The sequence below is a fragment of the Macaca fascicularis genome, chromosome 1 (assembly GCF_037993035.2).
Source record: "Macaca fascicularis isolate 582-1 chromosome 1, T2T-MFA8v1.1".
Lineage (NCBI taxonomy): Eukaryota > Metazoa > Chordata > Mammalia > Primates > Cercopithecidae > Macaca > Macaca fascicularis.
In genome coordinates this window covers 118,588,496-118,693,377 of record NC_088375.1, presented here as the reverse complement: position 1 = coordinate 118,693,377, position 104,882 = coordinate 118,588,496, and the positions used below count along the sequence as shown (strand labels likewise).

Here is a 104,882-nt window from a genome sequence, read left to right as displayed (position 1 = left end):
TCCCAATTCACTGTAAAATGTTTTACACATCACATTTTTTATACTGTAAACTTGGAAAATAAATTGAAATATCAAATCGTATCTTGTTTCTTTTCTTCATGTGATTATTTCAATCTAAAAAGTTGCTTACTTTTTCAGGGACATTTTTCACTCTTGCATAATTTTGAGACCTTCAGAATTTCAAGACAACCTGTCATATTTCTATAAAAACCAAGACAATTATGACGGATTGGGAAAGTAGAATTACCATTGTAACAAAAACTACTGGTTGTCAATCATTTTACAGTGAAGAAAATGTTTTGAATAGATAACTAAAAATGAAATCCTCAGGCTCGAAAACATGGAGATGAAACAGATCTTTTGAGTAAACCAGCAAGTGGAAAGGTGTTCGAGTCAAATAAGGAGAAAAGTAACAGACCTTGGGTTGATGTGGGAGGTGAATATTGGATTAGTTTTCTGATTATTGGCTTGGCAATTCAAGTTAAATTATCAATTGATTTTAGATAGGTCTATTTAAAGGAAATTTGATTATTTGCAAAGAAATATGAAGCTTGTTTTCTGCTAAACTCAACGGTAGAATTTTGACAGCACACAATCAAATTCTTACCTATCGCATGGACAGAAATTAGAGAAATCAATTGACTCAAAGATATTCATTGGATAGATTATTGATAAGCTGTTTTTTTGGGTCATTAAGCAAAATGTGCACAATTTATATCTGCATAAGTAAATGCTGCTAATACACCTTGTGCTATCATTTGGATATTTGTTCCCACTAAATCCCATGTTGAAATTTAATCCCCTGTGTGGCAGTGTTAGGAGGTAGGGTCTAAAGGGAGTGATTTAAGAACTTGGGTCATGGGATAGAGCCTTCATGAACAGATGAATGTCCTCTCTGGAGGAAGTGGGGTGTGAGTGGGTCGCTCTGTTAGTTCCCTGGAGAGCTGGTTGTTAGAAAGAGGTTGGCACCTCCTCTCTCATGCTTCCTCTCTCACCATGTGATCTCTGCACACACTGGTTTTCCTTTACCTTCTGCCATGAATGGAAGCAGCCAGGGCTTTCACGTGATGCCCAGTCTTGCAGCCAGCAGAATTGTGAGCCAAGTAAATATTTTTTCTTCATAAATAACCCACTCTTCGTTATTCCTTTGTATCCATAAAAACAGACTAAGATACCTTGTAAGCTCTGTTACCCAATAGTGCTGGGGAATTATAGGTATTCTGGTTAACCAATTATTCATCCACCAACTCAATAAATGAGTATCTACTTTGTGATGGGCAAAGTGCTAAGTGCTAGGGATTCTAAGATAAATTCCTTGCCTCTAAAGAGCCTGCAATTTAGTGAAAGGACAAACATGCAAATATATGTTATACCTTAAATGATAAGTGACATGATCCAGGGATTCACAAAGCACAGAGGGGAAGGGGCACCTTCAGGTCACCTAGACAATTGGATAAATGGTGCTATCACCCACCCAAACTAGGACTCCATGAAGAGGAGAAGGAGATGCTTAGGGGAGAAGGCAATGAGTTCAGGTTTTATTGTGTTGAGTCTGAAGTGCTTGTACAACATCAAGTCAAGATGTCCAGAGGCAGTTGAATGAATGTGTCTAAAAATAAGGCGAGGAGTCAAGGTTAGAGACTCATATTTGGAGGTAATTAGCACATGGATAGTATTGATGGGCATGATGACATCGTTTTGGAAAAGTGTGTAGAGTTGAGATGCTGTGAAATACCATCATTTAAAGAGCAGGCAGAGGAAGAGGGGCTGGAAAGGAAAATAGAGAAGAAATAAGGAGGTAGGACTGGAGCCAGATGAGAATGAGCAGAGTCAGAAAAATCAAGATAGGATTTTCAACATTGTCTGAATATTTTCAAAATATGAGTTTAATGACAGAATTAGTTAGCTAGTTTTCCACAAAAACTATTGCTCTATTTTCAAAAAATTTGTACAGTGTCTTACACATGTGCTAAAAGATTGAGAAAATAAATTAGAAAATTATACTGCACACTTAACACTAAAACTACCAAGCACAATATAACTTTTAGACAGCTCAGAAGGCACTTTGGAATTTTTTTTCAGTGCCTCAGGGCATCAGTATGAACTCCAATTACTGTTGCCCTGGCCAACTGTGAGAGTACTGATAACTGGAGAGTTAATTGACTGCTGGATAAAGCAATCTTTAATCCAAATGGGAAGGCTCACTAGCAGCTACAGAGAAGGGGTATTCAGATCCCAGCTTAGGCTAGGAAGCTAGCTGACCCAGTCAGAGACATGAACCCATCAGAAAAATGTAAGACCTTTCATCTTTCTAGTTTTCCCCCACCCTCACTCCTGCTAATGAATATGTGAGACTTACCAACCAGAGGGAAGTTTAGAGAGCAAATCCACCTCCCATCCCAGTTTCCTAATACACTAGAAATGATGGTGACAACTGTGCACATTTCAAGTCCTCTCCACAGCCATCCAAAGGCTTGAATATCCATAATGATATGAATGACCATCACGTGAAATAAGCTTAACAGAGCCATGAGAATATGATTTACAAGTTTGCTTCCAAGGCTAGCCTTCCCTAAGAAGGATCGTCTTGGCTGGAGGAGGGATTCCAACTCATGTTCGAGGTATGGAGGGAACTAAATCATTAATCATGTGTCTTCCCTGGGCTCTGATTATAAGGTCACTCTATGCCTGTGAGTTAGAAAGCTGTCAATTCTGTTACTGTCATAATCAAAGACAACATAAACTGGTGTTAAGGGATTGTTCACCCCAGACTGCCATGTTCAGGCACTGCCATGACCTTTGATGGTCCAGCAAAGAACAAGATCTGTTCCATGACAGTCAAGACAGTCAACATGGGGATAATTTTCCTCCTGTCTCTGCTAAGTGGGATTGCTGCATTTGAAAAGGCATTTGCTGAATGATACTGCTCCTGATGCAAAGGGAGTGGGAAAAGAGATAATGGAAAAGGGAAAGGAGCTGGCTGGGCGTGGGGCAGAATTGCTTGCTGCCACCTTGTGCTGTCTGTATGGTAGTGGGTAGCTGTGATTTTGTTTTCATCAGAATTGTTTGGAGTTGGGCTATTCATCATCATCATCATCACTGTCATCATTATCCTCATCAGAATTATTATCATCATCATCGTCATCATCTTCATCATCATCTTCAGTGTTTATCTTTCCAGAAAGCACATCCTCAATCCAGTCCTCCAGCTCCTCAGCAGTTGGAAGATCATCATCATCTGGAATCTCCATCCAGACACTGTCAGCCTGCAGTGAGGGATTAATGAACGAGTGAGTGGATGCATGAAGGCTGAGCCAGACCAGGGGTAGCTGTGCTGAGTAGCTGTGCTGAGTGCCCCCCGACTCTCTCACACTTATTAGGAATGTGCACATTGTTAAATGGAAATGCCAAACAGCAAAACGATATGTGTAATACACTGTTTGTGTTGCATAAAAGGAAATGTGTATTCCATTACCCCGTGGAATATGTATATGACATTTCTGGTAATATACTCATGCAACAACCACCAGTGGTTCCCTCTAGGAATGAGACTAGGGGTTGGGTCAGGGGAGTAGGAAATACTTTTTACTTTGACCTTCTATTCTACTGTTCTGTTTTAAAATGTTTCACTTGAGCATATTTTAAAAGTTAGGTATTATTATTAATTTTAAAGTAACTTACAAAATAAATGAATGTAGAGTTCCCTAGGTAATTGAACACCTACCAACGGGGAGAAAGACAATGCTAACTGGCCCTCATTGGTTTTTTTTTTTGTTTGTTTTTGTTTTTTGAGACGGAGTTTTGCTCTTGTTGCCCAGGGTGGAGTGCAATGGCGTGATCTCAGCGCACTGCTACCTCTTCCTCCTGCATTCAAGCAATTATCTTGCCTCAGCCTCTCAAGTAGTTGGTATTACAGGTGCCCATGACCATGCCTGGCTAATTTTTGTAATAGAGATGGGGTTTCACCATGTTGGCCAGCTGGTCTCAAACTCCTGACCTCAGGTGACCCACCCAGTTCGGCCTCCCAAAGTTCTGGGATTACAGGCATGAGCCACCACGCCTGACTTGGCCCCCATTCTTAAGAGATTCTACCTCAATTAAGTATGGCTCTAATAATCCTCTGTGATCATCCCTTTCTGTCCACTATTTGCCTGGTTGTATCTGTTCCCACTTCAGCTTTATGATGGTGGAGTTGTATCAGATGTCTGGACTGAGATCTAAGATTTCTTCGCATTCTGCCAGTGCACCTCACTAGCCTGTCCCACCCTCACTTCAACAATGCCTGAACTCTGAGGAGAAGCCCCTTACTCGCATATAATTTTCTTCCTTCCCTTCTGCAGGCCTTGTCTCCTGGCTGGGATTCTGGGCCACAATGGCCCCATCACACATTGTACAATGATGGCTCCTGGTGTGGGTTCCCTTTTGTAAAGGACCTTATTGTTTGTTGTTTGGCTTTGGGGGTAAATACAGGAGAGTTTACTTGAGGGGAAAGTTCCAAATCAGTGATTCAGGAAAGGCTGGTCCCATAGGCAAGAAAACGTGTCCATGGAAGGGAGCCATGTAACCACAGATTGGAACTGGCTTGGAGACCAGGCGTGGAACACACTGCCAAGTTTCCTTGAGCAGGACCCCCGCCCTCTTCTGAAGAGACTGGACTCCTGTAGATGCTCTCACAATCTAGGCTGTGTAGCAGAACACAGGGCAGGCCAAGGGTGCCTGAGCAAGCCTTCATAGGGGATACTCACATCTGTGACATTCACCACCCCAATCTGTGGCCTGAATAGGTCAATCTTGAAAGTCTTCTCCCAATAGGCAACGAGCTGCAGCAACAAAAAAATAAGATTAGACAGCAGGCAGAGGGCATTCTCTGTTAAGGACCCACCCACCGTCCCATTGCAGTAACTAGGTCACCATTGGTTAAAGGTCTTCAAAACAGCTGTGGGCACTTAGCAAATTGAAGACTTGGCCCCAGCCTTCGAGCACTTCAAATAAGCATTAAATAAAAGATGACATAGCATAAATTACGGAAACATGTGTCTACAGCTGTAAGAGAGAAAATTATAGAGGTGGTCTAATGTTGCTTTCCAAATTACTTGTGGCTGTTTTATAGTTTGTAGAGCCATTTCCCTCCACCTCTTTTTTAATGTCCCATTTTTAAAAATACCTTATCTTGTGCTACATGAGATAGCTGAGAAAGCCATGATGGGTCATAAGTTGCCGAGTAAGAAGAAGGCTTCTTCATTCAACCAGGCCTGGACTCCATGTGGACAAATCTCTGACTGGGGCAAAAATAGAGGAGCAAGGGACCACAGGATTTTTTTTTTTTTAATGGAGATGCTCAGTGGTAGAAAATCTCCCATGCAAATATATGGCCTAGTGGGGACTAGGGATAATCAGGAATCTGGAAATCAGAATAGTCTGAAGATTTCTTCTTTGCAAAAACCAAGGCAAACACATAGAACTGGCCAGAAGAGAGGCTGGGCGCAGTGGCTCACACCTGTAGTCCCAGCACTTTGGGACTGGAGTCCGGGAGTTTGAAACCAACCTGAGCAACATAGTGAGACCTTGTCTCTACAAGAAATTTTAAAAATTAGCTGGGCATGGTGGCACACACCTCTAGCCCCAACTGCTCAGGAGGTTGAGGCAGGAGGATTGCTTGAGCCTGGGAACTTAAGGCTGCAGGAAGTTGAGATTATGCCACTGCACTCCAGCCTGGGTGACAGAGTGAGATCCTGTCTCAAAAAACAAAACAAAACAAAACAAAACAAAAAAAAGAACGGGCCAGGAAAACTGCAAACCATCTGCAAGCTTGTATAACAAAATAGTCAGATAAACTAGAAACACAACCAGGCAAAAGCTATATCACCAAAGCTGTACTGTATGCAGTCTTATATGGCCATGACTTTGTTATAATTACCCAGTGCTATGACAATGGTCTCAAGTGTCACGGAAGCCTCTGCCTTTGATTCGCCCCCCTCCTCTACATAGGGCTGATTTTCAGGACCCTTGAGATGCCTCTCAATTTTCTCTATTTAATCACAGTATCATCAGTCATGACCTATGCAAATAATGATAATTCCTGGAAGATAAAGTCATCATTCATAACCTAATGATAACTAAACTTGTACTGATTACCGCAATAAGCTTTTACCTAAAGCAGTAGGTAGACCAAGCTTTAGCATCATGTAGACCTAGATTGGAATATCACATCTATCACTCACTAGCTTTAACCTTCCCAGCTATCATTCTCTCCACCTTGTGACAGGGATTATAATAGTACCTACTTCACAGCGTTGTTGAGAGGATTGCTGTGATGAGGCATGTAAAGCATTACTATAGTTCCATGCATACAGTAGAGTATATCAGCTATGCTTATTGTCAGTACCAGTACTTATTATCAGTACCAGAACCAGTACCAGGGTTCAATTCATGTAGTGTACAAATTCTGTTTATTCTTTTTAAAAACATATAAGTATAATCAAAGCTTTCGGGCCACTGATCATGGACACTAGCAAAAGTGTGGACTTTAAGGTTCTTTCACATTCATCGTAGGCTAGACACTATGCTAGGTCCTGGGGAGAACATGATGAACATGACAGGCACAGGCTCTCTTTCTCTCCACAAAGTTCTGAACTCGCTGAAAAATGTTCATCTCTGATTTTAATTACTTGGTAATTCAGGTGGCCTCAGAACGATGGTCCCCACCCAGAAGGTCAAAGTAGTTCTGGGGACAGGGAGTGCAGTGATGAGGGGTAGCTCTGGAGCTGCCGCCAAAGGAGTTTACCCTGCCCACTTGGGTGGGTCCCCAAGGGTCAAGGGTTTTCAACTCCTGGTTTCAACTCCAGGGAGTAAGCCTCATCCTTTCAGGGTCAGCACCAGGCCCCAAGTTCAATACTGCCCCAAGGGCCAAGACCTCCCACATTGGATGGGGGCTGTCACTGGGTTTCTTCAAGTGCCCCCACTTATTTCACCTCCTTGGATGCTAAACGCAATCATGAGGCTGTGACAGCAACTGAGGGTGGGGCGCTGGCCGGAGCCACTCACCAGAGGAAAGTCGTCGGGGTCGATCCACAGGATGCTCAGGTCGGGGTTGTCGGTATTGTCCCGGGCAACCTGTTTCAGGATCTCCAGGAATTCGTAGCCATCTGAAGCAGGATTCAAGAGAGTTGAGTAACCCCTGCACACACACAGCTTCTAACGTGGAGAGCAGAGTGCGGTTTTTCCACGAGGACTTCTTAGGCCATTTGGTGCTTACCCTCAATTATAGGATTATTCTATAGAATGAGTCAGATGAGAGCTCCAGGCACAAAGCAGCTTATACAAAGGAAACAATAAAAAATTTGAACAAAGGATTAAAGGTTCACAGAGAACTGGCTGGTTTTTCACTGGAAGCCAAACTTCATTTGTGAAAACTGCCCAGCCTTGGGTCAGAAAGTCAGTCCCAGAACAGAGAAACTGCTGCCTGTCCTCACTGATCCCATGCCATCTCTTGAAACAGATACTTTGCTGTCCCTTAGAGTCCCAATAACATCTGCTGTATTTTCTACAACCAGGAATTGCTAAAACCTTCAAACCAAACGAGCATCTGATTTACAGTTGGTTTCACAGCTCTGAGATAGTAAACGCGGTTTCCCTCCCTCCCTCCCTCCCTCCGTATTTCCTTGTATACTGGGCCCTCCCTCTGTTCAGTCAGCAGCAGTCATTGCCCTAGGGGCGGGATGATTCATAAGAAAAGCAGAGAGGAGCTTTATAAGTTTCAAGAACACAAACTTCTTAGCTTTAAAAGCCTAAACCTTGAAGGACTGTGAGCATACGACTTTTGCCATAAACAAAAATTATAGGAGAATATTCAGTAAGAGATAGCATACTCTCAACCCTCAGCACCACTCCCCAGCCCCCAGCTAGAAACTGAAAAAATGGTTTAGATTCTGGAAGATCCCTGAGAATACTAAACTGCGCCTGTGTGTGTGTGCGTGCGTGTGTGTGTGTGCGTGTGCACGTGTGCACGTGCGTGTGTGTGTGCATGTGCAGAAACACAAGCCATGTGCGCATGTACAGAATCTCCATTGTTTCCGGGAATCCCAGGGTATAGAAGACCCATGATTTGTTTCAGAATTAAACTTAGGCAAATGAAAAGATCCCAGAATCCCCTAAAGAACCCCCTGGTCTAGGAGCACTAGGGCAGAAGAGCCTGTCGAAAGGCCCCATGGAGTTGTCTTGTCATTCTGAGGAACTTGGACAAATGACGATGACCCCTACCAGATGTGCACCCCACTCAGCTATGCCTGGGAACCAGAGAGACCCTGGATCCCTCGGGATGGTGGAATTGGGGTGGAGAACCTTTAATTATCAGCCCCAGCTTCCACCACTCAGTGGTATACACTCAAAATTGAAATTTAGGTTCAGTTCTAAATAATAAAGTTACAGTTCTTGCATAGCTGAATTCGTGGCTTGAAATTTATACCGTGAATATAAGTAACTCACCAGCTACTTGGGAATTCAATTAACTGTGTTTTCTTTGCAAAGTTTTTTCCTTTTGCCTGGAATCTCGGCAAACTTGAGCTCCTCCCTATGGCCTCTGTTTAGCAAGCCTCTCCTCTCTCCAGGAATGCTAGCTTTTGTTTGGCTCTTTTGGACTCTTGGTAAAAGTTTTTTCTACACTTCCTTATCTCTAATGCATTCCAGGCAAAACGCATACTATTCTTAGCAACTCTACTTTGAGTTTTTGAGTTGGTGTAGTCACTGTTGCTAGCTCACACTGAAGATTCAGGCTGAGCCCCCTTAGGCCTTACTACGTGGGAAGCACAGCGACCTCTAGTGGAGAAGTTCCTTTTTTTGGAGGGGGGGCGGTCTCTGTTGTCCAGGCTGGAGTGTGTGATGGGAACATAGCTCACTGCAGCCTCGACCTCCCAGGCTCAAATGATCCTCCTGTGTCAGCCTCACAAGTAGCTAAAACTACAGATGCATGCCATTATGCCCAGCTAGTTTTTAAAATTTTATTGTTTTATTTTGTAGAGACAGGGATCTCACATTGTTGCCCAGGTTGGTTTTAAACTCCTGGGCTCAAGTGATCCTGCCTCAGCTTTCCAAAGTGCAGGATTACAGACTTGAGTCACTATGTCAGGCCTAGAAGTGGTCTTTATGGCTGGTGTCCACTTCTTGCAGAGATACAGAGTGGACTTGGGTAATCTTTTAATCTGTGCTCATAACCATATTGCAAATGAGATTATGACAGACACCGGAGACTGACAGGGCCCTAAGCATTAGAGTTCATTTATCTGTAATTGCGGGGCTAGGGGCAAGGTGGGGTAGGGGCATTACTCCTGCTGCCTGTAGGTGGAACTGAGAAGGTCCGGCCCCTCCAGTGTATCACTGGCTGCCAAGTGTGGACACTATGGGTTCTCCTTTGGCCATATGTCTGTCACAGGAGAGGGAAATATGGTGCCGCCTTGGTTATCTGTAGAGATAGGAATCATAATACAAAGACCACAAGGAGGAATTCCTCCAAAACAACTTCAGTTACTATTTTTAGCTGCAGAAAATAAAGAAATGATAATCAATGAGGTGACCCTGCTAGTACTTTGGAAGATGAGAGAGAGTCAAGCATAAAAGGGACATGACAAATCTGAAATTCACAAAGAGGATGAAATGCAACAACACAGACTCAAATGAAAGTAGAAAGCAAACTTGTGGTGCAAGAGACTGATTCACATAAAGAAAAGGAGAGTCTAGGTAGGCACGAGTGTTGTGGAGGGACAGGATCTGTGACCCAGAACTACAAGCTGAATACACAACAGAGCGCTGTTGTTTTCTTATGGGAAAAACTCTCTTAACATTGGGATGCATCAAAAGGAATGTGGTATCCAAGAACATACCTACTACATTCCTATTTGACATTCTAGAGCAGGTTAAGAGACGAAAAGAAAAACTGAACTGTGCAAGAAAAATCAAATGGATGGTAGTATTTATGTAAATGAGCAAAGTCAAAAGTGTGGCCTGAAGCCCATTTTCAAGAAAATAAAAAGATTTTTGTAATATTCTTTGTGTCTATGGAGAAGCAAAGAAATCTCAAAAACCATTCCCAGAATAAATTAATAAATAAGGTTGACATTAAAGCTGAAAAAGTTTCCTCTAGATCCAAGGGCAGGTTTCAGATGTTCAGGGTGATGAACTCTGTAATGGACAATGTCTGTGTCCCCGAATACTTTTAATGACAGAACAGAGCCCATTCTTCAGGGAGTCAACCCAGCATAGCCCTTAAACACACAGACTCTGGGGCCAAATGACCTTGGCCAAGGTCCTGGATGTACCCTTAGAGTGTGACTTAGAGCAAGTTATTTAATGTTTGTCTCCTCATCTGTAAAACAGGGATGATGACAATGATAGCATCTACTTCACTGGGTAGTTGTGAGTTAAATGAATCAGTTTTCCTGCAGCACTTGGACAGTGCCTGGCATAGAGTAAGGTTTAGCCATTATTTTACTTAAATTACCTGACATTCTATATTCAAAGGCAAGGAAGCTAGCTGGAACTCCCTAAGCCTGGCCGTTCCTCTGTTCATTTACCACATCGGTATTAAGTTCAGTGATCTGGGCACCGGGAGTGGGGTGGAGGCAGTCTTGGACCCACATGGTAGAGAACATGCCCACAGAAAACTACATCACAAGACAGTACAGCGTGGGGCAGTTCCTTCCGGCTCCTGTTGCTGATTCTGTGACCAAAGGCTTCAGGGATGGCTCTGCCAGCTGGTGTGACCACGAGAACCCTGCCTTGATAACTGGGTCAGGAAAAGGTTTAATTCCTTTGCTTTTAAGGCATTAGCTTGTATGGATATTCCTGATCAAAGGCTTACGAGCCTCCAGGGCTCTCCCCTCTTCAGACCCCAGCCTTGAGTGCAGACCTGTTAAAATGGATTCTCATTAATCTGTGAAAGTGAGTTAAGGCAGCTAACCTGGTCTCACATGTATTCAGTTGCTAAAATTGTAAGTTACAAGTTCAATTTTTTCCAAAGAGAGCCTCTGTTTCTTTGTAAAACGGGCAGGTCCCCTGGAAAAGAGAAACATTCTCTGTGGATCCTCCCTTTTTGACCAGGAAGGCAGGTGTAGGAAGCCGCGTTTCACTTTAGTAATTCAATGTTAAGCAAGAACTAGTCCACTGTTAAAATTACATGGATGAATGACTGAGTTTAAAATGAGTAAATGTTTCCTTTATCAGTGGTAGACATGGCTTGGAGGCCTTTCAAGACTGTGGTCATGCATGTTTCAGAAGGAATATAGCCCATACTTCAAAAAAGTATATAGAGATAAAGGGGGAAATACTATTCAGAGATGTGTAGGCTAATAGTTATCTAGACATAGCAAGTAGAGGACTAGTCTCTGCAGTCATCAGAAAAGCATCAGTTCTCAAAATGAGAAGAGACCCCGGCAACCCAGACATTCCAAACATCCAGGTAGGTGAATAGCCCCCAGTCAAAACATTTGTATCTTTTGAATATTTCCGGGACTGAGACCCTTCGACATTGCTAAAGGCTGACTACAGAGTTGATCACTGTAACAGCCAAGAATCTTATCCTTGCATCCAATTGAAATCTCCTTTTATACACATGACGTTTACTCCCCACTCTTCCTTTATGGACACTAGACATTGTTCTTTTTTGTTGTGTTTTGAGATGGAGTCTCGCTCTGTTCCCCAGGCTGAAATGCAGTGGTGCAATCACGGCTCACTGCAGTCTTGACTTCCCAGGCTCAAGTGATTCTCCCATCTCAGCCTCCTAAGTAGCTGGGACCAGAGGCACACGTCACCACGCAGTTAATTTTTTAATTATTATTTGTAAAGATGAAGTCTCTCTGTGTTGTCCAGGCTGGTCTTGAACTCCTGGGCTCAAGCGATACTCCCACCTCAGCCTCCCAGAGTGCTGGGATTATAGGCGAAAGCCACCACGCCCAACCAGGACACAGGACATTGTTCTCCACATGCAGAAAGTCTATAATCACGCTGCTCCAGCCTTTATTTTCTGAGTGTCTATTGAACACTTACTGAGTACTGAGTACTTTCGCATTTGATTTTTACAACTCGTCTTGATGGAGGTTAGGAAGATTTTATCATCTCCATTTTAAAGGGGATGGAATTAAGACCCAAGGAGAGCAAATGACTTGCCCAGCATCATACGGGAGCAAATGGTAGAGTTGGGAGTTGAACTCAGGTCTTAAGTCTGCACGTCTGGCGCCACTTCCACTGTCTCCTACCCTCTGAGGTCTCCTCACTCCTACCAGTGTTGCTGCCATCTTCCTTCCTCGAGTTTGTGCTTGAGATTTTTAAGCCCAGTGTGAAAGCTTCAACATCAGGGAAGCAGGGGCTGGGACTCTGAGGAAACTGTCCATGGGGTCAGCGCCAGGGCTGGAGGGCTGGCCTCTACCTTCCCATGGAAGAGTCCCATCCCCTCCTTCAAACCACACTGCCAAGCCCTCGCCTCCCAGCAGCTGCAGTATGGTGGGTTGGCTAACTCAGGGATGGCTCTGAGGGGGACTGGCGTCTCAGAGATGGATGTAAATAAAGAGACCTGGAGCTGTGAGAACTGCAACTCCTCTCCTGCCACTCAGGCTTGGAGTCCTGAGAGGCCATGACCCACAGCCAAGGGATGCACGTTGAACCAGGAGGTTTCCCATGGCAAGCGAGTGGCCTCTGGGAATCACATCTTTGTGGGAGGAGAAACTGGTGATTATCCTCTCCTGTTTCCCTGGCAGGGACTGATGGGAATGAGCCTTCACCAAGCCCTAGGGGACCGGTCCCAGGCCAGGTACAGCCAAGTCAGGAGCCAAGGCCACATTCAGCAGAGGCTCGTGTGTCTCAGACCAAGCAGCGTTCTAGGAGCGAACAGGCCCACAGCACGCTGGCTGTGCTCACTCCACAAAGGCACTGAAAGGGACCCTTCCTGACTCAATGCCGTGGGAAGTTCTGGGCCTCAGGGTCTCTGCTCCTGTGAAGAGAGGCCTGAGCTTGGGGGGGCCAAGCTCTTAGAGTGGGGTCCTGCCCTTACTTATGTGGCAGGTGGACAGATAAACGGCCGGGGCTGGAACCACAGAGCTTAGAGGTTGTGTCTAAAGAGGGCACTGGGTCTGGAGTTTAAAGAACTTGCACAGGTCGCTTAACCGCTCCCCTTTCGTCTCCTCCTCTGAAAGTGGAGAGAACAGCAGCCACATGACCTCTCAGGCATGTTGATATAATGAGATGCTCTCAGCATGTGGGTTGGGTAAAGCGTGTAGGGAGACACAGGCAGAAGGGCCTCGTAAAGACTTCCTCTGTCTTCTTCCTTTTTCTCCTCCACCCCCATCACACTCTTAATCATTTTAAGGCTTTTTTTTTTTTTTTTTCACTACTTTGATCCTTCATTGACGGGAAGGGTTTTTGTTTGTTTGTTTTGTTTTGTTTTGTTTTTGAGATGGAGTCTCACTCTGTCACTGAGGCTGGAGTGCAATGGTGTGGTCTTGGCTCACTGCAACCTCTGCCTCCTGGGTTCAAATGATTCTCCTGCATCAGCCTCCCAAGTAGGTGGGACTACAGGTATATGCCACCACGCCCAGCTAAGTTTTGAATTTTTAGTAGAGACGGGGTTTCACTATGTCGGCCAGGCTGGTCTCGAACTCCTGACTTTGTGATTCACCTGCCTGCAATTCCAAAGTGCTGGGATTACAGGTGTAAGGGTTTTGTTTGTTTGTTTGTTTTCATCAGGCAGGTATAATTTGAGTTCCCACAACATCTTAAGCCCAGAGCCAGGGGCTGAGACACAAGGGTGTATAGGACAGGTCCTCTCTCAGAAAGGCCTTGTTGGTCTCTAGGCCAGAGCTCACTCAGTAAGTATGGAATTCTCAAAAAGCGGCCCAGCATCTGAACTGGACCCTTTGGGAAACCTCAGAGGGAGCTCTCCTCTCACAAGATGGAATTGCCAAGAAGTCACCCGTGAGAGTCAAACATCCGCGTAGGACAGGGGACATTGTCTGGGCCCCACGGCTGTGAGACGGCACTTGAGACATGTGAATACACTACCACTCCTTACCACAGCCCTCTTTCTCTGCCTGTCTTCTGGCCCTAAGATCCCGGAATTGGTGAAAAAGTCAAATGACACGGTGTTGTCATGAAGAGAAGCTTAAGCTGGCTGTTACAGAGCCCAGACTTGGGGCTGGACTGCTAGGTTTGAATCCCAGTTCTATCACTGATTAGCCATGTGAGCTGGGGACATTATTTAACTTCTTCGTCCCTGTATTTTCTCATCTGTACACCGGGGAAGATGATAAAAACAGCACCTAACACGTTGGGTTGTTGCGAAGGTTAAATATGTTGATACTTGTTAAGTGCTTGGAATAACATTCAACACATAGCAAGAACCAGGCCAGGCACAGTGGCTCACGCCCATAATCCCAGCACTTTGGGAGGCTACTGAAAATACAAAACTTAGCCAGGTGTGGTGGCCCATGCCTCTAATCCCAGCTACTCGAGAGGCTGAGGCAGGAAAATCACTTGAACCCGGGAGGTGGAGGTTGCAGTGAGCAGAGATGGTGCCACTGCACTCCAGCCTGGGCAATTGAGGGAGACTCTGTCTCAAAAAAAAAAAAAAAAGAAGGAAAAGAAAGAAAGAAAGAAAGAAAGAAAGAAAGAAAGAAAGAAAGAAAGAAAGAAAGAAAGAAAGAAAGAAAGAAAGAAAGAAAGAAAGAAAGAAAGAAAGAAAGAAAGAAAGAAAGAAAGAAAACCAAATGTTACATTTGATAAACCAAATTTAAAATCAAAAGCTCAAAGAGGCAGTTAGTGGTCCTACTTGAGACAATGGTCTCAAAAAGATTTTTACAGGAACCTGAAGCAGTGGAAGCTTAGATGGAACAGAGCTTGGAGACATTCTTTCCAGGGCCTGTCACTAATTCTGTTCCACATGCGCAGACAGCAGCCTGTCCTTGCATTTCCAGCTAACCTTGTTAGCGCTAATATTCCCAGTGCCCTTTGAGGATATCCATCCAGCATGCACTCATGTAGAAATGCCGCTTTGCAAACCTTTCATCACATGTTATAAAGAAGATGTCAGCCTGACACAGACACATCTAGGAGTGGTGAGGAAGAGAGTCGTTCATTTTCAAACCTGTCAGACGAGCGGCTCTGGCGGGCGCTTTGAGCGCAGGAGCTGGAGGAAGACTGGCAGCACCACTGGAGGAAGACTGGCAGTACCACCAGGCAATGGGCAAGAGCGCAGGGCTAGGAAATGCCCTTCCCAGCCAGGCCTGCCTGAGGGCACGGGATGAGTACAGCAGGAGAGATCCAGCGATTAGGCTCTAGGGCCAGGAGAGCAGACCCTGCCTCCTGGCAGGTGGGGGTGAGAGTACAGGGTTGCTGCCTGCCCTCAGCTTTCTACAAGGGGTGAACTCAAGTTCTTGGCCGTGAGGGTCATGTCAGAACTGTCGGGAGAAGAAAGTGGTTGGGGCAGCTGGATCGCTGGGACGTGTGGTTGTTGCTGCTGCATAATCTTAGATCCCAAACCTGGACAGTGGGAGGAAGCCGGACTTTTATTCCCTGACTAGGCTCTCAAGCTTCCAGGTGGTTTTGCGCTCTTCTCACCTCCCCCTGCTCTGCCTGCTCGTGCCCCCTTCCCCAGTACATGAGGCAGCACTGCACATGCTCAGAGCCTGCACTGGCTGGGGCATTGTTTGGAGTTGGTGTGATAGGGTGGACTGTGCACAGGAGGGGCCCTTGGGAAATCTAAGCTTGATTTTCCACTATTCCTATAACCCTGTGATCTCAAACATGCCATTGCATTGCCCTGGGTCTCTGTTTTCTTGTCTTTCAAACGTTGGAGGTGGAGAAGATGGTGAAGGGCAATAGAGAGGCAGGAAGGAGGACCAAATGATCACTTAGCACAGGCCCTGCTACAGACTTACATGCCACTCAGAGTTGCTACCCTGACGACTTCATATAACTCTATGGCAGGGCCTTGTGGTTAAGGGTGTGGGCTGGGAAGCCAGACGTCCTCAGCGTCATTCCAACTTTATGCTTCCCAGTGAGGTAAGCTCTCTCAGCCTCAGCTTCCTCAGTTGTAATAAAAATAATGCCTTCCTCATGGGGTTCTTGTGTACATATAAGTACACAGTAAGTGACAATCACCATCATCTCCCTCATAGTCATGATGTATTTAGAGGTCAAGACAGCCTGCTTGAATTTGAATCTTGGCTTAGGTACAGTGAGTGATTTGGGCAACTTATTTAACCTCTAAAACACACGTTCCTCATCTGACACTAGAATAATCATCATCAGGCACATATTACAGAGTGGCTTTAGGTGCTAAATAAGGTCATCTACATAAAGCTCCTAGCACAGTTCCTCAATCATGTTAGCTCTTTAAGAAGAACTGTATTATTTTCCTGAATGTATGACCTTCTTCCTTGGGTTGGTGGGGTAGGTGTTTGGCTGGGGCGAAAGGCCATGTCTAACTTGTTAGCAAGAGCAAAGGAATGCAGAGGGACTGTTTTGCAGGAATGAAATTCCTAGTCCTGCAGTCAGGCCCATTGCCCCAGGTTACACATCAGTGCTCTGCAGGTAAATCACTGATTAACCACAAATTCAGAGTCAGGGACTTTCACAGACAGTTCTTTCCCTTTCCCAACCCCGAGTGGCAAGGCCCTTGCTCACAGAAGATGCTTCCAGAGCTCCTACCCCTCCCCCTCCCCTCACCTCAGTGCGTGCTTACAGCTTCCCAGTACAAGCCCCAGCTTGGGCTCTTTTGGGGAAAGGCACAGCTTCAGGCCCAGGGATATTTGTGCAGGGAGGAGGTGGAAGTAGTTTCTGGAGCTTGATTCATTACAGCAGCAATCTCGGTCAAACAGGTTCCTGCAACTTCAGGGAGGCCTCTTTGTTCTATTGTTCCAAAGAGCCAGACAGGCTTCCCCACAATCCTGGAAGGGGGCAGGTGAGGTGGGGAAGGAGCCCTCTGGAGTCTGGCCAGCAGGCTGCTGCCTATGGCAACTGCATCTCTGTTCACATAACACCAGGGATCCAATTCTGTTTGATTATAGTTTGTAAACCTTAGGCAATTGGCTTCCTTTGCTATTTGCTCCTCTGGGGCAGAGTGGTGGCCAGAATCTGTGGAAAACCCACTGAAACCACACTGGCTTTTTTTTGAGGGGGTGGAGACAAGGGCTAGATCATGCTGAAAAATGAAAAAAGCCAAGAGAGTGCTCAGATAATTCAGAACATAAATTTGGTTTTGATACAATGGAATATGATTCGGCCCTTAAAAGGAATATGTGCAATATCATTGGGACACCTTGAAAACATCATGCTAAGTCAAAGATGTCACACACAAAAGGCTACATAGTAAATGATTCCGTTTATATGAAATGTCCAGAATAGGCAAATTGTAGAGATCATAACTAATTCCTGCCTGCAGAGGTGGGTGAGAGGGAAATGGGAGTGACTGCTAATGGCTGTTTTTCAGAATATTCTAGAATTAGATACTGATTATGTTTGCACAACTTTGTGAATGTACTAAAAACCACTGAAATCTTCACTTTAAAAAGGTTACTATTACGGTATATGGATTATATCTTGATTTCACAAATTATATGATAAAAAATGTGGGTTTCACTCTATAAGAAGCTATGGAGGCTATTAGTGTATTGCCAAAAAAGGGAAGGAAAAGCTGGTCTGCCAGTGAAGAGTTTGGGGCTCGGTCTTGTTTGGTCATCTAACTCTCTAATCATCTGCCAGACAAATATTTATTGAGCACCTACCATGTGTCAAGACATTGTGCAAGAATCAGCTATATATTGATGAACAAGGCGATCTGTTCACCCTTGATGATCTACCACTAACTGTGTTCTCTTGGGCAGTTTTCTTTTTTTTTAACTTCTCCAAATGGCTGTTTCCTGATCTGTCCAGTGGAACCATCTCTAAATCTCTCCCTATGAGTATATAAGAGACTGAGGTCCCCAGCAAGTACCATGATGTCTACATTCCTTTGTCTTTGGTTACATTCTGGGTTGTCTCAGGGTTTCCAAAATGCACTTCAGAATCTGTGCTTCCACTTTCTTTTGGGGACTCTCTATCTCACAGAGTACTGCCATAGGAAATTGCTACCTGCAAAATTAATTTGCCTGCACTTCACTCTCCACTGGTGTTGAAAAGAGTGAAACCAGAGAAAAGTTGTCCAAGTTCCACAAACAAAGTTACCCATTCATTTACAGGGTCCTCTTGCACTTTTAAAATAAGCTGCTCATTTTCCCCAGTTCTCATTATTTAGGGGAATGTTTCCTACTTCATTTCCTAAGCACAGACAATACTTTATGGATCAAAGTATACATTTATCCTATTTTCAGGTAGAACTGTGGTTGATATAGGCTCGATGGCAAAATTGGTAAATACTCTTTTAATATGAACAGAAGTTCACACATGCACACACACACACACAAGCACACACACACACACATGCACACACACACACAAGCACACACACCCTGTAAAGCTGGTATGTTTTAATATCCTCCGCAGTGCCCAGTGTACCTTTCTATGTTTGGGCAGCAAAGCAGAATGTTTGAGGTTCTTGAAAGCATCTCCAAAAGCATTTTATAAAATCAATTGGAGAAAAAAATAAAATCACTAGGCTTCCCACACCATCAGCAGCCATTGTGAAGCTGGCTTGCCCTCTGGCCACTTCTGGTCACTGTGTACTACCCCAGGATAATGTAGCCCTTGTCACAAGACTTGTTGTCCCTTCTCTGTTCCATAGATGAAATTTAAGACATGGTGAGATTAAAAGTGATATGGTTTGGATCTGTGTTCCCCACCCAAATCTCCTGTTCAAATGTAATCCCCAATACTGGAGGTGGGGCCTAGTGGAAGATGGTTGGATCATGGGGGTGGTTTCTTATGGTTTAACACTATGCCCCGCTTGGTGTGAGTTCTCACAAGATATGGTTATATAAAAGTGTGTGGCGCCTCCCCACCACCTTGGTCCTGCTCCTGCCATGTGAGATGTCTGCTCCTGCTTTGCCTTCTGCCATGAGTAAAAGCTCCCTGAAGCCTCCCCAGAAGCAGATACTGCCCTGTTTCCTGTACAACCTGAAGAACTGTGAGCCAATGAAGCCTCTTTTCTTTATAAATTACCATGTCTCTGGTATTTCTTTATAGCAATGTGAGAACTGACTAATACAATAAGATTTCCATTTGAGTTTCTCTTTTAGGTTCTGCATACCAATAAAACTACTGACATCAGCTGGTCTAAAAGGCTGAGCAAGGAGCTGACTTATGGAAGAATGCAGTTTCCACATCCTCATGATTTCATCCTCTTACCCAGATCAATTGATGACCCCAATTTTCCAGGCCCTCACCTTCCATGACCCTCTTAAAAACCCTTGCCCAGAACCCTTGAAGAATCAGATTTGTGGCTTGAGAATCCCTCCCCTTACCCATTTGGCAACCTTGCGATTATTAAACTCTTTCTCTGCTGCAAATCCCACTGACTCAGTGTATTGATCCATTGCTGTGCAGCGGTGTAGGAACCTGGTAGTCTATAACATTCTGATTTGTTCACATCTTTTCTTCTCTTAGCCATGTGCACAATTGAAAACAAACTCATACTTAATGGGTGCCACCAGGGGGTGCCCAATATCTTGCAGTTGCATTGCGGATGGGACGTGAGAGAAGAGAAAGGTGAGGGCTGACAAAGGTGAGAAATCGGTTCTCGCTAAAGTTGTAAAAGAGCAGATTGAAAATTTCCTACCTGGGTCACTCTTCTCTGCAAAGGCCACAATGTGGATCCCATTCAAATCATCTTCCTGTATGAGAAAAGAATCAAAAGTTACACTTCCAGCTGGAGGGATACAAAGGACTGAGCCTGGGACAGAGACTCAGAAGCTGGAATGGAAACAGGAGAGGTAGGGAGAAGTGTGGAAGCGGGGATGAACACAGAGGCACAGAGGAGTAGAGTGGGGCTCACATTAAGGAAGGAATGCTGAGGAGCAACTGGCAGGAATGCATAGGGTTTGGACCAGGGACTCAGATAAATGAGTTTGCAAGACAAGAAAATACCAACCACACGTAAGACATTAGCACTAAATAAGCCTCACTCCTGTGGTCTGGTGGTTCCGGGAGAGCAACAGCAAAAGGCAAAATGAAAAAGAACATGAGTCTGGTTTATGAGGAGATCTGAGGGCAACAATGGCTCTAGAGGCGGCTCAGTAGAAGCAGCTGTCAGTCTCTGTTTCAAAAGTTTACCACTGGCAGATAGAGTCAGTGATGCACCAGATTATGCAGGCTTCTGAATGCTGTGGACAGATCCTGAAACTATCCCCAAATGGATGGCAGACAGGAATCATTGAGGTCAATTAGGATGTGGGCTGGTGTTGTTCACACAAGAATCACAGACAACGGTTGAGCTTCCCTGTTAGGTCCCTGCCTATGGAATCCATGTAGTGTGTAGGGGACACTTTGCTGTCTGTGACCTCTAGGTGACTTCCTTGAAGTCCTTGCCCAGTCAGTATAGGCCTCCAACGCATGTCTGAGGCTGCAGGAATTGTCTGGAATTTGAGTGTAGGGAAAGTTGAGGGTGTGTGACTGAGAAAAGTGGGTATAGCTGTGGGGGCAGGGGCAGGAAGAAGAACCTAAAGAGAGTATTTTAAGTCTATGGGGCAAACGAGGGGCATTTCATGTCTCTACACCCTGGACAGCAAGGACCCTATGCCTTGTGTCTCCTTTGCAATGATTATTTCTGGAGAAAGAGGAGCTGGAGCTTGGAAGCGGCTCTGCTGTCACAAATGTGATTCTCAGGAGACTTGGAGAGGAATATGTGTGAGAAAGAGGCACCTGGGGACAAAGCTGAATGCATACTGATGATGAGACATGGGGAGAGGTATGCTTTGGGCACTCGGAATGTCATATCAGAATCATCCTATGGAGAAACCTCCAGGCGTCTCAACCTTCCCGTGATCTCTGTTTCCATTTCAATTGATTTTAATGCTGGTGCAATCCTATCTAAATGCTAATTTTTTTCCTTTGAGTTTGGAATGGACAAAACTTCCACAAATTCTAAGAAAGATTAAACGGAAAATATTATTATTAAAAACAAGAGAGTGGGCATTGCCTTGGTCAGATTCTCCGGGGAATTTAATTTTACAGATATACGCATGTGTGTGCCTGTGTGTGCCGGCTTATTACACAAATCCGACAGCAACCAGAAGGGGAGTCCGAGGTTTCACTGTTTTACATCTGCTATTATCGCCAGACAGAATATCCCGATCCGTTCTCATTAGGCTAGCCTGTGTCTCTGTCTCCTGCCATCAGATGGGAGTGAGCGCTGTTAACTCTGTGAAGCGGGCTTCATTTCTGTGTGCCCTGCTAGAACGCGTTTGGAAATTGGCTTTAGAATTAAGAATCCATATTTGTTTTCTAGGAGGCTGCTCATAATATGGCTGTCACTCCCCAGACCCAAGATGGCCCCTGGAGGGAGCACTGTCACTAAGGGAAAAAGCCTGTCTCTGTGTGCGTCACAAAGATTCAGCACGCAGACCTGTATGCCACATCTACAAGGAAGCAGGCCAGCCCTAGGTGCCAGGCATTTTCAAGTAATAAACTCACAGAGTAGGAACCCAAGGGCAAACCGGCAAGTCAGGGTTACTCAGTGAGAACCCAGCTTGCACAGGGAGGAAGAGCTATGCTGATCTCAGGGCTGGGAACCCCCAGGGCTTCTCTGAATCCCACAGCCTTTGCTACTCAGATCTCTCTTTTGGTCTTTAGGTTACATTGTCTTGGAAATTCCATTTTTAATTGCATGAATCTTCCCTCCTCAACTAGATGGCAAGCTCACTGAAAGAAGGGATTATGCCTTAAAATAACAATTATTAAAGTGGCAACAATATCTGCTATTTGCTATTTTTTCCGTACTTAATTTGTAAGAACATTATCTCAAAATCTCCTAAGAAAGACTTACTCTTATTGAATGCTTGAAGAATCGAAGTGACTTACCTAAGGCCACAGAACTACTAGTGACAGAAGGGGGATTCAAGCCAATTCTGTCTGGCCCCAAAGCCCACTGTCTTGGTCCATTCAAGCTGCTATAACAACATATCAAAAACTGGGTAGCTTATAAACCACAGAAATGTATTTCTCACTGTTATGGAGGCTGGGAAGTCAAGGCACTGGCAGATTCGGTGTCCGGCGAGGCCTGCTTTCTGTCTCAGAAACACTGCCTATCTTCATGCTGTATCCTTACAGTGGAAGGGACCAGCTAGCTCTCTGGGGCCTCTTTAATCAGGGCACTAATCCCAACATGAGGGTTGAGCCCTCAAAACCTAATCACTTCCCAAAGGCCCCATCTCCTCACACCCTTACCTTGGGGGCTATGCTTCCAATGTATGAATTTGTGGGGGGACACAAACATTCAGACCACAGAACCTGTACTCTTTCTTTCTCACCACCACCAGCAGAACAGGCTCCATGAATTTATTGCCCCCTGCAGGGTTTGCAGAAGATGTTGCAAACTGGGATCAATGGCTCTTAAGTTGAAAGAGGCTGGAAAGAGGCCTGCATGTAAAGTAACTGAGTGCAAGATTTCCCAAAGAACTGGAGATTTTGGAATAACTTCAGTGAATCCCTTCCTTTGGATCCCCCAGCACTTTGTATGTCCCTCTGTTGCAGCAGTGAGCATACTGGGTTGGCGTTATATGTCTTGAGACTGTTTCATCTACTCAACCTGAGCTCCTAAGGACAGGACAGCAATGTTCATTTTTATAACCTCATTGCTTAGCACAGGGGTTCTTTTTAATGCCTAGACTCAAAAAAGGAGTATGGCAATAAAAACCTTACTCACTGAGGCCGGGTGAGGTGGCTCACGCCTGTAATCCCAGCACTTTGGGAGGCCGAGACGGGCAGATCACGAGGTCAGGAGATTGAGACCCTCCTGGCTAACACGGTGAAACCTCATCTCTACTAAAAATACAAAAAATTAGCCGGGTGCGGTGGTAGGCGCCTGTAGTCCCAGCTACACGGGAGGCTGAGGCAGGAGGATGGCGTGAACCCGGGAGACGGAGCTTGCAGTGAGCTGAGATCGCGCCACTGCACTCCAGCCTGGGCGACAGAGCAAGACTCCATCTCAAAAAAAAAAAACAAAAAAAAAAAACAAAAAACAAAAACCTTACTCACTGAAGAAAATTAAATTAGAAAATATTAGGTATACCAAGAAGAAACTATGTGTATCAATTACCTACCAACCGCATACATCACCACTTAATATTTTACTCAGTTTCCTTCCAGTCTCTGTTGAATATTTGTTCTCATGTTGAATGAAGAGATGCAAAGAAAAAATGTGGTTAAAATAAGCAGGCTCCCTATTTAAGGTGCAATGGAGTGACCTAGATGCCTGTCTGGGGGTCTCTGACCCCATCTTGAAAGTATTTTGCTGTTGCAATAGAGGGAAGCTTCTTTTAGAAGAAACTGCTGACTCTCCTTCCCTGTGGGCAGTTCCCCAGGACTCTAGTGGGCCACTTGGCTAGATGGAGGGTGAGGTCTCCAAGGGGAATGACAGATCAGCACTGGGTCTCTTTTTGACAGCTTGACATTCTTTGAGTATTTAAAATAAATAAATAGCTTTCCAAGGTACACACGGCAAATATTACCAGGCACCAGTTTCTTTAGTAATCATATGTGATGTGTTTTCTATGGCCTGCATCTTAAAAACCTGCACAATTAGAGAGAGAGAAAGATCAATAGTTGTTTTAGTCCTAGCTGGCTTTCCCATCTTATTTAAATACTTCTCAGTGTCTGGGGAAGTGGATGTTGAAGATAAAGACTTTTCTTTTTCTTTCGAAATGGGGTTTCACTCTGTTTCCCAGGTTGGAGTGCAATGGCACATCTCGGCTCACAGCAGCCTCTGCCTCCCAGGCTCAAGGGATCCTCCTGCCTCAGCCTCTCAAGTAGCTGGGATTATTGGCACGCATCACCACACCCAGCTAATTTTTGTATTTTTTGCAGAGACGGAGTTTTGCTGTGTTGCCCAGGCTGGTCTTGAATTCCTTGACTCAAGCGATTTGCCCACCTCAGCCTCCCAAAGTGCTGGGACTACAGACATGAGCCACGTTGCCTGGCCAAAGACAAAGACTTTGAAGTTCACTAGCTGGTCACTTTCCACAGCCACATCTGTGGTTTAAGTTGCTGTGGCCATGTGGCCCACAGAGATGACACTCTTCAGAGCAGTGACCTGCCAGGGGGCACAGGTAGAGGAGGAGGTATGGAAAGTGGCTCCTCAGAGGTCCTTTGGATGCACTGATTTCTGTTTCTCCCTTTCAAGGAAACAAAGGTGACACTGGAGGGGCCTGTCCTGCCTTCCCTCTCTAGTTGGAGACTTGAATGAGGGGCTGACTAGGTCTGGTTAGGGCTCCTGGGTAAGTCATGAGGCTTTTCCAGAATGGGGAGGGAAGGAATAAACCATTTCAGTTGCCCTTTTCTCTACCTGGTTAAATTCAATGCACTGCCCTTCCCCAAGTAGAGAACAATTCAATATGCACTAATGTGGAAAATAGGAGCCATCACCATTATTTTATATTATTGCAAAAGGCTGTATTTTATCTTATTCATTAAATGAAAAGAAAGGAGAGAGTGAGTTCCAATGAAACCAGACACTGAACTTCCTGTCTGAACATCTGGCTCTAATGTGTCCACAGGGAGTATTTCTGCAGCAGTGTGGGATATGTGAGGACAGAGGCTCCCCATCTACAAAACACCATGGTCTTGGGTGTGATACTGCTGTGACAGGAAGGAAAGACCTGGGAGAAGGGGTCCATGGTTTTATATTCCCTCCCTTCCTAGAACCTAGGTAATGGAGATGTGCCTCTTAGGAATAAAGACAATAAAAAGAAAAAAACTGAAGATAAAGCCATAGCAGAAGAGAACATCAATAATGACTCTCAATTTAAAGTGGTATTTTGTGTCATGAAAGACAAAGACCAAGACCCTGTTCCAAATTAAAGGTGACTAAAGAAGCATAAGCAGGCCAGGTGTGGTGGCTCATGCCTGTAATCCCAGCACTTTGGGAGGCCGAGGAGGGAGGATCACCTGAGGTCAGCAGTTCAAGACCAGCCTGACCAACATGGTGAAACCCTGTCTCTACTAAAAACACAAAAATTAGCCAGGCATGGTGGTGTGCACCTGTAATCCCAGCTACTTGGGAGGCTGAGGGAGGGGAATCACATGAACCTGGGAGGCAGAGGCTGCAGTGAGCCAAGATGGAGCCACTGTACTCCAGCCTGGGTGACAGAGGGAGAATCTGTCTCAAAAAAAATAAAAAGAAAAGAAAAAGAAACATAGGCAAATGCAAGTGTGGGATCCTGGATTGGATCCTGGGCCAGGAAACAGAGATGTTTTTCTTTTGCAGTAAAGGACATTGGTGGGACAACTGGCCAATCTGAATAATGGTAGTAGACTTATTATATCAGTGTTAATTTCCTGATTTTGATAACTCTCTCTCTCTCTCTCTCTCTCTCTCTCTCTCTGTCTGTCTATCTATCTATCATCTATCTCTCTATGTATCTGCGTAGATAGAAGGCATCGTAAAATGTTAACATTTGGGAGATCTGGGTGAAGAGATAATGAAGTTCTTTGCACTACTTTTGTACATCTGAAATTATTTTAGGGTAAAAAGTAAAAACGATTTTTTAAAAAAATATATTATTTTAAAGCACTATTATACCTTTTTGCTATTACCATTTTAAAATATATTAATAAGACTCTTTTTTTGAGACAGGGTCTCACTCTGTTGCCCAGGCTGGAGTGCAGTGGTGCAATCACAGCTAACTGCAGCCTCTGCCTCCCAGGTGAAAGTGATTCTCTTACGTCGGCCTCCCAAGTAGCTGGGACTACAGGCGCCTGCCACCACACTCAGTTAATTTTTGTATTTTTTGGTAGGAATGGGGTTTCACCATGTTGGCCAGGCTGGTCTTGAACTCCTGACGTCAAGTGATCTGCCCACCTTGGCCTCCCAAAGTGCTGAGATTACAGGCGTGAGTCACTATGCCTAGCGATAAGACTGTTTTAATATCTTTGAAAGCTTTAAATGTTAGGAAAGTTTGTTTCTATTGTGCTGAGTTGTTATTAAATAGTCCACTCCTCTGGATTGTATTATTTACCCTTTGGTATCTTGTGAAATGTTTGCTTTACCTTCAAACATCCAAGTAAGTTACAGACCAGTAAAACAATGTCAAGTTACTCCCTGGTTCTGTTCATCCATCACTTCAAAGAATTAAATAGATAAATACTTCCGTGTTAATTCATCTCTCCTCCTCCCCATCCCTCACCCCAAATGGCCCCTTGTGGGGATATAGTCACTCTGGGGAGGCATTCTGCAGAGAACACCAGGTTTGGCTCCAGATGGCCTGTATTTAAGTTCCAACAACTAATGGTTATTAGTTATGTGTCCTTTAGTGATTAATCTGTATGAGCACCAGTTTCTGACTATGTAAGATGGGGCTGAAATAGTACTTGGTTTTTGTTTGTTTGGGGGGATAGAATCTTGCTGTGTTGCCCAGGCTGGAGTGCAGTGGCATTATCATGGCCCACTGAAGCCTCAAGCTCCTGTGCCCAAACAATTCTCCCACCTCAACTTTCCAACTAGCTGGGACTACAGGTGTGCCCCCTATGACCAACTAATTAATAATACTTCTTCTACATCACTTTCTAGAGCTATTGGAAGATCCAAATAAAAGGATGCATGAAACGCTTTGAAAAATGCTCCACAGCCTTTGTTATTTATGAAATTCTGTACAAAGTTGAGGTGTGGGTTGGGGGTTTATCTCCAAGGCCCTCCATCTAACACTATTTGAGCTGCCTGACATATTATCCATGACACAGACCTAGAGGACAAGTTGGCTCAGCTGCTTGCCAGTACCTTCAGTTGATATTTTTAAAAACAGCTACCATATTCTGAACTCTTCATATCATTCATCCTTATAAAAAGTCCCAACTCTAGATAAGGAAATTTAGAAGAGCTCAGAAAGGCCACATGACTTGACGTAGGACACAAAGCTACCAGGTGGCAGATTCTGGACCTGAACCCAAGTCTCTATGACTTTGTAGCCTGAGTCCCTTCCGCTGTGTTACTCTGCGGCTCTGGTGGTCAATGAACAGAAGCTATAGTCACTGTGGGAAATGAACTAAGAGCGATTTTGCCTAGTGAGTAGTACCAAAGAGGCTTAGATTGATCCATCAAGAACTGTGTTTTAATTGAGCATGATGTTGTCCATGTTTTTGTCTTGTTTTGTTTTTTGTTTTGTTTTGTTTTGTTTTGTTTAAAACAGTGTCTCGCTCTGTTGCCCAGGCTGGAGTGCAGCACCATGACCACAATTCACTGCAGCCTTGACCTCCCAGGCTCAAGCAATTCTCCTGCCTCAGCCTCCCAAGTAGCTGTAACTCCAGGCACGTGCCACCATGCTCGGTTACTTTTTGTATATTTTGTAGAGATAGATAGGGTTTTGCTATGTTGCCCAGGCTGCTCTTGGACACCTGAACTCAAGTGATCCCCTACCCCAACCTCCCAAAGTGCTGGGATTACAGTTATGAGCCCTCGTACCCAAACTGTCCATGTTTCAAATACTCACCTAGACATCCACCTCAGCCAAATAAAGCTTGGTTTGAGTTTAGGGACTTAATCTAAGAAGCACTGCTCTTGGGGACTATACTCATCTCTACAAGGCAAAGAGAATTTGCCTCTTTCTTACCCATGTTTCAAACATTTCTTCTGGGCGCAGGCGACGTAGAGTGGGTCTGGAAAAAAAAAAGGGCTTCCTTGAGTAGGGGTCACTGTGGCAGATACAGCAGCCACAGCATCTTGAAATGTAAAATGAGATGCTGGTTCCTTTAAGGCATGGAGAACCCTAAAGACCCACTTATCTCCTAAGGAAACAGACCAGCTCTACTCTGCTGTGTCAGGCAGCGAGCTGGGCCTAAGCCACTCAGCCTTTTCATAGACCCACTGATCCAAGGATTATAAAGTCTGTTACAAACAATGGGTCAGAGGGCACAGGGTCAGCTCACTCCCAGGGCAAGATGCCATTTCCCTCCTCACAGGTAGCCACCACTCCGGAGAGCCCACAGCAGGCCTGGAATGAGAAACCTGAGGGGGAAAACAGGAAATCTCGGATTTTGTAGGTTAAAACTGCCTTTGTTTTATTATCTGGGGTATCCATTGAAAGTCCTTTAGGGATATTTAAGGGAGCAGACAAAATATAGAGCAGATCTATATTTTGCTCATAGTTTCATTTCTTTTTGAATATTGGCAAATAGTGCTGGACATACTAATATTTGTTCCTCCAAGTACTGCCTTCCTGAAGGAACTAGGACTGTCCAGGCGAGGGGGATCACAGTCCTCCAGGTAAAATGAACACACACGTGCACATGTCAGGTAGGATAGATGGACAAGCCAGTGAGCGCACTACCATGTTCCTTTTTCCCATATCATCCCTACCTCAAGAGCAGGGGTCAGAAGACTACAGCTGGTGGGACAAATCCAGCCAGGGCCTCCTATTTTCCTAAATAAACTTTGACTGGGACACAGCCACACCCATTTGTTTATACATGATCCATGGCTGCTTTCATGCCACAGCCGCAGAGTTAAGTAGTTGCAACAGATGCCATCTGACCCACAGAACCTGGAAGATTTACCATTTTGTTCTTTACAGAAAAGATTTGCTGATTCATGCTAGAGCTACACTAAGTGGTATCAAGCATTCCTCTCCCAGAAGTCCTATGCACAGAGTGTTCATCTTTGGCTAAGTTACTTAACTATTGAGTCCAATTTCTTGATCTGTAAAATTGGAATAATAATTACCCAGTAAGGTTGGAGATTAGATAAAATAGTTTCCCTAAAACACTGGGCATGGTTATTGGTATACAGGAACTTTCAGTAAATTGCTATCATTTCTAGTACAGAATTTTATTTATATCTTGCCCTGGCTTTGAGGGGATTTGCTGACTGAGGGATTTATCAAACCCTGCTTGCAGGTGCAGACTTACATTCAAAAGTAATCATATCCCTGCTAGTCCTCACTGATCAACAAAGCCATACTACTGAGTTCTGTACTCCTGGGGTACTAACTAGGTTGTTGCTCTTGGCGGGTCTGAAATGGTAGCACAGAGAGGCTCCTCTCCATTCCCCAGATCCCAGGCCCCCAGCCCCCGCATGCTATCTCAGGCACCTTTGGTGTTCCTTCACAAACTCTACAATCTCCTCTTCTGTGTAAGGTTTGTTGGGGATGGCAATGGGCTCATCCATAAATGGCTCATAGAAGTCAACCTCATTCATCTTCAAAGATAATTTCTTTGCAACCTGTAACCATTAGAAATAAGACAAAGTTTATTTGCAACCTGTAACCATTAGAAATAAGACAAAGTTTATTTGGATGCTAGTCTAGAATAGCAATGTGTTGTCCATCTAAGACAAGTGTGTATGTTTTCTGGCAAAGACATAAAAACAAATGTACAGTTTTAACTTCAATGTTGAAGTGATAGGAACTCATCACCCAAGGCCTGGCTAGCCCAATCTTCTTTTGTGATCAAAGAAGGAAAGATAGGAAGGAAAAAGACTTATCTAGCAAATGAGGGTCAGGCTGGGGCAGGGAGCAGTTGAGATGAGAAGTGGGAAGTTTAATTCTACAATCACCGTCACTCTACTGCATTTGTCAGGGCTGGATGGGAAGCAAATGCCAATGGAACATATTTACTATCCTGGGTTGTGTGGTTTTAATGGAACCAATGTTGATAAAACAGGCAATTGATGGAGATCCTTAAGGCATATAGGTACTCAGAATCAGAACCCAACTCATTAGCCTGTCTTTGATTTGCTCATAACCCTGATTGTTATTTAGGTTGAAGTGCTGGCCCTACAGTTAAATCTCTCAGTACCCAGCTTGCTTTGTGGTTTGTCAGACTTTGGGAGCTGCCCGGTTTGTCAGCAGTCATGAGGTGACTGACCATCTTGCTTTGCTCTGGGTGGAAGGGCTTCCTGGGATGCAGGACTTTCAGTACTAAAACTTGGACAGACCCCAGTAAGCCAGGATGGTTTGCTCATCTTACAACAGATAAGGAGCTCGGAGAGCCAGCCCATAGCCTGGAAGACGTTTTCTCTCTGGATTAAAGCAGCCACATGTTCAGTGTGTTGTCAAGGCAGAATGGTTGCTGTTTGCCTGCACAGCTGCCGAACTCGGGACCTCTGTTTGTGAAATGATTTGAGAGGCCTGGAATGTGCAACGCTCTATAGAAAACCAAATGCCATTCTTTTCTAGTTCAGAGCTGTGGTTCAAGAAAGCACAGGGATAAACAGTGGTTCTCTTGAAGCTGAAGAGGAACTGCCTAAGAGCTGATGCTCTGTGGGGGTGACCCAGGCTGGCTGCAACTAACTGGGGAAGAGGAGGAGCTGGGTATTGCATAAGCTCTTACACAAGGAGGTCCATTCTGAGGAAACACTGATATCCATATGGTTTTTGTCATCAATTGCTATTAATTCCAGGTCACTATATTCCGAAAGGCATTTTATATAGTACTTAAGGGAAAGAAATTCCAGCATCCTACTCAGAGATAAAGGAAACAGGCCATGTTTTCTTTTTTGTTGACAGGTTAATTTTAAGAGAGGGAGACGTGGAGTTTTTCCTAAGTGCTTTTCCATCTTCTCAGGGGTGGGGGGGTGATATAGATGAGGGGCTGATGAAGCAGGGAACCAAAGTAGGCTAGAAAATGACATTGAATTCTGGTTTTCTGAGTTCGCTTACTATATATCCTAGGAATCAGAGGACTGTTTCCATGAAAGGAGAAGTGATCAGAATGAAAACAGTAATAATAACAAACATACGGAGTGCTTATCATGTGCCAGGCACTGCTGCCAGGTGTTTTAGGTTGATTCTTTGTTTAATTCTCACTTGGATTGTATGTGGTAAGAATGATTATTATATTTATTTTACAAATGATGAACCTGAGGCACAATTTGCGTAAGAGATTTGTCAGGATCATATATCTGGAGGGAGCAGAGCCAGAAGTCAAACCCACCCAGTGGTGGTGGTAGTCTCCAGTCCTTGAATGCCAGTGTCTGGGGCCACAGTGCTGTCTATGAATGTAAAAATTGGATTGTCGCATCCTTAATTTAAGTCTTGGAAATGCTGAGTAAAATTTCCCAGGGATCTCCTCCCTGTCTCCCTACCACCATCATGGAGTGCCCTCATCTTGTATCTCAGAGAATTCCTCTCTTTCATTTTTTTTCTTTTTTCTTTTTCTTTTTTCTTTTTTTTTTTTTTTTTTTGAGATGGAGTTTTGCTCTTGTTGCCCAGGCTGGAGAGCAATGGCACAGTATCAGGCTCACTGCAACCTCCACCTCCCAGGTTCAAGTGATTCTCCTGCCTCAGCCTCCCGAGTAGCTGGGATTACAGGCACAGGCCACCACACCCGGCTAATTTTTGTGTTTTTAGTAAAGATGGGTTTTTGCCACGTTGGCCAGGCTGATCTTGAACTACTGACCTCAGGTGATCCACCTCCCCCCTCAGCCTCCCAAAGTGCTGGGATTACAGGCATGAGTCACCTCACCTGACTCCCTCTTTCATTATTATTCCTGTCTTGGATGGTAAGGACTGAAGGGGATTTGATTGGTTGAAGCTTTTATTCATTCATTTATTCAGTAAGTATTTAGTGGGGCCTACTGAATCCAAGGCATTATTCCAGGAGGAGATCTGGTTCATGGGTATTACCATTATATAAGAATGAATTATATTATTAAGAACCAAATAGGTCCATAAAATGAATTCTTTCATGCTTTTATTTGTTAACTAGTTGGAATGGATTTAACAAAGATAAGAAAACTACAAAGTACAACGCTGATTTTCTGACATGTGCATGTGTATGAATTTTGATACAGGTCATTTTTCCTCCAGTTCGCAAGTCAGTTTGGTTGTTGCCAATGAAACCAACTCAAGTATTAGGTTGGTGCAAAGGTAGTCACAGTTTTTGCCAAAAGTAATGGTTTTTGCCATTACTAAATTTAGGTCTTCCCAACATCTATCTTCTCCACTAACTTTGTTTAGTCACAGCTCCCTTTGGCTCCAGTGTGATTTTAAAAAGAAAGTGATTTTTCATCTCATTGTTCACTCAGACAGAGAAAGGAACAGGTCAGTGGGAGGGGATGTGGGATTATAAGAACTGATATTTTTCAGGCTGTGAGGTACAGCAGAGTGGAACCATCCTTGGCCCTCTGACACTTTCTTGTTCTAACTGCTTCTTCAGAGAGGTTGCGCCTTCCTGTGGCTTGATTTAGGATTAGTATCAATAGATCAGTACTGGTCCCAAACCTGAACACCCTTTATAATTCCTTGGGAGGCTTTCAAAAATGCAGATTCCCAGACACTGCCACAACCCTAAAAAATTAAAATTTCCAGGGCCAGGACCCAGAGACTAATGGTTTTAAAAGCTTGTCAGAGGATACTAATATGGATAGTGGTTGGGAACTACTGACCTCCAAATTTACATCAGCAGCCATGACATCTCACCCTCTTTACGGTCCTGCAACTCACATGATGTATTTATTGGTTTGTTTACTTTTTAATTTTCTGTCTTTCCATCTTCTCTTTCCCACACTAAACCTTAAATTCTAAAGGGCAGGAATCTGCTTTGCTCAATGTTGTGTCCCTGGCACTGAGAAGAGTGCCTGGCACGTAAAGGGCACTCAATAAATACTTGTTGAGTGAATGAATGACTGAATTAATTAAAGACATTTCCAGTTGAATGTTTCCCCAACTTTTAGAAAATAGAATTCATAACCCCATCTCATGTTCCTCAATAGATTCTTCTTCCTAGATTTCCTAATGTTTTCAGTAGCTTCATAATTTTTGCTGTCTTGATGCCAAGACTTGCTATCTTAAGTTATTTTGAGGCCTTCTCTCATCACCTCATCAATGGCCAGATCTTCTTGTTACATCCACTTTTGCTAGTGCCGGTTGTTTTTTGCATTTTTGTAACTGCATTAGTGCTTTCTTGTCCCTTGACTCTCCTGGTTTCTGACCTTAACAAAGCACCTCCCGGTCTCTCTGAGATTCCCTAGGGTGTGTTGTACAAACAGCTCCTTTCAGCCACTTCACATTTATTACTTTTCCCCTCTTCTGTCCTAGCACTCCCTGCTGGACACCACTGAGGCTCTACTGGGTGCAGTCATGCCTTCTGAACCCCACCATCTCCCCTTGGACACCCTTTCCACCCCAACTGACGGGTGCAAGTTCTTAAGCACCAAATGGTGTCAGAGTCCTCTCAGTGCTCTCCGCTCTGTGTGCCTTTGTCTTTTTAAATGTTCTGAAATCCAACAAGGCTACGTGAACGCTGGAACTTATGACTCAGTGTCCTACAGAGTTTTAATAAAGCATCTCTCTGAATTTTTAATGATAGCCTGACCTCACCTTTTTCATGGGCCACAGGCAAGAAGCTATACAGTTGCACTAGGAGGCACTTCTATAAACAGATACTACGCTGAGCTCAACATTGAACCACCCCTCTAAAAACTAAGGCTTTGTTGCTTGGCCAAATTAATTGGCCTGCCTCTCTCTTCCTTTCAGCTGGATTCTTACCCAGGAGCCACTTTAGCCACACCTAGTCCATCAGAACCAAATGTTCCATCAGAACCATATGTCAGTAATGGATTCAGTTTCGGCTTCTCTGTTCCTCCCTTTCTCTACTAATATCCTATCCAAGCCTCCCACTTCCTGGGCCTAGATGACTGCCTTCTTATAAACAATGGTGCTCATAGCTGGCTAACTATTACCGAATGCTTCCTGTGTGCCAAACACCAGTCACGCAGTTTGCATATATTGCTTCTTTCTCTGGAGTAAAGTAGGACAGAGCACTGACTTTGAAGTCGGGCTGGTCTGAGAATATAGCAAGCTTCTCAACTCAGTAACTACATGACCATGAAAAAATCACCTAATCTTTCAGCACCTCAGTTTCATCCTCTGTAGAATGAGGATACTAATTCCTCCCTTATGTGAGTGTTGAGAGGATGAAGTAAGAAAATCCATGTTAACTTCTTAGCACACACTCTGGCACAAAGACATTTCTTAGCACAGACTCTGGCACATAAAATTTTTTTGAATTTATTATTTTTTATATTCTTATTTTTTGAAAGAGGATCTCACTCCATTGCCCAGGTTGGAGTGCAATGGTATGATCACAGCTCACTGCAGCTTCAACCTCTTGGGCTCAAGTGATCCTCCCAGCTCAGCCTCCCAAGTAGTTGGAACTACAAGTGTGTGCCACCACACCCAGCTAATTTTTGTATTTTTTGTAGAGATGGGGGTCTCACTATGTTGCCCAGGCTGGTCTCCAACTCCAAGGCTCATGCAGTCCATGCCCCTCAGCCTCCCAAAGTGTTGGGATTACAGGTGTGAGCACCTGGCCCATAACAGACACTTAATACATGATAGTTTTAAAATATTCTTGCTCGAGATCCTTCCCAACTGTAATACAACTAATTAGGATAAACATTCTTCAAGTTTAGATTATAATACTTGGATTATAGATCACTCTTCTGGATCATAGGCTTGAAGACAGGGCCACTTCCACAGAAGTGGTTCATCGTATACAAGAACTGAACGCAGTCTCATCCCACCATGCCCCTTCCCTGCTCCAGCTCACTGGCTTCTTCTTGTATTTTACAGACCACTTGCTTGAACTCATCACAGAGGAGTTCCCATTCTACTCCCCATCCTGACCCAGTAGAAGGGGAAGTATGTAACCCCAGGAAGGGAGAGGATACCCGCTAAGGAAAAAGGAAGCAGTGACTGAGTGGGCTGGCACACTCTGGGCCCACACATTTCCCATCTCAGTGTATGAGAAGATAAGTGTGGGCCATCACTTTTCCTTGGATGTTTTTAAAAATATTCTTACATCCTCTGAATTAGTCATCTTTGTACTCATCTTAAATCCAATAGTGATTTAGTGATCTTATTAAGAATAAATCACAGGCTGATTGACTCTCAGGCTTACAGCATTTATTCATAACCACCACCACCACCACCACCACCACCATTACCATCACCCTCACAACTAAGGCTTCTTAACCCTTCTAGAGAAAGAGGCAAGGGAGGATAGTTAATGTTGCTACAAGAAAAGAAAGAGTGGTGGCAAGTTCAAACTTTAATTCTTCATGCCTACAAAACTGTTCACATTGGGGTTTCGTAGGTACTTACCCCTTTGTCAAAGGTGGCAAAGAATTTGATGTAAGGCTGGAAGTGTTCAGCTGCTTCTTCAAAAGCTTTGTAGTCTAAGGGGAAAAATAAAGATGAAGGGAGAGACATTTTCAAGATGCACACTGAAGAATCTTCTTTTTAAATGATGTAGAGAGTAGAAAGTCAATTAATCCTGATGGGATAACAATTTAGTAGATATTATTTAGATAGGTATTATTTAATATTATTTAAACCCATAGTTCCCCACAAGGAGTTGGAATTGACTGGCATTCAAACACCCAAGAGAAGACCCCTTCACCACACTTTTATGAACTGCAGGTAGAAAGCAGGAAACAGAGGGAACCGGGAGGACAAGAGAGAGAAGAAGGCACGTAAAACTCCAAACCGAAATAAAAAGGCCTTTCACTCTAACTCACTGCTACTTATAATCACGCCCTCTAGAGAGAGTGCAGTTTGCCAGAATAAATGAGCTGTAAGTAAGAAGGAAATTCATCTCACTGTGTAAAGTAACCTCAGTCACAAATGACATCACAGAAGTATTTTAAACTTCTTAATGGAAGTACCCCTGTTGCTGAATTCTAGTTTTCTTCCCCTTTTTTCATTTTAAAGTTTTCTTCTTTATTCTGATGCTTCAAGAGGATTTCTTAAACTTAAACCCTTGATAGACTATGGTCCCAAGCTTGAGTCTACACTGGCCGAGACAGTATGAGATCAGGTGAGTGTGGGAGTGCTGTACCTTGGTCCATCTGGGGAGTCACTTGGGAAAGAGATTTGTACTCAAGCCTTAGTTGTGAGGGTGATGGTAATGGTGGTGGTGGTGGTGGTGGTGGTGGTGGTGGTGATGAATAAATGCTGTAAGCCTGAGAGTCAATCAGCCTGTGATTTATTCTTAATAAGATTAACTTCTTTCCATTTCATGGAATTCCATTTCCCTTAACCATCATAAGTATAAGCCTCTGTTAGACAATGCAGAATTTACTAAGATTTTATCAATTTTTTTCTAGAATAGTGTGAATTCAGAGGATCCCAAAATGAATAAGACAAAGATACTGATCTTCCAAAGCTCTCAGCCTCGCGAGGGCTATGAATCCTTTAAAGAATCAAAAGGCAGCGTGATAGTTGTTACCACAGAGGTGAGTGCCGCAAGCACAGGTGAGAGGGGGGTTGGAAAGTCATGAGAATACTTGCACATACTGATACACACTCACACTAACTTGTCCTCATAAAAGTTAGTGGGTAGTCAGAAAAGATATCCTGTAACCTCATAGCTGGAGTCGAGAATTGGGTAGAGGGGAGAAGATGGCTGAGAGCATTTTTTTTTTTTTTTTTGAGGTGGGGTCTCCCTCTGTCGCCCAGGCTGGAGGGCAGTGGCATGGTCTTGGCTCACTGCAAGCTCTGCCTCCCGGATTCACGCCATTCTCCTGCCTCAGCCTCCCAAGTAGCTGGGACTAGAGACGCCTGCCACCACGCCTGGCTAATTTTTTGTGTTTTTTAGTAGGGATGGGGTTTCTCCGTGTTAGCCAGGATGGTCTCGATCTCCTGACCTCATAATCCACCCATCTTGGCCTCCCAAAGTGCTGGGATTACAGGTGTGAGCCACCGAGCCCAACCAGCTGAGAGCATTTGAAGAATGAATGGAGTGAAGGTAAGGAAGTAGAATGGCTAAAGCAACACCTAGGCCATCTGTGTCTAAAGCAGCAATGGGCTCTATCAGAATCCTCTGTCCCCTCTTTTCCAATCCCCATGTCCCTGATGAATTTCTCCTCCCCTCCATGTACTCTCACCCTGATGGAAAGAATGGCTTAGGCCTGTGTCAGGAGCCTCCCTTCCTCTCTTGGAGAGTTGGTCGACATCACTTTAAGACGAAGAACGAAGCAAGGTGACCTCTAGATGGATGATTCAAAATGTGGCTTGACCTTTAGCCTCAGCCAAACAGCAGTTGCTTTCCAAGAAGCCTCCTCTTGTCTTCTACTCTGTTGGAGCTCAGGTCATGTCTAGGCTTTCCCTGCCTCTTGACCAACCTGTTCCTGGTCCCTTCCAGTCAGACTCCCCTCCCACTTTCTTTGATGACTCTTGGCTTCTGGAATAGGCTCCTGAACGTTTAGTTCCCAGCCTCCAGCTTACTACAAACTTATCTTAGCATTTTCTCTCCTTTCTTCCCCCTCTCTCAGGGTTGGGTTGTGCATACTGGATATTAGTGTCACAGATTTTAGTAACTGGGTGTGGTTGATGGCACCAGTTAGAAACGCTGACCAGAAATGCTTGGAAAAATATCATCGGTCTTACAAAGAAGAACCAAACCAAGTTGTTGGGGATGAAACATTCAGAGAAGTAGATAAACATGTCAAAATAGATTCTGAAAGCACTGCGCAAGATAAGTGTACACAATTAAATGTATAAACGTTGTAGTGTATAAATTCAATACACAGTTAAGTGTGTAAACTCTGAAGTCAGATTTTGAATGTCCAAGTTCAAGTATTGATAGTGCAGCTACAATGACAAGGAGGTGTAAAGGCTTTACACCAAGTTCTTTCTGAAAATCTTGAGATTCAAATAATATTTCTTCAGAGAAAAAGGTCATCATATAAAGGTTTGCCTGTGAATCTGCATTCCACAAAAAGGTTGTTATTTTTAAAAAGGGACTCCAATAACATTCAAACCTGTACAACTCCTTCTCTTTATAGCTTTTGGTGAAGAAATGGGTTCAGGAGACCTCTCCCCACTCTTTCATCCTGAAGTGGGTTAACTGGGCAAGAATTTTACAAAGAGTCTATCAGCTAAAAAGTAGATTTTAAAATATGCTATGAATTATACTTACTTTGAAAATATTTTGAGGAATCATTATTGGTTTCAAAAAAGGCTAGACCTTGCTAAACACCTGCCTAAATGTACTTAATTGAAAATTACAAGGACTACGTGAAATATGTAATGTACTAACAAAGTCTATAAATTAAAAAAAAAATTCAACCTTAAAAAGCGGTTAAAATGATTCACTAGCAATTTTATTAACTTTTAAGAATGATTATTAAGATCAGTAGAGCAATATCTGTGTATTCCTAAGGAAAACCTTCATTATTATTTTGAAATATTGATGATATAAAAATTTAATTAGGATTTGTAATCCTTTCAAATTCATTCAAATTATTATAAGAAATGTGAACATTACGTTTGTCAATGAAAAGAAAAGCAATAGCTGTCAGATTGAACTAAGTGCCCTTGAAGGACACTTTAGAGATGGAATTATCTGAATTATGTCCAATGGCAAAAAAAGAATGCTCATCAGTCAAAGAAAGAGCAGGGCCAGGCGCGGCGGCTCACGCCTGTAATCCCAGCACTTTGGGAGGCCGAGGCTGGTGGATCACCTGAGGTCATGAGTTCGAGACCAGCCTGGCCAACATGGTGAAACCCCGTCTCTACTAAAAATACTAAAATTAGCCAGGCATGGTAGTGGGCACCTGTAATCCCAGCTACTCAGGAGGCTGAGGCAGGGGAATCACTTGAACCCGGGAGGCAGAGGTTGCAGTGAGCCAAGATCATGCCACTGCACTCCAGCCTGGGTGACAGAGCAAAACTAGGTCTCAAAAAAAAAGCTATATTCTTGAGGCAAGCATAAGAGTCTCATTTAAATTTTTTTTAAAAAATTGGAAATTTTTTTATAATGCAATATGTAATATATTTCATATTACTTTGTACACTGTACTAGCCATGTGATAATGGGCAAGTTAATTGCATCTTTCTGTTCCATCCTTTCATCATCATTAACATGCAGATAATAATGATAAACACCTCACAGGCTTGTTGTGAGAATGAAATTAAGGCATCCATATAAGATCCTAGCATAGGCCCTGGCATATGAAATGTGTTAATTAAATAGTGTTATTATGACGATTCATCTAGGCGGGGGAAGACGCCAAGGGTACTGAAAGGTGTGCTCTTTATCCTAACCTTGGTTTTGCTTCCCTCTTATCTGCCATCCTGAGCTACATGGATGAAGAGGATAGAGGAATATAAAGATGGAAACAAATTGAGACAGAGGAACTGAAAAGGAAGGGGCAGGAGAAGCACCCCAGAGTAGTCAGGACTGATATGGATATGTACGAACTAAAATAAAATTGCCTAAAGAAGAACTGGGGCAAATCTCCCTGGTTAGCCACCTCCCTCTAGCACTTTCATTTTAAGCACAGTAAATGCAGGTTTTAATGAAGCAAATGAAAAGAGGGTTAAGTTGGGACACGGGAGACAGAAAATGAAAGCATTGTTGATGAGGTGACTAAGGATGCTAGTGGGCAGACTGTTTAAAGAAATGGGTTTGCAAACAATTTCAGAATATTTTGGGGTTCCCAGGAATAGTCATAAGCAGCCCACATTTGCACTTCCTACTTGTATGAATGCTACCAGAGTTATGCTCACCCCCGCTAATGCTTTTCCTCTCTCCAAGGCTGAGATACCAGAAAAAAGCCTACCTCATTGGGGCCATGCTGCCAAAGCAGTTTTTAAATATGTACAGTACTCAAGTGCTTACTCCTCCTGATCCCTTCTCCCTGCTCTTCCTGACTCACCCCACCACCCTCTCATCCCTATACGGGCTGTGGTGATGTTATCATAGGTCCTGTGTCCACCCAAAACCTGGTCACAAAGCTTTCAAAGGGAATATGCCCAAGGGTGTGGCTGCACTACGACAGGCAGCCTTGGTGGTCAGCGATTTTTCACATTCTGTAGCTGCTGCTAAGCCCATTCCTACCCCAATTTTCCACTCATGGTTTCCAATTGACTACAAAGCTCTCCAGCTGGTGACCATAGGAGCTACCAAGGCCAGGAGACAGCCCATTGCTTGTCCCATTGTAGGGGAAAATCCGACCGGGAGGTGGGTAGGCAGGAAAAGTGGAGAAGGGTTTTCCTCTCTTTTGTAGAACACTCAGTCTGCTTTAAAACCAGAGGACCTGTCCCCACCTTAATATTCTTTCAGCTTTCCTGACTGTTTTGTACAATTTTTGCACATGTACTCCACTGTGTTAGGCTCAGGAAGGATTCTAACCACCATTCTACCAGCAAAAGAGATGCTGAAGACCCATCCTCTTTTGGGGTAAACTGACATATCTTGTTTGGAATCTAGCTTTTAGACTCATAGGCTGGGGTTGGCAGGCAACTTACATTCTGAGTCCTCGCTCTTGAAAAAGCCGATGAGTTTGATGTGGTCCTCAATGCGTTCGAAGGCTTGGACTTCCAGTTTGCTGCTGATGATCTCCACTGGGTCTTCAATTAGCTGAAATGGCACACACACACACACACACACACACACACACACACACACACACACATGTTCAAACAAGAGATTTCCTTCTTCACTGGGGAAACAGAGTGCATTGGAGGGAAGTTGTAGCGGACTTTGTGGTTGGTGCCTCAAATATCTATTCCATTCTCCCCACAGTCCCGCAGTGAGCATACCGGCAGTACCTTCTGAGAAACAGACCTTAACTCAAAGAGTGAGATGATTGGTGGGGGCAACCTATTCCTTTTGCCAGTTTTAAAAAACATTTATTTTTAATTGTAGATTGACAAATTATAATTGTATGTATTTATTGGATGTAAAGTGTTGCGATGACCTATAAATACATGAAATAATTAAATCAAGCTAATTAACTTATCCATCACCTCAAATACTCATCATTTTTTGTGGTGAGAACATTTGAAATTTACTCTTTTAGTGATTTTGGAATGTGTAATGCATATTATTCACTATATTTACCATGCTGTACAATATATGCCAAAGAAGAAAATCTTATTCTTCTTATCTAATTGAGGCTTTGCACCTTTTGACCATCATCTCTCCATTCCCACCACCCCCCACCCCCATCTAGCCTCTGGTAACTACTCTCTGCTTCTTTGAGTTCTTGTGTTCTAGATTCCACATATAATAAGTGAGAACATGTGGTATTAGTATTTCTGTGCCTAGCTTATTTCACTTAGCATAATGTTCTCCAATTCCGTCTGTATAGTTAGTATTTCTTTGTGTTTATATACACCACATTTTTTTTTTTTTTTTTTTTTTTTTTTTTGAGACAGAGCTTTGCTCTGTCACCCAGGCTGGAGTGCAGTGTTGCGATCTAGGCTCACTGCAAGCTCCGCCTTCCGGGTTCATGCCAGTCTGCTGCCTCAGCCCCCCAAGTAGCTGGGACTACAGGCGCCTACCACCACACCCGGCTAATTTTTTGTTGTTGTTGTTGTATTTTTAGTAGAGACGGGGTTTCACCGTGTTAGACAGGATGGTCTCAATTTCCTGACCTCGTGATCCACCTGCCTTGGCCTCTCAAAGTGCTGGGATTACAGGCATAAGCCACTGCACCCGGCCATATACCACATTTTCTTTATCCATTCATCTGCTGATGGACATTTAGGTGAATTTCATAACTTCCCTTGCCAGTTATTGATTCAGGAATGGGCAAATAACTGGCCCAATTAGAACAGATTTGCTGAAGGCTTTGGGAAAAGTTCTTTACTCTTAAAAGGGCAATGGGAAGACAAATTTGTTTTTCTATCATGAAATATGAATGAGGAAACGTGATGTATTGGTTCCTGCTGCTGGCCTTCTTATAGCTAACTTGAGAATAGTCAGCTTGAGGACACAGGCAACATACTGAAGACACACTAATCTGTGATTTACAGAGAAAAATGGGGCCAGTGTCTGGATTTGATCAAGTCTGAAGTCTCCCCTAACTGGAGCCTTCTACTTAGGTAAGTCAATCACATTGTTTATTGTTTGAAGCAGTTAGAGTCTTATTTCCAAAAGCCTCCTCGTAGCTGATAAAGCTGGGGCAGAACCATGCTGTCCCAGAGTTGTTCTATCACCCCCTCAACTTTTTTAGGGCTTGTGGGTGTGAGTCAATGAGATGGCCAAGCACGGTGGGTCATGAGATGGCACCTTTTTTTGGTAAGAGGTAGCTTCCAACCCACTTCTGACCTTCCCTCTGGTTTTTGACACTGTAGAGAAATAATGATAGACCACTGGGTACTGGCTGGTAGATAAGGAATCATCGGCATGGATGCTGAACACTAGGTTCTTTATCTGTGCAAGAATGTGTGTTCAAAGCATTGAACTTCACAGTGGTTACTGAAAGTGTGAGTTTATCTATGGATGAAATATTTTTAGAATGTTTGTTCCTCTGTTTGTCTGAGCATATGGATATGAGGGTGTGCTATGTCCATGGCTGAAAATGAGTGTGATATTGGGGGTCTCTTTAGCTCTGCCACTTCTCTATGTTGCTCTGAGGGTAGCTAACTCAGGGTGACCTGGCTGATTGGTACTCCCATCCCTCCTCTCTCTTCAGGTGGCTGCTTAGCCCCCTCTCTCTCCACATTCCCCAGCTCCTCTTCAGCAGCAGTGGAGCAAAGCCAAGGAGATTTCAATAGATGTCTATGTATAACTGGTAAGAGAATTAGCATAGTATTACTACATTGCTCCCGACAGTTTCTAGGGTGACTTAAAGATCAGCTTCCCGGTAGAGTGCAATATAGGTGCTCCTTAGTTTTTTTGTGAATCCTGAAAAACCTGTCACAGACGAGGCCAGGTTCTCCAGCTTGTCTGTTCTTTGGGGTTCTGCCTCTCCCTATATTTGAACAGAGGCAGCTCCATGCAGTGTCACTGTGTATACATGCTTACATCCAAGAGGAACTCCACCAAGACATCAGCTGCAAACTCGCCATCAAACTCTATTGTGCGATCACCCTTAAGAACATACAGGCTTCCTTCTTCATCAAAACCTGTAAGAAACAAAGAGGCCCACAGAGAAGGTCATCCTGACATAGGAAGAGCCTTTGCATTGGCTGAGGTCTGGCTCAGGGTTTCTGGGTGACAGTGGGGTCAGGATTAATGGAACTAGCATTAACCCAAGAAGCAGTTGCCTTGAAATAACACTTTAGAAGAGTTCCTGAAGTGGACATTTAATTGGAAATAGTCAAGAACAATTCCAGCTGGATTTTGACTTAAGAAAAAAGTCTATTCTCCACCCCACCACTGCTTTAATTTTCCAAAGATACCAGATACAGCTGATCCCATGTCATTCTCCTTATCAAAGATAACCACTGCCCACCTGACTCCTTAGCCTTGCATTAAAGTCCCTCCAAAATCTGGTTCCAAATCTATCCCTTTCATTCTCCCTTGGGTAGACCTGTACTCCTTTGAAAACTGCTCTCTTGTCCCTTGTGCAACTCCCTTTGCTTCCTGCCCACGTGCTTATATGGAAAGGTGAGTAAAGGAAAAGTCACTGAGCATTATTCTCTAGACTTCTGTATTCCTTGTTCCCCAAGCCTGGAATGACCTCCATCTTGGTTAGCTTCTTCAGGTCTCAGCTTAGGATTCATTTTTCTAAAGAAAGGTCACTTTAATCTCACTGAGATCATGCCATTATTGATCTTTCTTCAGCTCAATTTACAGGTCTTCACTATCACCGTCAGTTCTCTGAGGGTAGGATCATTGTCTTCTTGGTATCCCAGTGCCTTGTACAGAGCCTGTGCACATCAGCAACCCATTAATGTATGTGACCAGGATGGACAGCTTGCTTTCCTGTTCCAGTTGAATCCCACACATCTTCTTTATCCAGTTGGCCAGTAGATGTTGCAAGGACAGGCTCAGCATCTTCTTATTTTGCTGCCCTTTAGCACCCTTGGTCTGATGTTGTGTACCTTAACAAACACTTGTTGGAAAAATGCATTTTTCTCCTTAGGAATGTTAAATAGCCAAAACTGGCATTTAGTCCAATTGCATGCCATCCTTAATTCCTTAGACTGTTTTAAAACTCTATTAGCTGGAGAAACTTTTCTCCAAATGAACTCTTCTGCAGAACCTCCAGGGACAGGAAGGCTGGACTGCCACATGCTGTGTCCCAAGGCATCCATGAGGTGTAAGGAGCCTTTGGCACATAGGTGGGAAATGGTGGAGGCACCATTTGTAAATCAAAAGGAGCAATGTGCCAGGTATTCTTTTTGTTTGTTTGTTCTTGGAGACAAAGTTTCCTTCTGTCACCCAGGCTGGAGTGCAGGGCCATGATCATGGCTCCTGCCTCAGCCTCCTGAATAGCTGAGACAACAGGCATGTGCTACTATGCAGGCTAATTTTTCATATATACACACACATACATATATACACACATATATATGAAAAATTATATATTCTATATATGAAAAATTATACATTATATAATATATAATGTATATTATATTGTATATATTATATATAATATATAATTATATAGTATATATTATATACTATATATTATAATACATAATATAATATATTATATACATAATTACATGCTTGTTTTATATATATATAATATATTATATATATATATATAAATTACAAGCATGAGACACTGTGTCTGGCCCTGCCAGATTTTCTTGATATCAGTGATGGCCGATCTCAAAAGGTGCCCTAGGGAACATCAGCCAGTGTCCTGCTGTTGGATTCTGTCTTGAGCAAAACCACAGTAGGAAGGCTACTGCAATTGTTCAGGCACAACTTGATAGAGGCCAAAATAAGGCAAATGGAAGAGGAATGAAGATGAAGGAGCAGGTTCACAAAATACCTCCACTGTCCCGTAAACGCCCAGAGATCAAATAACCAGAAAGAACCTGCCCCAACTCTTCCAAACTGAGCTTGTTTCAGTGTATCAAGCCCCATCATATTCTTTCCTAGTCTATTTTTATGTATACTTGCTCAGCTTGTCCATCCAAAATTTTTAGATCACTGGGACACTAGTTTTTTTCTCTCAATAAATTTGCTGGAAATTCTCCCAAATTCAGCTTCTCATTAAACCAATGGGAAGGCAGAAGAGGAATCAAGAGACTGCTGGGGAAGGAGGCAGAACTCATTAAACTGTTGTTGTTTGTTTGTTTGTTTTCAGACGGAGTCTTGCTCTGTCGTCCAGGCTAGAGTGTAGTGACGCGATCTCAGCTCACTGTAAGCTCTGCCTCCCGGGTTCACGCCATTCTCCTACCTCAGCCCCCCGAGTAGCTGGGACTACAGGTGCCCGCCACCACGCCCAGGCAATTTTTTTGTATTTTTAGTAGGGATGGGGTTTCACTGTGTTACCCAGGATGGTCTCGATATCCTGACCTTGTCATTCGCCTGCCTCAGCCTCCCAAAGTGCTGGAATTATAGGTGTGAGCCACCGCACCCAGTCATTAAACTGTCTTTGACTCCAGGGAAAGAGTTTAACATATTTTGCTCCCATACTCAAGGGAGAAAAATACCCCTTAATATGTCTCCAGGGAAACAGATATCCCAGGCATTCTTTATTTTTATTTATTTATTTACTCATTCATTCATTTATTTTGAGACAGAATCTCACCTTGTTGCCCAGGCTGGAGTGCAGTGGTGCAATCATGCAGGTAGAAGTCACAGCAATCTTGACCTCCCTGGCTCAAGCCATCCTCTCCTCCCAGCCCTCCCAAGTAGCTGGCACTACAGGCACATGCCACCATGCCCAGCTAATTTTTAAATTTTTTGTAGAGATGAGGTTTCGCTGTTGCCCAAGCTGTTCTCAAACTCCTTGGCTCAAACAATCCTTTGCCCTTGGCCTCCTCAAGTGCCCAGACATTCTTAATAACTCATCATAATTTTATAGTCATGAATTCTTCCTTGTGTCTAACCTAAATAGTTTCCTATAATTTAAATCATTTTTTAAAAAAAGATTGGTCTGCTTGAAAATAAAATAGAAAACAGTTGTCTGTAATTTTCCAGGATAATGGACTTTTATGTACCTGAAGGTATTTATTGAACCACCACTAATCTCTTTTTTTTCTGTACTTACCACTCTAAATCCAATTAACCTTTCTTCAAAGATCCTGTTTTATAACCCGCTATTTTTTTTAATAGCCATTCTTCATTGGTCATGGAGAAAAAGCCAAATGGGCAGTACATGTGTGTCGGTGTTTGAAAATCAGAGGAGCAGGCCAGGAGCTGTGGCTCACCCCTGTAATCCCAACATTTTGGGAGGCCAAGGCGGGCAGATCATTCAAGGTCAGGAGTTCAACACCAGCCTGGCCAATATGGTGAAACCCTGTCTCTTCTAAAAATACAAAAAAATGAACTGAGCATGGTAGCATGTGACTGTAATCTCAGCTACTCAAGAGGCACAAGAATCGTTTGAATCCAGGAGGCAGAGGTTGCAGTGAGCCGAGATCATACCACTGCACTCCAACCTGGGTGACAGAGTGAGACCTGTCAAAAAAAAAAAAAAAAAGAAAAGAAAAAAAAGAAAGAAAAAGAAAACCAGAGGCGCTATCTATATTCTCTCTCTTTGGGATTACAGCATTGTGAATCTTAAAGTGCACTGTACTTAAGCCTGACATATCGACACTAGAGAGTACAACTTCCATTGTGCGGTCACTTAACTGTACCTCACCTATGTCCTCCCTCTCATCCTTGGTGATAATGCCCAGCTGGGGTTTAGCCTTAAATTTAAAAAGCACTGTTACCCTGGCATTATTACTATTAATGCTATCTTTTGTTGGCTGCTTCAGCTGCAAGGCAACGAAATAATATGTGATGAAAGAAGAGAATTTTTAACTCTCTCAGAGAGATCACCACAGTGGTGAGCTAAGAGAAGCTGGCCTTTTAGCTTGCTTTAGAATCTAAAAATAAAAACTTAACTCTTTAGCATTAGTTTCTCCAGGAGGAAACCCTCCTCATTGTACTGATACAACAATCTCTTACATGATTAATGTGAAATTATTCAATTCAGGCCTATATTTACTTTTATGAAACGCTTCTCCAACCAAAGATGAAGGTATGCAGGATCATTTTATATATTTTAAAAGAGAATCTGCTTATGCAAGAATAATTGCAACTGGACTTTTCCTTTTGCAAGACGCATTCCTTTCTTTCCCTGATACAGTATCTCAAAAATCACACTTACCCAGTTTCTTGGCAAGCTTGGCTTCTTTCTTGGCATCCACCATCACAAAGCCTATAGCTTTGTGTTCAAGGACCTGGGCCACAAGCTGAAGAAACAATGGAAAGATGAGCGTGCTAAGGGCAGAAAGATGGTACAAAATATTACAGAATTACTATCCTCTTGTATCAACAGAAGGGTTTTCCTCTATACTTTCTGTTACTATGTGACCAAGTCGAGCAGCAGCAGAGGAAATGTACTGTTGTCCCTTCAGGAGAAGGATGATTCAGAAGAATGCTGAGAATCAAGGAGGGAAAATCTGAGGAGCAAACCTAAGAGAGAAAGTTTGGAAGAGTATATCCACTGTCACATACCAGTTTCTGCCCTCAGAGTAGATAAAACCTGGATCAAGAGAAAGAAGAATCAGGAAGGAAGCATGGGTGCCTGACAAGGGACCCTGAGCCTTTCTCTAGCTGCCAAATGTACCTGGGGTAGAGTGGGAACACAAGAGGACCTAAGAAAAAAGGAGGCCTATGTCCTCGATATCCAAGCATTGCCCTCAATTCCCCCACTCCTGGGCTTGTGAAGTAGGAATGCCCATTGGGTGAATAGACCTGAGATGTCCTCTCAAGGTTCCCTGAAGCACACTAAGACTTGTAGAGTATCGGGGGTCAGGGGTTTGGCTTCAAAGGCCAGGAGGATGCAGCAGTGTCCTAGATGGACAGGTAGCTGAAAACTTCTCTGGGTAGACACCAGCATAGATGATGACACCAAGCTCAAGATTGGCATTATGTTAAGCTTCCTGAAACGCAGAGTGAGCAAGTAGTGAATACTTGCTTACTTCAGGACTGAGACCTAATTCTTGCCATCTGTTTGAATAGGGACTTGAAACAGAAACAGAATGGAGATGCTACCAGACAGATCATGAAATACTCATACTACTTTTTTTAGTTAAACTTTAAAAAAAAGATAATTGTAGATTAACATGCAGTAGTTGTGAGAAATAATACAGATATCTTGTACATTTTATCCAGTTTCCCTCAACAGTAACATCTTGCAAAACGGAGGTACGGAGGTACGATGTCACAAATTGTGTACTGACATTGATACAGTTAAGATACAGAACATTTCCATCACCACAAGGATCCCTCTGTTGCCCTTCACGGTCACACCCACTGCTTCGTGTCCCCATCCCCAACCACTAATTTGTTCTCCATTCCTATAATTTTGTCATTTCAAGAATGTTGTGTAAATGGAATTATATAGCATGTAACCTTTTGAGACTGACTTTTTTCACTCAGCATAATTATGTAGAGATTTGTCTAGGTTGTTGCATGTGTCAATACGCTGGTTTTTTTTTTTTTATTGCTGAGTGCAATGTATGGTATGAATGTACCACAGTTTGTTCAATCGTTCACTCGTTAAAGGATATGTGTGTCGTTCTCAGTTATTGGCTAGTATGAAGAGAGCTGCTATAAACTTTTGTGTATAGGTTTTTGAGTTAAATATTAGTCTCAATTTCTCTGAGATAAATGTCTAATAGTACAATTACTGGGTTGTGTGGTAGTTACATGTTTAGTGTTTAAATGAAGCTGCCAAACTATTTTTCAGAGTAGCTGTATTATTTTACCTTCCCATGAGCAAGGTATGAATAATCCAATTTTTCCACGTCTTTGTCAGGACTTGGTAGCATAACCATTTTTCATTTTAGTCATTCTGACAGGTATGCAGTGCTATCTCATTGTGGTTTCAATTTGTATTTTCCTAATGGCTAATAATGTTGAGCATTTAAAAATGTGCTTATTTGTTGTATGTATGTTCTCTTCTATGAAATGCCTGTTCACATCTTTTGCTCATTTTTCAACTGGATTGCTTTTTGGTTGTTGAATTTTGAGAGTTTTTTTTAATATCAGTCCTTTTTCAGATATATGGTTTACAAGTATTTTTTTTACTCTGTATGTGTGTCATTTCATCTTCTTTTTCTATTTGACAAATAATAATTGTACATATCCATAGGGTACACAGTGATTTTTTTATTCATATAATGTATAGTGAGCAGGGTAATTAGCATGCCTATCATTTCAAATATTTATCACTTTCTTGTGTTGAGAACATTCAATATCCTAATCATTTCATCTTCTTAATAGGATCTTTCACAGAACAAACATTTTCAATTTTGATGAAGTCCAGTTGATCACTTTTTTCATTCAGGGATTGTGCTTTTGATGTTAAGTCCAAGAACTCTTTGTCTAGCCTCAGATCCTGAATTCTCCTATTTTTTTCTAAAAGTTTTATGGCTCTTCATTTTACATTTAAGTTCATGATTCACTTTGAGTCAAATTTAAAATAGGTTGAGGTTCCTTTTTCTTTTTTTGCCAATAGATGTCCAACTGTTCTGACACTTTTTGGTGAAAAGACTGTCTTTCATCCATTCAATTGCTTTTGTTCCTTTGTCAAAAATCGGTTGGCATATTCATGTGGGTCTATTTGTGGTTTCTCGATTCTGTTCCATTGCTCTATATGTCTGTTCCTCTGCCAACACCACATAGTCTTGATTGCAGTAGCTAGGATCAAGTATACCTGAAAGCAGGTAGACTATCTCTTTTCACTTTATTCTTTTTTTTTTGTAAATTGCTTTAACTATACTAGTCCTTCAGCATTTTTATATAAACTTCAGAATAATCTTGTTTATACATACAAAAAAATCTTACAAGAATTTTGGTAGGAATTGCATTAAATCAATTTAATCAACTTGTGTATCAACTTGGGAAGAGTGACATATTTACTATGTTGAGTCTTCCAATTCATGAATATGGTATGTCTCTCCATTTATTTGATCTTCTTTGGTTTCTTTCATCAACATTGCATAGTTTTCAGCCTACAAGTCTTGCACAAGTTTTGTTAGATTTATATCTAATCAGTTAAATCATTTCAGCTACTGTAAATGGTTTTGTATTTTTAATTTTCATGTCCATGTGTTTATTGCTAGTTTATAGATATACAATTAATTTGTTAATGTTAATGCTAAACTCACTTATTAGTTCTAAGAGGTTTTTGTTTTGTAGATTCCTTGGGATTTTTCTAGGTAGACAATTTTGTCACCTGCAAATAACTTCTTCCTTTTTAATCTGCATGCCATTTTATTTGTGTTTCCTTACTGCACTGGTGAGAACTTCTAGCACTATCTTGAATAGGAGTGATAAGAACATCTTGTTTTCTTAAATTTTTTGTTTGTTTCCCAATCTTAGTGTTTCGTTCATTTTTCCTTTCACTTCTATCAGTTTTTGCTTTGCGTATTTTGCAGTTCTATTTTTTGGTCCAGAAACCTTTAGGATTTATTGTCTTCTTGATGGTTTGACCCTGGGTCTGTTTGGCTCTACAACTCATACTATGAATCCCTCTACTTTCTTTTCTATGTTTGTTTCTTTCATATCTTCTTCATTTTTATGTCTTCCTTTCATTGTTCCCAGTATCTGTGTCTTCTCCTTCAGAGCTCCTCTTCTGAACATCTTGAGGTTTTTCTTTGCATATTCATTCTTCCCTCCCAGACTTTTTCATCTGTTCCCAGCCTCTTTCTTTCTCTCTGGTCTCTAACCATTTCCATTCCTTGAAGAGCAAGGATTGTGAGCAGAAGCACCAAGAGCAGCTCCGAGGAGTACCTCTGGTGGTTGGGGCCTGGCAGGTGGGTGTAGAATGGCAGGTAGCAAATGAGCCAACCCCCACCCCCACCCCTCATTCAGTTTTCTCTTATTTATTTTATTTTGGCTGGAACTAGGCAAAACTTAGGATGAAAGGCATCATCAGTGTTTATGCATGACTCATCTCGAGATTTTCTGCAGTGCCTAAACAGACCAAACTTTCTGCAAGTCACTTGGCTTCACTCTATTGCATTTAATCTATTAGACAAGGTCATTTTTTAATGACTTTTCTGGTTTCCAACATAAGCCCCCTGTGTTCTATTTAGTGCTGTCAAAATCTTAAGTTAAATGTTCCCTTGTATATCATTCAGAGTCAGTAAGGATGGGACCTCATGGCTTTGTGGTATCGTAAGTTTTCTTACTCCTAGTACGTGAGCCTCTGACAGTGGTTCGTAAACTTCAGTGTGCATAAGAATCACTCAGGGACTAAAGTGGGGCTTCCTGGGCCTCAGCACAAGAGAGTAGAAAATAGACCTGGGTGGGGCTCAGGAATCTACATTTTTATAAACCACACTACCACACCCCATTATTCTAACACAGCAGATCTCAAACCACACACTGGAAAACACTGCTATAAATGGTTGTCAGCACACCCAAAGTGACATGACACAGTGCTCTTCTAACTGCTTGGCTCTTTAAGCCCCTCTACCTTTGGCATAGGAGAGAAGTATTCCTAATAGTAAGAATAACCAATGACACAAAATAAGAAATGAACTCTGAGAATTAAACAGAGAATTTAACTCTGATCTCTCCTAGGTATGCACTACCATGTTTTTTCTGGTTTTAGGCAGATCCAAATGTGTGCCTCTCATAGGCATGTAAAGCATGGCCTTCTGGTTATCTTATGGATATTTATATGTGATTTTTGAAGATTTATGAGTGGGAGGTGCTATCTCAAATGAACTCTAATCTTTTTTCCTGATTCCCTGGTTAACTAAACACAGCCAATCACTGTCCTGTGCTATAGATGGAGAGACAGAGCAGGCAACAACACATGGGCCAGGATCCCATGCCTAGCTGAGACTTTCCCACCTCCTCTTCGGCACCCTTAGTCAAAATCCCTCCAGAACTCCCATCACTCTTGCCTCCCATGCTGACAAGACCCAAAGTCTGCCTACTTGAGTTCTGTCATCACTGCTGTCAGTCCTAGCAAGTCTCCTTCATGGGAGCCAAGGGTGCCGGGGCTGGCAGCACTTGAGAGAGCAATGAGACTGGGAAGGGGAGAATGGCTGTGGTAAAATTCTGGGACCTTCTAGGTGACTCCTGACACGGCAGCCAGGAGCCTCTGCTGGGCCAGTGGGGCAGGCAGGAGTCTGTCTACCTCTCACATTTGGGTTGGCCTCACCTCCACCTTTGCTTTGGCCCTAAATCTCCAGCTCACATGTTCCCTTCTCTCCTGCAGCCTAGTCTCACTGCATTCTCAGGTCACTGCCAGCCCTGGCCACCCTTGGCTGCAGAGCCCAGCTCCAGTTCATCTTTCACTCCATTCTCCTCTCTGGAACTCCAAAAGCCCCTCACAAGGGCATAGTACTCTGGCACTTATTGTGTAATCATTAGAGTTGTGTATAGTCTCTATATTGTGACTCTTTCCTCTATAAGAAGAAGGACCCTCTTGTGTGCTTCTTTTGTATCTTGCAGTTTCTTGGAGACACTCAGCATACTTGTGGATGAATGGGTGGATTGGTCCAAGTACTTCACAAGTTCAAGGGCATTGTAAGCCAAGGAGTTAGAGGCAATTGTCATCAAATACAGTGACAAAGAGTTACATACATGAGAAAAAAAAGCAGAGTCAATATATCTCCTAAATTCCCAGACAACTAGTACACGCTTTTCAGATAGGTTTGCAATTTTCTCCTGTTGATGTACAACTGTTTCTCTGCTGGTTTTGTTTGTTTGGTTAGTTACCTCTTAGACAGTCCATCCTAGTGAATGGGGTTGTCTCTTATCGGTTGGTTATATTCAGCCTCTGGGCATTGGTCAGTGCTCATTCTTCCTAGAAACATTAGGATTTGCTTTAACCATTGCTGATTCTATTGATTACAAAAAACGTTTTTTAAAAGTTATTTTAAGGTCCTTAAGGTTTTGTTTTGTTTTGGGACCTGGTCTCACTCCTTTGCCCAGGCTGCAGTGCAGTGGCACAATCACGGCTCACTGAAGCCTTGACCTCCCAGGTTCAAGCAATCCTCCCACTTCAGCTCCCTGAGTAGCTGGGAATACAGGCCTGCACCACCACGCTTGGCTAATTTTCTAAGTTTTGTCAAGACAGGATCTTGCTTTGTTGCCAGGGCTAGTCTTCAGCTCCTGGGCTCAAGTGATCCTCCCACTTTGGCCTCCCAAATTGTTGGGATTACAGGCATGAGCCACTGCACACAGCCTAAAAAGTTCTATGTAAATAATATGCATAATTCAATAGGAAAGAAGAGGATATTTATAATATAGCTTTACTCTTGTTAAAAGATTGTATCCTGTAGGTATTTATTGCATCACTGTTACCCCTGTAATGACAGGGTGGATCCAAGTAGATCTCATCTTCGAATGAATAAATGACTCATGGATACTATGGCCCAGTTGTTAAGTGCACAGGGCTTGGAATCAGAGACCTGGATTTTTGACTTGTCCACAAGCCTGTGCTGTGACTCCAGTGTAAAAAGTGGACAATACCAATATCTATTCAATGGGACTGTTTTGATGATTTAACTGAATGCATGTAAAGTGCTTGGCACAGTTCTTGGCATGCAGTAAGTGCTTAGTAAACATTAGATTTTCTTCTTAATATTATGACAGCTGGCTAGGGTTCTGGATCTTGTTCCAATTCAGAAATACCATAGTGTAAAGTATTACAATGGAAAGAGAACAATTATTAATTGAGAACCTACTGTTTTAACAAAAATGAGTAAGACACATGTCAGCTCCAGGGACCTTGTGATTTAATGAGGGAGGAAATTCATTTAAAAAAATAGCTCTAGGGCCGGGCGCGGTGGCTCACGCCTGTAATCCCAGCACTTTGGGAGGCCAAGGCAGGAGGATCACAAGGTCAGGAGATCAAGACCATCCTGGCTAACAAGGTGAAATCCTGTCTCTACTAAGAAAAATACATAAAAAATGGCGAGGTGTGGTGGCCGGTGCTTGTAGTCCCAGCCACTTGGGAGGCTGAGGCAGAAGAATGGCGTGAACCTGAGAGGCGGAGCTTGTAGTGAGCCGAGATCACACCACTGCACTCCAGCCTGAGAGACAGAGCTAGATTCTGTCTTTAAAAAAAAAAAAAAAAAAAAAAACTCTAGGTGCTACAGGAGTAGGACAAAAAAAGAGCTATGAAGATTTAGAAAGTTTGCGAACTGGGAGGTCAAATCCTGCAGAGCCTAGTGGGTTGTGATGAATACTGTGTATTAAATTTCCATGCACTCAGGATGAACCTAAATCCCTAACATGGCCATGAATGTCCTGCACTCTTTGTCCCACCTGTCTCCAGCCTCATCTGGGGTCACTCTGTTTCTTACTTAATACAATTGTCTTCAGCTTCTCAAAACACCAAGCTTGTTCAGGTCTTTGCACAGGATCACCTCCTTCAGCTGTGCTCTCAAGCTCTAGGCCAGTTGAAGATTCAGCTGCTTGCAGGGACATGGATGCCTTGTTCTAATTCACACAAAGGCACCAACACATGCTCTGCTTCTACACACACCCTTCACTCCAAATAGAATTCCTTTTCCCTGTCTGTTTGCTGGTTTCTACTTTCCTTGAAGTCTACATTTAAAAGTCAGTTCCTCCAAGGCATTCCCTGACTCCCAATCTCAATTTTTCCCTTTTTACCCTTGATCATAGCACCCTGTGCTTTTCCTTTGCAACCATTTCGCAGTTGCAAGTGCACATTAATTTATATGATTCTTTGTCTAGCAATTGTCCATGCTGTAGCGTATAAGCTCTATGTCCATGTCTGTTTTTCTCCCATGCCATCTCTAGCACCTACCATAATACCTGAACAGAATAGATTTCAAAACAAAAAACAAAACCAGTAGTTTCTTCAGTAAATGAATGAATGAAGAGGGAGGCTGCTTAGAAAAGGGGATGCCAGCTAGACCTTGGAGGAGGAGTGTGTGGATAGGTGGAGGGGGGCTGCAAGGGCATCCCAGGAGGAAGAAGTGGTATAAGCAAAGGTTTGCAGGTGGGAATGTGCAGGAGTGTGCAGGAGAACAGGCTGACCTACTTGAGCAGTGGGCTTATTCGGGGCGATGAAAGACGTCCTGTGTTAAAATCACACTAGAAAAAAAGTGTGAAGGATTTAACTACTAGGACTGGAAGCTCTGATTTGGGGTTGTCTGAGTAGGAGAGTGATATGACTAAGTTGTGTTTGGCAAGAGTGGATCTGAGTGCGTAGAGGAGACAGAAAGGAGAGTGGAAAGGAAAGGCCACAGTTGGGAGGCTGATGTCCTAGCCTGCATGGGAGATGTCTCTGATCTCAGACCAAGACAGTGTCAGTGGGAGAAAAAGTGACTTGAGCAGGTGATGCTACAAGTTGAGAATCAGTCAGACCTGGTAAGTCTTCCTTTGGCTTTGGAGAGAGAATGGAGAGAGATCAAAGAAGAGGGAGGAGGCACGATGGTTGGAGGGTCTCCCATGAGGAAACGAAGTGGAGGACACACAATGATGGCAGGAGGGCATGACAGAACTGGGGAAGCTTCTCAGCATGGATTCAGACCCAGAGAGTTCACCGTCACGGCAGTCCAGCCCAGACCCGGAGGTGCTGATCTAGGGCTCAGGGGAGAGGTCCTGTATGAGAAGTGAAGGCTTGAGGACAGGTGCCATCTTTGGGAGATGAGTGTGAGAGAAAGCCACAGGGTCAAGTGCTGGCTGTCTCAGAAGGAAGAGCAAGACACCTACCCTGGAGGCGGAGTGGAGCCATGGGAGAAATGTGGGGAGAGAAAGGATCCTGGTGTCATGACTCCAGAGTCACAAAGGAGCGGGTGGTCATATCAAATGTTGCAGGGAGTCAAGGAGGGGTAGGACCCCCATGAGGCCTCTCATCTCAGGACTGGTAAGTCACGGGTGACCTTTTAGAGAAGAGCTGGGACAGAAGCCAAAGCACTGGGAGTTAAACCACGGGGTGGGTGACAAGGACATGTTACAGCAGGTGTGGTTCACTTAATTAAGGAGTCACACAGAAGCGAGAGGGACACCCTGTGCTGCGTGACTGCCCCTGGGGCTCCCAGGGCAGCACATCCAATACCTCCAAAAAGACCCCACCCAATGCAGTCTCTTCATAGGACTTACCAGCTCGAATCCAGGGAAAGACAGGAAGAAAGTCACATTTATACCATTGCCCAAGAAGTGTCTTTGTAGAGGAGAAAGACTAATTTACTACACAGTCAGAGGGAGGGTGGGGAGGTGGCGGGTCATAAAGAAAAAGGAGGTGGTTACTTGTTGAAGGGAGGTAGGTGGAGATTACTTTCTGCAGGGCCAAGAATCTGAAAAAGAAGTTGAGCCTCGGGGAAAATGTCACAGATCTCTGCTCCAAGTGAATGTCCCTCAAGCCAGTCATTAAAAACGCCCTGGCTGTAACCCTGCTCTCTTCATGTAAGCCAAGAGCCACACGGCTGTTCATACCCACTGTCCCTCATGCCATCTGGCAACATGTCAAGCAATTCAACAACTGTGTGTCCTCCCCTGAAACCAGAGAGCTGACGTTTCTCTCCGGTAATCTCCTGTCACTTTCTGCCGCCCTCAAAGTAGGCCTGAGCTATGTATAGCTGGGCAGCTGGCATGTGATGGTGTTCACGAAGGAGGCTGGCTCAATGAAGGGACAGCTATTCTGTGGGATTCAAGCGAGTATCGGGGGCCTCTTTAGGGCTGGGATAGGTGGCCTCTGAAAGAGCCTTCGGGGAGAGGGAGGCTGTTGATTGTTTTTATTGGCATTTTGGACTATCACGTTGGTCAATGCCAAGGAAAAGACCAAGGGAAGATGCTATGTATTTTTTCCACCCCACAATTCTGAGAGGCTATGTAACAACAACAATATAAAAAAAAATAGCACTTACTGGGTGTTTACTATATGCCAGCTATTGCTCCACCTGCCTTACAAGAATTATCTTATTGAATCTCTACAAAACCCTCATGAGGCAGAGGCTTGCAGATGAGAAAACAGAGGCACAGAGTGGTTAACCAACTTGCCTGGGGACACGCAGCGCTTAAGCGACGCAGCTAGGATTTCAACCCTGACACTCTGTCTCCAGAGCCCAAACTTTCATCAATCACATTTTGTTCCTATACCTGGGCCTCCAAGGGACCTGGGCCCAAATCCTGGCTTTGCAACTTACCAGCTGTGAGACTCTGGGCAAGTCACAAATTAACTGATCTTCAATTTCCTTATATAAAAAACTGAGATCCAATCTCACAGGAGTAACATGTATACAAGGACGTAGTGAAAGTTCCCTACCAATTAATTACAGGGCAAACCCCACTACACTAAGTCAGTGGTTTTAGAACCTGGGTGTACATCAGCATTCCCTGGAGGGGCAGCTAGTAAAAAGAGATTGCTGGGCCCACCCCAGAGTTTCTGATTCAGCAGGTCTGGGAGGGGACACAAGAATTTGCATTTCTGCCCGGGTCCCAGGGGCTGCTGAGGCTGCCGGTCTCGGGCCCACACATTGAGAGCCGTGGCCCTACCAGTCTCTAACACAAAATCACAGCCTTTTATTGTGGAGCATTTTGCCATGTCCAAACTGACAGACTGAGGGAGACTGTCCCTGAAGGCCAGGTTTGTTTTGTTTTATCTAAAAACATTATTGCAATGGAATTTTTAAAGAGTGAATTTGTCTGACGTGGGGCAAGGCCATGCCCTTTTCCAATTTTTCTCAACAGAATTCTGTGCCCCAGTGCCTGTGAAAATGCAGTCTGGAAGCCTAGGCCCTGACCTCCTCTGGTAGCCCCTCCCTCCAACTCTCCTTGGAAAAAAGTTCCACATGATACTCAGTGCTTTCTGGGGCCAGAGAGATCATCCCCTTTTAAACTGTCCTTCAGTGAAGGTCGATACACCTCATTTTAAAAAGCGGATGGGGTGCTTCCTCTCATGGAGAGGCCTCATAAATGTAAACTAATGATTGAATGAAGAGATCTTTGACTTATTGCTTCCACAGCACACATTGAAAAACAGAAGAGGAACCTGCTCCTGCTTGGCTGAACTTTCTGAAATGTCTGACTAGTGTTTACTTTGATAGCATCTGCTAATGACAGCAAATGCCATGGAAAACTAACTTGTGTTTTCCCAAGAATGGCAGTTTTCAATGTGCTTTCACATACACAACGATTTCAGGAACAGCCCATTACTAAGCACCAAGCATGTGCCCATCACTTTACACATATTACCTGTTTTGTCTTCTTAAAACCCCTACGAGGAGGGTACTGTGGCTTAGATTTTTCTTGTTTTGTTTTTTGTTTTGAGATGGAGTCTCGCTCTGTTGCCCAGGCCGGAGTGCAGTGGCGCGATCTCTGCTCACTGCAAGCTCCGCCTCCCGGGTTCACGCCATTCTCCTGCCTCAGCCTCCCGAGTAGCTGGGACTACAGGTGCCCGCCACCACACCCGGCTAATTTTTTTGTATTTTTAGTGGAGACGGGGTTTCACTGCGTCAGCCAGGATGACCTCAATCTCCTGACTTCTTGATCCGCCCACCTCGGCCTCCCAAAGTGCTGTGATTACAGGCGTGAGCCACCCTGCCTGGCCTCTGGCTTAGATTTTATAAAGGAAGCACTCAGCCTTGTGGAGCTAAGTGACCCGCCTACAGTCACACAGCTAGTGCAAGGACTCAATCCCAGCTGGCTCTGACTCCAAAGCCTGTGCATCTCACACTGCTAGGTGCTACTGCCAGTAGTCATTTATGTGTTGCATTCACTACTTCTGTGTCTGGAGGAGGCTTCACTCCCTTCATAAATCAGAGGTGTGTGGTCTGGCTAACAGTTAGATATCCAGGGCCAGAGTAATTGTGTGTGCTGTGTAGGTAGAAGCAGGTGATCATGTGAGGGAGTACTTGTTAGGTCTCCTGGCCACCCAGCTCACGGCAGATGGTGAGGAGAGGCCTGTCTGGCTTGGGGCACCTGGACAGCAGGTGGGAGCTCCTGGAACTGGCACCCTGGGCACACAGAAGCGGCTCTGGCCTGCCCAGCCCATCACATTGCAAGATGCTGCACTGGCCCCTTCCCTTCATGGCTGTCCAAACAGAAACAGCTTAGCTGGATAATTCTGGCCTACCACATCCAGTTTGTAAAAAGGGAAGCCTTAGAGGCTTCCTTGAACAGGCTCAGTTCTTCAGGGGGCTGGCTTTCTAGGTGGAACAAGTCATTTTGAATGCGCACTAAAGCTAAGCTGACAATTATGCAAAAACATTCTGCACCAACCTGTAAAGCTCAAACTGCCACAGAGCAGGGCTACTGAGTAAAGAAAAATCTTATGATTTGGAATCAGATTTTCTTACTTTTAATTTTACTGCCTTATATCATAATAGCCCTTATAATATAACTGCAGTGGTGACTTTCATGGTATCTCATGCCCCCATTTTAAAATGTATAACTTTGGGGGCCGGGCATGGTGGCACGTGCCTGTAATTCCAGCACTTTGGGAGGCTGAGGCAGGCAGATCACCTGAGGTCAGGAGTTCGAGACCAGCACAGCCAACATGACGAAACCCCATATCTACTAAAATACAAAAATTAGCTGGGCATGGTGGCACATGCCTGTAGTCTCAGCTACTCGTGAGGCTGAGGCAGAAGAATCGCTTGACTCCGGGGGGCAGAGGTTGCAGTGAGCCAAGATCATGCCACTGCACTCCAGCCTGGGAGCCTGGGTGACAGAGCGAGACTCCATCTCAAAATAAATAAATAAATAATAAAAAATAAAAACTTATATCTTTGGGAGGAAGTCTACCTCAGGAATGTGATGAATAGGTGTCCTGTTTGGGCTTGTGCAATACCGGGGGCTTTGGAGATAGGAGTAATGAGAGAAGGTTCCAATGGTCTAAAAACTTCTGAATCAACAGTATATTTTCCAGTTCATGAAACCTCTATTTTCTTATAATTCCATGGGTGGAAGGAAATATTTAACTGTAATCAACTCAATCCATGCTTTTACAACTAGCATCTCTGTGCTTTTACCATCTCACTCCAAGGATCCCCTGTATTACCGATATGTGCCCAGCAACCCTCCACACAGAATTCAGCAGCACTCGGGCTTCACAGAGAACTGCAATTTAAAAGTGAGCACCTCCTGAGAGAGTATGGGCTCTATGAGAGGCTTCGTTCTCCAAGCCAAACCAAAATAAGCCTGACCTCATCTAATTTTTCAGAGTGGAGCAGGTGTGAATTTGGAGATTGCCATTATCGGGCAGTGAACAGTTGGAAAAAATACCTGAATCCTGTGTGTGTTGCTATTCGCTGCCCAGTGTTTCCACGCGGCTCCATCTGCAGATTCACTCAACTCCAGCAACTTCATTTTGCCTTCCCCTCTTGGGGTTTGGAAATGCAACCACTGGGATATTTGCCTGCGCTAAATAGGTTTAGAACAAGGGTCAGCCTTATAAAGCTTGGAGGTTTCTGCCCATGTGTATATATATTTTGGGCTGAGAGTCCCATGGTTTAAAAAAAAATCAATTTTACCCATATTTTGGTGGGATTAAGCAAGGGTAACAAGCAGGTTCCTGAATCTGGCAAATTCAACCTCTTTACAATTCTACTCAATACTTTAAAAAATTTAACTTAATTTAAAAAGAGATCAAGGAGAAGTATATTTCCAGTATAAGCAATTTATTTCTAATTCTTGACATTTTCCTTCTTCCCCTCTCCAGCCATCCATCCAGCTAACATTTATTAAATTCCAAGTGCCAAGCAACAGCCCATTGGCTCACACTAGTCATTTAGGTTCAACACATAGTCTAGTTGTACAATTTAATGCAGCTCAAGTGTAAGTGAAAATCCAGAGTACAAACTAAAGACATCTGTGCCTTCGTAAGTTGGCACAGCTTACAAACATGAAGCAATCCCTTTCAGCTGCTCCTTGGCATACTGGAAGGAGCATGTCATTTGAAACCAAATAGGTTTGGGTTCAAACCCTGCTTCATGATCTAATGTTTTATAGCTTTGTGACTTTAGGCAATTTTTACTTAGCTCTCTGGCTCATTTCTCTGCCTGTAACATAAGAATATGTTGTAAGAATTACATGAAATTACATATGTAAAGCCCCGTATTGGCATGGTTTATGGTAAGTTCATAATATGTGCTTTTCCCTTCTCCTTCTTCCCCTTCTCTTCATTCAACATTCATTCGACAAACACTGTTGAATACCTACTGAGTCAGGCACTGATTTAGGTGTTGGGGTATAGCAATGAGTAGAACAAAGTCCTTGCCTTTGTGAATGTCACATTCTATAGTGGGTGCTGTAGTTTGGATGTTTTTCCCTCCAAATCTCATGCTAAAATTTGGTCCTCAATGTTGGAGTTGAGGCCTAATGGGAGGTCTTGGGGTCATGGAGGTGAACACCTTTTGAATAGATTAATGTCCTCCATGGGTGGGGCAGTGACTGAGTGAGTTCTTACTCTATTAGTTCCTGCTAGAGTTCCCTGAGAGCTGGTTGTTAAAAACAGCCTTGCATCTTCTCTCTCTCTCTCTCTCTCTCTCTCTCTCTCTCTCTGTTTCTGTCTCTCTTGCTTCCTCTGGTGCTGTGTGGTATCTGCACACACCAGCTCCTCTTCACCTTCTGCCATGAGCAGAAGCAGCCTGTGGCCCTAGCCAGATACAGACACCCAATCTTCAACTTTTTCAGACATCAGAATTGTGAGCCAAATAAACCTTTTATTCTTTATAAATGACCTAGCCTCAGGTATTCTTTCATAGCAACACAAATGTATTAAAAGAAGAGGTGTCAGACAATGTGCAATAGGTCAGCCAAGTACTATGTAGAAAAAGCATAGAGGAGGGTAGAGGAGGTAAAATGAATGCATGGAAAGTGTGATTTACAAAGGCTGTCAGGGAGATAACTTCTTTGATAAGGTGACATTTAAACATAGACCTAAAGGAAGTGAGTTCTTATCATCAATAAAAGAGGAACATTTCCCTAGACCATTCCATCTGCATCTTTGTAAGTGCTATGATTTGGATGTGGTTTGTCCCCATCAAAACTCATATTGAAATTTTATTCCCAATATGGTAGTGTTCAGCAGTAGGGTCTAGTGAGAGGTGTTTGGGTTATGTGGGTGGGCCCCTCATGAATAGATTAACACACTCATTCAAGGGTAAGTGAGTTTTAATGAGAACAAATTAGTTTCTCAGGGAACAGGTTGTTTAAAAGGGTCTGGCTTCCTTGGTTTCTCTGCCATCCTTTCTCTCTCATAACATGATTCCTTTCTTATAATATCTATTGCTTTCTGCTTTCTGCCATAAGTTGAAGCAGCATAAGGCCTTCACCAGATGCAGCTGCCAATCTTGAACTTTCCAGCCACTAGAATCATGAGCCAAGTAAACCTCTTTTTATAGATGATCTAGCCTCAGGTATTCTGTTATAGCAACACTAAGCAGACTTAGACAGCAAGTAAGATGAATATTTCATGAATAAATGAAAGAGCAAATATTTATATTTAGGCGTTCCCCAGACTTAGTTTCATATTACAAAATACTCACCAGTTTTCTCTGAGAAATTTTCCCATGGTTTCCCATAAAACATCATAACATCTTAATACCCCACTTCCATCTACCTTCAGGGTTCTTAGATTTGTCATTTCTTTTGGGGAAAGGGCTAATGTGCCACAGCAACCAAATAGATGCATGTCTTCTCTTTCTGAAGGTCAACTCTGAACCCTGACCCAAGGATAGTTAGAAGGCCAACTTCTGAGTTGTTCTTAAAAAGCCAGGCAATTCAACTAGAAAGATCTCAAATAGGGTAAGACTCCTCAAGTCCCAGATCATTTCCTTTTAAGGAGGTCCAAAGGATTAGTTACTGACTGTGTGAGTGATGGATCAGTGGGAGAACCCTGGGAGGCCTGGCTGAGTCCCAAAGCCGATATGAATCCCTGCACCCCTAGAACCAACTTAACATCCCAGCAGCTCTCCAAATCAGAGCTATACTGACAGTTCCAGCACCATCCTGAAGAGTGAATAGTCCAAAGGTCAAACAGGTAACAACATGATTCTGGTCATCTGGAAAATTTTCCCAACCCAATAGACTGTCGCAGTGCTTTGAAAACTTTAACGTGCCTACAAAGCACACAGGGATCTCATTTAAGTGTTAAGTTTGATTCTGGGATGGAGCCTGAGATTCTTCATTTTTAAGATGGTCCAAGTGATGCCATTTGCTACTGGTCTGGGGTCTGCCTTTTTATTCAGATGAGGTCTCACTATGTTGCTCAAGCGGGAGTGCAGTATCTACTCACAGGCACAATCATAACACACTGCAGACTCAAACTCCTGGCCTCAAGCAGTCCTCTAGTTTCAGCCTCCCAAGTAGCTGGGCTGCTTTCAACCTTGGGGTTCACATTTTAAGCATCAAGGTTCGAGCAGCCTTCAAACTTGGCTGTATCTTAACAGCACTCAGAGAGTTTTTAAAAATTGCAGCATCTGGACATCAGCCTTTACCCAATGACCAATTAAACCAGCACCTGTGGGGATGAGACCCAGGAATCAGTATTTTTTAAAACTCCTTATGTGGTGCTAATGTGTGGCCAAAGTTGAGAACTACTACAATCAACTAAGAACACGTACAAAAGTTCAAGTGACTAGTGAAGGAAATTCACATTGATAAGCACCCACTATACTTCAAGCACTCAATTAGTCATTCTATTAATACATAGATGAATTTCTTCAGTAGTAACTGACATAACAAAAATAATAATACCTGACTCTTTCACAGCTTCTTATAATTTTATAAGAAATTCTTATTCACCTGTTTCCATTTAATTCTCCTAATGCATGGAGGTAGGAACTAATGGTTGATTTTATAGATGATTTTACATATAGATTTCACAGATCAGTGTAATGAAGTGAATCTGTGTGACTTACTCAGTATAGTGAGTAAATGGAAGAGAAGTTCAGGTGTTCTGCTTTCAGTTTTCCCAAGCATTGATACTTCATCTGAGATTGGATATAGAGAAATGGTGGTATACCAGCCTGGCCAACATGGTGAAACCCTGTCACTACTAAAAATATGAAAATTAGCTGGGTGTGGTGGTGGGCACCCGTAATCCCAACAACTTAGAAGGCTGAGGCAGAATAATCGCTTGAACCCAGAAGGTGGAGGTTGCAGTGAGCTCAGATCATAGCACTGCACTCCAGCTTGCGGGGGGTGAAGGGGAGGAAGAAGAAGAAGAATAAGAAGCAGAAGCAGAAGCAGAAGCGGAAGCGTAAGAGGAAGCAGAAGAGGAAGAGGAAGCGGAAGAGGAAGAGGAAGCGGAAGAGGAAGAGGAAGAAGGAGGAGGAGGAGGAGAAGGAGAAGGGGAGGAGGAAGAGGAAGAAGAGGAGGAGGAGGGAGGGGAGGTGTTTAAAAAGTGCACATGAGTCTTGTCAATGATGATGCTGGGCACATTGCAAAGCCTGAAGAGGCTGCAGTCACTCTCAGCTAAAGTTTACTTTTTATTGATATACAGATAGTTTAGGAGACTGAGGCCTGAAGGAAGAAGGAAGCTCAGTCTGGTAGGGGCTCTGGCAGACTGATAGCAGCAGCATCAAGAGATCCGCTAAACAGCTGCAAAACTCAAAGGCCTACATCACACAGGATTATGATTCTTGATCCTGTCATAGACAATGAAACCAGCATCCCTCTCCCCTACAGGGCCTAATAGATAATTTGTGTGAGTCATCATCTAAAAATTATTGGAAAGTAACCTATGTTTCAGCATGGGAAATTGGTTTGCATTTTTAGGTAGTGGTCCTGCCATTTAATACCCAAGATAGCTTAGGAGAGATCCCCTGGACAGGCACTGTGTGGATGGCAGCAGAGCATCCCAACAGACTCTATTGGTGAGCTACAGTGAGACCTTCTTAAGCAGGAAAAGCAGAAGAACCCCACCAAGGGTACACAGGGGAGCAGCCTTAGACCTTGAACTCTAGTTGCAGCCTGTTGAAAAACTACAAGACCAGCAGGTCGACCTGGTTCAACTTCCAAGAAAACGTGGCCATTTTTGTGCCAAGACTCCAGGTTTTCTGCCTGCTCAAGGGACCTATTTCACCCTAAAGAATGAACCAAGCTTTACTGTTCACAATCCAGAAAGTGTTACTTGTTCTTTATCCATACATTCACTGATACATTCATTTACTCATGCAAAGATTATTGAGTGTCTGTTAATAGCAATGAAAATTTGATAAGTGAATGAATTATTTCTATTCAGGGATTTACAATGCTGGTTTTCATGTTCTGAAACACTCTCTAGCTGCCTGAAAAAAATCCCCCATAGCTTTCCTTAATCCAGTAAATGCATATTGGCTACAGGTTAGTCTACTTAGTTGCTATTCCCCCCTCTCCACCCTGCCACCCAAAACACAGATACATGGCTAATAGCATCAATTTTAACTATGAAACATGTGAATACAAAATGAAAAGTGCCCAGAGGTCCTAGAACTGAGCTCTGAGGTCTTTGCATGTCTCTTTCCTCCTTTCCTTCTATAGACGATTTAAGTGGCCATAAAATTATTTCTACGTAAGTGTGAAGCTCACCAGGAAAAGGCTTTTGTCCTTTTCTTGTCTTCTTTTTCAGGTTGGAATGCCGGACACCTAGCAGTGAAGTGGTGTAGAGGAAAAGATAAAGGTCTTGGAGTTAGGGATAAGATCTGTGTTAAGGCAGAAGGGGAAGAAGAAGGAATCGATTCCTCATCCCAGGCTGGGTGCTGGGCAGAACGGAAATGCCATGTGTAGAGGGCTCAGGAATTCACAATGTGGAGGCCATGTTGCTCATGCCTGGCCAGCTGGGGCTCCACCTGTCATGTTGTCGTGTGACCAGTGCATTCATTTAGTTGTGTTTTTGAGTTACAAGCAGTTTCTTGATCCTTGCCCAATGTGAACTTGGCTCAGTTTGCTTTTGTTTTGCTTTGCTTTGCTTTGCTTTTTGCTTCCCCTATTACCAAGTTTGATTTTCACTCAGGTTGTTCTCATGAGGCTTCTAATCTAGAGGGAAAAATCCAACCCATGTCTCCATGGGGGCAAAGGGTAAGATAGAAAGGATTAGAAGGAAACTGGAAGCACCTCTCGAAGTAGGTGAGACTGAACCATGTCTGAAAATGGGGCAAAGCCTAATTTAATAAATGATATTGATGAGGTGGTTGAACATAGCCGACACAGGCTCAGCAAAGCCTTGAGAGCAGAGGGAATGCCAAACAGGGGTACATTGAGAGCGGCCTGTGACCACCGGCAAGTCACTCCTCCTCTCCAGCCCCAGAGAGGAGGAGTGAATAAGCAGTAAGAGGAGGAGTGAATCAAACTGGCTGGGAATAAGCAAGATGGCAATGAATTTCCAGTCCCCAGCTCCCAAGGCCTGGTTTCCTCAGTTTGTAAACTGATGGGGTTGGTTGCACTGTGTTTAGAATCCTGACAAAATAGTGAGTGTGGGCTGAAAGAAGCCAGCATTTGTTAAGTATCTTCTGTGTGCCAGAGCTATGCTCCTGCTGGGCAGCCTCATTCAATCCTCACAACAGCACTGTCATCTCCACCTTGCAAATAAGGAAGCCAGGTCTATCTGATCTGGAAGCCCATGTTAGAGCATGCCATCTCTCAAGCACTTCAACCTCAGGGAAATGGTGATGCTGAAGGACTTTTCTCTGGCAATATTTATAGGACACGATAGGAGCAGCGGCCTGCACAGCAGTTTCAAGAAAAAAGAGGAAGCAGGAAACAAAGCCACAAGGAGAAACTGAATTCCCTGACCATCTCCTCTGTCTCTGAGTCCTGTAATGCTAGTGGAAGTTGGCCACTGTGGTGTGACTAAATTAACTATCTTGGCGGAAGCTGCAAGAGACAGCATGCAAAATTGCAACTCCTTTTATAATTTGTGTTGACATCCCAGTAGAAAAATGAGAAAAGGCATAGAAAAATAATTTATGGAAGAAAAAAATATATAAATGGCAAAACAATTTTATGGAAAACTTTAGCCAGAAATCAAAACGAAGTGTTCATTAAAACAATAATGAAAAAATAAAGATTTTTAAAACTCTAAAAATTATGTCAGGATCCAAATATATGGTAATTATTTTTAAAATATGTATGATGATACACTGGAATACTATGCTGGTATTAACATTACTGTTTAATAATATAGAAATACAATATACGGATGTGAAGAAAAGCTGGAAACAAAACTGTATAAATGGTAGAATTCCGAATTGAAAAATGTGTACTTATGTACAGAAAAAAAAACTGGAAAGAAATCTACCAGAACATTATCCATGTTTATTTTGGTGTGATTACTTTTATTGCCTTTTAGTTCTTTTTCACATACTCTGAAATCTAAGGGAGTATATGCTACTTTGTTGATGAAGAAAGCCAAGCAGGAATCAGAACTACCAGCTGTTTAAGTCAGGGTTACAGCTATGAAATGAGGGGTTCAGAGCAACCTAGATGACTTCCACAGTTCTTTTGAGCTCTAACATTCATTCACTCATTCAACAAGCATGTGTAGAACATCTGCATGGAACTATGGATCATACACTGACCCTTGGGCCCTCCAGAACTGGACTCTGGCCAGACCGGAAAGCAAAGTTTGAGTTTGCTGCCTCCTGGTGTCATATAACTTGCCTATTCCTTGCTAAGCTGCATAGACCTTATCTTCTCCCCCTTCTCCTCTTCCCCTTGTCAAGTCCTGTTCTCACGACAAATTCAGATTCAGGGGATGTAAGTGATTGGCAACATCTCAAAGGTCTACCTCTCCCAGAGGACCTTGACTAAGTCGGGACAAAAATCTTACCCTAAAGAAATGAGGCCCTCTTGGCCAAATTTTAGGAAAAAGCTAGCAGGTGGAAAAATACTTGAGAGCCATCAGAATATGTGCTGTTTTACCAGTAATTCCTACTCATTTCACAAACCAGTTCTGGCTCTTCCTCTTTCCTCTACTCTCCCCGAGAAACTTACAAGTTGCTCTATTGTTACAGCAACCTCCCTGCACTGTAGCTCTTAGTTCGCGTGTTTTCTTCCGTGTTCAACTGTGAGCCACTTGAGGGTCTCATGTTCCCTGTATCCACAGCATCTATCCCAGCACCCCAACATAAAGTAGGTGGCACATGCATGACTAATTGAATGGCATTTCAAGTGCCCCTCATCAGGCAGTGACCTCCCGGCTCTGTGGATGAAGCTGTTTCTGGCTCTTTTCATTGACATCCCTTAGAGATGCAGACAAAATATACGTGACTGGCCATAGCGCCCTTGGAGTTTCTTACAATGGGGTGGCCCTAGTGTGAGGAGCTATGAGCTTCTAAGTCCTAGAAATTCCTCAGCTGTTTCAGCCTAGGGATGGCAACTCCTCACTGGAGAGCGAAATCAACTTAATAGGTTGAGATCGATTTTTAAAGTGAAATAGAAGAGAACGGGATAAAAATAGAAAAAAATTTTTTTAATTCCCCAGGTAATAATAATAAGTATAGTTCCATGAAATTTTTGTTTCTGGTGTGTGTGTGTCTGTGTGTACTGGGTCATAGTCAGTTATAATAAAAAGTATCAGAAGCTGCCTTAAGCTGCAAGGGGGAAGGGAGCCGCCTCCCCTCCAGCTATTTGCCCATGGCTGAGACCACACTGCCTGATGGATGGACACTGGGAACTACCTCCTCTTTTCCCCCTACCCCCTAACAGCCACAGCCCTGGAAGCTGGCAGACTATTTTTCTTAGTGCAAGTGTGGGGTCTAGAGGATTAAGAGGACAAAATAGTTATTTTGACGATGACAAAAGTTTAAAGACGTGTTCACTCTTTCCACTCATGGACTTCTTGGAGCCATTTTTTCCCTTGATGCTGCACCTGACAAGTATCTCAACAAAGGCCTGCCCCTTCCTCACCTTCACTAATGGAGCCCAGGCCTCCGCCTCGGTTTGGACTTTTGCATAAGCAGTGCCTCCAGGCCATGTACTTCTCGGCCATGCTGGTGGTACAGCTGGCATCATCAGACCCGGGCCCAGAGGCTGAGCAACTCTGTTTAAGGAAGACTCTTGAAACCGTCTTAAACAGTCTACCCAGAAGCCCTTTGGGCATTTTCGCACTGATTTCAGGAGAGGCGCAGTATAGGTATCACGTACTGCCTTCATCTGCAGTAGCTGTGTAACCTTGGACAACTTAGCCTCTCTGCTTCAGTTTCCCCATCTATAAAATGGAATTGGTAACTGTACCTACTTAATAGAATAAGGATTAAGCAAGCTAACACATACCAAGTGCTTAGGACAGTCCCTGTACTTAGTAAGCATTTAATTAACATTATTATTATTTAATCATTTCTTAGGCCTGCATGATAGTTATTATTTTTCTATATTTATAGATAAGAAAATGAGGCTCTGAGAAATTACGTAATTTGCCCTGCGTCCTATGCCTAGTAGAGACAAAGCCAGAACTTAAATCCGGATATCCTGACTTCAAGTTCTGTGTTCTTTTTCTCCTAATGATGCCTCACTCCAGCTTTAGCAGCCTAGGGGCATCAAATTAACTCCTGTCGTGAACTTTTCCTTATCGGTCTCTGCTGGGCTGGCACCCAACTGTGGAAAGGGCACTCTTGGATCAAAGGTGTCTGGAGGGATGGTAAGCCCAGGGGAAGTTCCTGTTCATGATTTTGCATAGTCTTTGGGGACATATATACTTGGGGGAGCTAGAGATAGATAGATAGATAGATAGATAGATAGATAGATAGATAGATAGATAGATAGATAGATGATAGAAAGAGATTTCTTTTTAAAAAATTAGAATCAGAAATGAATGTCCTTGACTGTACTGGCCAACCAAAGGCAATCTTTTGGAGTTCTAGGCTAACTGGACAGCAATGAGCATATAGGGGAGAATCCTTATGCCTTCTATTAAGTTTTCATAACAATGTCTCTTGATAACTGAGTATGGCAGTTTGAAATGGAGATACAATGTAAGTGTTGGTTTCATGGGCTAAGCAGCAGCTAAGTTCTATGTCCTGTTCTTTTCCAGCCTGTGATTTGCTCATTTCTATAGAATAAAGTCTTAATAACTATCCCTGCTTTCTCTTTTCTTGCAACCCACAGAGAGAACTGAACTTCCACATTCAGCACTCAAGGTTGGAAATATATTTTTGATGTATTTGGGATAGTTTTGCTGGATTTTATGACAGTCAATGTTTCAATTGGAAAAAATTCAAATCCACATGGGTTTTATACGATAATTCTGTTAATCAAACTGTTTCATCAACCTGAGTTCTCTGATTGCACTGGTTAATAAACTGTAATTCTCAAATATCCTTTTCACAGGTTTGCGCCTGGGCTAGGCATGGGGACTGATGAGGCATCTTGGTGCCCACTAGCATTCTTGGCACCCTCAGGCACTCTTAAAGTATAAGCCATCTTAAGCTGTCCAGGAGGAGCTGCAGGAATAGTTTCTGGGGCACTCGCAAAGGATTAGAAAATGGGCCCCAGTGCCAGGTTACAAACAGGCAGGCCATGTAATGCGGATAAAATAAGAACTGACTTCAGCTCTGCCCTAAAGTCACACCAACAACTTTCTGAGGAAAAAAAAAAAAATCACATAAATGAATATGCCGCTCAGAAAATCTGCACACAACTACATTCTGTAATGCTGACTGACAGCAAATCACAAGAGAGGAGAGTCATTTAGTGATATTTTCCATCTGACCCCCAGAGAGAGGCAAGGTCAAGTAACTCTGGTCTCTCCAGGATCACAGGGAGATTTGAGGGAGCAGAGTGGGCACACTGAGTGACATCCACAAGTAGTCCCTGGATTTCATTTCAGCCAACCGTTTTAACAACAGTTTCTGCATTCTATCTGGGAAACAGTGACTGGGACAAGGGCCCTTGAAAAGTCAAGGGGGCCATAGAGACTTTACATCAGACCCATCATAGTGTAGCACGTTTGGTCCTCTTCATTTGAAGAGTTAGGACCCACCCCTCATTGTTCACACACCCCAGCTGTGCAACAAGGGCATCTGATTCACATGAGGCCAAAATAAAGCAGACCTCAGTATATATTCTCTGCATCCTCGTTCCCATATCCCAACCCCTGGCCAAAGGCATTCCCTCAGCACCTCACTGAGGCAGCGCGGACAGCACGCCCTTTGATTACTTACCTCAAGCACGATTTCTTTCAGTTGGAACTGTTTTTGCGCGACCTTATCTGAAGACACCGGCTCGTGGTAGTAGAGGCAGAGCAAGTCATATTTCTTTAAAACCTGCTTGAAGTTCTTCTCGGAAAGACTTACCACTCGGTCCTTCCCATCATATGTGGGGAAATTAAGCCCCTCTTCTGCCCTGCAAGAGGACAGAAAATAAACCCCCACAATAAACAAGTGAGTTCTCTTCATTTGGAAAAATTTTTGTTTCTTGTTCCCAAATATGCCGTGTGCAGAAGAAAGGACAGAAGACTATTAGAGGCCTTGTTGAGCCAAGCAGGGAGCAGACAGGCTGACTTTGTCTCTCTTCTTTGCCCTTCCTGGGGCGGAGAAGTGACTCTTCACCTCCTTGGGTCCAGCCAGCTCTGGAATCGTGGGCTCAGGACAAAGAGCAGAGGCGCACACACTCACTCACACACACACACACACACACACACGCACGCGCGAGAGTAGAAAAACAGCCAAGCTAGGGAGGCTGGGAGGCCAAGCCCCAGATACCTTACATAGCTCTGCTCAGCCTCTGTCTCATTAGGAACTCCATTTTTAGGATGCAGTTGTTTCAGGCTAAAAATAAATCATGCAATGAATAAAAAAGTTAGATACGACACTGTAGAGGGATTCGCTGATACAGTCTGTCCGAATGGCGAAGAGGGAAGAGGCAGGAGGAAAAAGACAAGAATGTGCACGCATGAAATAAGGAGGCTAGAAAGGTCAAAGAAGAGAAAGAAACTCGAGAGGGAGAGAGATAAGGGACTATGGTGCCAATAAGCAAATGGGGAGTTCAAACATACAGAATGACACTCATGCATTACTGAATTGTTCAATCACTCCAGGGAGGTAACTCAGCCTGTGGTTGCTCACCCTCTGTTCCTCACTGCAACATGAAACAAAACAGAGGCCCAAGGTAGACTTCCTCATGTTCTACTCCTGTTTTTTTCTGCCTTCCATCCTCTCTTCTTAAAAATCCTCTGCCAGCCACTGGGCGAGGGGTGCAGGGACACCCTGCTGAACCCAGCTGACACCAGAAGAATCTGTCCTCATTAGAATAAAATGAAACAAGGTTCACAGCTCAAATCCCTACTCAGCCTTTTAACAGCTAATGAACTTTGGAGGGTCACTTGCCCCCTCTGATGATCAGTTCCCCTCTATGTAAAGTGGGGATGATAATAACCATAAAGTTTAAAACACATAGATGAACAAGCATGGCACAAAATAGGTGCTCAAAAATGGTAGCTATTGTACTTCCTTCTCACTGGAGCTGGTGGAACATTGGTTATATAATGGATATTTGTCTGTTTCTAATATGAATGGTTTGTGAACCCTTTCTTGTCCATTTTCTCCTTGAATCCAGTAGGCAACTGGGGCAGAAGTGATCAGGGCTCATCCCACCACTGAGCTAACAGCAACTTGTCTGAGTTTGCAGCGTTTCTAACTGCCAGAGCAAGAATTCCACCCTGCCTCAAAGCTGCTGCTCCTGGTTGTCTTGCCTCTGACTCTGGGTGATTCCCTTGCAAACACCCCTTTTCTTAAGTACCTTCTTGAGCATCTCTTCCAGTCCAACCCTAGTCCAGTCATGTCTCTCCACTCTTCAAAGGCATCTAGGGCACTCATGATTCTGACCAAGTTTCTGTTCTCCTTCAGTTATAAATCAGCTTTGAAAAGACAGAGTACTCTGTCACACTCAGCTTTTGCAGGCGTTAGAGGGCAAAGAGAAGATCTGTGGCCTCTATGAGTAAGGCAAGGCTCCCCTGCAGTCAGAGGGCCTTACATTGAGAGTCAGGCTGATGAGGGGTTGTCTTGATGCTACACTTTCATGTGCAGGAAGTTGGGGCCTTGAAGAACCCATCACTAAAACCCTTGACAGCCTTCCACTCTTTCTAATGGTGTAGTCTCTAAGTTTTCAAAAGATGGAGCCAAGAATATCCATGCTAAGGTGCACTTAGCTTTCCAAGTCAGTGGCAAGCATGCAAGATCTCTGCTTTCTTTAGGAAATTTAAGGGGGAAAAGATTTCTGAGTGAAACAATGTGTGTCTTGTCTTTTTGAGGTCAGCCTCCCCAAACTGTTCCCAGTTGTCTTGATCTCACTGGGTTACCTTTATTTAGAATTTGCTCCACTTTTCTTAATATGTAAGTAGGTTTAACTGTTACTGAAAAATCGGGAGATATTTAAAGTCAAAGTCCTTGAATTTCCTTCTGACTTATAATTGACAAAACTATAAGGGAAAAGAAATAATTTTTTAAAATTTAGTTTAGCCTTCAATTCTGGTTTACTATGAAAAGCCTGAGCTGTGGAAAGTTCCTGCCCCTACGGACTCGATTTGGGCCAGGCAGCCCAGCCCTGAGAACAGGCAGCCACTGACATATGCTGTGGTGATCATTTTTACCCCAAGCAGCCACGGTAGATATGAGGTCTACATTCATGCCCCACTCTCAGCAAGAGGTAGGTTTTCATAGTTTGTATTTAACATGCCAGGCTTATTTTCTATCGGCCTTTCATTTTCCTATTTTTGTTTTTCCTCTGCCTTATTGATCACCAACTTTAATTATTTTTCTTTTTCTTTTCTTTTCTTTTTCTTTCTTTTTTTTTTTTTTTGATTTGGAGTTTCGCTTTTGCCGCCCAGATAATGCAATGGCCCTATCTCGGCTCACCACAATCTCCACCTCCCAGGTTCAAGCCATCCTCCTGCCTCAGCCTCCCGAGTAGCTGGGATTACAGGCACGCACCATCACGCCTGGCTAATTTTGTATTTTTATTAGATACGAGGTTTCTCCATGTTGGTCAGGCTGGTCTTGAACTCCCAACCTCAGGTGATCCGCCTGCCTCAGCCTCCCAGAGTGCTGGGATTACAGGCATGAGCCACCCGGCCCAGCCAATTCATTTATTTTTTAAACAAAGAATGCTTCACACATTTCTGAGTCAACCTTACCTCCTGCAAATCAGCTGTTTTGTTCCAGCTTTAACTGCGGCCCAAGCCAATGTGTCATGCACTTCTAGTTTATGTGGTTGTGCTGAAATGTTTTATGTGCCATTAGTAGGTACTTTTTGTTTTGTTTTTGAACAAGCGGTAGAACAAAACACACAAATCAATACAAATAAATGTTTATTGTTGTCACAATATATGGCATAGGCCCCTTGTTTTCCTAACCATTTCCAGTCCTTCACTGTGAGTGGTGGCCACCTAGAGTCCCTTAATCTAACCTAGCTCATTTACTTTGTTTATTCTTGACAGGTGGCAGAATGATTTTCTCTCAGACCATTTTATCTACAAAGAGAAACGTATGTCTTTTCTCACGCCTCCCTTCGAAGGTCTGCAGGTCTCTATCTGGGTGCCTCTGAGGCGGCTTAGCGAGAAAGAACCGCCCCCAGAAAGGCAGGAGACCTGGGTTCCGCCTGCCTGTGTGATTAGGTTAGGAGCCCTCAGGCTGGGGCCCTAGCACTCGAAATTTGTGAAAGAGGGTTAGAGTCACCAAGCTCCTACGGCCCCCTTTCTGGCTCTAAGATGTTAAAATCTGTTACAAGATTTTCTTTTACCAGGATGGGCCTCAGCCCAACACACAGGTGTGATGAAGTTTGATGAATGTTAGCTGCGGAGGAGGGTTTTGATGGGCGTGACTCCGGACGAGTCCAAGCTTGCCTCTTCTCCAAGGCAAAGATCGCCTACAAAGTCACTGCTGCCAAAGCCCCCTTCGTTGGCTAAAATACTCCACCCAGTGGACAAAACAGAAAATGGCCTATTTCTTTGCTCCGGTTCCTGGAGGGAAGCACAGCCTGGTAGAAAGAATGCAGAAATACTAGGGTCTAGAGCCCTGTGCCCCATGAGCCTCCGGCATCCTCTGAACAGATCTAAACAAGTTTGTTAGCAACTCCAAGGCCGTCCTTTTCTCTCAACTTTATCAGGTGGTCCCTGGAGCCTTCCTGCCTCCTCTGCACGAGGAAACTCCTCAACAGAAACAAGCAGAAAGAGCTCAATGTTATCCTGAAAAAGAGCCCCAAAGCTCCAATATGAGTCCAGGTTTTGACAAATGTCACTTCCTTAAGGAGGCCCTCAGTGTAGACCAGGAGCTGACACTGAGTCCCCTTACACACTGTACTTCTCCTTGGAAACACTTCTCTCACGGGAGAGCCTTCTCCCTCTCCCGGCTGAACCTCATTGCTGCAGGGGCAGCATCTGCTCACAGCATCCTCATAGCAAGTAGTAGTTTTCATTAAATGCTTAGTAAATAAATCTGTAGCATTACTTTGTGGCCTGGCCCCGTGGCTCACACCTGTAATCCCAGTACTTTAAGAGGCTGAGGTGAGAGGATCACCTGAGGTCAGGAGTTTGAGACCAGCCTGGCCAACATAGCAAAACCCCATCTCTACTAAAATACAAAAAGACAGGCATGATGGCACCTGCCTGTAATCCTAGCTACTCGGTAGGCTGAGGCAGGAGAATCGCTTGAGCCCAGGAGGCGGAGACTGCAGTGTGCGGAGATTGCACCACTGCACTCCAGCCTGGGCGACAGAGCCAGACCCCGTCTCAGAAAGAAAAAAAAAAAAGCCAGGTATTTTAACAGCAGAAACAAGAGAAAGAGAGAGGGAGAAGGAAGGAAGGAGACGGGAAGGAAGGAAGGAAGGAAGGGAGGGAGGAAGGAAGGAAGGAAGGAAGGAAGGAAGGAAGGAAGGAAGGAAGGAAGGAAGGAAAGAAGGAAGGAAAAAAATTTAATTCAGTAGACAAGAACAGATAAATGGAAAGCTTAGGGCTACTTTGTCCTGGAACTAGGGGGGAAATACAGGGTTCTCAGGGGTAGCAGTAAAATAACAGAAAAAAAAACCCGAATATGGAGGTCATATCAAAGGGTCCAAATGGAGGGTATGGTAGGCGGAACAGTGCCCCCCATTCCCTCAACCCCCCACAGGATGTCCAGTATAATCCTCAGAACCTGTGTGTGTGTGTATGTGTGCGTGTGTGTGTGTGTGTGTGTGTGTGTGTGTGTTGCCTAATATGACCAAGGAGACTTTGAAGATGTGATTAAGTTCTGGATTAGCCTGGATTATCCTGATGGATGCTTGTGAAACAGAGGCAAGAGGGTCAGAGTGAGAGAAGGAGATGGAGGATGGAAGCAGAGGCTGGAATGACACAGGCCAGCAGCCAAAGCATGTAGGCAGCCGCTATCTGAGAGGTAGAAAAGGCCAGGAGAGGATTTTCCCTGAAAGCCTCCAGGAGGAATGCAGCCCCGCATCCCATTTTAGACTTTTAACCTCCATAACTGTAAGACAATACATTTGTGTTGTTTTAACCACTAAGTCTGTGGTAATTTGTTACAGCAGCAATAGGGAACTGAGGGTGACAGTGAAAACCGACTCCTAAAATGACAAAAAGCTGCCTATCCTATATCCTCAGCTTTTTTGCCTGCAAAGTAACCTGTACCTTCACGTAGCCCCATTGCCTGTACCAGACAGATGTGAAAACAACTCAGCACAGCGCAGTTGATAGGGTCGTTTACATTTATGGCTCCTTTGGTCCTCACTCCATGAGGGAGTTGGGACGTATGTTTCTTGGGGCAAGTCACTAACACCTCTCAAGGCCTCTGAAATAATCTAGATCCACATTCTCCTACTTTTTTGACCTTTCCTTTTTATGGTAATATACCATCTCTCAATATCTCTCCTTAGGAGTTTTTTTAAAGTTGCCATTTTTGTGTAATATATTTAAAAAGAAATGATTTTCAAATATATCTAGGTTGACATATTATTACAGACTCTTATAAAATTCATTTTAATATCTTTCCTAATAATCATATACAGAATGAAGATAGATTATAATTTGTCAGTTTATAAATGATTCATCGTTTCATTGAATTAAAATAGACAACAGAAAGGTTGATTTGTTAGCAAATGTTTAAATGGCGTATTGGTTTAGGAAACAAATGTATATGAGAAATAAAGATTGAACTTTTTCCTTTTTTTAATTTGTTTGAGATATAATTGATATACAAGAAATTGCACATATTTAAAGTGTGACATTTGACACATTTTGGCATATGCATACACACATGAAACTATCACCACAATCAAGATATTTAATATATCCACTGCCTACAAGTTTCTTGAGCCCTTTTATAATCCATCCTTCTTCCCTCCTCCTCCCCCTAGTCCTTAGGCAACCTCTACTCTTTTTTGCCACTATAGATTAGTTTTTATTTTCTATAGTTTTATGTAAATGGAATCATACATTACCTATTCTCTTTTTTTTTCTTTGATGTGGCTTCTTTCACTCAGCATACCTGTTTCGAAATTCAGTAACGTTGCATATATTAATTGTCATTCATTTTTATCACTAACTAGAATTATATTGTATCAACATATACAATTTGTTTATTCTTTCCCCATGAATGGAAATTTGTGTCATTTTTACATGTAAAGCTACTATGACAATTAAAATCTGTGATTCAATCTAGTTAATATAGTATGAATAAGTATGAATCAAAGTAGGGGTTTTTGGCATATTCCATTTTTCTGTATTATACTATTTCTTGAAAAGACTCCAATTCTACTGAATTGCCTTAACATGTTTGTTAAAAAGTGGTCATCCAGCCAGATGTGGTGGCTCACACCTGTAATCTTAGCACTTTGAGAGGCTGAGGTGGTTGGATCACTCGAGGTCATGAGACCAGCCTGGCTGACATGGTGAAATCCCATCTCTACTAAAAATACAAACATTAGCTGGGTATGGTGGTGGGTGCCTGTAATCTCAGCTACTCCGGAGGCTGAGGCAGAAGAATCGCTTAAGAATCACTTGGAGGCGGAGGTTGCAGTGAGCCGAGATGGCGCCACTACACTCTAGCCTAGGGGACAAAGTGAAATTCTGTCTCCAAAAAAAAAAAAAAAAAGTGGTCATCCGTATATATGTTAGTCTATTTCTGGGCTCTCTGTTTTGTTCCTTTTATTTATCTTTTTAAAATGTCAATGCTGTGTATTAGTTTTGATTACTGTAGCTCTGAAAGTCTTGAAATCAGGTACTGTTAGCTGTCCAACTTTCTTCTTCTTTTTCAAGTTATTTTGGTTATTCTAGGTCCCCTACACTTCCATATGAACTTTAGAATCGGTTCAACAGTTCTAAAACAAAAATCTGTTGGGATTTTTATTGGGGAGAATTCATATCTTTGCAACACTGAGTCTTCTGAAACATGAACAAGATATATCTCTCTATAAACTTAAGTCTTTAATTTCTTTCGGAAATGTCTTATAGTTTTCCCTATTTAGGTACTAGATCTTTCATCAGGTTTAATCTTTAAGTATTTCATATTTTGGTGCTTTAAAAAAAGATAAAGTTTTGTGTTTTTTATTTCAATTTGTTTGTTGATAGTAAATATAAATAAAATTGATTTTTTGTGTGTTGGTGTTGTATCCTGTAAACTGGCTAAATTTATTAGTTCTAGAAGCTATTTTGTAGAACCCATTAGATCTTCTTTATAGATGTTATTTGGTCTGCAGATAAAGACCTATTTATTTCTTCGGTTGAAATTTGGATGCCTTCTTTTGTTTCTATGGTTTGTTTTATTGCACTAACTAGAACCTTGAGTACAATGTTAAACAGACATAGTAACTGTAAACATCCTTATCTTGTCCCTGATCTTAGGAGAAAAGAGTTCAGTTCACTTACCGGCAGGGTGGTAGCTACAGTTTTTGTTTGTTTGTTTTATATAGATGCCGTTCGCTAGGGTTGGGAAATTGACTTCTTTTCCTAGTTGGTTGAAAGTTTTTCTCAAGAATGGATACTGCATTTTGTCAAATACTTTTTCTACATCCATAGAGATGATCATATGTTGGTTTTTTTTTTTTTACTGTGTTGATTTGGTAAATTACCAACTTGATTTTTTTAAGTTAAATCAACGTTGGACTTCTAGTATAAACCCCATTTGGTCATGATGTATTATTATTTTTATAAATTTTTCAATTTCATTTATGAGAACTTTGTTTGGAATGTTTGCACCTTTGTTCATGAAGGATATTGATCTGACATTCTTGTGGTGCAGATCTGCTGACAATTCTTTTAGCTTTTGTTTGAAAATGTTTTTATCTTGCTTTTTTTTTTTTTTTTTTGAAAGATATTTTTACTGGGTAAAAGTTTTAGGTTGACTTTTTTTTCTTTCAGTACTTTAGAGTTGCTCCACTGTTGTCTTATTTACATTCTTTTCTATAAGTAATTACTGTCATCCTTATGGTTGTTCCATTGTATATAATTTCTTTCTTCCTCTGGCTGTTTTCAAGATGTTGTTTTCATCAATAGTTTTGAGTAATTTCATTATGATGTGACTTGCTTTAGTGATTTTTTTTTTTCATGTTTCCTGTGCTCCTTGGATCTGGGCATTCATAGTTTTCCTCAGATTTGTTAAATATTTGGCCATTATTTCTTCAAATGGCTTTTCTGTCTTCTCCCCATTTTTAAGGGATTCTCATTATATATGCTAAGCCACTTGGGGTTTCCTAACTCATGTTCTTTTTATTTTCTAAAATTATTATTATTCGTGTTTCATTTTGTATAGTTTCTATTGCTGCATCTTCAAATTTGCTAATCTTTTCTTTTTTAACATATAATCTTTTGTTAATACCAGTTAGTGTTGTTTCATTTTGGAAATTATGGTGTCCACCTCTAAAAGCCCGAGTTGGGTCTTTTAAATATTTCTTTGTCTTAAATTAGGTTTTTAAAGATATGAAATACAATTACAATAACCATTTTAATGTTGTTGGCTGCTAATTCTAATATCTATGCCAGTTCTGAGTCAGTTTCAATTATTATTCTTCTCATCAGCATGATTCATATTTTTCTGCTTCTTTGAGTACCTAATAATATTTAATTAGAGGCAAGACCTTGTACATTTTACTTCATTAGTTACTGATTTAAAAAATATTTTTAAATCTTTTCTACTTTTGTTCTGAAATGCAGTTAAGTTATTTGGAAACAATTTGATCCATTCAGGTCTCTCTTTCTCTCTCTCTCTCTCTCTCTCTCTCTCTCTCTCTCTATATATATATATATATATATATATATACACACACACACACACACACACACACACAATTTATATATATATATGTGTGTGTGTATATATATGCACACACACACTTTAAGTTCTAGGGTACATGTGCACAACGTGCAGGTTTGTTACATATGTATACATGCGCCATGTTGGTGTGCTGCACCCATTAACTCATCATTTACACTAGGTATATCTCCTAATGCTATCCCTCCCCGCTCCCTCCACCCCCCAACAGGCCCTGGTATGTGACGTTCCCCTTCCTGTGTCCAAGTATTCTCATTGTTCAATTCCTACCTGTGAGTGAGAACATGCGATGTTTGTTTCTTTGTCCTTGCGATAGCTTGCTGAGAATGATGGTTTCCAGCTTCATCCATGTCCCTACAAAGGACAGGAACTCATCCTCTTTTATGGCTGCATAGCATTCCATGGTATATATGTGCCACATTCTCTTAATCCAGTCTATCATTGATGGACATTCGGGTTGGTTCCAAGTCTTTGCTAGTGTGAATAGTGCTGCAATAAACATACGTGTGCATGTGTCTTTATAGCAGCATGATTTGTAATCCTTTGGGTATACCCAGTAATGGGATGGCTGGATCAAATGGTATTTCTAGTTCTAGACCCTTGAGGAATCACCACACTGTCTTCCACAATGTTTGAACTAGTTTACAGTCCCACCAGCAGTGTAAAATTGTTCCTATTTCTCCACACCCTCTCCAGCATTTGTTGTTTCCTGACTTTTTAATGATTGCCATTCTAATTGGCATGAGATAGTATGCCATTGTGGTTTTGATTTGCACTTCTCTGATGACCAGTGATGATGAGCATTTTTTGATATGTCTGTTTTCTGTACAAATGTCTTCTTTTGAGAAGTGTCTGTTCATATCCTTTGCCCACTTTTTGATGGGGTTGTTTATTTTTGTATTGTAAATTTGTTGAAGTTCTTTGTAGATTCTGGATATTCGCCCTTTGTCAGATGGATAGATTGCAAAAATTTTCTTCCATTCTGTAGGTTGCCTGTTCACTCTAATGATAGTTTCTTTTGCTCTGCAGAAGCTTTCCCAGCACCATTTATTAAGGATACAAAATCAATATGCAAAAATCACAAGCATTCTTATACTCCAATAACAGACAAACAGAAAGCCAAATCATGAGTGAACCCCCATTCACAATTGCTACAAAGAGAATAAAATACCTAGGAATCCAACTGACAAGGGATGTAAAGGAGACCTCTTCAAGGAGAACTACAAACCACTGCTCAACAAAATAAAAAAGGACACAAACAAATGGAAGAACATTCCATGCTCATGGATAGGAAAAATCAGTATCGTGAAAATGGCCATACTGCCCAAGGTAATTTACAGATTCCATGCCAACCCCATCAAGCTACCAATGACTTTCTTCACAGAATTGGAAAAAACTATTTTAAAGTTCATATGGAATAAAAAAAATAGCCTGTATAGCCAAGACAATCCTAAGCAAAAAGAACAAAGCTAGAGGCATCACACTAACTGACTTCAAATTATACTACAAGGCTACAGTAACCAAAACAGCATGGCACTGGTACCAAAAGAGATATATAGACCAATGGAACAGAACAGAGCCCTCATAAATAACACCACACATCTACAACCATCTGATCTGTGACAAACCTGACAAAACCAAGAAATGGGGAAAGGATTCCCTACTTAATAAATGGTGCTGGGAAAACTGACTAGCCATATGTAGAAAGCTGAAACTGGATCCCTTCCTTACACTTTATACAAAAATTAATACAAAATGGATTAAAGACTTAAATGTTAGACCTAAAACCATAAAAACTCTAGAAGAAAACCTAGGCAATACCATTCAGGACATAGGCATGGGCAAGGACTTCATGACTAAAATGCCAAAAGCAATGGCAACAAAAGCCAAAATAGACAAATGGGATCTAATTAAACTAAAGAGCTTCTGCACAGCAAAAGAAACTACCATCAGCGTGAACAGACAACCTACAGAATGAGAGAAATTTTTGCAATTTACCCATCTGACAAAGGGCTTATATCCAGAATCTACAAAGAACTTGAACAAATTTACAAGAAAAAAATCAAACAACCCCATCAAAAAGTGAGCAAAGGATATGAACAGACACTTCTCAAAAAAAGACATTTATGCAGGCAACAGACACATGAAAAAATGGTCATCATCACTGATCATCAGAGAAATGCAAATCAAAACCACAATGAGATACCATCTCACACCAGTTAGAAAGACTGCCTTCTCTTGTCTTAAACCTTCATCATATTAGTGGCTGAGCCTGGTTGTTGAAAGATAACTGCAAACAACTCCCGGGCTCCATAATTTTTCCTCTAGAAAGATAGTGTGAAGACTTTTTTTTCCCTTCAGAAACAGCCCAGCCATCTCCTCCAATCTCATAAACTAAAATTGAGTCATATGCTCGCACTGAAAGATAGAATCCACTCAGACCCCAGTGGGGTCAGTTCCCTGAAAGCTGGGCTGCCAGAAAGGGGTGGAATACCCAAACAATACTCAGGTCACCGTCAAAAGTCAGAGGATTGAGGGGACTGAGGATATTGCAATCACGATGTCCACTTGGGTGGGCATCAGACCATTTGTAAATGCTTTGTAACATAAGTGTGAACAATCTCTTCCTTCCTAATAAATGAAAAGCCAAATTTGTTATAATTATGATAGCATCTTTTGCACTCTCATCTTAGATATTTTGGAGACATCTGGATGTGTACATGGGATTTAGATCAGATAAATTAAACTAATAGAGTTATGAAGATCACCTTGAGGTGAACTTGGAGAATTAATAAAATTCGTATGATCCTCTTCCCTTAACTTGTGTTTCATCCAAAGTTTCTTGTATGTTCTTGTCTTTATGTGTTATAGGCACAAATTAGGCAATCTGATGACTAAGAACAAAGACAATGGAAAGCTCTGCAAGAGTCAAAACCACTGTGGCAGCTGAGTGATCATCTGAGAGCCTGAGTCAGGAGCTGGCCCATCTGACCCCACTGAGGGCCATGTGGACTAATATATTTAATCAGAGGCACTCAGCAGTTTTATTTTAAGTGGCAAGACATTTAGGTTAGTATTTTAGAACTTATTAAAATAATTGAATAAGATGCCTTAGTGCCATTAATGTCATGAACCCTGGGAACATTGTCACAACTCCCAGCTGAGAAGTGCTGAAACAGACCATTTGTAGGACTCACCACGTCCCAAGTGCTGTACCGAGCACTTTACATGCAACGAAGAATATATATCCTCACAGATACATTGTGAGGTAGTCACTGGCATTGTCTACATTTTACAGATAAATAAAAAGGTGAAAAGAGGTGGTATTCCCTTGCCCGATGTCGCCTGATAGTAGGCAGTAAATTGTCCCAAGCAGCTGGGATTCTGGCACCAGAGTATGTGTAATTAACCACTACACTGTATGCCTCTGTTAAGTGCTTGGGGCAAATTTTTTAGATAAATAATGGCTTTGGCTTCACATATATGAATAAATCAATGTAAGTGTTGGACTTTTAGCAGAGGTCTCTGTATTTCATGCCAAGCTCTAGTCTCAGGAAGTATTCTTGCAAGTGCTTTCACTTCTTTTGAGGCTTAATACCAGAAGTTTAGATTAGTGATTCCCATTCAGAGGTGATTTTGATTTGGCAGTGTCTGGAGGCATTTTTGATAGCCACAACTCAGAGATGTGGTGACTGGGGTGTTCCTGGACCCTAGTGAACAAAACAGCTCTCCACTACAAAGAACTGTCCAACCCAAAATGTCACTAGTGCTAAGGTTGAAAAATCCTGAGTTATACTGAAACAGAGCTTGCAATGTGCACATTGAGATCCTCTCTCTGTGGATACTACCCAGAGTTTTGTCCCTGTGACTTGAGTAGCAGTCACCATGGCTAACCCTGCTCACAGAGCCTGAAGAATACATGGCACATTTCATTCCTTGTTTGGTATATGAGCACTGGTTCAGCTTGTATCGCCCTTTATAGCCCTGTCTCCTTGCCTCACAAGCTATGGGATAAGTTTAGAGTGGGAAGAATACTTTCTCCTTAACCGTTCCAGGGCAAGCATTCTGAGTGTGTGTGGCTCTTTTATGTTTTCTGAGTCATGCTTTAATATAATCCTTTGATTCTTCTTTCTGCCTGTCCTGTTTGCTAGGTTCTTGTGGTGGCAGCCACCCAGTCTCTGAAATCCCCCGTCATCCTCAGCACACAACCAGCCTGATGGAGCTGAGGTGCTCAAGCTTCTGTGTGATTTTGTCCTGTTGTCAGAGCTCTCAAGTGCTTTGGAGTGCACAGACACATGACTGAGATGAAGCATGGGGCAGGTCCTTGTGGTGTTGGTGCAGTGGCATCCCGAGGCCTGTGGGCTTATATGAGCAGGAATGATATCCTCTAGGGCAGTATCTCAGCACTGCTTCAGGAATAGCTGCTGTGTCTTGCAACATGTGGTCTGCATTTGTAGCATCCAGAAACATTCCATTGCCACTCCTTCCTAGAGCAAAGGAACTGCTAATCCTCCCTCTGACTCATAACAAAAGCCAGCTTCCAAAGTGGTGAGGTTGCAGAGCTTGAGGGAGGGGCCTCATGGTCGTCCCAAATACCTATTCCACTGGTTTGCTGCTCCAATGAATTCCTACACAGTCAGTTAATATTATTATCACTCACTCCAATTTTATAGAGAATCCTTAAACTCAGAGAAGTTAAGTGATTTTTCTGAGGTGACACAACTAATAAGATGGTGATGCATGCCTATATATTTCACACTCACTACTCTTTGCTGGGTCATTACCAAGAAATGCCTTGGCCTTATCTAATACTGGATGGGACTAATTAAGTCATCCAAGTATCTAAGCAACAAGGATATGTCCACACCAACACACCTGAATGGAACTTCTAGATCTGAAAAACAAAATATTGATGGTCCCCAACTTGTGATGATTCAACTTAACAATCTTTAAACTATACCATGGTGCAAAGGCAATATGCATTCAGTAGAAACCATACTTTGAGTACCCATACAATTGTTCTGTTTTTCACTTTCAATGTAGTATTCAATAAATTACATAGGATAATCAATTATTTCTCATAAAAAAGACATTGTGTTAGATGATTTTGCCCAACTATAGGCAAATATAAGTACTCTGAGCATGTTTAAGGTAGGCTAGGCTAAGCTATGATGTTCAGTAGACTAGGTATATTAAATGCATTTTCAACTTTTTTTCAACTTAGAATGGATTTATTAGGACAGAACCCTATTACAAATAGAGGAGCAAATGTATCTGGAATAAAAAATATACTATATGGGATTAAACCCAGATTAGACATTGGGGTAAAAATAGACCAGTGAACCAGAAGAAATAGCAATGAAAACTATGTAAATAAAGGACAAACAAATTTGAAAAAAATAGACTCCCAGTGACCTGTGAGACAATGATAAATAGCTTATCATACATATAATTGGAAGCCCTGAAAGAGCAGAGAGAGAAGAGATCAGAAAAAAAAATTTTTTCAAGAAATAAATGGCTAAAAGCTTTCCACACTTGATGAAAACTATAAACCTACACATTTAAGAAGTTTAACAAACCCCATCAGAGAAAGGATAAAAGGAAAGCAAGGCAAATTATAATGAAATTTCTGGAGACAGAGGATAGCAAGAATTATAAAGCAACCAGAGAAAATACCTTATCTATAGAGGAATAAGTATAAGAATCACAGCATACTTCTTTCTAGAAACTATCCAAGCCAAGAAACTGTAGGGAAAAATGAAAGAAAAAAAAACTGTCGCCCTAGAATGTTTTGCTAAGAGAAAATATGTTTCAGAAGTAACAAGTAAGAATGGATTTTAAAAGGACATAAAGAAACTTGTGAGGATGGAAAAGTTCATCATCTTGATTTTGGTTATACATACATGAACACAAATGCATAAACATAAAATTGTACATTAAATAGTGCAACTTACTATAGATAATTTATATATCAATAATGCTATAAAATTATTAATAAAAAGGAGAAATTCAGACTTTTTCAGATAAATAAAGGCTGACAAATTCATGATCCACAGACCTTCACTACAAAAAATGTAAAAGGAATTTCCCGAGGAAGAAGGAACATGATGTCAGATGAGAATTTGGAACACAACAGAGGAATGAGTAGCTCCAGAAGAATCTGGTGAGTATGACTGTTGAAAGCAAAAATGATATAAATATATTATGGGATATATAGCATATACAAAAGTAAAAAGACCTTGACGCTTTTTTAAAAAAGTAAAATGTATTATAACAATAGCATAAAGAGGCCGGGCGCGGTGGCTCAAGCCTGTAATCCCAGCACTTTGGGAGGCCGAGACGGGCGGATCACAAGGTCAGGAGATCGAGACCATCCTGGCTGACACGGTGAAACCCTGTCTCTACTAAAAAATACAAAAACTTAGCCGGGCGAGGTGGCGGGCGCCTGTAGTCCCAGCTACTCGGGAGGCTGAGGCGGGAGAATGGCGTAAACCCGGGAGGCGGAGCTTGCAGTGAGCTGAGATCTGGCCACTACACTCCAGCCTGGGCGACAGAGCGAGACTCCGTCTCAAAAAAAAAAAAAAAAAAAAAAAAAAAAAAAAAAAAAAAAAAACAATAGCATAAAGAATAGAATGGGAGAGATGGAGATTTACTGTTGTAGGGTTGTTATTTTATATACAAAGTAACAGTATATAAAATGCAGATATGTTAAAGATAAAGGACAGAAAAAGAAATATCAAGTAAATATTAATACTAATCTAAGGAAAGTTGGAATGGCCATATTAATTTTGAAACTGGGAATTTACCAGAGATAATGAGGAACACTTCATAAGGATAAATGGGTCAGTTCACCAATATACCTAAAATCTGTAAGTCTGTATGCACCTAATAATATAGCTTCAAAATAAATAAGACAAACCTGATAGAACTGAAGGGAGAAATAGACAATATACTACTATGGTCAGATATTTTAATTTTTCTCTCTCAATAACTGATTTTAATATTTCTCTCTACATAGTCAGATATTTTAATATTTCTCTGTCAGTAACAAGTAGGCTGAAAATTAGGGTATAGACATCTTGAATAGCACTATCAATCAATTTGAGCTAACTGATATTTATGGAATACTTCACTTTTTAATGTGGCAAAATGCACATACTTTTTAAATACACATGGATCAAGAAGGTAGACCATATTCTGGGCCATAAAACAAGTGTCAATGGATATAAATGTTGAAATACAGACTGTGTTCTCTGATTACAGTAGAATTATATTAGAAATAAATAACAAACCCCGGGCGCAGTGGCTCATGCTTGTAATCCCAGCACTTTGGGAGGCCGAAGTGAGCGGATCACCTGAGGTTGGGAGTTTGAACCAGCCTGACCAACATGGAGAAACCCCATTTCTACTAAAAACACAAAATTAGCTGGTAGTGGTGGCACATGCCTGAAATCCCAGATACCCAGGAGGCTGAGGCAGGAGAATCACTTGAACCTGGAGGTTGCGGTGAGCCGAGATCGCGCCATTGCACCCAGCCTGGGCAACAAGAGTGAAATTCTGTCTAAAAAAAAGAAATAAATAACAAAAATATGAAAACAATCATATTTTGAAATTAATAAGACACTTCCAAATAGCTCATTGGTCAAAGGTAAAATCATAAGAAAAATTCAAAGATATTTTGAATTGGATAAACATAAAAACACTAGATATCAAAACTTATAAGATACTTCTTAAATATTTCTTTGAGAGAATTTTATAGCATTAAATGCTTATTTGAGAAATGAGGAGAGGTCTCATATTAGTTATCTCAGCTTCACTTGTAAGAAATAGAAATAAAGCAAAATTAACTCCAAAATAAGCAGAGGAAATTATAAAGATGACAGCAGAAATTAATGAAATAAAAGACAAAATAGAGAAAATCAATGTACCCGAAAGATGGTCCTTTGAAAAGATACATAAAACTGATAAAAACTTTACCGATATTAATCAAAAAAAGACACAAATTACCAAAATTATGAATGAAAGCAGGAGCATCATTACACATCTTACAAAATTCCTTGAAAGATACAAACTACCAAAATTTGTCCAGGAAGAAATAAATAAGCAAAGCAGCCTTATATCTATTAAGAAATGTGAATGTGTTGTTAAAACCCTTCCCACAAAGAGTACTCCAGGCCCATATGGCTTAGCATTTAAGGAAGAAATAATCCCAACCCTACTCAAACTCTTCCAGAAAACAAGAAAGAAGAAAACCCTCCCCTCTCATTTTTAGGAAGGCAAGAAAACAAGAAAATGATACTATAAGAAAGAAAACTACAAACCAATATATTTTTTGAACATAGACACAAAATTCTTGAAATTACCTTAGCAGACTGAATCCGACTAAGTGGGATATATTTCAGAAATGCAAGATTGGTTTTGAAAATTAATCAATGTAATTTATCATACAAACAAAAAAACAACATATGATCATTTCAATAGATGGATAAAAAAGCATTTGAAAGCTCAACATCCATTCATGACTTAAAAAAAGAACTCTCAGCAAATGAGAAATAGAAAGGAATTTGCTCAACTTGAAACAGAGCAATTTCAAAAAACTCATAAATAACTTCATATGTCATAGGGAAAGACTGAATACATTTTTCCTCCTAAAATTAAACAGGAATGTCAACTCTCACCATTTTTATTCAATATTGTACTGGAGGCCTAGCCAATCCAATAAGACAAGAAAAAGAAATCCAATATATACAGATTAAAAAGAAAAAAAAAATGTTTCCATTTGTAGATGACATGATTGTCTATGTAGAAAATTCTAAGGAATTTACAACAAAAGCTTCTACAACTAATCAGTGAGTTTAGCAAGGTTAAAAGATATGTCAATATGCAAAAATCAACTCTATTTCTATATACTAGTAATCAGAAATTAGACAGTAATTTTAAAATACTATTTACCATACCAACCTTATAGGGACAGATTTAATAACAGATGTATAAAACCTTTATACTAAAAACTATAAAATATTGCTAACAGAAATGAAAAAATAACTAAACAAATGAAGCAATACACCAGGCTTACGGATTGGAAAACTCCATTTTGTTAAGACTTTAATTCTCAACAAATTGGGCTGTATATTCAATTTAATCCTAATGAAAATCTCAGAAATCATTTTTATAGAAATTGGCAAGCTGCCTTTAAAATTTATATGGAAATACAAAGGATCACCACTAGTCCAAAGAATTTTGAAATAGAAAGCTTGAGGTCTTATCCTACTTGATTTCAAGACTTACTGTAAAGCTACATTATAGAAGATAGTATTATATTGGCATAAGCCTAGACACAATGTAACAAAACAGAGGGCTGAGTGCAGACTCAAATGAATATGATGAATTGATTTTCAACAATGTTGTCAAGATAATTCGATGGGGAAAGGATAGTTTTCAAAAAATAGCCTTGGAAAAACTGGATATCCCTCTGCAAAATGATTGAACTTAAACCTTGCTTCATGCTATACACAAAAATTAAATAAAAATGTCTTGCAGTCCTAAATGTAAGAGCTAAAAAATAATGATACTCTTAGTTATGTGATAGAAAATATTTGTGACTGTGAATTGGGCAAAGTCTTCTTAGATAGAACACAAAAATAAAAAACCATTAAAAAGTGATAAATTGGACCTCGTTAAAATTAAAAACCTTTGATCTTTAAAGGACATTCGATCTCATTAAAATTAAAAACCTTTGATCTTTAAAGGATACCGTTGAGAAAATGAAAGCCATAGACTGCATGAACATATTTGCAAAATATATATCTAATCAATAACTTGCATCCGGAATATACAAGTAACTTTTACAATAATAAGACAATCTAATTAATAATTAAGCAAAATATTTGAATGAACACTTCACCAAAGAAGATATATGAATGGAGAATAAACATGTGAAACAATGCTTAACATCACTAATCATTAGAGAAATGTCTATAAAAATCAAAGTAAGATACCACTGCATTACTCACCGGTATGGCTAAAATTTAAAAAACTGACCACATTAAGTGTTAGCATGTAGTTCAACTGGAACTCTCAGACATTTCTGGTAAGAATGCAAAATAGTACATCCTCTTTGGTAAACATTTTGGTGGTTTCTTTTAGGGTTAAACACCCTTACCGTACAACTCAACGATCCTCTAGATATTCATCCAAGACAAGTGAAAACTCATGACCAAAGACCTGTAAATGAATGAATGAATGTTCCTAGCAGATTTATGCATAATAGCCAAAAACTGGAAACAAATCAAATTATGAACAGATAAAACTTTGTGGTGTATCCATATAATGGACTACTCCTCATCAATAAAAAAATACAAATTGCTGATACATGCAACAACACGAGTTGTCATGCTTAATGAAAGAACTCAGAGTCAAAAGACTATATACTATATGTACTATATAAATGAAATTGTAGAAAAAACAAGCTATAGCTATTAATTTTTCAAGAGGTGAAAATTTTATGAGGCGATTATTAAATATGACCAATATTAAAAATTAAATTATATAAACATGATTAAATAAATTATAGTAAAACAAAGTTAATAAATACCCCAAAGTCATATACTTCTTGCTTATTTTACTATAATTTCCTAATAGATATGCTCTTGAAATTATTTTATTTTATTTTATTTTTATTTATTTATTTATTTTTTGAGACGGAGTCTTGGTCTGTCGCCCAGGCTGGGGTGCAGTGGCACAATCTCGGCTCACTGCAACCTCCACCTCCTGGGTTCACGCCATTCTCCTGCCTCAGCCTCCCGAGCAGCTGGGACTATAGGCGCTCGCCACTACGCCCAGCTAATTTTTTGTATTCTTTAGTAGAGACGGGGTTTCACTGTGTTAGCCAGGATGGTCTCGATGTTCTGACCTCGTGATCCGCCTGCCTCGGCCTCCCAAAGTGCTGGGATTACAGGCGTGAGCCACCGCGCCCGGCCTAAATTATTTTAATCTATTGTATCTGTATTGTAGAAATTCTGTTTAATGGTGCTCTATTGCACACCTCTTACCAACTCTGCATTCAGTGATGTCATGTTTGTTGGTAACATGAAATCGACCATGATGAGAATATTTACACCATGGAAACTGGCAAATAATAAATTAGGGTTTTGTTTGTTTTCCAGGAGCACTGTTAAACATTTGCCAGCACACCACTGAATATATGCATAGAAGATTCTGTCTCAGGAAAAGGAGGGAATATATAGGATGGATGAAAAGATCTTTCTGGAGGAGGCTGGATTTGAACTGACCCTTGGAAAATGTACAATATTTAGCCTGATACAGAAGGAAGACAAGGACATGCCAGGCACAAGAAACAAAAGCAAAAACCAAGGGACAGTCTGGCCGGAGTGAAGGCTGTGTATAGCCTTAATGAGCAATAATGCTGTGAACGTATGCTGGATCCTGGCTGAAGGAAGCCTAGAATGACAGCTGTAATGGATTTCTGTTATCTCTCTTTCTTCTCACTTTCCCCCTTCTTCTCGTAGTAGCCTTCTGCCCACAGCCATGCTGCGCCATTGGATTCTGTCCCACACAGAGCACACCCCACCCTCCGTCCTTAGTGATAGGTCCTAGGGGAGACACACAGCCCAGGATGGCCCAAGCAGAGCCCCCAAGCAGTTGTTTCTTAACTGGATATGGTATGCCAAAGGATATTTTCCCCTTCTCTAGTTACTAAGCTTGAAGAATGGCAGTCCAGAGCTGACTCAAGACACATCAGGAGGAGATAAGAGAATCAGCACATAATAAAAGCAGAGATAAGAGAAGAGAGAGGTTTTGAATCTTTCGTTTCTGTTGTCTTCAGATCAACTCTCCCTGATCTTTATGAAATTGAACGTGCAAGTGAATAAATTCTCCTTGTTTTGCTTAACCTGGATCAAGTTTTTTGTTGTTGTTGTTTTGTTTTGTTTTTTTCTGTCCTTTGCAACTAAAGATTTGAAAATAGTACACTATGCTCAGGATTTTTGACATATATTCTTTATTCCTGAAAACCTGAATTTGTGTGTGAAAGAGCAAAAGGCAGGGGGCCAAGTCTTTTATAGCCAGGTGTCCCACTGTTGAGAGGGGTTTCGTTCCAATCTTTCGCCTGTCTTAGAGGGCACTCTAGCAGATGAAGTGGGCCCTGGGCCTTGGAACAGGAAGTACCTTTGAGGTCATATAGGCCAATAATTTGTTGTGGTTTGCAAACTAAATTCCTGGAGCTGTTGGCTTGCATGGAAATGCCCCAGGATGTGTTAAGTGGGCCTACAGGGAAGTTCTCAGCTCCCCTGCTCTGCTAATAGCAATGCAGCTGTGGATGGCAAGGCAACCGGAAGCATGCTAGTGTAGTACAGATAGCACATTGCATGTATTTATGCTGTAGTCCGACACTTCACGCACACTGCAAAGAAACTGTTTTCTTCTGAAATCAAACCCCAGTATCCTCCAAGGTGTGAGCAGAGAAGAATGCTGGAAGAAGAATCCACTCAAGCAAGAGAGGCAACTGAACAAGAATTTTCAGAAACCATTTTCCTGAGTTTTCACCTCCCACTTGAGATTCTCACCCCAGGGCACATCAGTTTCCATTTAACAGTCAAGTTCAACAGTGGACAAAATTGTTTCCCTTGGTTCTTCATAGCACAGCTGAGACAACCTGACATTTTCAAAATGAGTTTAACTAAATACTAAAGGAGAACAAAAATGAAATTATACCAGTCAGTACAAATAGTGACTTTCCAGAGTACTGGTTTCTGATCCTAAGGTAACCACGGGGTGGTCTTAAGGATAGTGTGATAATTTAGATTATTGTTCAGCAAGTATTCATTCCCTATCCCTTCCCACTGTGGATGGAATATGCATCCCTGTCTCACTGATGCTGAGCCATGCCTGACTTTCTTTGACCAATGGAATGTTAACAGATGTGACATGGACAGAGGCCTTAAATGTGTGTGTAGTTTGGCTTTTGCATCCAGTGATCTTCCATGAGAAGATAAGCCTTCAGTAGCACTTCCCCTTTAGTCTAGACCCTAGAATGACATGTGGACTGGACCTAAGCTCAACCGGAAGCCAGGAGCACCACCTAGACAACCCACAGCCTGAAGCAGAGACTCCTGGGCGGCTCATCCTAGATCAGCTAAATTGTAGAAAACCTGCAGACCATAAGCATGAATGTAACAGCTGGTTGTGGTGACCACTGGGTGCTAGGCCAACTTGTTTCTCAGCATTCCAACAAGAATAGTTGATTAATACAGATGATGTAACATTACAAGTCTTGTCTAAAATGCCTTCCTTAGAGGAAGCCCTGCCCTTATTGCTTGCCACCCAGGTGCTGTATCAAGACATCTTGACCTCATTCCTACTGGCCAGTGAAACTGAGGAAAACATGATACCTGCCTCCAGCTGCTGATGAAGGGTTAAGTTTATCATCCTGCTCAGGAAGTACCCCTGCCACATCACACATACCCACTCCCACAGTGGAAAGCAGTCTTGCTCTAAAAAGTAGTATAGTATAGTATAGTATAGTATAGTATAGTATAGTATAGTATAAAATATGTCTGAAGCAGACAATAATTGCAGTGAATAAGAAGACCTGGCACACCTACAACTGCCATGCTCTTCCAGCAACTTGGATTGCCCATCCTTCCCTTCTTGTGGAGTGAACTGCACTTACCCTTCAGCTCTCAGCACAGCTGACACTTCCTCAGTGGCCTTCCCTGAGGAGATAAAGTCCCCCACCAGCCACTCCCATAACTCTTTTCTTCACACCACTTGGAGGTACAATTTCACGTTCACCCATAGGAAGATTTGTTTACTGTCCATCTGTCCCAATATGTGAGCTCCATGAAGGCAGACGCAAGCTTCAGGTTGCTTTTGCCATGCCTGGCACATGGAGTGTTTAATAAGTATCTGCTGAATAGACCAGACTCACAGGCTCGTGTCTTTTTCCAAGCCTCAGAGCTGCCCCTTTTCTGGGTAATCATTTGATTACCTGGGTTTTCGTTCCTTTCTATAGCGCTTTTTATCCCACAGCTCATGAACTCATACCGTTCCGACCACAATTGCAAAGTTTCTCCCAGCCCTTCAAGATCATAGAAACAAAGAGATCATACAAAAAGGTCTTACCATCTTCATCTTGGATGTGAGGACACAACTTCTTCAGTTAACAAAGGAAGAAACTGAGGTACGTTCTCTCATCCAAGTTTACTTGGCCAACCATTGGCAAGTCTTAGAGCTGTTGACAGGAAATTGGTTCTGCTCCCTTATGTTGTCAGTGTGGGCATAAATTGTTTTCCTCCTCTAACGATGACTTTGGCACCAAATACCATAGGTCTGAAACACCCGTTTCTTATTAAGCAGCCCTGGCTTCAGAGGGTCTGTGAGTGAATAAGGACGGATTGGGAGCCGTCCACTGGCCAGGTGTTTGGTAGCAGCTGCCACTTTCCTTGCTTTGTTTTTTCTACCGTCACTGGTTTTAACCCTCATCTAGAAGGCCACTTTGTCTGGGACAGGGAGATAATTTAGTCTCGCGTCTGTTTGGCAGCTTCATGATTACCAGCTGAGCCTGATTACACAGTCTGTGTGCCTGTCCCAGGACAGACGTGCTGCTGCATGCTGGAGGAAGGAGGCGGCTCCAATAGTGGAACTGCATTTGGGGTCTCACTTCTAACACCTCTCTTTGGCTAACGCAGACCCAGTCCCACAGGCGACTGACTCTGTGTTCCACTGTTAATTTCAAAGCTACTTTCTCTCTCCAGCAGGGGTCCTAGTGGATAGACCAGGCTCTTGTCTCTCTCCACACCTCAGATCTGCCCCTTTCCTAGGAGATCCTTGGTTTTCTGTACTTTCCCTAGCAAGAAAAACTTTCATTCATGAATTCAACAAGTTTAACTAAAACAGTTGGCAAACATTTATCGAGGACTTTTGTGCCAGGAATTTGAGAAGTGGGTTGAGTAAGACACAGTTCTGACCCCAGGAGCTGTCAGAAAGAGAGACAGAAATGCAGCAGTTCCAATAGTGGGAACCCCCAGGAAGAGACTAGTTTTCTCAGGGAAGGGGTGGCAGGGAATAGTTCTGGAAGGCTTCACAGAAGAGGTGCCACCTTGGTGGGTCTTAAAGAGAATGGCTGGGGTTTGCTCCTATGTGTAACTGAGTAACACACAGAGGCGTGGAGATCCAAGGCAAGTGAGGTAGGGAGAACAGCATGGGTAATCATGTCCATGGTGGGTCAGAGCAGGTGGGTAATCAGATATGCCTGGAAGACACCAGGGGAGGGGTGGCTGAGGTTGGAAAGTCGGCCTAAGGATAGAGGATGAAGGATGCTATCTGACATGCTGTGAGGCAGGCAGAGTTACAAGCATCAGTTACAAACATCAGCACCGGTGTGAACATGAAGCAGGTCATGAAGCTTCTACTTTGTATAAAAATATTACTTTTATATGATAGGTTAAATATTTTCCTGGAAAATAAAACACATATAAGTAAACTAAGGAAGATTACTTCTTTAAGATTTGGATAATTGTCAAAGGGAAAGCTTGACATCCGTTGAGTTTGCAGTGTATGAGACACTGTATAAGCACTTGATATATATTCACCTCCCTTGGTCCTTACAACTACGTTAGGCAACATATTATTTCTATCATTCCCATTTGGTAGTTGAAGAAAGTGCCTAGTCATGGGCCTGTGGTGAGGAATACAGTTTGAAGTCAGTCAATCTGATTTCAGGGACTATGCCATCATCTTTATGTTCTCTGGGAAATAATCAGAATCCTAAACTAGAGAATGCTTAAGATTTCTTAATTTCTATAGGCAGTGGGGAGCCACAGAAGATTGCTGAGCATAGGGGAGATTTAATAAGCTGATGATGACCTCTCTCTGTTGAGCAAATGAGGAATACAGAAGAAATACTTGCAGAAGTTTCAGGGGTAGCACTTCAAACAATGAGACCATTGGGAAACTTCAGCCCTAGGGAGGCTAGGCATGTGGGGAGGGCTCGCCTGAAGAAAGGCTTTGTGCTAACTATGTGTCTATATGTGTCTATGGAGCCAACTGCATGGAGTGACAGGCTCTGAGGATGAGGGCTGCCTGTGCCCATCAAAGAATGGCCTTCGTATGTCCCCGTGGCACAGACCCTGGTCACATACCCGTCTTTTTCATATCCCTTAAATCACCCCTCAGCAGGAGCACCTGCAATTATGAGTCAAATATTCTAACCTGAATTCCCTTTCTATTCGTATGACCCATTTCAGCAATCTAAGGACAATCTCATAAATGTTAGGTGGGAAAGAGCTTTACCTTGCCAGTCCAAGTCCCTAAATTGATGTGCGTGTTCCCCAACAAGCAGAGGCAAACCCTGCTTGTATTAATAGGGCACTTTCAGAATTCCTGCAGCGTGAGATGCCTTTCACCCACCACACTGGAGTTACTTCCCTCGGATTCATCACTTCATGGCTTTCCAGTCTGCATTGTCTTTGTTCTTCTCTGACCATCTTTGCAAACTAACCTCAGAATTATGTTCCTGCTTTTCCTGGGGTCTGCAAATCCTCTGTAATGAGCAGCCATCTGCAGATTCATTTTTATGCAGTTTCCCTTCCCCCCTCAGACTGGTAATAAAAATATTAAACAGGACTAAACCCGGGGCTGACCCCTGCTGCACCCTGCTAGACAGCCCCTCTTGGGATTGGCTGCCTTTTATCATTGGCCTTTTTTTCTTGCAATTTTTTGTCCAATTTACAGTCACCTCCCCCTGTCCTCAGCCTAGTCAATTAGAGCCGAATGTGAGAGTAAAAATGTTGGGAGATATCCCAAGCTTTTCCAGATAAAGTCCAAATCTATGTCTGTTTCTATACATCAGGAAACAATTTTGGGTAAACACTGAATAACTCCATATTAAATATCAACATATTTTTATGTTAACCATAATCTGGACTGTTGACTTAATATTTTATTTTCAACAAGTTCTTTGGGATCCTGTCTTCATGAGTTAACATTTTCTAATAAAAAGTAAAAATTTCACTCAGTTTCTCTTTTTGATTGTAAACCCAGACTTGGGACATTTTGCACTTCAGTTTCTTCAGATGTAAATAAAATGAACTCATTTGTGTTTACAACAAGCTCCAAGAAATGTTTGATAGGACTACAAAGGATTATTTATCCTTTAGAAATGCTTTGTCTTTTGACACAATTATTTCCCCCAATTTGGGTATCTCACCAAGAGAGACACTGGGTAGATCTATTTCATTTTTACTGTGTGTATTCCACACATCTAGAAGTCCTGGAAGCAGAAGAGGAGCATATCACTCCACTGGGACTGCATTCTGAATGCATGGATGTGCTATGAAATATAAATGTATCTTCCTGGACAGAGTTTTCTTTTTTCCCTTGCTCTCCTGAGACTCAGGGCTCATGGCGTCAAAAGCTCAGGTGCATCTAGCCATGAGAAGGCGTCTTTTCAGCTCTCTTTATCTTTGCCTCAGTACCCTCATCATAGTAATGAGAATGGACAGAGATTTAAAAGCAAATATGATCTAACAAATAGGCCAGACCCCTTTCTAATCCACATCCAGAACAAAAGATAGCACTTCCTGGAATGAACTCCCCGAGAGTGAAACACTCTCCTCCAGTTGTGGAAAATCTTTTCCTTTCTCTCAAAATATTCAAAAAGTCTTATACTTTTAAAAGGACCATAAAGAGAGAGGGCCTTCAATGTTTGGTCTATAGTTTAAAATTTTGTGCGACTTTTTCTTGATCAGGAATGCTTTAACAAACAAGATTATCCAAACTAGGAATTTAATAATAATTTTTACATTACAACTGCACAAAAGTGCATGAAATAAGAGAAACCCCACCAGTCTTCATATATTTTGACTCTATTCTATACAGAAAAGATATAGTAAAAATAAAAAGGATTGTGTATTTCACGAAACACTCTTAAGATATCACTCTCCATGATGAATGAATTTCTGAAAGTAATATATATCAAATATAGTGTATATGACAGATTGATTTATTCTATACCCATAATATTTGTGTTATACATTATTCAGGTGCTATTTTTGTAAATGTATGTCTAAAAACATCTATAAATGTGACTTCACTGCTTAGCTGTCTCACTGATATGGTGATGTCAGTCTTTAGCCCGTCTTTCTTTGTATCTCGGTACATCAGGTCTCAATGGCAAGGGAGTGGGAGCTGTCCCGTTTCTGAGTCCCTGAAGCCCAGGTTGTGTTTGTGTATGGGGAGAGTTAATGAGAACAGAATGGCTTTCTTCCCCTAGCTTCCCCAATCCCATCTGTTCAAACAAAAGGCTGAAAGGGAAAGAGAACTGAGACCCTGCTGGTCAAGGGGGGAGGAATAATAACACATATCCTTGGGCAACATTTCAGCACATGCAACCCTTTTATACTGTGCTTAAGCTTTTATTCAGACAAAAGGAAGTCGGGCCAATGTAGGTTCCATTTAAAACTAAAATTAAAAAAAAAAATACATTAGGCCCAAAGCTAGTTTTTCTTTTTTTAAAAAACTACATTTGTTAGTCTAGATTGAAAAATGAGAACTATGAAAGGAAAGGAAAAAAGCAATTTGTTTGTACTGAAATCTGCTGAGTAATCCACCTGTGTAGGCAGTTGTAGAAGACCAATTTCATTTGTTTTGAATGAAGTTCAAGGACAAGTAATGAGCATTATAATAAAAAGAGTTAAAAAAAATCACTTCCCCGACTTCCTAAGAAGAGTCTATAAAAATATTGTGATTTCCAGTGGAGGACAAGAAAACCAGTTGCCTTCAGTTCATCAGGTTAGCAGCTTGCCCACAGAAGCATGGCAAGCCACTCTGGAAGGTCAGAACAACATTCCCTGGAGCAGTTCATCGAGGCTGACTGGCTCCTAGAGACGGCTGCTAAAATCCCAACCAGCCACCCTCAAGGGATTATTTCACAAGATTTGCCAATGCCCTGATACATGCTGCTGTTCATTAAGGCAGGAGAAGAAAAGATTTCCTGGGCATTTACTCCACAATTTAAGCCGGAGCTATTGGGCCATCTTAGCATCCATGGGAAGGTGAATTTGCAATCAATTTTCTTTTATCTGTATTATAAACCGTATACTTTAAGTCAGCCACCACAATGGCTGCATTACCATCACATACATAGAGACTTACCATCTTTTTGAAAGTGTATAAAATAACTTCTGCTCTCTCCTCTTGAGTTAACTTTGATGCTATCACTTCTGTAAAAAGGAAAATAAGAAAGGGATGAAGATATTCACAAACTGAGATTGCCAAGGAGTTAAGATGTTTAGGTCGCTATATATTTGGAAAAAGAAAACAATCCACGTCTTCAGGATATTTCCCAAATGACAAAAAAAAGAGAAAGGAAGAGGAAAATAAAAAGTAAATGTGAGCATTAAGAAATGTCATCTTAGGACCTCCCAGGAATTGTGAAAGCCTGAGAAAATTTTATAAGGAAATGCAGTTAGAACACCTAGGACACGCCGAGGCGCAAAGTATGGCTCCTTCCGTAGAAGGGCCATCATCTACTGAAGAAAGGCAAACCAAACCTAAAATCTAAGGGAAAGAAATTTCCTGATTGAGGGGGGTGACCTCTGAAGGATCAGTAAGCTTGTGTAAAGTACAAGTTAGCAAATCTTGATTATCTTGGTGAACATGTTCTCATAAATGTTCATTTTTATTGTGTTGTCAACATTCAATTGTGCATGCAAATGGAAGGCAAAGCAGGGAAAAGACCGTCCAAAGTGGTGATTGAGCAAAACCATATTATCTGGCTTTCACCTGCATCATATTATTCTTTTTTTTACAAAGCATTTTCTTTCCTCATTATTTATTTTTGCTTGGGCTAATTTTAAAATGAGTTTTTATTCCCTTGGTACAACAGTCAGTGTTGGCCTGGAATGAAAAACACACCCCTGATAATCCACAGAGAATGTAATCTACAACATTAATAACTAGCGGCTGAAAGCATTTGCCTATTCCATTTTCCTCCTTTATTCCTAAAGGAAAACAAGAATATAAATACACCTACTTTATAGAAGACCTGAGTTTTTTAAAGGGTCAACTACAAGAAAAAAAAAATTATTAACAAAATTAGATTTTGCCATGAATGTCTATCTCAAAACTAAAGTTGTATACCATGTAAAAAGTTTGCTCTTGGAGATAATAGGAGCCATATTTTAAAAATAATATGGCTCTAAATGAAACCGTCTTTGCAAAATTATGACAGTAAGAGACCTGACGTAGTTGACTCCATCTTGCTTCTAACCTCCAAGCTGTTCTTGGTCATTATTGGGTGTAGGCCAAACTAACTTTGGGAGAAATATAGTTTATAGTTTAATCTTAAAGCAAGGATGATAATAGCCCTTCCCAAAACTAAATTGCCTTTGTAAAACTAATGAAAGCCTACAAGGTTAGGATTATGAGAGGGTCTTGAATTCTGCTAAGACGTAGGCATAGTTAAATGACAACTAGCTATTGTTCTGGAGGTCACAAGAATTGTAACTTCCCCAATTACTCCTGTTAATAATATCACTATTGTAGAACCTATGATTGGCCTTTTTTTCAGACTTTTGCATTGCTGATGAGAGCTGACCCTAACCAGACCCCCAACTCATGTCTCAACCGGTCCTGTGGCCCCCACCCAGAGACTGACTCAACACATGAAGACATTTTTCCACACCCCTATGATTTCACACCCAACCAAGCAACATTCCTCATCCCCTAGTCTCCCGCCCACCAAACTATCCTTCAAAACCCCTAATCTCTGAGTTTTCAGGGAGACTGATTTGAGTGACAAATTCAGTTCCTCCTCATGGGCTGGCTTCAATCAGTTAAACTCTTTCTCTACTCCGATGCTGTGGTCTCAGTGAATAGATTTTGTCTGTGCAGTGGACAGGAAGAACCCATTGGAAAATCACATAAAGATAGCATATTTAAGGTTGAAAAAACGATCAAGGCTAATTATTGGATGATCTCCATGGAAGGATTCTCATTATGCTGTCCACAGTAGCCACAAGAGACAAACATGCCATGTTTGGGACAGACTCCTTAGATATGACAAGGACTCCCCCAACATATGCCCCTAGCACTGCAGTTTCAGGCTACTTAAAAAAAAAAAAAAATGTGTTCTGTAGTTTTTGCTGCCATTTCATATGAGGTAATCATTATACAAGTAAATGGGACCCCTTCTGTCTGTTATCATTGATGAGGTATATATGCATTTGAGAGTGGCAATGTATTCTTCACATTTGACTAAAATTTAGATGTATCAATTTATTCTATAACCATTCATTGTGAGACATTAAATAGAGGCTGTAATGTATTAAAAAATGCTCTGTCCAGGTACATGTGAGGGAGTGGAGAATATGATCTGCCAGGTTGGGGCTTGGATATTTATCCAGAGGGTGATGAGGAGGCACTAGAGGTTGAAAACAGAGAAGGTGTGAGCAGATCACTGAGAAACAATGCAGTTTCAGCTACAGATCATCGCAATAAAGTGAATATCACAATAAAGCAAGTCACACAAATTTTCCTAGTGCATACAAAAGTTATATTTACATTATACTAAAGTCTATTAAGTGTGCAATAGCGTTCTGTCTAGAAAACAGCATACATGCCTTAATTTAAAAGTACTTTATTACTAAAAAGTGTTAACAATCATCTAGCCTTCAGCGAGTCATAATTGTTTTTCTGGTGGAGTGTCTTGTCTCAGTGTTGATGGCTGCTGACTGATCAGGGTGGTGGTTGCTGAAGGTTGGAGTGGCTGTAGCAATTTCTTAAAATAAGACTACAGTGAAGTTTGCCCCATCAGTCAACTCTTCTTTTCATGAAGGATTTCTCTGTAGCATGCAATGCTGTTTGATAGCATTTTGCCCATAGTAGAACTTCTTTCAAAATTGAAGTCAATTCTGTCAAACCCTGCCAGTGCTTTATCAAGTAAGTTTAGGTAACATTCATTTCAACAATGTTCACAACATCTTTACCAGGAGCCGATTCCATCTCAAGAACCCACTTTCTTTGCTCATTCATAAGAAGCACTCCTTATCCATTCAAGTTGTATCGTGATAGATAAATATGATATCAATTTGCATTAATGTCATCATTGAGAAGTAACTGCAGATGAGGTGGGAACAGCAAAAGCACTAGAATTAGAAGTGGAGCCTGAAGATGGAACTGAATTGCTATCAGTCAGTTCAGCTGAAGCTTTTAGCATTGACTTCTCCTCTCTAGCTATAAAAGTCCTAGACTGCACCTTCTTCCAATACAAGGCTATTTCATCTGCTTTGAAAATCTGTTGTTTAGTGTAGCTGCCTTGATCAATAATCTTACCTAAATCTGCTGGATAACTTACTGCAGCTTCTGCATCAACACTTGCTGTTTCACCTTGGACTTCTTTGTTTTGGAGATGGTTTTTTCCTTAAACTTCGTGAATCAACATCTGCTAGCTTCCAACTTTTCTTCTGCAGCTTCCTCACCTCTCAGCCTTCATAAAATTGGGAGATTTGGGGCCTTGCTGTGAATTAGGTTTTGGCTTAAGGGAATGTTGTGGTTGGTTTGATCTATCCAGACCATTAAAACTTTCTCCGTATCAGCAATAAGGCTGTTTCACTTTCTTATCATTCACATTTTCTTCTAATTTTCTTCAAGAATTTCAAGAACTGCACATTCAAGAACATTTTCTTTGCATTTGCAATTTGGTTAACTGTTAGGTGCAAGATCCCTAACTTGTGGCCTATCTCAGCATTCAACATGCCTTCTTCACTAAGTTTAATCAGTTCTAGCTTTCAATTTAGAGAGATGTGTGACTTTTCCATTCATTTGAACACTTAGAGGCCATTTTAGAGTTATTAACTAGCCCTAATTTCAATATTGTTGTGTCTCAGGAAATAGGGAGACGTGAGGAGAGACAAAAAGACATGGAATAGTTGGTTGGTGGAGCAGTCAGATTACACACAACATTTATCAATTAAGTTTACTGTTTTATATGGGTATGGTTTATGTCATCCCAAAACAATTACAATAGTAACATCAAAGATCACCAATCACAGATCACTATAACCAATATAATAATAATGAAAAGTTTGAAATATTGTGAGAATTACCAAAATGTGACACAGACATCAAGTGAGCATATACTATTGGAAAAATAGAGATAATAGATTTGCTTGACATAGGTTGCCACAAACTTTCATTCTGTAAAAAAAAAAAAGACTGTCTGTAAAGTTCAAAAAAGTGAGGCACAAAAAAGTGAGGTATGCCTGTATTTGCAATTACAGTTGACCGTTGAACGACAGGAGTTTGAACTGCACAGGTCCACTTATACTTAGATTTTCTTCTACCTCTGCCACCTCTGAGACAACAAGACCAACCCCCCTTTTTCTTCTCATCCTCAGCCTTCTCAAAATAAAGACAGCAAGGATGAAGATCTTTATGATGATTCACTTCTACTTAATGAATAGTAAATACATTTTCTCTTCCTTATGATTTACTTAATAATATTTTATTCTCTCTAGCTTACTTTATTTTAAGAATACAGTATATAATACCCATAACATGTAAAATGTGTTTAACTGACTACTTGTTATTAGTAAGGATATGGTCAACAGTAGGCTATTAATACTTTAGTTTTGAGGTAGTCAAACTGATATGCAAATTTTCAACTGTGCAGGATCAGCGGGGTTGCGGGGATGGGGAGATGGTTTCCCTAACCCCTAAGTTGTTCTAGAATCAACTGTGTATTATTTAGTTTAACCAAATTCTTTCTCACTAAATGAATTAGTGGCATTGAGAGATTCCTGGAAAGACATAGCAGACTAAAACGAAGAACAGAATGGCAGAGCCAACGTTCTACTCTTAGCCTGAGTTCTTTGTCAGCCATGTTATGAGGTTAAAGCAAAGATGATACAATAAACTCTGTCAAAAAGTCAGCCAAAAAAATTAAAAATTGTCAAGAGTTTTTGAAATATAGCTTTGTATCATTAACCACAAGGTATGATCTATATGGTATGTATTACGTTTTCATGAAGTGAGGTATCTTTTTGGCCATGTCTGCCATGAAAATCTAGTGGATAAATAAACTGGGCTTAGAATCACAACTTTGAATTACTATATTGTAAAACATTAAACTAAATATGATTTTAAAGAATAAAATGTATCCAACTATATTACCCTCACTAAAAATATTATTGTGAATTACAATTCTAAAAGAGTACAAAAAGTTTTTGTATCATTAATAAAAAATAATTTCAGAAATGTTAATTTCATCTTTCTCATTTTTTTCCAGTTACTGTGCTACAGAACAATTCATCCCAAAACTTACTGGCTTAGAACAGCAACAATATTGATTTTGCTCACTATTTTGCAAGTTGTGGAAAGCTCTCAGGGATAGCTTGTCTCTCCTCCACATGGTGTCACTTTGGTTGGCTTGAAGGCTGGGAGCTAATGCTAACTGTCAGCTCCTTTCCATGTGGGCCATCTTCTTGTGTGTTGGCTAAGGGCTCCCAAGGCATGTGTCCCAAGAAAAAAAGAGCTAGGCAGAAGTATTATCTTCTTTTATGACTGAGCCTAGTTAGCCAGCACAGTTATAAAGTTCTGCCGGGCTCAAGGGGGAGAACACAGCCTTTCAGTCAGGTAGTGTCAATGTCACACTGCAAGATGAAAAGGTAGGAGCAGATTATGTTGATATGGCCATCTTTGAAAAATGCAATC

At 42.0% G+C, this 104,882-nt stretch overlaps 1 protein-coding gene across 1 annotated transcript; it reads right to left on the bottom strand.

The window, feature by feature from the left end:
- Nucleotides 1-1,870: 1,870 nt before the first annotated feature.
- On the bottom strand, nt 1,871-71,469 carry CASQ2 (calsequestrin 2). The gene is made up of 11 exons (XM_005542219.5): nt 71,061-71,469; nt 47,141-47,225; nt 42,883-42,983; nt 40,377-40,488; nt 35,226-35,299; nt 29,211-29,341; nt 27,735-27,780; nt 19,754-19,808; nt 7,045-7,145; nt 4,746-4,820; nt 1,871-3,266 (listed from the first exon to the last, which is right to left on the bottom strand). The coding sequence occupies exons 1-11, from the start codon at nt 71,292-71,294 to the stop codon at nt 3,078-3,080; spliced, it is 1,203 nt and encodes a 400-aa protein (XP_005542276.1). The 5' UTR covers nt 71,295-71,469; the 3' UTR covers nt 1,871-3,077.
- Nucleotides 71,470-104,882: the final 33,413 nt, after the last annotated feature.

What these genes read in the sequence shown, in the direction of transcription:
- CASQ2 (XM_005542219.5), bottom strand. Translation starts at nt 71,294, where the DNA reads ATGAAGAGAACTCACTTGTTTATTGTGGGGGTTTATTTTCTGTCCTCT. An exon ending in CAAGCTTGCCAAGAAACTGG is followed by an intron (nt 42,984 to 47,140) that starts GTAAGTGTGATT and finishes TGTTTCTTACAG; the next exon opens with GTTTTGATGAAGAAGGAAGC. An exon ending in TTGCCACCTTTGACAAAGGG is followed by an intron (nt 29,342 to 35,225) that starts GTAAGTACCTAC and finishes TAATGGTTACAG; the next exon opens with GTTGCAAAGAAATTATCTTT.